At 39.8% G+C, this 121,896-nt stretch overlaps 5 protein-coding genes across 14 annotated transcripts; 3 read left to right on the top strand and 2 right to left on the bottom strand.

Annotated features, from left to right (window-relative positions):
- Window positions 1-19,757: 19,757 nt before the first annotated feature.
- Window positions 19,758-34,831, top strand: GYG1 (glycogenin 1). Of its 3 annotated transcripts, none has more exons than XM_042793587.1 (8): window positions 19,758-19,827; window positions 23,165-23,300; window positions 25,186-25,360; window positions 25,776-25,938; window positions 29,601-29,727; window positions 32,909-33,128; window positions 33,760-33,810; window positions 34,029-34,831. In XM_042793587.1, the coding sequence occupies exons 1-8, from the start codon at window positions 19,821-19,823 to the stop codon at window positions 34,197-34,199; spliced, it is 1,050 nt and encodes a 349-aa protein (XP_042649521.1). In that variant the 5' UTR covers window positions 19,758-19,820; the 3' UTR covers window positions 34,200-34,831. The 3 variants fall into 3 exon arrangements, with proteins under 3 accessions (XP_042649521.1, XP_042649530.1, XP_042649534.1); XM_042793600.1 differs by lacking the exon at window positions 19,758-19,827 and adding an exon at window positions 19,916-20,294; XM_042793596.1 differs by lacking the exon at window positions 33,760-33,810.
- A 1,808-nt stretch (window positions 34,832-36,639) lies between these two features.
- On the bottom strand, window positions 36,640-79,028 carry HLTF (helicase like transcription factor). 4 transcript variants are annotated; one of them, XM_033004624.2, is made up of 24 exons: window positions 78,774-79,028; window positions 62,745-62,955; window positions 61,998-62,134; window positions 61,417-61,550; window positions 60,324-60,421; window positions 59,497-59,571; window positions 59,112-59,303; window positions 58,893-58,988; window positions 57,925-57,967; window positions 56,057-56,144; window positions 55,294-55,373; window positions 54,294-54,383; window positions 53,981-54,078; window positions 52,521-52,664; window positions 51,610-51,748; window positions 50,756-50,891; window positions 50,268-50,447; window positions 49,691-49,809; window positions 48,250-48,428; window positions 44,891-45,019; window positions 43,362-43,474; window positions 42,881-43,061; window positions 39,866-39,946; window positions 36,640-39,163 (listed from the first exon to the last, which is right to left on the bottom strand). In XM_033004624.2, the coding sequence occupies exons 1-24, from the start codon at window positions 78,899-78,901 to the stop codon at window positions 39,011-39,013; spliced, it is 3,024 nt and encodes a 1,007-aa protein (XP_032860515.1). In that variant the 5' UTR covers window positions 78,902-79,028; the 3' UTR covers window positions 36,640-39,010. The 4 variants fall into 4 exon arrangements, with proteins under 4 accessions (XP_032860515.1, XP_032860514.1, XP_042649464.1 ...); XM_033004623.2 differs by having other exon boundaries at window positions 61,998-62,164; XM_042793530.1 differs by lacking the exon at window positions 78,774-79,028 and adding an exon at window positions 65,083-65,187 and having other exon boundaries at window positions 61,998-62,164.
- On the top strand, window positions 72,824-77,674 carry LOC104356476 (tubulin alpha-3 chain). 3 transcript variants are annotated; one of them, XM_033004629.2, is made up of 5 exons: window positions 72,824-72,892; window positions 74,411-74,633; window positions 75,175-75,323; window positions 76,294-76,974; window positions 77,198-77,674. In XM_033004629.2, the coding sequence occupies exons 2-5, from the start codon at window positions 74,513-74,515 to the stop codon at window positions 77,501-77,503; spliced, it is 1,257 nt and encodes a 418-aa protein (XP_032860520.1). In that variant the 5' UTR covers window positions 72,824-72,892; window positions 74,411-74,512; the 3' UTR covers window positions 77,504-77,674. The 3 variants fall into 3 exon arrangements, with proteins under 3 accessions (XP_032860520.1, XP_032860519.1, XP_032860518.1); XM_033004628.2 differs by lacking the exon at window positions 72,824-72,892 and adding an exon at window positions 72,935-73,029; XM_033004627.2 differs by lacking the exon at window positions 72,824-72,892 and adding an exon at window positions 73,521-73,549.
- A 91-nt stretch (window positions 79,029-79,119) lies between the features above and the next one.
- On the top strand, window positions 79,120-100,524 carry HPS3 (HPS3 biogenesis of lysosomal organelles complex 2 subunit 1). Of its 3 annotated transcripts, XM_042793544.1 has the most exons (17): window positions 79,120-79,469; window positions 80,343-80,837; window positions 82,144-82,330; window positions 84,736-84,821; window positions 85,971-86,163; window positions 86,440-86,521; window positions 88,029-88,183; window positions 89,578-89,686; window positions 89,897-90,078; window positions 91,014-91,191; window positions 91,818-92,048; window positions 93,810-93,995; window positions 95,169-95,357; window positions 95,862-95,969; window positions 96,329-96,535; window positions 97,658-97,748; window positions 99,463-100,524. In XM_042793544.1, exons 1-17 carry the CDS (start codon window positions 79,247-79,249, stop codon window positions 99,588-99,590), a joined length of 3,030 nt encoding a protein of 1,009 aa, XP_042649478.1. In that variant the 5' UTR covers window positions 79,120-79,246; the 3' UTR covers window positions 99,591-100,524. The 3 variants fall into 3 exon arrangements, with proteins under 3 accessions (XP_042649478.1, XP_042649484.1, XP_042649491.1); XM_042793550.1 differs by lacking the exons at window positions 97,658-97,748; window positions 99,463-100,524 and having other exon boundaries at window positions 95,923-95,969; window positions 96,329-96,464; XM_042793557.1 differs by lacking the exons at window positions 97,658-97,748; window positions 99,463-100,524 and having other exon boundaries at window positions 95,920-95,969; window positions 96,329-96,382.
- A 4-nt stretch (window positions 100,525-100,528) lies between these two features.
- On the bottom strand, window positions 100,529-121,303 carry LOC104360396 (ceruloplasmin). Its single transcript, XM_033004622.2, has 19 exons — window positions 121,054-121,303; window positions 117,945-118,189; window positions 116,497-116,709; window positions 115,788-115,961; window positions 114,946-115,200; window positions 113,529-113,694; window positions 112,427-112,566; window positions 111,695-111,835; window positions 111,358-111,569; window positions 110,642-110,792; window positions 108,585-108,797; window positions 107,998-108,205; window positions 106,650-106,789; window positions 106,042-106,170; window positions 105,362-105,468; window positions 104,378-104,594; window positions 103,621-103,760; window positions 102,997-103,159; window positions 100,529-101,945 (listed from the first exon to the last, which is right to left on the bottom strand). Exons 1-19 carry the CDS (start codon window positions 121,206-121,208, stop codon window positions 101,875-101,877), a joined length of 3,240 nt encoding a protein of 1,079 aa, XP_032860513.2. The 5' UTR covers window positions 121,209-121,303; the 3' UTR covers window positions 100,529-101,874.
- Window positions 121,304-121,896: the final 593 nt, after the last annotated feature.

A 121,896-nucleotide genomic window follows, 5' to 3' on the forward strand; every position in this document is an offset into this window, starting at 1 on the left:
GCACTGGAAACAATGCTGTAATAGTAGACTGCACAGACACAGAGTACAGATGATGATGGCAGCTCCAGACCGCCCTACCACAGGCACCTGTCCTAACAGCTAATGAGGTTGCACATCAGAGTGGGGGTTCTGTCCCAGAAGGGTGCTGATTGTTTACAGGTGCTACACGTGGCTGGCTGGTTGCTTCTGGGTGTCTGCGGAAACAGCTGAAGCAATGTATGATCCAGTGGCACACACAGGACTGGGGAGTCCCGTAGCTTTGGGGCAACTGTATGAGGCAAGCAGGGCTCAGGGAGGCACAGCGTAAATTTTCATTAGTTGCATAGGCACCCACAGTCTGTGCCTATGAGTGGGGAGGCCTCAAGGTGCCCGGGGGTGTCTTTCTTTCAGCCTGTCTTCCTGCTTCCCCCAAATCTCAGATTAGTAACTTGAGGATGCACTCATGCATCTAATGGGTAGGACATCCACAGCAGCACCATCCTGCCCCTCCGCGGGGAGCCACTGCTTCACCATCCAGTGCCAGGGTCTGCCTGCCCACCCCACAGTTCCCTACCGACAGCATCCACAGGATGGCGAACACACACCACCTGCTGTGTGGGAGGAACAGGGCCCATGAAGGGAAGGGAAAAATCTTCCTCGTGCTTCCAGCAGGCTCTGCCTCACGCGCCCCAGGGCTGAGCGTGGCCAGGTCGAGACCCTCAATGCATTGCCTCCTGGAAGAGATGGCTCCAGCAGGCAGGAGGCATCCCCAAGCCCACAGCCGCGGAAGGGTCCCGCTTGCCTCAGGTGTCCCCAGGCACCCACCACCGAGCGGTCCAACCTTTGAGGCCTGCATGCCACCATCATGCTGGTTGCAGGTACCCTGCAGGCACCAGCTGCCAACGCTGTGGGTGGGGGCAGACAAGGCAGAGGCGGCAAGAAGTGCTCACGGCGCGGTATTGCACCGGTCCTGTTCTCTGTCCCCTGCCCCTAGCACGCACAGTGCGGTACCCGCCCGTCCCCGCTCTCTGCCGCACGACCCCTCAGCGCTCTCAGCGCGTCTGGCTCACACACGTGCACTGGAGCCCGCCGTGCGTGCCACTGCTCCGTGGTGCGCCAGCAAGCAGTGGGTGCTGCTGTACAGGTGTCTGAGCACAGCGCAGCAGCTCCGAGATTGACTGCTCATTAACAGGGAGCACCAAGAAGCCGAAACAGCCTGCTGCCTAGTTGAGCGGCAGAAAGGAGCGGCGAATATACCTGGCACTCCTGCTAGTTACTCGCGGACCATTGCAGGTATTGCGCATGCGGAATTGAAGGCAGACGTGAGCAGGACGGTGAGACTGCGTATGCGTGAGCCCCCGCAACTGCAGTAACGGGGCTGGTATCAGCCGAGGGCAGCAGTGAGCCGGGTGGCGGCGCTGCACGTGCCTGTCCCCCCTCGCTGCATTACTGGACTGTGATCGAGAGGGCGCAGCAGTGAGTACGACGGGAGCTGCAACACTAGGTTGTGGTCAGCCGTAGGCCGCTGTGAAAACGGCGGCACTGCGGCATGGCTGAGAAAGAAGGCGGAAGCACTGTGCTGAGAGGGACCGGTCGAGGGCGGCAGTGGGCAACGTAGGGGTACTCCGCATGCTTACACCAACCCCACCCCCCATACAGTAGTGAATTGTGATCAACGGTAAGCAACCGTGAGGCGGAGGCAGAACTGCGCATGCATGAGAAAGCAGGCTGCAGTAGCTCGCCGGCATGAACCCAGGGCAAGCGCGACCACGCCGCCGGCGCTGCGCATGCGTGTCCCCCCCACCTCTGCAGTACTCGATATTGATCAACTGGTGGCAACAGCGAGCACGATGTCGGCAATGCGCATGCGTGCCTCCAGCTGCCGGACGGGGGGGTGTAACTAGCGGGGGGCGCTGCGTATACGGGAGGTGGAGCGCTCCAGGGCGTTGCAAAAATCATCGGCGGGGACTGTAGACGTTGATACAGAGAAGAGACAGCAGGACAGAGCGACTGGGACAGGAAGAGTACGGCAGCGACCAAGCTGGACAGACGGCTCGAGTTGGTGGGAAGGCTGTTCAGGCAGAGGGATAGAAGCAGAGCGACAGGAAGCTGGGCAGAGGGATGGAGAAAGAACTTCTGCAGCTGCAGAAAACCTCTCCGACTCCAGCCAAGTGAGTCGTATGCACCAATGCCTTGTGCTCAAGGCTAGCACGCACCCCCCAGCATATATCAACTCCCCTGCTTTGGTGACAGGAATTTGTGATTTTCTGCTTGCTGAAAGACACAGTAAAAGGCATCATCCTATAGAAGCATAAAGCAATGCAAAATCTGAATGCCCTGCAGAAAAGCACAAGAAGCCAACTTTAGTATATGAACATAAACATTAATGAATACACACAAACAAAGTAAAGGAGAACACACAAGCTACACGAGCTGCCCCTCCACCCCCATTTTAAAGACTACCACTACTTGGGTTTGCTGCGAGAAAGAAATCGGAAGTGCTCACTGCATGTTACCTGTGTCCCCATTTTGGCATAACTGTGCCATGCCTCTCAATTCAGGCATGCACAAGCAGATGCACTTATGCAAACACTTGCCTAGTTACCTCCTGCTTGTTGCCTCAGATCAAATCACAGAGCTGAATGCTGGCTGGCTCCAGGGGAAAGATACGAACCCCACCAAACGGTTCATAGCCTACCATTTAGGGTTCAGGTGTTACAAATTATTATCTAGGGATTTGGACCTTTTCATTTAACAGTAGGCTGTAAACCCTGAACTTTAAGCATTAAACTACGTATCTTGGAACCCAAATGATTGTTACAGCTTATGAATGAGGTTAGATTATAAATCCTGTGCCCTGATCAGTAAATAAGTAAACTGTGAGCCCTGACTGATAGATACAGTCCCTCAGAATAAAATCGTAAGCTGTAAACTCTGAGTGAGAAACTGTAAACAATGAAATCTTAAACAATTGACGGAACACGAGTGACTGAACCCTCAGTTTTGAGCAATACATGCCACAGCACATAAAAGCAGGAAAACGGTAAAAAGAAGCTGAGGAATTTTTGCCTACAGCTGTTGTAAAGTTTCCGCTTCCTTTGGAAGTATAGCAGAACAGGAGGATGCACACCAGGAATGTGTTACAGATGCTTTTTATAGGTCTGATTTTAGCCATCATAGGTACCACATGTAAGAATCGATCCACAGGATTGCAGTGAGCTGCACTTCCACTGAACCCACCTGCATCACCACGAGGAGCAACTCATCTCCATTAGAGACAATTAACACAATTTTTTTGGCCCCCCTCAGCTCCAAGGTCCAACATTAAGAGGCAGTGCCACTGAAAACCACACCATTTTGAACTGTCTTGTCACTTACCAGCACTCTCAGGCAGGCCTGCCAACAGCAAGACTGTCCATCCCCCAGAGAAGCACATCACGATCCTGCTCCAGGGCCCGTCTTCCTCCCCACAGCTCCCAACTGTCCATGTCCACAGGGCTGACTGCACGTCCTGGCTGGTGCTGGGGAGAAACGGGGGCCTTAAATTCAGGACAAGAGATGGGAAAGTCAGATCTGCGCTCTCAGCAGACCCTGCCCTGCATGCCCCTGCACTGAGAGGCCTGGGCTGAGAACCCCAGCCCGCACCTCTGCTTCCAGACAGCCACAGCCACAGCAGGCAGGAGCCCAAGCCTGCGAATGCTGAAGGTCTCGTTCACCTGACTGGTGTCTTTGGCCCTCACCTGGCCCTGCCACGGGGAGAGGGTCCCTGCCCTCTGCCATGCTGCAGCCAGGTACCGCACATGCACTGGCCACAAATCAAGGAGGAGACCACGTTTGTGGGCACTGTGAGATAAATTGAGACCTCAGTCACCTCATATGAGATTCCTCAAGGATTAAGGCATCCTCCTTTGTCTTCTACTTGCTAGTCCAAATACAGCACATGGAACTTAAATAACTGCATTAACTGTGAAGAGAAGGCTGAGGAATACGTTACTTTAAGAGTTATGTCTTTTCCCCAAATCTATATAGTAGGCAGAGAAAGACAAAACTGAAAATACACAACAGCATGTGGTTTTAGCACAGTTCCTCTTCTGTGGAGCATTTTGCAAATCTAAGATCCTTAAGTTATATCAAATACTTTAACCTAATCCTGCACAGTAAACAATTTACAGTGGTCAGTATTTAAAAGAAAAGCAAGAACAACTGAATGCTCTTCAAGGCAAACTGAAGATCTTTTTTTGACAAAAACCTCACACAGCAACATAGAAAGAAGGTCTCCAAAGAGAATTAATCTTGATCAACAGTGCTTTCCCCATCCGTTCTTAAATATAGTTGCAGTAGAATTTCTGACGGAGAATGGCCACGATATTTTGTTGCAAGGTTTGGACAATCCAGGCCTGAGATCAGACTGCTAACAACACCTGTGTTATGAGAATGACCTTGAAGGGCTGTGTTGTGAGGAACCGTATCTGTTGAGTAAAGATAAATGAGGAATTTTCCCAGCTATGTATCTGGCTAAGCTAAGCACAAATATGCAGCAAACAGCAAGATGCTTGCCTATCACAGTTTCCCTTTGGGTGTGTGATAAGTTGCTTATGACCAATAATCAAGGGGTATGGGGCGCGTGAACAGCGGCTGCTTGCTTTGCAAAGGTTATAACCAAGCGATTCGGGCAATAAAGGGGGGACGACATGTAGCCGCATTGGTGTGATTGTCGTTACTCGGGCCACTCTCCATATTGGGACCCTCTTCATTTGGCGCCTGAACAGGGACCCTCAGATTGACTAGGACGCTGTATAGCCTCTGAAGTCGGACGTTTAAATACGGATTGAAGACTCTGCAGCATCGAATGAACTTTCGATTTGGGAGCCAGAGAGTGGTGAGCAAGTGAGTTGCCGCGAAAAAGGAGACATGGGCAACCGAGTCAGCTGGCCGACTGACCCTTGCCAGGAGGTAAGACCGCGATGGAACTTGATAGAGCAATAAGACTGCTCCTTAGCATGCCCTCTAAGAGAGTCGAGAGGCTAAAGGAAGGAGATGTTCACGATCTGGTTAAGTGGGCTAGAAAACAGGACAGAATGAGTGACCCCTCCCTAATATTTAGCCTAAATATTTAGGTGATTTATTGTGGGACGAGACTATCACTGGAGGCAATAAAGGCAGTGAAGCACGACAGCAAGGGGTGGTCTGGCGAACGATCGTAAAAGCCCTGAGGGAGATGCCAGCAGGAAAGAAAGTAGCTGCTGCTGCCATGGCGGCTGTCGGCGCTGTACCATCCCCGCCAGTCCCTGCCGAAACCAACCGTCCGTCACGATTAGCCACCTTCTTCGGGGTTAATCAGCAGCTCCGCTCTATTAAGGGCATGGCACCAAGTGTTCCTGTTTGCTCCACCGCGCAAGAAGCGGCAGAGAAATCAGGCGGCGCGGGAGAACAAGGGGCAGTGCCCGCGGAATGCAGTCCAGCGTCTGGCAAGAACCCGGAAGTAGCGCCTCTCCCAGCCGAGGAGGCGGGCCCACCTGACCCCTCCCGCCAGGGGGGAGCGGCGTGCCGCCCCAAACTCCGCCCGCCTCCTCCCCCTTCGGATGGTTCCGCCCCTGACGGCGCGTCAGCGTCTGAGTCGGAGGGTAAGGCGGGGGATATGTCCGAATTAAAGCAAGAGGGTCACACATCGGTAAAGGACAGTGACAAAGTCCGAGAACTTGAAAGAAAATTACAGAAGTTAAGCTACAGAACAGAACTCTGCATTTACAATTACAAGAAAAGGAAGCGCTGCCGGCAGCCCCGCCACACCCACTCCCGTCACCCTCACCAGAACCATCTCCGATTTTAGCTCAGTCCCGATGGAGTGGGGTGATTCGTGATTCGTGATGCCTTGTTAGAAGGGAACTGGCATGCTGCTGGAGCGTTGGCCTGCCCGGTAATGACAACGAATGGGGGACCTAATTGGGAACCTCATGATTGGAAGATCTTGAACCAGGCCAAACAAACTGTGACCACTTATGGGCTACAAACTGAGGCAGCGAGAAACGTTATACAGTTCATTTTTACAGCTGATGTTTTATGTCCAAATGACAGTAAGCAGATAGCATCACTGCTTCTATCACCATCACAATTCTTGTTGTGGGAAAGACTGGAAGAGACTAGAGGTAGCAGAAACCAGTGTTCCCCGACAACAGGGAGATGCACTATATGGAGTGACAGCTCAGATGCTAATTGGGGACGGACAATATTTGACAACTGCAGCCCAGTTAGCTCTTCTGACTCCGGTCCACCAGCAGTCACAATCATTGGCTCATCGTGCATTGTTAGTGGTACCAGATAAGAAGAAATCACCATCGTATGTAATGGTGCGACAGGGGGCCACTGAACCCTTTAGCCAATTCGTTGACCGACTCCATGCGGTGTTGAAAGATGCTCCGGAACTCACTGGGGGCATGCAAACACAGTTGTTCCGCGCAGTAGCTTTTGACAATAGTAATGCAACCACCAAGCACCTAATAGCCACGCTTCCGCAAGGATCGGGGGTAGATGACATGTTACTGTTAACATCTTGGGCTGAGCAATCGAACCAAGCTGCAGCTTTCTCGGCAGCCATGAAGGAAACTTCATCAACCATTAATGGCAATGGCTGCTGCGTTGAGAAGTAGTGGAGGACAGCCAAAGAGGCAGCCGGCTAAAAGTAGTCAGACCACAGGCGCATGCTATCGTTGTGGTGAGACAGGTCGTTGGAAACATAGATGCACCAAGCCTGTTTGGTGCCATACCTGCAATACAGATACTCATGCAACTATGGCCTGCAGAAAGTCGGGAAACGGCAGGTGCAGCATGAAGGGACCTCGCACGACGACACAAGTCCAGGTCTCAACCCCCCAGGTTTCCTACTCGACCACACACCAGCGACCCCAGGAAGCCTCGGAGTGAATGTAGCAACAGCAGTAGAGACCACATTAACCAGTACTTCTGTGACACTTATACCAACCACAGCATATGGAGCTTTGTTTTCTAGAGATTCCCCAGTGGGTGGGTTATTAATTTGGGTGTGTGATAAGTTGCTTATGACCAACAATCAAGGGGTATGGGGCGCGTGAACAGCGGCTGCTTGCTTTGCAAAGGTTATAACCAAGCGATTCGGGCAATAAAGGGGGGACGACATGTAGCCGCATTGGTGTGATTGTCGTTACTCGGGCCACTCTCAGTATTATTTTTGGGACCCTCTTCATACAGTTGCACTCAAATCTTTGCTTATGAAATGAGAACTTTTTCTAGGAGACTGATTGTACAGGCCCAGCATCAAAATCACACATGGACTTCAATACAAATGGATCTTTGACTCTGAACCCAGCTAATGAAATCTGTCAACATTATACACCAAATCCAAGATATGTGGATTAGAGTGGAAGAGAAGAATCAAATTCTAAATCTCTCAACGCAGATGTTTCAGTTCGTACAAGGAGCAATGGCTGAGGAAGTTCTGGAGTGGTTAAATGTGTTGTCCAGATTTGCATCTCCTCCTCCACACTGATGGACAGGAATTCTCCTTCCCTATGGGGTACATTTTATACTGCATGGGTAAATACAGAGTCGTTTGAAAGCACTTATTTCCAGATGTCTTACTGTTCTGCAGGCAGCACTGTTTCTGATATAGAATGGGGTCTCTACCAAAATGAAAAAGGAAAGATCCAGTCCTCAGTAAAAGTGCAGTTTCAAAAGTGACTACATCTGCCAGTTTTCAGACACATAGGTTAGTTGGGAAAATGAACACTTACAAAAATCTAGGCTGAATTTTCAGATTTTAAAAATGTATTTACAGTCAGATAAGATGCATACTTTTTCTTGCTACTTCAGCCATTAGTAACAAAAAGGGTAATGTGATCTAAATACTGAGGTTTTTATCATCATATTAAAGGCAAGTACAATGTAAGACAGTGAAACATACACTGTATACAGACCCACCAAGAATCATTCCATCTAATTCCATTCCTTTATTGAAAATTGAACAGCTCAGAAAAGATCTAATTGAAGCAAAGTGGAATGTATCCTGCAGCATTGGTAGTTGTATGCCAGCCCCAGTGAAACTGCTGACTGTATCTCACTCTTACACATCACAATCCACTGGTTTCCTAGGGAGGTCTTGTTATAAAGAAACTTGGCTAGTGCCACTTTCATTTCCCATAAGTCTTTCTGGGCAATGGTTTCAACAGATTCTGCCAAATGTCCCTACCTAATAAAGCACTCCAGCCTGTCTTCAGACTTCTCTTCCATACAATTCTTTAGCTTCCCTATTCTCTTAGTCTCAGCACTGAAGCCTCTTTTAAATTCATCTCATTTAGTGTCCCAGCAGAAGTCCCTGATTGCGTCTCTCCCCTCTTCACTACATTATAGTCATCTCATCGCCAAGAACCCCAGAAGAAACTTTTTTTTTTTCTTCTTCTTATAGCTCTCTTCCAATTCTGAAAACTCCTTACAGCTGAAATTCTTTGCAGCCTTTATTCTCTTTCAGTTTCACTTATTCTCATTTATGCTGTGCCCTCTCCAGCTTCTCCTCAGTTTCCATAAATCCTCTCCTTTTGCTAGGTCTACCTCATGTTTTTCTTTCAACCATTTCCCTATCCTTTACAGCTATTACTGCATTCCCACTTGCTATATACATGCAGAAAAATGTTTGGTTTTTTTTTTCACTCCGCTGCAAGCCCAGCAACCAAGTGAGTCTCAGACCCATTCAGTTCAGCTGAGCTCCATCATTGTTTGCTGCTCTCTTCCATTCCATAATAAAAGAAGTCGGGGAGCTAGGCCACAGCCTACAGAAACTATTAACTGCTGTACATTCTCTGTCTTTGCTGAAAAGGAACTCTGAGTAATCTAAATAGACAGTTTCAGCTGGCACTGTGAGGAGAAAAGGTAGAGCGGCATTTGTTTCTCTAATTACAACTGGGACAATCTTGAAACCAAGAATTAAAGATTTCTGTTGCAGTGTCCTGACATCCGGGTCATTCAAAAACTGCAACGAAGCAACGTAACAGATGTTGTCAAGGCACAAAATATTCAAAACACTTGAGTTTTGCTGTTATAAAGGACGCATTTATCACTAAGTGTTTGTCACTGAATGTATTCATAGCAAACTCGGCCACGTGAAACATATTTTCAAAGAACTAGAAGTCCTGCATTGGAGTCCCAAGCGATAGTTGGGAAAAGCAGATAGAGGAAAAAACGACATTGAAAATGTGCGTGACTTATGCCCTTTAAAGATTCACCCCAAGGGGATGGGGTGGGGTATCATTTTACTGGTTTGATCTGATACTAAACATCTGTCAACAAAGAAGGGCTGAGAACAACCTCGGTGATGGCCCTCACATGAGCATGTATGTTTGCTTGTCCAGGTTTATTCATAGTCTACTTGAGAACTGAACTACAGTCACCTAGTAGTGCCAGGATGTGGTACTAGATGATCTACAAAAATACTGATAGCCTGCCTGGTTGGATGGGATAATAGTTTGTTGTTTTACAAGTTCACTCCTATAAATGGTGTGCCTGAATAAACAGTACTTAGCCTTAGAAAAGCTCGGATGGTCAATAACCTTGTTGTTGCACAGGAGAGAAAGCAAAACGTAGAAGTTGCACTAATTACTCCTGCTATATCCCATCACATTTCAGAAGACTGCATGCTGAAAGGTAACAAATACAAGTTTCTGTCCCTCTAAGCTCACCAGAGTACAACCAAAGGTCTAAGTGTCAATAAATATGCCTAAGGAGACAAGAAAAGGGTGAGAAATTCACTTAAACCAGAAACTGATATCAGGATCTGTCACAAGTCCTACATGACCCTGGAAACGTTTTTCCCTTCACAGTGTTCAGAGTAAGATATACCTATGTAGTAGGATTTTTTGGGGATCAGGGTCACGCACTGATCCTACAGGGTTTGGACAATCCAGGCTGGGTCTCTGAGCAGAAAACTGCCACGTGGTAATCCTGCCCTTGAGGTCACCTGGAAGGGCAAGAATGAGGAAGTCAAGCTAGTGCTTCCTCCCTGTTTGAATGCCCGGATACACTAACCACAGAGTAGATTTAGTTTATACACGTGTACTAACGATGCAGACCTATCACAGCACTTCCGGGTGCGTGATAAGTGCCTTTAGCCAATAGATTGTAAAGCATAGAGTGTGTGACCGTCTGGCTCTGTATATCTTGGGGCTATTCGGGTAAATAAATTGAGTACGACTTTCATCGCATCGGTGTGAGGTCTTCACTCTGGTCTCACCCTCCGTACGAGGTCCCTCCTACATACCTATATTAGGGGTTATGAAGATCAGCATTTCTGGACTGCTTCATTATGTGGTAACCAGTACCATTGCAAGGCTTGAAGACAAGTAAAATGTACTAGTTATTAAATGACTAAAACTCCTGTTACTGCTGTTTTCAGTCTGGTGGGTCCAATATGCATTCAAGTTTTTCTTCATTTATTTTCTCTTCCCTTAAAAATTAATCATTAGAATTGCATATACAGGTACTATGCTGCATTAAACCAGTTGCTATAGCTGTAAAAAAACAGACTAGTTTTTGAGCACTCAGAGGCCCTCAACAGATCCAAAATAATGTGGCAGACCTAAATAAAATTAGTTGAGCTAAATACAACTAGGAAGCAATTGCTCAGAGTTTAGCAAAGTGCCTATCAGATTGTCTCTGAAAGACAAGATAGGTGACAGCTTTGAATTAAAAGAGAAGTTATTAAGGGGATAAGAGAGGAGACAACATTAGGGAAGAGGAACAGGCAGTTTGTTGCCTATGGAACAGAGAGGCTAATGAGGAGGTATATTATGATATGCCATAAAACCAGTAAGGCTACTGAGTCCATGATTTTATTTGAGACTAAAGAAGGGCTCACGTGTCCAAAAGCTTGTCTACTTTCTTCTACTAAATCAGCTGATCTAGTAAAAGACCTCTACCTACAAATTGTGTTTCTGATGTCCTGCTCTATTATCCATGGTTATGTTTCACTGTCACAGTGTCATATTTAAGTAAGTGGAATTCCACAGCTTACTTCCCGTTAGACTGCAACCAGCACTAAAACTCTCTTCATACCAACCACGATTAGCTCTGAAGGTTTATTTGGACACTGAGGTCTTTGAAAGATGCGATGATCAGTTACAAGACAAGTATTATACAGATTTCCCTATCAGAGTTGTATCGTATGAGCAGCTTTTAAAAAACTAGAATAAAAATTTAAAGCCTACTGTAATCTACAGCTTCTGGTCCTGTCCATCTCCGTTTATCATCTTTATAGTTTAATGACCATTCTCCAGCATGACTCTGCAGTGTATAAGAGCTCTCCTACCAATTATCTGACGTGTCCCAAGCCTTCTTCCTCTCACAGATGCTCCAAATTGCTACTCCTGCTGCCATGTCACTTTTTGATCTTTTTTAATTTCTTGCCTGGACCAATGAACAGCTTTGATCTGTCTTAACTCTCCAAGTTCAGTTAAGAAGCAATACAAAGCTGAATGGAAAAAGAGTGTATAAACAATAACCATCAGGAAAATGTAGAGCGCTCTCCTTCGTTTCTATTACTCCAGACCAAAACTCTGTCCATCTCATTAAAGATTTCCACATAATATTTTAAGTCTACTAATGACTCTAAATATACCTGAAATTCTAGAAAGAAAAAGCACATTAATTTATGTGAAGCTATGGACATTAAATGTGCCAGGGCTGAAGGAGATGCTGGAATCAATATATTTTCTACTATGCTTTTCATAATTGTTACTGGCTTCATAAAGAGAGGTTTACTCGTTGCTGTACCTTTTCCTAAATGAAACACATTTCCTCAACACATATTCACATAAGTGATACTGTGCTTTATCCAAATGGGCCTCCTGAACATAAGCCGTATCAATGTTAAGTGCTTAATAACTGTAGGCTCAATCCTATGATCTCTCAGCTGGAACATTATACCCATTAAACATTTAAAGAAAACAATTTTCAACTTATGTACAAGTGGGGTGGTTTTATTCTTTTCAAAGCAAGAATCATGTCACAAATAATTCTGTACTATAGCTTTTATAAAAGCTATAAAATATACATTTAGATGAAAAATAATGGCTGGGAATTCCTATCTACAAAAATTTTATGCCTCTTGTAGCAGAGAACACAGCAATAAAATCCAGAAACTTCATAGCAGTCATCCCCATGTGATCTAAAATACTCAGAACATCCCTTGTAAATAATGACTATTAGAAGAACATATAGGACCCCTTAAATAACAAAAAACATGCATTAAACCTTTCCTGAAACAGTAAAACTGTTGTTTTAAGCAGGGCTTCTCCAGAAGATACTGGGGAACACAGAACGGGAAGGATCTGTAGACTACACTTAGCACTGACAAAGTGTTAACCAATGGAGTTCACTTCATAAGATGTTACAGTCAGAAGCATTGCAGGCCTTCTAACTGTTTTACGTGTTTACGGAAAATAAAAATATGGCCACAAAAATAGTACTGGAAAACTCTGAGGTTCAAAACCGACTGAAACCCACTTGCTTCAGATCTTAAGTGCCAGCCACAACAGCTATATGACTGTAAACTGCTATAACAAACTGATATTCACAGGCAATAGTCTGCATCAAAATATAAACTGTCATTAGCAAAAGCATCGAAAAGAAGCAAATGGAGCTTAGGCTTTCTTATTATGTCAGTTGTGGCTTTTAAAACAAACAACCAAGTGTCCGTCCGTCCCCAATTAGTACCAGCTATAAATAAATTTGTCTTCCTGTGAACAACTAACGTAAAGAATGCAGGGCATGGGTAATGTGATTGCTGTTGCCCAGCCCAGTGAACAGAACTGCTGCATCTGCATTGTGAATAATCTGGAAGCTGGGGGGAAACATTGATGAAAATCCTGATAAAAGACAATGAAAAAATAAACAGACTGTACAGTGAGAAAAGCATGTTTCAATGTTTGCACAGGATAAATAATGCTATGGTCTGTGTGAACTATGCAGCTAGAAAATCATCACTGAGCCACGCCTGACATACAGGGACCAATTCATAAGAGAAAGCATTGTCAAACTAACTATGCCCAGCTTCTTAATATAGTCCCAAAACATCTTTAAGAAACCTACTTCATACAGCACATGCTGCAAGGTAGCTACATCGGACAGATATTGTAACTATGATGGAGAGTAAAGGATCAGCCTTTTAACATGGGAATATTTATTTGGAATGTTACATCTGAGATAGCAAACCTACCCAGCACAGCCAACATGGATGCTGTAAATATGACACTGCAAGAACTTTTTCGCAGACTTTCAGTGGAAAAACAACCATCCTATAGCACTACAGTACACAATCAGTGTGAATGAGGAATTTGTAAGGGTGACTCAGTTAGCACTCCTTTTAACTGTTCACCAAATACATTTCTGTTTATTTCCAGCCCACGTATATTTGGCACTGTGACAAGACCTCTGTCCTCCAGCATGTATGACACTGATTTTAACAGAGGGATGGGGTTTAACACCTGCAGACCATTTTGTGCTGTGATGGTTCCAACAGCCAAGGGCTTCTGATCAACATCCTACAACTTTGACTAATGATCTTTTTCTTTTGCAAACCTCAACATCCTAAGATAAAACTCCACTTAAAGACCTTACGAATGAGCCCTTGAGCACACTGGCACACTTAAGTCAAGAACCCAGGAATGTGTTCCTCTAGGCTCACATCATTCTGCTCTGGTAAGACCTTGTCAGTGAGGTCAGGCGTGGAAGCCAGTTACACCACAAATCTGTGTTGCTGATGTTCTGTGCAGCCCTGAGGAAATTCTATAAGAAAGACCAGTGTTGCCTGAACTGATGGGAGTCACACTGAAACAATTCCTCTGAGGTGAATTCAAGCGACCTCCCAAGCAACACTGCTGTTTCTTTATGCTAGCATAAACTGCAAACTATCTTCCCATTTAATCTAAATAAAACCTATAATCTTCTTCAGTAAAAATGGATGTGGTAAAACTTAATTGCTCAGAGATGTAGGATTAATGCTTATATAGGTTTTTGATAACTATAATCTCTGAGCATTACTGTTAATGTATCACTTCTCTAGTAATGTTCTAGTCCTAGACAAGGACTCTGGATTTGTCTAGTTTGGAGACAAGGAGGCCGAGGGGCGACCTCATTGCTCTCCACAGCTCGCTGAGGAGGGGACGTGGAGAGGGAGGTGCTGATCAATTCTCCCTGGGAGCCAGGGACAGGACGTGTGGGAATGGTTCAGAGCTGAACCAGGGGAGGGTTAGACTAGATATAATTAGGAAGCATTTCTTTACCAAGAGAGTGGTCAAACACTGGGACAGGTTTCCTAGACAGGTGGTCGCTATGAAAGGTGTTGAAGCATCTGAACTTAATGATACTATGTTTTTTTCAAAAGGGAGTAATTGAATTGACTTAATCAGAAATGTCATTCCCAGTATATCATTCTGCATTTTTTTTATCTTCACACGAGACTAAAGTTAATTACATGGCCTAAACTGGAGGAAGTGTTGAAATTCAGCACAAATCTAGCATGGAACTAGATCATTGTTGTAAGTCTGTGTAACTTGGTGGAAGTATTATCTCTGCTTCTTCCCAAATCCCTGCTAGAATCTCTACATCTTGAGAACTTTTCATCTCCAGGAACTGTATAATCTGCTAGTTTGTTTGTTTCAAGTATTAAGAGTTTTAGTGCATCCTGTAGTAAGGAATGAAATTCATGTTAAGATGAGGTACTAGTAGTCTTCTATTTTGGGAGAGTATAAGATTCTGGTCAGCACATCTGTGCAAGTAAGAAACTGTAAGACTGTTAGCTACTGAGGCAGTAGCACCTACATCTTGGATACATGACTGGGACTCCTCTGTACAAATATAGAGCAAAAGGTGGATTTACCGTTTTTAATCAAGCGGTAAAAATAAGAAAAAAAAGGGAAACGAATACATAGCTGCCTTTCCTGTCCTTAGCATCATGGCAAATGAGGAGTGGAACTGATGACAAACCCCTGCTTTCTGCTCCCAGCCACATGTCCTAATCAGTAGGTCTTGTGGCCTCCCATCCCAGAAGACTCACTAGTAAAGGGGAGCAGAGATGGAGCAGAGGGCAGGTTAGTAGAAAAACACACATACACGTGCCTTGTTTAGCCTATTTGCCAAAGGAGAAGAGGCTTATGAAATCATTTGTACATGGTTCTGTATTCTCCAATAACATTTTAACCTTTCCATTAAGCTTAAGAAAACAGAGAGAGGTCTCAGCGTTACTACTTTTTAACAGTTTTGTAAGGACCAATGAGAGAGGTAACTGTTTCTCCAATGAGGAAAAAGGCTCAGCACCAGTTTACTTCTTAATAGATGCCAGGTTCATGCAACCAGGAGAAAAGCTTCTATTGTATCCTGCATTATAAGCCACTGAGAATCAAACCAAAAGATGATATAAATCAAAAGAAACCAAGACCTACTTGCTTCACTGCTTATAAGAGTGCTTATTTTATCATGTTAGCTAGAAGAAATCATGAGAATTCCTTAATCCGCTAAATGTGCTCACTGCCATATCTTAAGTAACACACACCAAGCAAATGCAAGATTTACAAGACAGAGCCTATCTTTTCAGAAGACTATCACATATATGTAACAACAGGTGGAATTTTTTGAAGGAAATTAAGCCAAAACTATAACTGGCTCTGGGACAGGCAAAGAGAATGCCCATTAGGAAAGAAGAATGTGAAAGGTTGAAATAACCTGGAGTGACAGCATAATATTTTGATTATTCAAATAGAAACACCAAAGCCTTTTCAGTCCGATTAGAGTAAGGTACATTATATTGAAATGCTACCACTAGGAAATAATTGTGCCAAATTTTAAAATTCCATGCAGACTGTTCTAAGTTCTCAAATAATAAATGTCCAGGCTAGCATCACAGTAAGGTCAAGGTGAGAAGGTCTTCAAAAAGCTGAGCGGATGACCTAAAACAGCTTTTGTCATCAGGGAAGTTTATGACAGGGCAAGACAGAGATGGCAGGACAAAAACGGAGTCAAACCTCTCAATACAGTCTTGAATCAGGCTATATTGTTTTTATATATCCAGCTATGCACTTCACATCATGGAAGTCTCTTTCCTAACCAGAGAGATGACCACTTCAGTTGCAGTGTTGTAAAAAGCTGAATTCCAGTACTTTAAACATGGACTAAATGCGTGGAGTTGACCATTTTTCTTTTTTTTCTCCAGATTTTGCAGAGGCAGAAACAATGTTTTATTCTGAAGCATTCCCTACAATGTTTTATTAATTTAATGGTTGGACTCACTGTGCACATATATTATATAGCTTCAGTGTAAATGGCTAAATAAGTGCTTTAGAAGTTTACACTTATCACAGTCCACTTATGGGACAGCAGCTTCTGTTACTGCTATGTAACTCCTAACTGCATTTCAAAGCTACTTCTTTGTATTTGGTGTTTCGAAATGTCTTTTTACTTAAGTTATAGACAAACTTCTACTAAAATAACACTGTGACTCAGTCATGAAAAGTAGGAAGTTGTGTAATGTGCGATGGTAATTAGACTTCTGTGACATACATTGTGACATAATGTTTTAGTTGCATGATCACAGGCTCATTTTTCATAGAACTTGCACCTTTTTCAGTGCACTGGCATTCACCTAATGAGCTGCTATGAAGCACTTTGTCCATTCTTTCTGAATGCTGTCTCACTCTTTATCCAGCAAAATCTATTCCTTCTTCCTCCTCACCAGACTTTTATCAAGTTCTATGGTGTGCTGATAAGTAACAGTTTCCCTGGCTAGTTCCTATCCTCATATACTTATCCTTCACCTAGTTTTAAATTTATCCTATTCCATCAAAACTGAGGCAAAGATTTTTTTTTTTTTTTTTTTTTTGCTCGGCTTGTTTTAGGCTTAGATGCTTTCCCATCTTAGCCCTCACCTCATGAGAGCTTGTCCCAAGCATTCCTTTTTTTCCAGCTTTTTTCCTTCTATCCTCATGTCACAGTATCTTTTCTTCCATTTGATCTGGGGTCTCTCATGTTCTTCCTGAGACTTTTCCCCGGTGAGGAAAGGAGTATAACCAGTCGGTACAGGGGCATGGATGTATGTGCAATCCAGTCACACAAGGGAATCATAGAATTTACAGCCTGTTCAACCACAAACATCTGAAAAATCTCAAACAAGCATGTGTAAACAGGTGTATGCATAGGGGGGAGCATGTCTCTGTCACACTTTCAATCTTAACACTAACTAACGTAGTTTTTTTAACACTGAAACAAGAAGGAATGATGCCCTTTTGCTCCACTCTAACATAATACAAAGGAGCCGGGGGTGGGGGTGGGGGGGTGGGTGTGTGGAAGAGCGGGGAAGGGCAATCACCAACAGTGGCTATTCTATTGTTTTCTCTCAAAAACTTGGCAAAGCAACAAGCTAGACGCAGCTGAAATGTGCTGGCTAAAAATTGCTCAAAACTTTCATGAGACAGACACAAACCATGCCCAACACCATCACAGAGAAAGTTTGTCAAAGCCATGGATACCTGAAAAAGGGCCACATAGCGGAAAATATTAGTAATCCCTACTCACATACAACATTACCAGCCCATAATTATGATTCAAGCATTTTTAATGCACGTGGTATTTTATAAATTACTGGTTTGCTCTAAGAGGGTTTTTTTGTTTGTTTTTGGTCAAGGAGCACTTCCCTGATTTTGGTATTTTTAAAAGTAAGCAATTTTATTTTAAAACAGGTCTACAAAAATTGTCTCAGCTCAAACATATTTTCCCATATTGGAGAAACATGGTGGTGGAATGTCCTTTGATCACCAGTTTGCATTTGAGGGTTTCTTTTGTTTTTAAAACCTTTCATGGCAAAACCCTTTTGACATTTCAAATTAGAAAGGAATCCCCTTCCTAACAGACTTTCCTCGGTTTATTCTGGTGAAAAAACAGGTTTAAGTTATTGTCTTGAGGAAGACAATGGATTGCAGAAAAGGACCTGGGGGTCCTGGCACACTCCGAGTTGAACATGAGCCAGCAATGTGCCTTTGCTGAAAAGCAGGTGAACGGTATCCTGAGCTGTAGACAAAAGTATTGCCAGCAGGTCGAGGGACGTGATCCTTCCCCTCTGCTCAGCACTGGTGAGGCCATACCTGCAGGACTGTGTCCAGTGCTGGACTACCCAGTACAAGAGAGACATGGACATACTGGAAAGAGCCCAACAAAGGGCCACGAGGATGATGAAGGGACAAGAAAGCATCTCTTCTACGAGGAAAGGCTGAGAGAGCTGGGACTGTTCAGGCTGCAGGTGAGAAGGCTCGGGGGGATCTCACCAATGTACATGAACACCCGCAGGGACGGGTCCAGGCTCTTTCCGGTGGTGCCCAGGGACAGGACCAGAGGCCATGGGCACAAACGGACACACAGGAGGGTCCCTCTGAACACCAGGAAACACTCTGTCACTGGGAGAGCGACTGAGCACCAGCAGGGGTTGCCCAGGGAGGTGCTGGAGTCTCCAACCTTGGAGGTATTCAGAAGCTATCTGGACATGGTGCTGGGCAGCCAGCTCTGGGTGGCCCTGCTTGAAAGAGGGGGAGGGACCAGATGACCTTCACAGGTCCCTTCCAACCTCAACCACTCCGCGATTCTGTGATTCTTTGGACTAACTCATCTCTTCAGTTAGGGTATCATGTATATATACCCTTCATGATTTGTCATCATCTTTAATTGCTTAGTTTGGACTAGTAGGTAGGGAATCACATAAGAAAGAACCTGTACTAGAGTCTTAACACTCATAATGCTTGCAAGGGTGATAAAGAATACAAGAAATTAATTAGCACCCTTCCTGTATTCCTGAGAAGGGACTGCTCACATTTCTTCAAGGACTGAAGTTGAGCCATAAGGACAATATCTAAGTATGGGCATATCTCCTTATCTCACCTGCTGACACACACTCCCCAGAGATGCATTTTCAAAAGTACCAGTTATGTTATATTAACAGAGGCATGATGGTGTAAGCCTTCAAATGAAAGCACTTGCCTCAACCCTCCTATCAGCTCACAGTCCCCTGCAGTGATCACCACCAAACTGCCGGCAATGCTGCATGCGCCAATGGCTGCATTTCAAAGCCCAACGGCGATGCCACCTGTGCGTGCAGCCGCCTGCATCCAGCCCAAGGTGCTCCTCGTAGGAACACCCTCCTCAGCTGCCATTTTGCGGCAGCGTCATGGATGGCTCACCAGCGACCACACTACCCTAACACGGCTGTGGGACTGGGGGCATCTAGCATGTGCATATATTCTAAATGTGCTCCCCGCAGCTGCAGGTGGCTTTGGGCCAGGCGTGGCTTTACTCCTTCTTCCTGCAGGGCTTGTCGACCACAGAAGCAACGGTCTCCTATGCCACCAGCGCTGCCAGCCATGGCATCCCGACAAGGATCCTGAGCCACAGCATCCTGACAAGGGCTCCTACCCTCCATCCGCACCGTGGAGTACTTTGAAGCTCCGCTTGGCCTAGGTGACACCGGGGGGGGGGGTCAGAGGCCCTCACAGCGCAGTCCCAGATCCCGTCTCCGCGCTCTAGCCGAGCAGCCATCACCACCGAGTCCGCCGCCCCCCGCGCTGGCCCACCCATGGCGGAAGGAAGGATGACGTGCCACCGCCGCAGGAGACCATGGCGGAGACCCCGCCCCGCGGCGACGCGGGGATTCCTTAGGGCGGGGCCTCCGCCTCCGGCCAAAGACGTGTCGCGCGTGGCCCCGCCCCTATATAAGGGGCGGCCTCAGCACAGCCTTCGGAGCGCGGCTGCCGCCTCTGCTTCGGCTGCTGCGCGGCGTTGGCACCATGGCAGGTCAGTGAGCGCGGCCACACCTCCCCGCGGACGCCCAACACACGCGCCGCGATTCGCGAGGGCTGCTGGCGGCGCGGGCCGCGCTCGCGGAGCCGGCACGCGCTGCCCGGTCGCGCCCTGGCCGCGGCGCGGGAGCGGGGCGGGCCGCGGCCGCGCCTATTTTTAGGTGGTGGCCCCGCCAGCGGCGAGCTGCCGGGGGCGAGCCGGTGCCGCAGCCGGCGGGGGCTGGGGCTGCCCGCGGGGGGGGTTGCAGGCCTGCCGGGCGCCTCCGTGCAGTTCAACAGTTCGTTCAGGATTCAGCCTTGCTTTACGCCGCCTGCCTCGCTACCTGGCGCAGGTCTCTGTCCCCTAACGGGAGGGATGTGGCCAGCGTGGCGGAGAGCTGGAGGGTCTGGAGAGGCCACTATAGGGCCGCAGCGGCTCACAGGAGAAGACCTAGCGCTCTCCTGAAACGCTAAAGGCCGTAGGTAACTTCGGTGCATTTGATACTTTACAGTGAGCAGCTCCTTACTACCTCTCCAAGTACGCCTGGATTTTTTTCTTCTGGATTTTTTTTCCCGATTCTTATCTTACCTGAAGCTATCAGCGCAGTCGGTTTTGCTTTCAGACCTGGAAGGCTGTGGGAAGTCTGGTGCTCTGCCTTCCGATGCACATCTTGATTAGATGCTTCTGTCTCTTTAAAAATCCTATACTCAAAAAAAAAAAAAAAATCAGATGTACTGGTACCTAACTCGAATAGGGGAATGGGCAAAGTCCTGTGAACTCAAGCTATGCCTATGAAAATGCTTCCGGGGGAAGTTTTAAAACGTCTGGGGCAAGCACCATTCTAGATGACTCCTGCACGCTGTCAATTGAAGATTGTTCCTAGCTCAGACTTCCAGGATGCTCTTAGGTGTCTAAGGGCTAGTGCGAACTCTTGTCTACACATACAGTAGCCTATGAACTGGGCGGCCAAAGATGTCTCTGAAATAGTTTGGCTTTCCTTGGATAAATCAGTTGTGTAGCTGTGCGATTGTCTCTCGTTCTCTGTGGTTCTGCATCTGCTCTTACTAATAGTTCACTATGCTTCAGGCATAACAGTAACTGCTGCGTGAACATAATCTGTGGAGGAAACGTTTACGGAGACGGGGGAGAGGATGGGAAGGCAGCCTCATGCAACTGAAATACTTACGGTTTAGGTAGAACGGGCCAGTCTCATGCAGATGTAACTTCCATATTAAGCAGCAACTAGCCTTGCCCAAATTGTAGTATGGACCGACACATAACATATCTGAATGTACTTTAGAGAAGGTATGAAATAGTACACAGTTTAGTCAAAGCGATGGAAAACTGTACTGACTTGGATGCTCTACAAGTTGCCAGTATCCTCTTTCTGTCAAGCAGTCATAAAGTTTCCTGTTGCAGTTGAGATGTGATAGGGGGTTTCTTAGCCTTTATGCCATCATTAATTTGACTTTATTTCTCTAAGACCTTTGTGTGTGAATACTCTGTTTCAGTAAGGTGAGGAGACATGGTAGAAATATACCTGCTAACAGTAAATTGAAAAAGACTAGTCTTTCAGTGGCAAGGCCATTTTCAGTATTAGTCTTATACTTCTGGGGAAAAAAAAACAAAAAAAAAAAACAAAAAAAAAAAACACCAACATGAACACAAGCCCACTTCGTCTACCTGGATTTTTAGTGAGCTGTCTGTCAGCATAGAGTGGCAGACTTCTGTGTGTTGAGTAGTTGAGAAGTAACATGGAAATTAAGTAACGAAAAATGCTGCCCAAATAGGAGGATGTTGGCACCACTTAAAATGCTACACACTTGCCCTTTGTAAAGCTTCAAAGAAATGCAGAATCGTTCTGTAGATTTGCTGAATTACATGAACTATTACAAATTGGTAGCTAAAGTGAATTGGGGGAGAAAAAAAAAAATCTTTATTCCTGGCATTGTAGAAGCTTTTTTGAACTTTGGAATTGACCACTATAATCTAAATCCCTTGGGACTAGTTGGTTTCGCTGCTAAGCAAAATAGAAGGTTTTGTAGCTGGTCTGTAGAGCTTGCAAACTAGGTTTGCAGAGTTTACAGACAATTATAGTGCATGACTTTCTGTTGTCAACTGTTAAGATGGTATTAAGTTAAAATGATACTGATGATGACTGTCTCATGGGTTGAGAAGTTGTACCAAACAACAATCTCTCTGAAAGTAGTGCAGTCAGTATTTTAATCTTACTACTAGACTTGATAGTAAGCCTTTAAGTAGTGTCCAGAACCCTCACTCGCAATCCTTACCTAACTTAGTTAACAACTCTTGTCAAGAAAAGAAATCACAGTTGCTAAAATAAATCTGAATGTGAAATCTACTCTTGAAATTCTTAGCAAGAAACTGTTTTGTTGATGGTGTCAGAAATGGTTTGGTAGAAAAGGGCATTTTTTTTTTTTTTTTTATAAAGCACTGTAGCTTGGAAAGGAGTATGACATGACCATAGTTAACAGTGAAGTTCAGAAGTTACTTGTTTGTTTTTGTCAGTCCCACCCTGGCAGTTTAACACAACATGATGACTGAAAGAATGCAAAGCTTGTATTATATGGCCTCAATTAGCAGTATATGGCAAAACGATCCATCTTAATCTATTTTTGAGATCTAGCTGGAGCAGAAGATTACAGTAACAATCCAACTGTATCTCTTTTTGCTTGAAGAACAGAAACTGTTGCTGCAAGTCTTAACTTGCTATTACTAGTTACTTCCCATTTAAATCTTGCATTCTTGTGATAGAGCTGCAACTATGGGTTGCAGAACTACTCATCTGCAAAATCCTGAGCTAGCAAAACTTAATACTGTTGTCCAATACTTAATTCAATGCTTACTTTCATTTGAAAATAAAATGTAAATTTTATACTGCCCTAGCTCCAGGGTTGAGAGCTGAACCTAGAATAACTCTACAAAACTCCGTTACTAACTTTGGACCAAATGCAAGCTCACTGACTCCCAATACTTTTAGCTTAAAAATAGTATATTAATGGCCAAAATAAGGCTATTTAGACCTTTTGGATTGTCTCTAACATTTGGCATGACTTACTTAACCTAGGAGCAAACTGGAACAGGTTTTTTTCTTGTAACATTCCTGATTTTGTGCGTTTTACTGCATTTTGCCATGTGTCAAGTTACTAATAGCAAATATATGCAGTTATCTGCTTCATTCAGCCATGTAGGTAGGCCAAATATGCAGAGCTAAAGGGCACATCTTGGAGGTCTCATAGCACGATTATCTAACAATACCAGGTTTCTAGTATATCTGTCTCAGAGTAAAAGTAGTGGATCATGTTAACTTGACCAAGTTCATTTCTTCCAGACCAGTCTTTCGTGACTCTAGCCACAAATGACTCCTATGTGAAAGGAGCACTGGTACTTGGTTCATCCTTGCAACAGTACAGAACAACAAGGAAGCTGACTGCACTCATAACTCCTCAGGTCTCAGATCTTATGAGGTAAGGTCACTTATATACTTCAAATTGCCACAGTTCCTGCTGATGTTGAGGTTGAAAAATGGAAGTTAAATTCCTTAATTGTAACCTTCCAAAACTGCAATCTTAACAGCTAAGCTTAGCCGAATTCAACTTATACTATCTTGAATTCTGCAAGTTCCTCAAACTTGAAACTGGTTGTTTTTTGTTTTTCTTCCATATGATGAGTTAAAAAATACTCTGTAGCTAGAGCACTAAACTGTGACTCGATACTGATATTTCAACTGGATCTTTGCTCTTTTATAGTCCTACTTAGAACCATCCGACAATACAATATTGCCTGTGCGTTCATTAGCTCTGTGTGTATGCGTGTGGAGGTGGGAGTAGGGGATTGGTATCTGTTTGTCTTGCAGAAGCATTCCCGATTAAGATAATGCAACGTAAGCTCTCTTGAAGTCTAGCAGACACTTCAAATCAAACTTCATTATGAGAGAAGAAAATTAACAGAACTAAAGTAGCACCAAGTATATCAAATCAGCAATCAACAGAGGCATCTCCTGAGGTCACCGCAGCACAGCTAATGAAAGTAACAGGCAACTGCTTCCTACAGCCTCTCTAGAACAGTCTTAGTATGGAGTGGTCTGGGTGCTCTTTTCACATGTAAGAGGAGAGTAAAAAACCAATTAATACCTGCATGACCTACAAATGATAGGTCAAGATTCTGTACATGGGGAAGTTCTTCTGGAAAGATATTTCAATTTATACACAGTAGAAAAGTGGCTCGGTAATAAATGGAGTGACTCCCTAGAGTCTCTTGGCAGCTAAACGGACTTACTGATACAAAGATGTTATGTACAGGAACATCCATTTAGCCTATTAGGTGAGTGTGCTCTTTTAAGATGAGTCATAGATGTTCTTATGTGCTAGCACAGGCCAGCTAGTACTATGCCCTTAGACCAGCAATACCTACCTACCTAATGGTGTAACTGAAACTTTCTCACTCTGTATCCACTAATGAGGTATACCTTAAGTTCAGAAGCAACTGTCCATACCAAACTGTCAGTATAAAGAGAGTCCTTGCAAGGTTCAGTTCTAAAACTCATCTACAAGCTCTGTGGCTCAAATTGTACTGATAATTGCTGAGCGTTCCAAGACACACTATAGAATAGCGAAACTTTATGGATGCTTCATATTTTAAGCAGCATTAATTCCTTAACTTCTCTTGAACTAATGGTAATGCTTTACTGATGGTAAAGCGAAAGTTGGATATCTGCTACACAATTTCACTACACTGTCTGAAAGTTTGTCACCCTTAGGTGAACACGATACTGGGACAAAGCACTGCTGTACCCATAACCATGATTAACTAAGTCTTTAAAACTTTATGGGATAAAGAAAGCTTTAGCAACTGGGTCTAGTCGGATGTCCCTAACAGCCACAAATCCAGAACACTGTTGTTGTAACTACTGCATACACTTCTGTTTCAGCTGTTTATGATTTAGCTACTGTCCTGCTCAAGTGACTCTAACAGCTTCCCATTTTTTAATTGCCTGCTCAAAGTAGACTGTTAATTGGCTAGAAATCAGTCTGGCTGAAAAAGCTGTGTAGAAAGCCTGTACTACATAGTTGTGACCTACTGGACTCGGTAGCAATGCCAACTAAAGCCCTGTTTGTGGAAGAAGAAAACCCCAAACTTCTTTGCTCCCCAAAACGTGCCCATTGCAAACTAGAAACCTTGAGGCAGGCGGGTGTACTTGTGCGTTCCACCACATGCAGTCAAGACTCTCTAGCTGGCACAAGAAATACTGCCAGGTTCCCTGTTATTCCACTTCTCTCTATGGAATCTGTCACATGGTGTGGTACTGGAATAACAATAGAACTACATCTTGGCAATTGACTCTTTCCCCAGGAGAGTGCTGGAAAAAGTCTTTGATGAAGTCATATTGGTAAACGTCTTGGATAGTGGGGATTCAGCACACTTGGCATTAATGAAGAGACCTGAACTAGGTGTCACACTAACAAAGCTTCACTGCTGGGAGCTGACACAGTTTTCAAAATGCGTTTTCATGGATGCAGACACAATGGTTAGTGGTCATGTCTCGTGGTGTCTCTTAATGACCTGCTATGGGGGCGGTTGGATTTTTCTGTGGGTTGTTTTTGGTTTTGTTGTTTTGGACTTTTTTAGGGGGAAGGGTGTGTTGTTGTTGTGTGTGTTGTTTTGTTTTTGCCTTTTTTTTTTAAAGGAAGGGTGATAGAGGCATTCTTGGTGTTTGGACTAGTAACTCTAAAACTGTATGTGCCTTTTTTACCTAAATTAACTATAATGTACTCTGTGGGGACTATCTCCATAAAGTGTTGTCTTCTGTAAGACAGTATCATCGATAGGAGAACTTTCTTTCACGTCTTAAGGTGGATGTCAAAATCCATTCAAACATGATACCCCTATTCCTAACCTAAAAAACAGAAAACAATATTTTTTTTTACCCCACTTACAACTAGGTTTTGTCAAATATTGATGAGCTTTTTGAGAGAGAAGAGCTGTCTGCAGCACCAGATCCGGGCTGGCCTGACTGTTTTAATTCTGGAGTTTTTGTTTACCGACCTTCAATTGAAACATACAATCAGCTGTTACAGTTTGCAACAGAGAAAGGCAGCTTTGATGGTATGTATTAATTTGTATTTCAATATGCTAGGCCAAAATGCTAATAGTGGTTGGGATGGCTTATACAACATAAACTACTACACAAAAACTATATCCTTGTCACCATAGAGCCTATCACTACAATATTTAGTAAATGTACTTTTTTCAGACTTCATGAAAAAAAAACACAACAGCCGAAGAGTTTGGCCTCCGAACTGGCAGCTGTAAGCATTAGTAATGTAGAATCGTGTAACAAGAAATCTTAAGATTGAGCAAGCACAGTGCATGCATTAGCAAATGAAACTGCAGTACTATGCTTCATGCATTCCTAACACTCAAGGCTCGAATGTTCTATGCCAACTCGGGTTGCTGTAGTAGAAAAAATAGTACTGATCGATTTGAGTGCAGCTTCAAGAGAAACAAACATTTGAAGATGCAACTATCTCTTTGTATGCTATGTGATAGCTTCCTGTCATTATAGGGTGGTGACTGTCTTTTTCCCAATATCAAGTGCGTGTAGCCTTGGCTGCTTCCCAGTATAGGTCACTTGGGATCAACCACTGTGCCAGATTTAAGCTTGAGAAGCCAAGTTCTGCTGTCCTGTAGGTCTCTTAAATCTATTACCATTGCAGCAAATGCACACGTTGCCTGAAGACTGGTATAGGTAAAGGCTTCTGAATATCACTGTCTCCCATCACTAAACTTCATTATGTAACTACTGTGGTACAAAACAAAGTCTAACTAAAAAAGCTACAGAAAATTACATAATTAAGACCTTAAAATGGAACTCTTAATAGAAGGTAATTAGCCAGCCTATTGATTTACCTTTCAGTACTTTGTAAAAAGTAAAAATTCTAGATGTCACTCCTAGTCTGTAGAATAATCCCTGTTACTGTGTGGCCTCCTAAAGAAGGTTAGTGCTTAATGCTACCACATGAATAAACTCTAGTGAAAATGAGTACTGCAGTGTAATGAAGGGTCTGTCTGTACCTTGCTACTGACAACGTAGCAGTTGGTAGCTTTGGAAGTGCTCTACCACTTCCCCACCCCCCCAGCCAAAACCAACCAACCAAAGAAAACCCCAAACCCACATCTTTGTGCAAACTGACTGTCGAGTAGCTCCAGGAGCATCTGAGACTTGGTGTCTCCTCTGAGCTTTGTGCTTGACTGCTAGCAGACTCATCTTCTAGGTCTAAGGCCCCTGTCCTCTAAAAGGATTCTACAATATACTTTCTGACAGAAAAGCTAAAGCCACACAGTGGTGAAACTTCCTCAATGTCCTAATCATGAAGCAACTATTGCAGGCAGCTCTTAACAGCAAAAACGGGTTAATGGTTGAGGTACCAAGTTTCCAGAACTGTAATTTGTACTTCATCTTTAAAATTTAAAAAATTACTCCGTTTTTATTAAACGGTACCACTTCTCTGAGTAATGAGACCATGCAGACTTACACTACCTGCATAAGCTGCTGCTGAGTTCATGAACTCAGTGGGGTGAAAGGGGATCTAAACTTAAATTGATCTAGACAGTAATAAAAGTTCCTAGAAAACTTTTTACGGGAGAAACAACTGTGAAGGGTCACCGCCTTCAGTAAGACACGGGGATGCGAACTCAACAAGCTACCAAGGTATGCATAATCAAAGTCAAGCATTAAGCACCCCGTCTGCAGAAGTAGTAACTAGGGAATGCAAGACTTTCCAGAGTATTTAGTAATGGTGGACAGATGCCTCCTCTGTAATGCGGTTGTTCAGAAACGGTGGAATGCTGGCTACTTATGTAGACAACTGCTTTGTCTATTTGAAATTCACCTGTCTAGATAATGATGAACATGTCATGCAATAATTCTAGATACCATCTAAAAGTAGTGGATGGGGAAAAAAGTTTTGTTTTACAAGAAATCTGGTAGTACTGGTACCTTAAGAACATTGCTGTTGTCAGTCCTTTGGCTCTTTAGCCTGGGATCTAAAGTGGTTACTTTTATATATAAATATGTAATGCAGCAAGACTGTATCTGTAGGTATGCAGCTAATGTAACTATTGTTTGATTCTTTCACCTTATGTCTAAGGTCCTGTTTATACAAGACTACTGTTGAAGTCTGAACTAGGGCAGCTAAATATTGCTTTCAGTGGCTGCTTTGGCACAAATGCATGCAACCTGAAAAAAAAAAAGCAGAGTATGTAAAACAATCTGAGTGAAAGTCCTGTAGAGTAAGTTAAATACTTTGTTGCTGCACTTCACTGACAAGCTATCTATTCTGAGAGGGCATCCTAGACTTTATTCTGTTCTAGATGATCCCACTGTTAACATGCATTCTTAACACAGCATTGAGTTAGCTACGTTTCATCTTAGCTTCTGAGTAAAGAGCAGGGGACTTGTGTGGTTTCTTTGACTCTGTTCTCTAGTGATGGGCACAACTCTTGAAGTGCTTTCCTGCCTTTATGGATTGAGAGGCAAGTCAGAGGTTTGAAATTATTGGACTGAGTCTCTAGGCAATTCCTCACTCTGCAATCTGCGTGTATGCTGACAGCTGTAACAGGATACTTAGAATTTATATTTGTCAGTGTACTGTCTGTACATTTAAGTTTATGCCCAGTATCTAGATACTTCAATTGCAAAAAGAAAATTCTGCTCAAACCGTAGTGAGGGTGTAAACCTTAGTACTGCCCTATATCTAATCACAGGCTAATAAAAAAACCCCCAAACCTTTCCTGAGTCAGCAGAGACTGAGTGCTTTAGAAAATTAAAATAAAACATTCTCTTTTCTAAGCTATATGTTTACCTGCTCTTTAGCAATGCTACATGTGAATGCAGTTACAGGTGAAGGGAAGACAGCAAATGAAAGTTGAGGGACTCCCTTCAATCTTTCGCAAGAGAAACTATTAGCGCTTAAAGACTAAGTATATTCACTGCAATTAAGAATGGATATAAATAAGTAGTTTTTGTTTCTCGATAGCTGCTTACAAACTACTCTGCTTTGGGGCAGAGACTTTTCTTTTAGCTACTCTACTACTGACATACCAAACAACTTCAGACTCATTTGACCCTGTTACAACCTTTACTTGCAAACTAAGAGATGACCCCTCACAATGCAATAGGTCTGGCTGTAACTTGGATTCTTACCCTCACTTGATGGTTAGTCAGCAGTGCCTACTGCCTGTTAAGGGATTTGATGAAGTTTTACTAGAGTCGCCACCCAAACTGAATGTGCTTTCCTTATCAGATCACAGCATAGGCAGATGCATCCAGGACTGCAAGTCTAACCAGACCACTGATACCCTAACTCTGGCTTTGAGATGTTGGTTATACATCTGTAAGCATAAGTAAAACTAATTGTTGACACTTGATCTTATGAGCTACGGCTTTTCTGAAGCTGAGCAGTACTCAATTGTCAAGTCCTTTTTTTTTTTTTTTTTCCTGCCTTACACAGCTTGAAATTAAGTTGTAAAAGAAACTGAATGGGAGGGTTTGTGAGTAGCTTGCTGTCTCTTTGCGAAAGTAACCCCATGCATATTATTTTTTTTCACTCTGTATTTTTTTGATTTTCAAAGGCCACAGGTTTACAGGGTCGTTCACAAGTAGAACTCTAGTGCTCTGTGCCAAACTCCTACTGGACATAACTGCATTACCAAATCTTTATTAGTGCTATCTGATGCTTGTAGCTTATTAATGCTTTCTCTTTCAGGTGCAGATCAGGGGTTATTAAACACCTTCTTCAGCAGCTGGGCAACAACGGACATGAGCAAACATCTACCATTTATTTATAATTTGAGCAGCACTTCTGTATATTCCTACCTTCCAGCATTTAAAGAGTAAGTTCAGAATTCTAGGACGACTTTCAGAGCTTACATAAACAAACTTCTTATAACAGAATAAACACATACAATATGAATTTACACAGTTTTCTAAAGGGAGACCAATATTGTCACTAAAAGAAGGTGTAGTAGTTTTCTCTCAAAAAAAAATTGAATTATTACTAGCTAAATGAACCATCTCATGATAAATGCAGAAAGCTGTATCTGTAGCTTAAACCGCTCATTCCTGGTGCTAACACTGTAGCTGATTTAGACTAAGCACATTTGACAGGTCACTTGCAAAAGGAAGAACCATTCCTCCACTATGGGATACTATTACAGCTCTAACCAAAGGCAGTAGCTCTTGAATCAACTCGAGCTAAACTTCAGCATGACACTTGTGGTATTGTTCCCACCTAGATAACTTGCCCTTTCCTCACTCAAATTCTTTAGGGTATTTCACAGCCAGTAGTTACAGTTCACCTAATCAACCACTACCTTCAAAATAAACACGGTGAACAAAGACTTGTGTAAAGCTAGAATTCTCTCTCAATGGTCTTTCTAGATCAGATAGGTCATTAAGTAATAGCAAGTTGGAACAAAAACCTAGAGCCAATCACCGTACCATTGCATGGTTCTTGTGTCATGATATCAACCCTATCATCCCTAGCTAGCAGTACTAGATTTGGCATGTGAGTAAACCATGTGGCAGGGTCACTCAAAAGTGTTACAATAAACATGGGAGGAAGCATGGGAAGCTGAAATGTTACGCAAACTTTTCTTTATTAAGAGCTGAAAAAGTTGGAGGGAGGGCAGGGGAAGTACCAATTGCATAAAACCAATTTGATCTCTGAAAGACATCAGGTTACTAGCATCTAAAGCAGCAGCTAGCGTAAGCAGGGCTGTTGTTGGCTCAAGATCAAACTATGTCTTGTGATCAGAATACCATTTGAAATCCTGTCATGCTAAAAGTGGAACACTTATTTAAAGAAATACATGCAAGCCGAAGAATGACTAAGTAGTTGGATAGCATTTGATAAGCTAATATCTATTGTAAAGTATGTCTTCTTTCCATGGCTGGCTGGCTGTTAGTCACAGGACCTTAAATTTACAAATGACCTTGTTGCCACAGAAGACTAATTGGATTTGGGGGCTCCTAACAAAAATCCCATTTAACTGATTGACTCAATTGCTTAACTGAATTCAACTAGACATTCAGAAGTAGAATGCTGGGAAGTGCAGACCTTTTAAGTAGAATACCCTCTTCAGCAGGTAGAACAATTTCCCTTGGTTAGATCAGGAGCTACACTCCTGATAATCAGCAGTTGGTATAAAGTGAAATTTAAACCTACTGACATCAATAGCTAAGTTTTTCGCAGCTTTGTACAGCGAGACTAGATTTCACAGCAGTCTCAGTAATCCTTTTTCCAAAGGAAAATGCCAATTCATGACAAATGCTCTCTAACTTCAAAACATCGATGAAGGACTTTTCTGGGAGACGGGGAAAGACAGATTAGTTGCTGAGGCCAGTGTGGACACAAAGCTTCCTAACAGTTGCGCTTAAATGTCCAAAGAAGGTTTTGCAGATCTAGAAAGTAGTTACTGAAAACACTGTAGAAGCCTGGCATCTGTCAATTGCTGTACAGGTCTTAAGTGGACAGAATACTAAGAATACACTTCTCCATTTGCAGCAAGTGAAACACAACTCTTCTCAGGTATTCTGTAGCTTAAATAGCCCTGATTTTTAAACAATGATAAGTTTTATCAGAGCAGCAGTCTAAGATGAAGAAAACTCAGGCTCTTAAGTAGTGCTGTGGCAGCTAATAAAACTAAGGTAGTCCTCTTATGCCAAATCTTGACATAGGGAGTTTAAAGTTAAAGCCCAGGAACTGACCTCTTGAAGACAGATTTTTTTTTTTTTTTTTTTTTCCCCTTGCAGTTAGTGCAAATATTTGACCTTCTTTCACACATGCATACGTTTTCATTCTGCAGCAGGATCAGTTGTGTTCGCAACACTGAACATGGATGTTGAAATACAGTCAGGGATCTTACAATAGTACAAAAACCCCCACCCGAAATGCACAGTCTCATTTTGAATGTTTTCTTTTTTGAAACACACCTGCATTGTCTCCATTAGTGAAACATCTGATTGTTGGTCAAAATGACCAGGGTGTGCTTAACAAAACCTTAGACAAACTAGTTTGGCATTATCCATTTTAATCATATATTGAGAAGAAGTCTTAATAAGACACAATCTGAACTAGGTGAGACAGTCACTGTTACTAGAGAGACTGGTATTGTTTATTCACAGAACTGACTCAAGCTGAACTCTCGTTCTATTTTTCTATGGTTTGAGAATTAATGCTGTCTCTTAGCATTAAGTTCTTCAAAAGGGGTGTATCTCATCTATGCTCTTAATGGAAAAGAACATACTGGTAACATTTGGGACAAAGCTATAAGTCCATATTGAAAATGGAGTTAAAATAGTTTTAGAAAAAAAAAAAACAAACACAAACAAACACAAAAACCCCTTACCATTACAAAACCCACTCATGGCTAAACTAAGATTATTTAGAAAATTGTGGTTGGTCATCCAGCAAGACCCTGCTGCACCAACATCAGAAGACCTCTGAAATGCCTGGGTTAGACAAAGCTGTTATTCTGCAAGGATGCGGTCTTCCTGTGGCAGGGCCTTTCAATGATCCTTTTCTATAGGACTGTAAACTGAAAGGGTAACTCTTAACTCTGACCCTTCTCTACATAATGCTTGTAATGCCTAACTATCTGGATCACTGACTTTGGAGTAGAATCTTTTTCACTTTTAAAACCAGTTCCGATTGCAACGGCTGCTTGAGACGGCTCTCTCCTGAGCTATGGACATCACTCTACCTAAAGACTTGAGTTGGCTGTAAGTACTTAAATAGCCCAGACCTTTAGGTTTTGGCTGTATTCTGACTAGTATAATGTAGAATTCTGTTTGCATTTTTTTTTTCTGTTGTATAGTGATGCTTTTGGTCTCATTAGGCATTGGCAGTTTGATCATTTAGTGTTTAGCCTCCTAAATATATTAATATTTCTGTTTTCTGGACACCTACAGAAACTGCAGGTTAAAAAAAAAAAAAATTGTGTCTGCCAGTCAAAACTCTTGTTTTCTAGACACCTGCACAAACTGTGGGTTCTAACTTTTTCTGTCCAACAGGTTTGGTGCAAATACCAAAGTGGTGCATTTCCTGGGAAGCATAAAGCCATGGAACTATACATATGACTCCAGGACAAAAAGCATAAAAGGCAACATGGATGACCCCAAAATAGTTCACCCAGAATTCCTCAACGTGTGGTGGGATACCTATATAGCTAATGTTTTACCATTACTAGAACAGCATGGAATTGTTGAAGAAATTACTACAGGTGTAAACGTGGTACGTGCTTTAATATTCTTGTACAAACTACCTAAGTTTGGATGACAGGTTCTTTACCATTCCACTGGTTTCCCTTCCCTCTGTCCAACTCAAAGCACGGGTGTGGTTTAGTTTGTGGGATGCAGGTTTTTGGTTTTGTTCTTTGACGCTTGGAATAAATAATACTACAGAAGAGACGCATGCTATAGTGGTCTTGAACATAGCTGTCTGCTTGCCCAAAACAATCTAAATAGCTAATGATGCACCAGCACTTATACTGTAGTCACTTCTTTAATATATAGAGAAGGGCCATAACTCAATGTGTTGCAGCTAGTAGGGTTCTCAAGAAGAACCCCAGTTCAGTATGCAATATGTACATACAGATCTTGCATGGTGAAACAGATCTAGGATAACTACAGACTGAATACTTATATAGACTGGCAGTGACAAATCCCAATACTTATCAAGGCCTAAGTAGTGCTTCTAACCCTAGTTTTCCTTCACAGTTTAGTAGCTTGCATCTGACTGCAGACTTTATAGCTTAGTACATGGGCCAGTTTAAGTTCTCAACCTTTCGAAGACCAAAGTTACTGATCCCTTAAGATGTGCTTTCTCTTGTTTATCTTACGTCTTTCTAACAAACTATTTGCAGCTATCGGGCTTGGTCTATACTCTGGCTTTCTCTTGTGGCTTCTGTAGAGAGGTATGAAGAACTTAAACTTTATTTTTTTTTTTTCTTCTCCCTGCTAACTCCTGTAACTCTGCTTTGTTACTTTGCTAGGAAAGCTGCACAATCCCTGCCCATTGGCAATGCTTGCTGCTGCGCATGAGAACATCTACTTTGTTGTCCCATCCCATGGCCTGTTGCTCACTTCAGCTATGCAAAGTATTTCTATATGTTTACTCTGCTTTTCCTTTTAGGCAGAGGTTACAGAGGCAGTGTCCCACATATCGATATCAGCACCATCACCAGTATTACCAACTGTATCTTCAGAAGAACGCAAGGAACGGTGGGAACAGGGCCAAGCTGACTATATGGGAGTGGATTCCTTTGACAACATCAAGAAGAAACTAGATACCTACCTTCAGTAGAAATGCCCGCCTCAAACAGTGGTGATGCAAGGACTTGTTCCAGAACTAACAGCTAGAAAGGTGTAGATGGTGGTCAGTTACACTTGCTAGTAGCTTGATGAAAAACTTCTTGGCTGAAGGCCTCTGCAGTGCTACAGATGAAGACTGAGCAAAAGCTAGGAAGCAGAATTCCTTGGGCCACCTCTAACTGCCCAATTTCCAATTCTCCCTGCTAGATAAAACCAGGTATTTTCAGCTTAAATTTTCTTCTGTTGTGATCAATTGGCTCAACATATTCCTTGAAACTGGGTTTGTTACCTCACCTCCTTAAGGTGATTAGCATTGATTCCTTTGCTTGCTGTTTTAGATGTAAAGTCTAATTCCTGGGATTGCTCATACACTAGCGTGGTAGCCATTCTGCTTTACCATAAATGTATTAATGACACTGGGATACACACAGATTTAACAGTAATAGCACTGCTTTGCTCTTTCAGTCAGAATTGCACTGAAGTTTTGACCAGGTTCTTACGCACAGTGCCTACAGCATGGCAGAATGCATTTTTTCAGTTCTGTATACTATGGGACTAGTAAACTGAGTTTTATCTGTAACTTGGAATGTTACACTTGATACAAAAATAAAAAGTTGTCATGCATTTCCGGCTTCCCTAAACTCTTAAGCAATTAATAATTAAAAAAAAAAAAAAAAAAAAAGGGAGCTCTGAAAACAGTCTAACTAAAATATTCAACCCTTAAGCTTTCCTAACACTACTCTAGCTGTCAGTACCAAATGTCCAGCTCCTAGTTCTGTAATTATTTACAGAATCTACAGTCATTTGCCAGGGAGCTGTTTATGACAAATCACCTTATTAACTTGCCCTAAGACAGGGCAGTGCAGGATGTACCTGCTGACGCTACGCACGTATGTAACATGGAACTTAGGAAGAGGGAATCTTTCTTTTGGTGACTACAGAAACATCCCTAACGTAAGCCCTGTACACTGAACTTGTTTTTAACTATAATGATGATGCTACTTTGGAAAAGACAGACTAAAATCTGCTTAAGTAAATGTACCTACCCCGATTAGGAAAAATACTCTTTCTGTGCATGCAGAGTAAAAGAAAATTACTTTTTGCTAACACTCAAGCTGCACACTGTGTTCTAAGATACACGAAAAAGCAGTCAGAATACCACACTAACAGAAGTATGCTGAAGACAGAGATTGGCTGTTACCTGTACTGAGTTTCAGATTCATCCAACAGTCTAAACAGAACCAATTTAATTAGTGGTCCGTCTTTGACGGCTACACTCCGTACTAGTCCAGAAGCAATAAGAAAATATTATTCATTTCCTAATAAAACAGGATTTTGGCAGGAAGATAGTGAGGGTGCTAAACTTTTAGCGCAGAGATAAAATAAATGATCAACAAGCTCTCACCATTTGCTGGTAAAGCCGAAGACATAATCTGGGTATGAGAGTTAGTTTGTTTTTCACTGCTTAATTGCTCTAAGATTCCTTGGTCGCCATTTAGCAAAAATGCTAAAGATGATGTCTATGTAATTGTACTGTAGCTATTTTAAACTACGTAGCATCTGAACTCCCAGTTGGAGCTAGCCCTTTCCTGTGTGGGTTTTTCTTTTGCTGTGTTGGGTTTTTTTAACAGATAAATTTGAAGTTTTGTGAAAGCAGGAGGCATTACTAGTTACAATCTATAGTGACAGCAGTATACTTTATCCAACAAGTACACACACTAGAGTTCTGCATGCTCACAAAATACTCTTTCAAAGACAGCTAAACAGTCTTAGTTTTGCTCACCTTGTCTGTGTTCATACTAGAGAATAGGCATGTTACTTTTTCTTAAGCTTAGTTGGAGAAAACTGGAAGTGTAAGAGCATGAGACTATACCAACCTGAAAATTTAATGGCATGTAAGTTGTGTTACATTAACACAAGAAGATAAGGAGAGATGCTGCATAAGATGAAAACCTGCATGTTTTGGGTTAACAAATATAGTTAGTAAAGAAAGAAAATCTGTACAAACATTCTGTTCCAGCCTCTGTGATTCATACTATGGTCAAGTATTTACCCACAGCCTCAGGAAAGCAAAAGGTATGACATCTATACTAAACTGTGCAGCTTATTTTCTATAAAATGACCTTTATGTCATTATCTGCCACTATTCCCTTCATAATTACTGCAGACAGCATTTGCAGGAAATAGAGAGATCCCTTTTTATCCCTTGTAATAGTATCACTTGATACATCTATTTTCTGCTCCAAACTGTAGGTACTCAAAGCAGTAACTGAGTTAAAACACTATACTCAAAATACATTATTCAGAAGGATCACAATCCCTCTTAGACTGTGACTCAACTATTGGAACTTCATTTGCCTTCAAAAAAAGTATATAATATAACGTGTTCCTTAAATGGTGACAACTCAGAGCAACTCTCAAAGCCTTAGAAGTTTGTTTTTGTTTTTGTTTTTGTTTTTTTTTAAATTTACATCTTTACTTTACGTAGGGGGTAAGAGAGACCCCAGAGTGATAGACTATTACCTCCATCTTTGGAATTTTAAATGCCAAGTTCAAAATTCCAAAAAGCTCATTTCTAGAACATGCCACAGAACATACCATTAGAACTCCAAGAAAGAGAATACCAACAGCCAAAGACTACCTCCACATCATGAAAAGCAAAAATAAACCCCAACCACCCAGAACACTGTGGTTTTTAAACCACTCGAGTAACTAAACAGCTCCATCAAATCAGACAGGACTTTTCTGCTCTCAGCTTTGACCTTTAACTGTTCTCAGATACAGTAATGGCTTTCTTGGGAGAGACCTTAACTAGCCATACAACTTAGTAAGTTTTTATTTGGCTTTGGAACATGGAAACCATCATCTAGTAGAGAAAAAAAATTGTACTAGTAATTGTTCTCGTAACTCAGCCACTCTGTAAAATGGCAGCATATTTTAACACAAGTAATGACATAGCTTGACTAGCCTTGAAACTGGTCTCTTTCTCATGGAATTTTAACTTGGAAAATGGGAAGAATGACACAGAGCCAAATTTCTCATTCAAAATCAGGAATTATCTCTCCAGCTTATCTCTAAACATCACAATCTGAACCACAAAAACCCAAAGAAAGTTTAACTTCCATAAGCTCTGCGCCAAAAAAAAAAATTGTTATCAGGTGTAGCTCTAGAGTTCTCATATTCTGTCAACTTTCCAGTGACAACCAGTTGCTGGGGTTCACACTGTCTTCCATCATTCATGTCTTTTTAATTCTTTCTCTAACAGACTTAAACCACACTTTTCTCCATAGCTAAGATGCTGGCTTCCCAAAAACTGCATCAGTTTGTTAGGTTACATATTTTGAATTCCTTTCTCACTCCTTCCATTGGCTCACTGTTTCTCCAACTATCAGACGTCATGCCTTTGTTTCTCAGTCCTTTTCCATTTGCCATGTTTGCAAGTCATCTTATAACTACCTGGCTGGTATTCCAAGATGTAAGAAAAGGTGAAAGGCACGAGAAGCAAATCAGAGCCCATTTCTCTGCTGCCAAATACACCTCCTGAATTTAACACAAAAAAAATAAACAGGACCTAAACATAGCAAAATATAAACAGGACCTAAACATAGCAATCCCTGCCCTCAAATCTGAAGTCTGAGCATTACAGGAAGACAGCATAGTGTTAAGAAAACACGTAACAGAAGACCAAAATCAAATGGAAAGAGATAGAAGGAACAGACAAGAATATTCAAATAATATTCAACTGAGATTCTTCAGTGCTATTTATTACTCTGCAGTATATGAACATGAGTACTTTACCGAAGTCTTCCTCTATTAATCAAGACACATGCAGATCAGCACTCCATTAAGACATATGTATGAGACTGGAAAAGCACTTAGCAGTGCAAGAAAACTGTTAGAAAGCTGGCAGCTATTAAAATAATTTGTTTTGGTTTGTTCATTTTGCAAGGACTAACTGATTCACTGACAAGTGAGTGGGTCATATTCTGCTTTGCATATAGCATATAGCACAGCCATATTGTTCAAAGCATGTACAGAAATTATTAGAAAGCATATTATCAATACAAGCCTATGAGTCTAGCATTTTATCCAAATCACAAAACCTGTACTTTTACAAAAATCAGTGGAATTCTGTTTAAGGGAAGTAAAATATTAAAAGAAAGTGTGTTACAAATTTAAGTACTTCATTTTTACTAGCTCCTGGGAAGTAAGCAGCAGAACTCCCTGCTGCACCTGTGTATTATTCAGAAATAGTAAAATAAAATCTTAAAATTTTGAATTAAATACCAACTTTGAACATAGTCTGCAAAAGTAAGGATTCCTGATCACTGACCACCTCTTCTGAAACAAACAATCCAGATGATCTGTTTGGTTATCAGGAAGCACCGAGATTGAAACTTGAAGCTATATCATTTCTTAAGGGTTTTGTCTGAAGGACAAAACACGGATTATTTACCTTTTGTTATCTTTTCACCTCTAAAAAAAAAGATTAAATTCTTGCGTGTTAGAATGCATGAGTACACATTCATGTATTGAGGGATTTTTATGTATTCTTAAGCGTTGTACATAATAAGCAACATTTTGAACAAATGAACACTGGAAAAATTTCAGGAGTGCAAAACAAGTTTGTGCATTTCTAAATTAACATTTAGGAGGAAATTAGTTTTTGCAATTTATTTGAGGCATTTATGTTTTGACCACAAAGACAGCAAAACTAAAAGACAGCATGAGACATATAACTTGAAGAGCATTATATACTAAAATATTAAATGTATTATTTACTCAGAATACCACAGTTTCAAGCTATAAATCAATTAAAGCCTTAATTTCATTCATTTTGGTTTGTTTTATTTCACTTGCTGAAGGCTTTTTGGTAGCAAAGGCTCCTGCTGCAAGTTCCCTCTTCTTGTTCTGAATTTTCAGCATATTTTCTTCCACTGAATCCTTCACAATGAACTGAAATACATAAAAAGCCCTACTAAAACAAAGCTCTTGTGTTTTTATTTTAAATTAAAAGTTTACGATGAGAAACGGGTACTTTGGAAAAAAAAGTTTAAAAACTGAGTAGTGTAAAGCAGTTAGGTTATTTTGTTGTTACTTTGTAAAGAAAACACAAGAGGGAAGGGTTATAAAGCAGCTGGAGGAAAAGGTCTGGCATTTTTTTTTTTTTGCCTTTGTTCTTTTTTAAAAACTTACTGGAAGAGTATCTGTCTCTTCTTTGCTACTTATATTCAAGAGAACCATCCTTCAATTTCCCAAGTAATATTTTTGTGACTGAGTGTTAATGAGACAGACCAGCTGCTCTTCTGCAGCTAAACAAGCTGCTATGCCAAAAGCAAAAGCCTGCTACATACCTTCAAAAGAATAAACTGTAATAGCCAGGCTACACAATGGCAATACTACTCCAACCTTAGCTACTCCAAACAGCTCAACAGGAACATCTAATTTCTGTAATTATCTCTTCACAGGAATTAGGTCACATTTAATAAAAATCTAACAATTCAAAGCCCACACTTCAAAAAATCATACCACAATTTAAGTTTACTGGTGAGACATACGATGTCACAATTCTTTTAAAAATACAGTGAAGGTTTTTGGAAAATAATTTTTTTTATTCACAACCAGAAAACTGTTCAAACAGATCATCTCTCAACTCACCTTAGTAATAACAACATTATGCTTCTGACCCAGTCTGTGACACCTGTCAAAACACTGGTCTTCTGCAGCAGGATTCCAAGCCTATCAGTAGCAGCAATGAAAAAGTGAAATAACCTCCCTTCTAAATACATAGTAAGATGAACATGGAATCACAAAGAAGTTATTGTACCATCATCTCTTGAACAAATGTTGTTTGCAGATTAATTACTCCCAACTGAACGTCTCACTCCTAAAGTATCCTGCTATAAAGAAAGCTTTGAGAACTTCTGGTTATATATTCATAACAAGCAGGAACTTCACGTAAATGCTTTAAAAACTAAGTTAGTCAGGAGTCCAGGAGACATCAAAACAATCTCATCATTTTAATTCTGAAATAAACACTGCATATAGTAACTGTCTCAGTACCCTTTTCCTGATAGCAAAATCTAAACCAGCCAAATGCAGGCAGTTACTTACCAGTAGACTAAGTCCCTTGACTGCTAAGAAAAGCCCATGTCTAGTTCCACTAGTATATGCAATAATCACCAAGTTAGGTAAACAAGACGTTTGCTGAACACAACATGGTAGTGTACCTGTTCATATTTATGCTTAGGATTTAACACTAAATATAAGGATTTGCGAAATGCCAGGTCTGTGCTCTGCATTTTTCCAGCGTGTTTTCTCTATCTAAAGGTACAATACTACTAGTCGTCACAGAATAGCTATTTAAATCTACCTAAAATGTAGTAATGTTCTCTTTGTGACAAGCAAGTCTCGTGCAATGGGCTCACCTTGCCAATGTCACCCACATACTGAAAGTTATCTAGGAACTCTTCTTAATGACTCCTTTCTATAGAAGGGGGGAGAAAACAGCACTAGGCTAGTGCCAGTTTTAGATTCTAAGAACCTCTGATGCCTAAACGCACCTAACGCATCAAGCTGCAAGACAAAAGCCAATAAAGGTCTTGTTTCTCCAGTCTAAGGTAGTGAGAAGTGCCACAAATGATACATCACAAGATGAACATTTCCGTCAAGCTATGTACAGCAAACTGTTCTTATACTAATCTAACTGTATAAACAAGATGATGTCTTGAGGAAAGACCTAGCCCAAATATGCACAAGTGTGTTCCATTCTACTTTTGCTGTAGTCAAGAAGGACCAAAGTATACTACTCTCACTCTTCTTTTCTCATCAGTCCAGCAAAGGAAAACTGAATTCCAGTACCTCTATGACTTTCAGCAACATCTTGTACAAAGGATACTACTTTTTACATGGGAAAATATACAGAAACATCTGTATACTTGTGATACTCTCACACTGAAGGTTCCTATTTCTTCCTAAAGGTGGGATTTCAGCAGATGCGACTGTAGTTAAACAAATAAATAAATATGTAAGAAAGTAGTCTATGGTTGGATAAATGTTCCTCCCTTGTGCTGAGTTATAACACCTCTCAGAAAAAGAATGCAGACCTCTAAGCTACAGTTCTACAACAAATCCACAGAATCCGAGTAGAAAAACTAGTTACTCCACTGGCTCCAGAGGTATTTCTGCTTCTTAAATCCTATTACTGCTGCTAATTCACTTCAAAGAGTGCTAATGCATGACCAAATCTCATTCAACACCGAACATTCAAAAGTGAGATCATAAAGGATCATGTGGTCCCACTGCCTCTTCATCAAATACAAGTTGTCAACCACTGACACTTGGGACGGTTATCATCACGGGATGGTTACCAGCAGGATGAGGATAAGTTGTTGATGGTGTATAAAGGCTGCAATTACATGTGGCTCTGGTTTGTGAGGTATAACTGCATACTGTAGATGACCCACTGTTAACAATGCTTAGCTTATTTTCTTACAACTGCTTGTCGCAGGACAGTGTATGCATTGTACCTCATTAGTTATCTTGATAGAAAATGAAAATTCTCTGGGACTTTCCACTAGTTTTCTTATTCAGAGAATTGTTTAAAAAAAGAGAAAAAGCAGTTAGACTAGATGGTGTTGTAGGTCCCTTCCAACTAAACTATTCAACACAACACATACAGAAACAACGCTTGTAAAGATGTATCAAAATTAATGAAAAACCTTTTCCAAGGCAACTCTCCATACTCTCATATTTAATTCTTTTAGTTTATTAAGTAAATAGCTTTTGTCTTCATGCTGTTATTATCACTAACCTGACGTCCAAGCTAGTACCTCCTCTTTACTATTGGTGTTACCAGGCACCCAAGTCCAAAGTTACACTATTATTTTAATTTACTTTGGTTTTGGTTTTGTTTTCAAGCGCACAAACTGCAGAATTTGTCTGTTTCCAATTGCCAAAAAACTAGAACATCAGAGCAGAGGAGTAAATAGTGGGGAAGGGAGGAAGTGAAGAGAAAAACTTCCATTTTATACAATGACACAAGACACGAACCAATCCTGTTAATACCATTTTGCTATCAATAAACGTAATTTACGTTTTTTATTCCTTATAAGTAATTTCGCATTCCTGAGTGCCTTAACAAAAGAAAAAAACTTCCTAAATTTAGATATCACCATCTTTTTCAGTCTCCTACAACCACAAAAAGTAACTTCAGACTAGTGTATTTATAAATAAATTCACAAAATAATAGAAGAGACCAGAGCAGAGAAGCACCTCATTATAACACAGAAAAAAAAAATACACCGTTCCTGAAATTCAGCTATGGCTTTTGAAGTTATTAAATAGAACATGCAGAAAACCACGTAAGGAAGGGAAAGGAAAGACAAGAAAGACAGAAAGGAAAGACAGACAGAAAGTTATCAGATGCTACACTGTAAGATGTCAAACCTCTTTGTTAACAGTACTACTAGCATTCTTTCCATTCACAGTAAATAAGTGGACAGCATAAAAACATGCCAGGGAAACAAATGAAGAAAAGCCCTATTTGCCCTTTAACAGATACTCATCAATGCTGTTCATTCTCAGAGAGGCTTTCCTTCTACCTCTTAGGAAAACATCCAAAGGAGCTTCACCTAGATTAAGCCAGACCATTATGAACAACCCATTACTCACAGGATCCATTAAAAACACTCGGGAAGCTGCTGTCAGATTTAATCCAACTCCACCTGCTTTCAGAGACAAAAGCATTACAGTTGGGGATCCTGCTTGCCTGCTTTGGAAACACTGAATTGCTTCTACTCTTTTCTTCTGTGTCATTGACCCATCCAAACGAGTAAAGGCAAGCCCTGATTCTCTGAAGAGAAAGTAAAAATGTTCAATTTAACAATCCATTTTCTGTGACAACAGGAAATAAATACATTTAAATCCTGACCTCTACTTTGAAATGCATATTTAAAATTCTGCTTTTAACAGATGATACATTAAAAATAACAAGAATTAAGATTTGCGGGTTTATTCCACTAAAGTAAATATTGAAGTAATTTGTTCCTCTTCTGAAGTTCTAAAAATAAAAAGGATAATATATTCTTCAAGCAATCTTTCTAAAACACTGCAAAAGCACATATTTATTAAGAGTGACAGTAGTTCTACTTACTTCAAGGGATTTTCTATAAGTGACAGGAAAGTTGTGAATTGAGAAACAACCAGACATTTAGCAGTTGGATTATCTCTCCGTAGTTCTATCAAAGCATGCATGAGAGCATTTATCTGAAATCAAATGAAGACTTATGTAGCTTATCCAGAGTTGGTTAGATTCTACTCCTACAGGTGCTTTGATAAAGTTCACATCAATTGAGAAATCACTGTTCAGTAATACCTTTTAAACGGAACTAATCTGTGGGTAGTTTCTTTTAGTTTCCACAGGAAACTAAGGATTGAGCATTTTTAATGGTCACAAGCTACAGGGCGATTGACAGTGCTTTGGGGAGGAAGATTCACAAACCCCTTTTTCGAGACATACTTCCCGCTGTCAGGAGTCAACAAGTCCCCTACCTCCAGGGCACAAAAAAGAACTCCGAAAAGTAAGGCTTGTGCAAGAGACAGCCACAAGGCAAGTGCTCTACTGTAGCTATACTCAAGCAGTTAGAAAGGCTTCCTCCAGGAATATTCAGGCAAATAAGCTATGCAAGACCCTTGGCTAGGTATGACAGAGGATAAGGAGGCACCAGAAACATTCTTAGGACTAACATGAGAATAAAAGGAGCAAGGAATTGAATCTGAGGCAGAGCAACATTGCCAGTTTTCTCATGTAAGGTTTAGCTATGATAAGGTAAAGAACCACTGACTAGAGAATGCAAGTGACTGCACCAGGTGAAAAATAAATAATAATAATAATTTTTAAAATATTAATTTATTCCAGAGCACAATGTCCTAAATTAGTTCTTAGGTCTCCACAGAAAGATTGTTAGGGAATAAATTTATAATCAACTTCTGAAATAACAATAACTTCATTACAAATTAGAATTAAAAATTTAGTATTTCAGAAAAACAATCTTAAAACAAAATGGTCCAAGTACATGCAGGAAGATTTAATTTCTGGCAGCGAGTGCATAGTGGAGGTGAGGCAAAAAATTATGTGGCATACCTTGAGAAACAGGTCTGCAAAATAAAATAAAAGATTCTCACTAGTTTATCTGACAAGTGTTATATTGAACATATATGATACCCATTTAGTTTTCCCCTCTAGAGCAGAATATATATTCTTTAGACAAGTTTTAAGAAGGAAGAATTTATTTATATTTTTAGTTTACAAAAGTAAATTAAGATCTGATTAGTTTCAGTGGTTATGGAACTACTCTATCTTAAGAAACAGAAACAAAAGCCAAAGCAACAGCTCTTTTACCAAAAGTTTTATTTAATTAATACACATCTATGTAATGCACAATGACCAGCATCAAATTACAACTGGTGCTCCTTTTGTCTTGTTTCCCTTCTGTAAAATTTGTCATGAGATTTTATTACATATTTTCTCCTGTGCTGGCCTGACACGCTGTGCAGACTTTTAAATAATAATTTATAGCATGTTATGCATATGTAAAGTATGTTCAGCATACTTACATAAAAATTCTAGAGAGTGCTCTACAAAACCATAATGAAAGCCAAGTAAAACACATTGGAAAGTACCTTTGAACTGGATATCCACCCCTGATCAGACTTCTTTCCATTGCTGGAGTCTATTTCTCCTTCTAGGGGACATTCCACCAAGTGCTCTACCCGAAGCTCATTCCTACAGAGAGGGCATTTGGCATCTGGCTATAAAAAAGCCCAAACAACATTAAAAGAAACATATTAGATCAAATTATTTATAGCGAGTACTAAAGATCACTTTACAAAGCACCTTGTATGAAATTATTACGTTGGTGTTCATACAAAAAAATCCTCAGGGAATACATTAATTCTTCTAACACACTGCTTTGTATTTTCTGACATATTTTATTTGTGAGAACATTAAGGTGACATAAATGCTACATGTTTTAAAAAAGTGGTCTTCTATCTGATCATATTTATATTTGAAATAAGCAGCTCAAGATTTAAAAGCAAGAAAATACTTGGGCTATGGGGAGAAGACTATTTAAAATATCAGAAAAATAAACCATCTTTCAAAGACAAGATCTTAGTTACAAACAAAGAATGACCTTTCACCCTTTTTCTTCAAAGCCTGCACAGAAATAATAGCAGTCTGATGAAATATGCTTTGTCAGGGCCAGACACAGTGTATCTTCTCTTTTTCCCCAACAGACATGAGAAATGAGACATAATTTAACAATAAAACTTTTTTTCTCTGAAGCAAAGTTTAGAATTTATACAATAGCACTTCCATAGGACTACTCACAAAATTTAACAAAAGACCGTGTGCACTATACAAATACACAACTTTGCGAAGCAAAAATGACAGACAAGAAAAACTTCTGCCTAACAGAGCAACCCTTTAAAATTTGCTAACTCAGTTTATATAGCAATCTGGCCATAGAACCAAGGCATCTTTAGACAGGCTGCAAAGCAGACCTCACAAAGCAGATGAATACCGGGGGCTGCTAATGTGCAATGAACCTCTAGCCAATTAAAGAGGCTGGCAGTCATAGTCTGCATACATGAATTTATTGTAGCATTAAAGATACCCTTTAAAGAGACAGAATCTTAACACAAACAAATCCGAAATAACAGTCTCCAAAACACAGTTACAAGTGAACTTTCCTGATTTGGCAACAAACCAAAATTCCTCCAACAATGAGACAAAATAAATGAATTCTAATAAATCTCACAAAGTTTTCTGGGGAAAAAAAAAAAAAAAAGCTTAATGGTGCTTATAAAGACTGGGTTTTTTTAATAAGAGGCTCACATCTTTCTGCATCCCATTGCCAATTTAGTACTGTAATTAAAACAGAAAAACCAAACCACAACCGAACAATGCCAACACAAATAAAGACTTGAAGTAAAAGCATATGAAAATGACAAAAAGTGTATCACAATGAACAACTAAAATAAAAAAGTTTTAATGCGTATCTGACAAGATTTTACAAGAATGCAGTTAAAACACAGAAACACTAGATTACTGTAGAGATTTTATAGCTTTATCGTGACTTCAGCATAGGATCTTCATTTACTTGTACAACTCTTAAGCTAGCCTCAATGAAAGACTGAAGTGAAGAAAGAAGGTGTTAACTCTCAAGCTGTTAACTACCAAAAAATTTTTCCAATTTCAGTAAATACATTCAGGTTCACATTAGGAAGATAAAATGGTCTCTGAGTTTGTAATGCAATTAAAGGCCAAACTTTTTCACTTAGCAGTTTTGCGTTGGCAGCTTCGCATCCCATTCCTCACTGATGGCTTAACGTCCTCATTCGTATTAATAATGGAAACCACAGGCATCTTGCCGGGAAGAATCCTGTTTGAACCCAAGCTGTTTTGGGGGATGGCCATGTGTTTGTTGGTTTCCTTTGTTTTTAAACGGGGTAAGCAAACTATTTTCCCAAGCTATTTACTAGGAGAGTTGCATTGTAAACATCGAGGCACAGGAAATACCCAACTGAGATGCAGCAGTAGGACAAACACCTATCATGTGGAAACAGTGAATTCCCCAACGCTAGAATTTTGGTGTCTGTCAGTGATTTGTCCAGAATCTGCACAAACTTACTTGGGAATTGATTTAAATCAGGAATAATTCTGAACATAAGGAAGGCTTGCTCACTTGCTGCTTTATAAACTCATGATAGTTCAACTTCAAAAGAGCAGAATCTACACCCACCTCTATTCAGACTTCACTAATATGAAAGCAATCTATGAAACAAAGGCCCTAGGTCTATAGATCCCAAGATCTTTTCTAGGCAAAGCATAGTAAATAACTTGACTGTACAATCAAGTAATACAGGTTCCATCACGTCATAACCCGATATATTTCTCTGTACGCCTAAATACACCTCAAGGTTGAGTAGGTACACCAACTCTGCTACAGACACATCAAGAACCTCTGCACTGGAAAAAGGCCTCTACAAGTGCTCTTTCCTTTGAGAGTATCACATCACCAGAGAATTTTGCTTTGAAATTCTTACTTGGAGAATTCACATCACCAGTTTCCCTCAAAATCCTCAGAAACTCTCGACTGGGATATCTGCATCACAAGCTTGCCTGTCTGGCAATGAAACAAGGTCAATCTATGTGCCAGACAGATGCTACTTCCTACCTTTGCCTTCTTAGGTTGACTGATTATGCACAAGCACGGACTAACTTGTCCCAATGCCTACTGTAGAAAGCTGCTGCTCTCTACCAAGAACACCAGCTAGGTTTAGCCTGGCACTTGCATCTCTACCGTGGCTGAGTAGGAAGCAGAAAAATTCCAGAGAGGAAGTCCACTATCAGATTGCCCTAGAAAGGAAAGGGCAAAGAAGAAGGAAAAGTATAGCTTAGAAGCGCACAAGAAAAATAAACACCATGTTGTTTAAAAAAGTGATCAAAAGACGCTCATCCACAAGCTTATTCTGGAGAGAGTCCAGAGAAGGGCCATAAAGACGGCCCTCTAAGCAGGGCAGCTATTTCACTCTAGAAGGTTATCCGCTTGGAGTAAGGAAAACAGACATGATTTTAGTTCAACAGTCAACTTCCAATACACAGCTTTGGTCTCTTTCAAGCACAACAATATATACGTGCATCACATCACATACAAGAAGTGAAGAGGCATCCAGCCTTATGGAGGTATACAGTGCTGCTCTGGATGTCATCACTTTTACCCTAGGGACAAAGTAAGGTGAGAACGAGGGAAAAGGTCTTTGAAAATACTGATGGACCCTAACACTGTTCAGTTTAACAGCTACTCTCTCCATAGCTTGACTTCAGGCCAATACTTTTTAGAGCCTGTCTGATAAGTAGGTTTACACCGTTTACCAATTATGACTTAAAAAAACAATAGCTAGATGGCTGTCTGGTGACACCAGTTCATTGCTTTTGAATAGCTATTACAATTAACTGTAACCGTAGAACAACCAACCTGTTCACTTCTGATGACTTCAAAAATACATGGCTTACAAAATACATGTGCACAGTGTGTTATCACAGGAAGAGTCAGTGATTCCAAGCAAACTGCACATTCTTCATCTGAACCAGAGCTCAGAACCAACTTCATTTTACTCACTAATGTCTCATGCAGTTTTTCAGGAGTTTCGTTATCTGCAAATACAGAAAGATACTTGAAAACAGAGATTTCCATACAGGAAACACTCTGAGCTGGCACACATCAACATAGTTCCACTGATCAAAACACAATTAGGACAGCTTATACACAATGAGGATATAGCCTACAATGTATAAGAACACAAGCTGCCAAATACTGCAGAAAATTTTCACCTACTATTTCAAAATACATTAAGAGTAATCTTACTGGAAAAATGATAATTGGAATTCAAAGAACCTTGACTGCATGCTCAGAGGTAAGTACCTGCACAACACAATGCCTAATGGGAACAAGAAATTTTCATATGGCAGCTGTCCAACTAATAACAATACTACGGAGATGACTGCTTGTATTTAAGATTGCTTTATTTTTTAGGTAAAGAAATTCCAATCATACTTACTAGGTAATTTCTAAATAATTATTGAACAATTATCCAATAATTACTCCATCCTGTATTTTTCAGGAAGATAAATGACAACCTTCTGAAAAAGGTTCTGACCACATCTCACTGATCTTTCGGTTTCCTGAAAAAAATCACACCTATACCAACGGCATCTCAAAATAGGATTTTTCAAAATACTAAATTTGAGAATTCTCAAATGTAGAGTATTTCAAACAGATTATACTTTCTTCTGAAAGAAATGCATATGATTTTTAACACTACGCAGCTGTACAGTTCTGGCTTCTCAAAAATAAAATTTCACTCTCCTTTCAGTCCTCTGTGTTAACCCTTCCTTACAGCTGTAACAAAGTCAACAGTCTCCTAACTCTGCTGAAGAGGCAATGGTTCTGCTGACATGGCTACCAATCTACAAGCCATTCCCCAAAGCTCCTCTACATCTTCTCTCCCGAGGCAAAGAAAAAAATCTGCTGTGAAAGCACTTCTGTAAATTATTACAATAACAGATACACTGCTTTTCAACAAGCCTTCTCTATTTGGCTGTGCAGAGGTCCTCTTTGGTCATTTCTGCATGGGCTGTCAAAGCTTATTAACTCCTGCTTCTAGTCTTCGTAAGTACTCATACTTCATTGCTTTCGTTCATATTTGACTATGTGCTCGAGTACCCACTTTCAAACATATTATGGTGTGAAAAAAATAAACGTAACAAAGCTAAAAGTAAGTAAAGTCTAAAAACCAAGCTGAAAAGAGGAAGGCTGAAGCTAGAAAGCTTGGAAAACACACAAATGTGTATCTGTTCTTGAATACAAAGTGCAAGTCCTGTTTTTAGAAACACAGGAACCAAAAGCATTCACTCACCAGCTGAAAAAGTAGACGAATTTATACAAAGATGAGGATGACAACAAAGCTGCCTCAATCTGAGCAGGACACCAAGGATATCAGCATAGTGAGCTAGTACAGTCCCTTCACTGAAAAACCTGAATAAGAGTTTTATCGTTAGTGTGAGATGCTATTGCCTGAAGTAACAGATGACAAAGTGATCAAGTTTAGCTGTTAGAATTACGTTCTTATTTTTCACTTTCCTGTTTAAATATATTTTTTTGAATCTTCTCCTGAAACAAGGTACAAAATGCTAACAATACCATGTTCTACTAGAAGAAATGCTAACACGTGTTGACAAAAATTCTAAAGCCATTCTTTACATATCTGGTATCCCCTTCTATTTCTTGCAAGACAGAACTGCTAATATACAGTTCTCCAGTAGTCTCTATTTCACTCTTCAGAACTGAACAGATGCTATGCTTGTTTGCATTTATTAGCTTACAGCATACAAACTGACACATTGGCTACTTGAGCTAACATAATGAAAACTTCTGAAACACAGGCTTGTGGTATCAAACTTCAGCCTCCGGGACTAAAAAAGCCTTCTACTTACCTGCTTATAGCAGCTTTGCCCTCCTCCTTCACAGACTGATAGATATGCCTCTCTTCCTCTGTAAGCGTAACATGCTGAATAAGTACTTTACGTTCTGGTAACTCCAAAATGGGCTTTCCTTTAACTTTACTTGTTTTAGTTCTTCTAAGGGTAATACTCCTAATCAGAGACTGTAAACGCCTAAAAATACATATATAGACAATATATTACCCAGCTGGGGTTGGTTTGTTGCTTGGGTTTTTTTTTTCCAGTTTATTGCATAAATACATGTTCTATATAAAATCCAAACCCAGTACGACAATGTAATTCATTAATTTGAAATATTAAATAATTTGAATTATTTACTATTTATTAAGTTCAACTGAAAAAATTGAAGTAAGAACTGATGACACACGCACTTCAGTTTTAAACATAAAACACTAATTTGTCACATTGCCCAAGCGCTGCCAGTCCTACTTGTTCACAAAGCCTTTGGGAACACTTCATACCCAAGTCCTCCTGGAGCTCCCATTGTGACTGGACGTTGAATTGTTCTGTGCCACCACTCTTGATCAGTAAAAGGTTTCAGTTTTAAGAAGGAAATAAGAGACCACAAATCCTTTACAGAATTCTGAATAGGAGTCCCTAAACAGAAAATAAACAAAATAAGTAATCGTAAAACCTCAAACTAAAAAATACTAATTTTCAGTCAAAGTGAAAGTTCTGTGCTTTTTCCAAACCATACACTATGGACAAGGTCTCTCATAACTAGACTGACATGCTGTTAAGTATAATACCTTTTTTTTTTAATTCAAATTTTACAAAACACTTAAAATACCTAAGAGTGAGAAAACTGCAGCACTCAGTGCTAGAAGACTTGAATGTTGACCTTTCCATTTAAGCTTCACCAGCAGTGGTTACATCATGATCTTCTTTAAATTACATTTAAGAATCATATGCTTCCATGGTCTCTGGCAGTTTTTATGATGACTATTACATTTCAAAAAGCTACTGAGGTTCGGATAAGTATGCAGGAGTGTGAGCTTCTAACCAGACGTAACATGCCAGTTCATAAATAGATCCCTTTCTACTTGCAACTCCACCAAACCTGTGTATCAAAAGTTAATCAACCCACACCAAAAAACACCACAAAACCAAGGAACCAAAATAAAAAACAACTAAAACACGACACATCTAAGTCACAGCTCAAAGACATTTTTAAAAACATTCCAAATTAAGCTGATGCAGACAGACATTAACCACCCCCAGAAAAAGCCAAAGTGGAAACACCGAACAGGATAACCAAGATGGTATTATACTAAGATGACTTGCACTGCATTTCCCCTGGTGTCAAATATTTTACCTGTAAGTACCCATCTCCTGTGTCCCTCGAGATTTAAGGCAGCTTTAGTTTGCTGAGCATTTGGATTTCGTATAGTGTGCCCCTCATCCAATACAATTCTCAGCCACTTGACTTTGTGTAAAGGGCTGTCATCTCTGATCTGAAACACAGTAGTTTTTTAATCTTTGACTAAAATTGAAAAATTGTTATGCAATTTGGATTAGACAAGCTATTAATATACCAATTCCACAACTGATAATGGATAGAGCAAAACTAAGAATGAAGCATTCCTTCTTTCAGATTTAATGATTCCTGGAAAATGTGACCAGTCTTCTCATGTATAAGTATCAGGAATGAGCTACAGAAAAAGTAAGCTGAGCCTGAAAAGAAGAAAGGCCTCAAAGACACAGAGATATGGAAAATGAATCAGAGAGCAAATTAAAAGTTTATATTCTATTTAAAGATGTAATTTAAGGCTTTTAAAAGGGCTGGAATTTCTATGAAAACATCACAAATTCATCTCATAAAACAAGCTACTCGGTTGCAGCCCACATGCAACAAGAACTATGGAATTATGGTTTTATATGCTCCATATTCTTTGAATTTGATAGGGGAAGGCAGAAATGGGAGCCTCATGCCACTAAGATTTGGGGAGATTTACACATTTGCCATCCTTTTCTATACTTAAAAAGTCTCTTCCTTAAGCTGTCATAATTGCAGTCAAATAATTTTCTCTACAGGAGCAATCAATAAAAAAACCTTCCTTTGTTACCACAGTGAACCCGTAAGAAACTATGTAAAGCAAAAATACAGCTCTAACCTTTTGATTGCCTACCAGAACAGCACTCAAATATACTACCACCATTAGCCCAAACACCAGGAGTCTTGAACGGTAAGGAATCTTCACAGAACAGGTCTTCTCATTTACTTACTCCATAATCGGTAGCTAAGACGCTGTACGTCGTCAGTACAATGTCTTGCTCTGAAAGAACTGATGGGTCTTTGCTACGGTGAGAACCGTAATAAACATAAATATTTACATGAAAATCTTGGTGGATATGTTGTTCAAACTGGTCCTGAAAGAAAAGCCATCAAAGTCATCCAAAAGACACTGTGTTACTACATGATTGTTAGAATAATATTCTTGTAAGATGCTTACCTAAAAACCACTTCCTCTATCTCTGTGACATTTACATCCACTTATATAACGACAGCAATTTTAATTTGGGTTTCTCTTTACCTCTCCACTCAGGTGAGAGGAGGGACCAGAAGCAGCCACCTCAGTCATCAGTAATAGACAGAATATCACATTCTGACATCTCTAGCTTGACTTATTAATCCACATCCTGATGGTATATGCACCTCAAAATCCACTCTTCCTCCCAAACTGTTACGGAAGAGCTTTAATACTGTCACTTTCTACCTTCATCTTCCCTTTGTTTATTCTTTCACTGTTCATTTACAGCTTCTTACCCTTACCGAGCTAACCACCTAAGTTTTAACACAAATGATGGCACGATGGCACAATTGTCCAAGTATTAATTTTAAAACCAGTGTTTATATTTGTTCTGTGAAGCACCCAGCATACAGTAATCTTGAGAGCCAATAAACATCAACAATTTGATTTTTGAGGCACCAGATGCAAGCTTTCTTTTCAAATATTTAATTCAGTTTTGAATTGGCAGAGTATTTTTTTTACACTATTTGATGTTTCCAAATTATATTATTTTAATGTTTTACCTACAGTCTAAGATTGTTTCCTTTTCTTATTAATGTTCTAACCACAGACAGCAAAAACTTCCAAATAAAACGTAACTTGAAAGTTAAAGATACCCCTGTAATACACTTGTATTCAAAATGCCATGAAAACAAAAAAAAAAAAAGTAACTAATGCAGAGACAGAGCTAGATAGGCCCTTCAGCCTGTTCATTCTAGCAGACCTACTCCCACAAATCACCAACAGGATTGCCAAATTACTAAACAGCTCTAGTAAATGAAATGTCATATGCATTACCAATAAAGTATAACAATGTCTTATTCTGAGCATGCAAGAAGGACCTATCTCCTCCACCTTCCTCATTTGGTTTAAGGAGTCAAATCACATGAGTACCAGAGATGCCAAAGTGACTGCCTAGTCAAAAGCAGGGAATGGAACGTTGAGTTCACTCTTTTTAACAGTGGTGATCTTGCTACTCATGGAACACCACTCTCATTACAATACCACTCCAGTTTTTAAATTTCTATCAAATAAACCTCCCTTGTGAAAGCTGCTCCGTTTCATAAAAGAAAACCATCACCTTTGACTACTGTAAGAGACTACAGGGAGCATTATTTCTACAGCATCATAATCAACATGTATCACATTTACACATTAAAACAGCTTAGCACTTACAATCCAATTGCTTAGGACAGAGAGTGGACATACAATCAGCGTTGCTCTGGGGCTATCATCAGAATATTTCTTTTCAACTGACTGAATGCTAGCAGTACCTGAGAAAACAGAATTCATATTTAACGGTTCACTTTAAAGCAAAGTAGAATTTCAAGAAACTTACGGTTCCCTGAAGTCCTTTCTAAATTTCTTCACCTTAACAGCATCAAAGCAATTTACAAAGACATAAGCTTCATTTATTAAGTCAAATATGTATAATACTTCAGCTTCAAAAAATTCAGAAATTAGTATTAACTGTTTATCCCTTCGTTACCTTTTCTCTTTGTCTGTCTTTTTAAACAAGTAGATGAAGGTAGGATAACAGATGCAAAGCCCGTATCTTCTTGGATAACACAGGAAGTTGCTGCAAAAAGCCAGACAAAGATTTTTCAAACCATGCAGAGAATATGCATGCATTTATTTTTATGACATGTTTTGTAAAAGTCAAACCTGTTAACCAAATGACTTGTCCTCTCCAATACGATAATGTAGAATACCTCAAGCTGGAAGGGACCCATAAGGATCACCAAGTCCAACTCCCTGCTCCTCGAAGGACTACCTAAAACTAAACCATATGGCTAAGAGCATTGTCCAGATGCTCCTTGAACTGACAGGAATGTGTACAGAAATACAGTATCTTATGCATCTATTTCAGGTTATCAATATTCAGAAGAATGTAGTTTACCAGTCATTAAAAAAATAGTTTAGCAAAGGTTTCATGACAAGTACTTTAAAGCTAAATTTAACCGCTTACTCCAGAGTACCTGCAGCCCTTAAATTTCAGCCCTTATTCCCATGCAAGATTCTTAGTTCAACAAATGACACACTCTCGCATCTTCATGATCACACTTCAGATATTCACCGCAAAAGATGGATTTAATTTTCTGAATATGTTTTGCCAACCCTAGTGCCCTGACAAGTTTATGTCAAATTCTAAAAATCTTAGCAATTCTGGTTTTCACCATCTGTCTGACCCTGCTCATAGTTTTGCTACACCACCACTTGTTCAGCTAAGGAAATTAAACTACAGCACTTATGACTAAAATACTGCTTTCCCACTCTGCAATTTCTAAATTTTCTGCTTAAAGTTTTGGTTGAATTAAAAAAAAAAAACACCCAAACAAAACAAACCAACCAACCAACCAACCCACCCACCCACAAATAGTTTAATTCCTTTTCCAGTTGATTAGAAATCCTTTTCAGTTTGGCTTCAGAAGGGAAGACACCAGGTGTCATAGTAACCAATTAAAAAAAAAAAATTCCTTGCAACTTACTTTCTGCTTGTTGCAGTAGACATTTTTCATACTCTCCCAAGTCACTGCTTCCTGAATACCTGGGTTTCTTGGCTTTATCTCTAAGATATCATCATTAAGAAAGAAAAACAAAACTACAACTGTACTACTGCTTGAATTTACATATTAAACCTCAAGAGCATACAGCAAATGAACTTGATACTGCAAGTAAGATACCACAATGGAAATTTTCTCTTTAGAAGGGTTAGAAAAAGGGAAAGCACAGAACACAGAGCTGAAGGGTGAATCATGCTCATAAAACTTGGTACAGACTATCACTGAAGTTCACACCAATTATAAGAAGAGGCTAGTGTGGTGAAAAGGTTCAAACACATTAGTAAGTTTCACAACTTCATCAGCTCAAAGCTGTCTGTCAGAAGCATGTCCTCAAAGTATTTCTTAACCACTTAAATTCTGATACTAGGAGAAAGATTACTTCACAGCCATTTTTTTAGATGCCACACACTGATGTTATGAGACACCTTTACTACTGAAGGAAACATCTACGGATGTAGTCATGCAAGCCACACTGAATGAGTTAATGCTTTTTTAATGTATTCCAAAATGCAACAGAGATACAGAACGCTTATGATAAATGTAAGCCGAAGTATAGCATACTGAAAGATGAGTCGAGAGCAGGAACATATTTTAGGCTAAGGTTAATCATAATCAAGTACCACTTTATTTTTACTCAAAATCTATGTAGCAAACCAACAAAAAGAAAAATATTATTCCAGCTATTTACCTTTTCGGAAGACAATTTGAGTATTTCATCGGAGTAGTTTCAAACTTTTTTACATTAGAAACACCAGGTTCCATCATATTGCCAGAGTCTTCATAAAGAAGAAATTGGTATTTATGAAAAATACACATAGTCTTCAGCTTGCTTATCAAACCAACTTTAGCATAACTTAATTATGAACAAGTCCAAACTTCATTTAAAGCAACCCTAGCTCTGCATGGAACAAGTACTCCCAATACTGTGATCGCAAATGAAAAATAAAAGTACTCTTAAAACAATCCGAAATATTTACAAAGCCATAAAATGTGTATTGAGTTTGCAGGTCAAAAACAAACCATCAAGAGGAAAAAACAAGCATAAGCATCGTACAGTTAACAGTAAGGATAAAGTTCTATAAAGATGTTTTAATTAATGCTAAATGGTAAAGGCTTTTTATGGGTCAAACCTTACTACTTAATTTCTACATTGCCTAAAACTAAAACGAACAACAGCAACATTAAAGGCAAAAACGTGGTAACAGCACAGATTCACATGTAGGGGTTTTAAGGGGGCCGTGGAGGGAGTAGTTTTGTTTTGTTGGGGTTTTTTTAAGGTCTTCTATCAGGTAGTGAACAACACATCACCTCTGTGCTCTGCCAATAATAGCGTATCAGAAGAAAATGCAGACAACAAAATGCATTAGCACAGAGTTCATATCAAAACTGAACGCAACAGTGCTTGCAGAAGTTTTGCTATAACTCAGGTAAGTAAATCTGTGCTTGAATTCCACACCTAAACCTCAGTAAAGGTATTTATTTTTTTAAATATTAAAAAGAAAGTTTAATACAATCTTGAATACAGCAAAGCTTGCAAAGACTCAAGAAATAGCTATCAATCTCATGTACAATAGAATGAGAAATGGTGTTAGGGGTGTAACTGTTTAAAAGACATTATAATCACTTTTTCAGATTAAATAATAGTAGAAACAGGCTCTTCCCTCACTGCTGTAAATAGTATCTTTTTAAAATGCTTGATGCTCTTGGGGGGAAAAAACAAAAAAAACAAACAAAAAAAAAAGGTCTTGGATGCTGCTAGGCATTCCAGCTTTGGTAAAGGTTCGGATTTTCTGCTGACACTCACATTGACCCTCCTGAAAGTCTGCATTTGCTCCCTTCCAGAGTACTGATAAAAACAGCTTTGACCAGAGGCACTTCATACTAACGTGTTCTCTCCTTATCAGTCACTTTCATTTCTCTTGTGCTATCAGTTAAGCCATCCATATTAAAATTTCTTGTATTAGATGACAGCGAGGGAAAGTTACTGAAAGAAAATTTCAAGCCCTGTACATTTCTTGGGTCACTGTCAAGAGCTTGATAAGTTACAAAACATACTAACAGCCAGTATAATTTTTCATATACATCTATAAATTACCCCGACGCATCCTGAAAACTACAGGTGTGATAAAATCCTTCTAAATACTTGTCACTTGCTCCTTACTTAAAAATATTTAAGAAAAAAAAAAAAGTGACTTGACATAGAAACTAATTACAAATTAACTACTAACATTTACTGTTTAAACAAACAAGATTCTAACAGATGCATAAGTGTTCCTGTTTTATTTTTGAAGAAGGAAAAATTAAAGCAAAAGGAACCCAGAATCCATTTCCTGGATGTAACTTTCCTGGCAGGGTACAACTTTCTCACAAGGCACTTAATCATCTCATGTGTCAACTGAAACATCTTTAAATATATGTTTAAAATACTTCTCCGAGATACTTAGCTTGTCAAGAGTTTGTGAAGACTAGCACTGACCACATACTAAAGAGTACCACATGTAAAAACATTGATTATCATGCATCACTGGACTTTTCATAGTTTGATGTCACCCTTACATGCTCTGCGTCCAACGTTGTTCATGCTGGTAGCGCCAGATTCCTATTGAGGTATGGAAACTTTAGTCTTTAATGTAGCAACTGGAAAAAATGCCAGTAACATTACTACACTAATCTGACCAGTGATTAATTACAGCTCTGAAACATAAAAGATTTGCTCAGTGGCAGATCAGATAGTCACTTAAAGGTGATGAAAAAGATACTATTTTTTGGTTTTTTTAGTAGTCACATACAGAATTCAAATGAAACTGTAGATTCTGATTCAAATAACACAAAGCATTATTTGGTTAAATTTAGATAAGTATGGAAAAACAAAGCCAAACTCCCAGCCCTAATACTGTCAGGGAATATTACATAATAAATAGCCAAATCCTAGCATTTAGTTTACCTCATCGTCTTGAAAACTGTGACAATCATGTCATAATGAAAGAAAAAAGCACTTGAACTACACCGTCTAAGAAGAGTTTGTACACTGGCATTAGTTCACTAACTGTAGTTTCCCCTCCTCTCTTTCTTTCAAGTATTTGGCAAAAATATAAGCTTGCTATTGTGGTTGCTTCAGGCACTTCCTCCAAACTACACAGGAACTATGCATGCACACCCCCAGAAAAAAAACACTTCTATTTGTGCAGTCACAACCTGCCCACAGAAGAAATTTATACAAACCTTAGTTTTTAAAACTTAACATTAAAAATGTCTATGCCTCATAATTTCTTCCTTTGAGTATAATTAAGCCTACACTCCTAAGATAACACAGTCATACAGCTCCATTATACACTCTGAAGTAACACAGTCCACCTACCTTCAACCAACCTACCCTATTCTTCCTCTTATTTGATGTACTTGAATAACTTTTTTTTGCAAAACGTATAAAAAAGTTCACCATACAGAAAGTTACTGGGCAGAGGGTCTTTTTTTATTAACCGCTAAATTAACTCTGATAAAACAATATTTTTCTTTCATCTCACCTTGCAAAACTGATCACCTGTGATCTTTTCAACAGGAAGAGGCTTGCCATCTTGAAAATTTGTAAGAATCAATGCAATAGTAGTAAGTGTTTTACCCTGCATAACAGAAAAGAACATCATATTTTCTTCAGATTAAAATGAACCAAATGATGAATCAATCAAGAAACAAGCAAGCACGTTATGTATAAAAAAGGTTCAAGCTTGGTTAAGTATTATTACCAGTCCCATATCATCAGCCAATATTCCTCCAAGAACTTTTTTAGGTCGCTTCTTTTCAGCAAAATTTGTAAGTATATTGTAATAGAAGTTACTTCTCTCTTCCCAAAATGGAGGCAAATCGTCACTGTTCTCACGTGAAACCATCCAAGCTAAAGCCTGCTTCTGATGAGGAAGCAAGGGTGTGCCAATAGCCTGAAAATCAGAGATACGTTAAGCACTATTCACATATTAAATACGACATTCCATTTGTGACATTTTTTTTAAAGTCCTTTGTATCTACTGAATTTTTTCTGATTCAAGCATCTCTTGGGTCCAAGCTAAATATGCATCTAGATTCTTAAGTATTTATATTTTTATAGAAAACAGTTTCTAGCTTAAAAAATACCTCTGCTCCTTCCATTTCACAAGTTTTATCATCTTCCTTCAGATCCTCAAACAATTTGTCAAATTCACTTTTAAGCTGCATAAATGAACACAAAAACTGCAATTAAAATTATTGCAATTAAAAATAAGCTGACTAAATAATCAATCACTCTATTAAATTACAATTACCTGTCATATGGTAATCAGTACAAATAGGACTACCACTTTAGACCTGATTTGCTCAAATATGTTTGTTGGCTACTGCTATCTAAAAAACTAAGTTCACTTTTTCCAAGACAAACACATGCCAATACAAGCATGAGCTTGAGAAGGGATGGCTAAATACATTCACATCCTTGTACAACACTCACTAAAGTAACTACTTCACTCTAATTTGAAGGGGCAAACAAAAATCGAAACCAAAAACAAACTAGCAAAAAAACATCACCCAACCCTTTGCATATCACCCTGGGCCAAATCTGAAGACAGAAGTCTGAAGTCTGATTTGACTTTCATTTGAGAACTCAACGCACTTGTTATCTGGTAAAGCACTGGGACAGAGAAAAGAAAGCACACCACCACCACGATGTAAAAAAATTACTGAACAATCAAACCCTCCCAGAATTACATGGGACTCAAAGCTGTCACAGCTAAAATATCTGCTTACAGTATAAAAATGAAAAAGTTTATAAGTTCAAGATGACTTCAAAGCAGATCTTTCAGAAAAGGAAAAAAAAAAAAAAAAAAAAAAAAGTGACAGACTTCCACTTCCCAAGCACTGCTTTATTAATTAAAAAGTTAAAGGCCTCCACTGTTAAAATTCCAAGTGTTTGAATATGAAATACAAACCTGTTCAGGTGTCAACTGCACAGCAGTATGAACCGGGGCATTGTAACTTGGACCAGCTCTCCCAGAAATCCATTTTGATCCAAACCCACATTCTGAACCTACTTGCCATTAAAAACACAGATTTTGAAAAACAACGGTATGGTGACTTCCCAGTCTCAACCTTCATTGGCTTGTGAGTAACAACGCTGACCGGATTGTGGGTTAAAGACAGTATCTTTCACCGTTTGTCTTTTGGCCTCAATTATCCTTTACTTTCAACGGGCCACAAAGGCTTTCCACAAAGCTGCGTAAAACTCACAGGCAATGAGCTATGGGTTGGGATCCTTTGAGATAGCAACTGTGTTTCTTAAAAATTGTTGTGTTACACAAAATTTGAGCTGGTAATAGTAGGATGACTGATAACACAAAATCCTTTTTTACTCCAAACTCTTTAACTATGTGCAATAGAACCTATAAGATAAAAACTGGGATCTTGCTATATGTAAAACATCTATCCCTTACCAAATGTTTATTTCCGCACGCATCCTTACTCCTGACTATCAATGCTTCAATAAAGCCTAGTTCCAGCAACACAGGTGCTTTTTGTGAGAGGCTGGCTCTGCAAAGCATCAGGTCTGCTAAGCTTATTTGCTCAGACATCTCATCTCTATTTCCCCACACCTCACTAGCAGGATACACGTCCTAGCACCCTACTAAAAAGCAGAACTATCCCTGAAACCCTCACCCCAGGGAAGCATCTAACCTGTTTCTTAAAAAAAAATTTTTCAAGTCTGGAAAAATAGAGTGAATCATTGTGGATTTTTAAGGAACTTATGGAATTGAACAATGAAACCTCAGAAATAGAGGCTGCTCAAACGCCTCTCCTCCAGTTGCTGGCAGGTAACATAAAAGATCGGACACAAAATTATACTTCCTATGAAGTTTAAAATTAATAGTTGTGGGCTCTGCCTTATTCCCCAAGTAAATTAAAAAAATCATTTTGTGAATGACAAGCCTAAGATGAGGATTAAGCCCTTAAACATTTCTTCTGACCAGTGGCAAGTTATTTCTGAGTATTTTAAAAAGGAAAAAAACACAAAACTTCAAGACTTAACTTTCAGAGGAGGAGCCAATTTAAATCCGTGCCTTTTTAGCTGATCTAGTACTGCCTCCTTATTTTCTTCTCTTCCCCAAAAGCTCATTTGTACAGGCATGGTAAAGACATTTTTTGCTCCATAAGGGACAACCCTGACAAAAAGCAGGAAAAAAAACCCTCAGCAGTAATCTTTTAATTTTTTAACTTTTTGTAATAAATCTTGTTATTTCTTCAGCAAGAGGTACTCCAAAGTGCTTATTTTAATCAAAACACAGATAGGTGTTCCAGATAGGTGTCAGTACTCATACAATGTAAACCTTTTATACAAACCACCACATGAAGTTAATTTAAGATTTCCACAACAATCTTTAAGGAATTTACTCTCACTAGTGTCTCCGTATTTTAACACATATGGGAAAGAATAAACTGTATACAAGTAGTTCCGCAGAAAAGAGTCTGAAAACATTAACCTTCATTCATATTACCAGGAGCTGTCATTTCTGTCAAAAGAGAACACTTACAAATAGTTTTCAGAATTTGCTAGTGTAGCAACAAAAAGTATTTCCATTATTTATATTCACAGAACCAAAATCACTTACCCTTCAACTAATGCTAGTTTGTCATCCATAATGCCTGCCAAAGCTGCTGCTAGTTCTTTTTTTATATGGCCCACCTGGTCTCCATTCACATTATTTACTTTCACTGCATTTTTATCATAAGGATTATTAGGCTCCCTCTGAAATGCAACCATTTCATTGTTATTAACCTAACAAAGCAAAACAGACAAATGCCAAAATACATTTAGTTGCAAATTACTTGCAGAAATATCTTATAATTACCTAAATATTGTGAGGTTTAAAAATTAATTTAGTATAGCATTCTGTTCAGTTAGTCTAATATCCTACTACTTATTCAAAATACCAAAAGCATTACAGAAGAGCTACCTGATAGATGTCAGCAATTTCAAAAGTATTGCCGAGAGTAAAAACTATCTGCAACTGCTAACACATTTTGTGAGCAAATAAACATCCCTTTCTGTCTGTGTAAACAGTCCAAAGACCTATTTAATTTCTTTTCAGTCACTTTCATTTGCCTTATGTGGGTGAGTAGAGTTACCAAATAACTAAACCAGATTTGAGAGCTTGCTATCTTAATTAAATTTTGAACTAAAATTTTAAATTAAGTACTTCATATGAAGAATGTGGAATACAGCAAGTTAGGGGGAAAATAATCTATTAAAATTATACTTGGTTAAAAGTTCTAGGGATTTTTGAAATATAATTAACATATTTTTTCTGACACTGACAAAAACTTTTTTTCCTGCTTATAATATACCATGCACTTACAATCCCTGTGTAGTATCGTAATCCAACAACTCTTCCTTGCAAAGTTCCATATAATATAGCCGAGTCTGTATCTTCCTCTGTTCCAGAAGTGTCACCTACAGATAGGAAGTCTTCCAACCCAATACCAGAGTAAAAGTCAGAAGAGGAAAAACGGGTACAGTTTCTCTCTCCTCTGCAGATGTTATATTGAGAGCATCCTCTTGCAGAATCTCTGCAGAAAGACAGTGTGAAATATTTCACAATGACAATAATAATCAAATTATTATTTACTTGTAATCTATTCTAGCTCATTATATAAGGCTACCTATGAACCCATTTTACAATTTAATTCAGATACTATTTACCAGGAAACATTCAAAAAAAGTTTTGTATTAGGAGAAAACTCGGTCATTTTTATATCTCAAATTAGTTTAAGACAATTACAAGGAAGAGCTGACAACTCACTGAACTGCAGTATTTGTGCATACCATCCTACTTTCTCTCACAGGATTAACTTTGTCAAGAACTTTAAGAATTCTACAGATTTAGTTACATCTCTAATTATACCTGATACTGATACCTGCACACTAAGATTATTAGAAAATAGGTATTTGTGGAATAGAATCATTAAGATCAATTTAAGATGTTTTAACCATTTAACAATTGTGCTGCAGACATTAACATATGCTAAATGAGTTCCCGGAAAAGCTATGAATATGATAAAAATGCAATGAATATGTACAATTAAGGTAGTATAAATGCTTGTTGATTTCATTTTCATACACACATGAGGAAAAGCTCTCCCCTGTGTGTCTGGTGCTGTAATAAAGAATGACTGCTTTCTACAACTCCAAAATTGAGTCTTAGAGAGTGAATTAATTACAATTTTCCGGTAACATATTCTGTTAATTCATTTGGAGTTTAGCATTTAGCATATGTTAATGTCTCTTGCGCATGTCTGTTGGAGCCTTCGGGTGGTCGTCAGGGGTCTTCAGATGAAGGCTCATAGTCTTCTTCATTGTGTCCAACAGTTGACCCTCACTTCTACGCAAACTCAGCCCTGTGGTCACATATATCTTGTCCTTCAAGGCTGGCCTGGTCTAGTTTTGTTGCTAATTTGCAGCTTCTTTATGTTTCTTTGCATCTGCCACTACAAGGCCAAACCATCCCCAGTAAGATTATTTGAGTTCCTTATCCTACAGTTATTCTAACTATTCCTCAAAAGATCAGTATTTGTTCTGTAGCACAATCGTTAAATAGTTAAAACATCTTAAATTGATCTTAATAATTCTATTCCACAAATATCTATTTTCTAATAATATTAGTTTGCAGGTATCAATACAGAAAAATTTCCATGTATATTCTTAACATCAGTTTTTTTTCATCTAAGGTTTTAAAAAACCTGTGATTAACTGTGTTACTTCATGCCTACATCCACAAAAGTTGAAATGATAAAACAACTGTTCTCTACATATTTTTTAAGCTTACCCTCACATCTGTTATTAATAATTTATTATAAACTTCAGAGATAATCAGATACTCCAACCTAACCCGGGTAACTACACTATGTATCTCTAATACAATCCTGTCAGCCAGGCTCCCCTTTTGGTGAAGACGTACACCTAGTAACTCACGTTATTGCACACTTAGGAGATGGAAACATCTCTGGCCATGCATTTAATGCATGTCTGAGTAAAGATCGACATACTAACAATTGTTTTTATCGAGAAATATGTAACACTAAAATCTCACTATCAATCTCAACTGATACATTAATAACCATGACCTTCAGCATATCCCAAAACTACCCTACTGTGTTGCTGGATTAAGTACTGCAAATTAAAATACCGAGTTTGCATATGCTAGCTATTCAGAACTTGGCATAGTAAACTTTGCGTTCTTTTGCAATTGATATCTAAAGTTATTGTGTAACAGGCATTCCATTTTCTCTGACAGGGGAGGAAAAAAAAAAAAAAAAAAAAAAAAAAAAGCCGTTTAAGAGGCTTTCCTTTAAGCTAACTGCAGTAGAGCCAGCGAGGGGTTAACCAGAAGCCATTTTGCCACTGCCCTGCGCAAGGCCTTTCCAGGAGCCCTGCCAGAACGCAGTAGCCACGTGATCTGCCTTAGCACCCGCAAGGACAAGAACGGGGCGACAGAGGCTCCGAGCTCCCACACCAGCCACCTCGGCTCGGCTCGCCGCCCGCCACCGCCCCGCCGCCCGCGGCGCCCCCTGCCCCGGCCGCCGCTCGCAGGACACGCCGCGAAGCGGCCGAGCGCAGGCGGGCCCCGCCGCGACGCGGATCAGCACTGGCGCGTGCCGCGCACGGCACGGCGCCCTCCGCCGCCACCCCCGTCTCACTTGGGCGACCTCCACGACATGACGGCAGCAAACCTCCCGCGGCCCCAAAAGCCCAGTGAGCACTACCGCCACGCCGCTCCCCGGCCGTGAACCCGCGCCCCTGACCCGACAACGGCAGCCACCAATCCCCGCCAGGGACTTCACAGACGCTAGCCAATGAAAACACTACGGGCAGGAAGAGCACGCTTCTTTCCCGCCCCTCCCGCCCCCTGCGCCACCGGCCTTCCGGCGCGGGGCCCCGGAGCGGCCCGGCCGGCGTGCCGCGTTCCCGTCTCTCCGGGGTGCCCGGCCCTACCAACGCACCACGTAAACTTAATCAGACAAGCGGTAGTGTTAAAAATCTACTTACGGTGGTAGAAAACATGTGCAATTAACCGTAAGTTATGTATGCAAGAAACATGTTTGCGAGATTACAGAGATGCCGGGAAGATGAAAGAGGATGCAAAGGGCAAAGCATGAGGTTGTCACAATGCGGTTTTCTGAAAGTTTATCTTGTAATAATCTCATTTAGAAAGTAGCATCTCTAATACACAAAACATGATAAAAACACATAGTACACTACCTTATTCAGAAATAGTATGTTGTTGAGAATAATTGCGGTACCTTAGGTGTGAACTCATCAATCACTGCCGTGGTCAGTGATAATTAAAACCATTAATTTCCTTGCAGGATAGAGCCTTTTGAAAAATACATTCATGTCACTTAAGCGAAACCACTCTGAAGTTTCCTTCAGCTTCTCCCAAAAATTGTAACCAGCTGTAATTTGTCAGATACTTGCTGTAACCAGTAATGGATGAGAAAAACTGAATTGTTCTTCATTGGCCTACTGTTAAAAAAAGAGGATGAGTTTTAAAAGCTTCCTTTCCTAAAAACGGAATACTTGCACCCACCATTCCAGGGTGCTGTTCCATTATACTAAATGAAATACTTCCACGAAGTCACTGAGGCAGCCACTCCTAACCATTAAAATAAAGGGGTTGTCAAAAAGGGATTTATGTAGCAGTCTTAGATAAGCCTGGATGCTAGATGAACGAAAATGATACAGTTTTATCTAAAGATACATGTAAAAAAAAAAACAAACAAACAAAAAAAAAAAACAAACGAACAAACAAAACCCAAACAAAAACCCCCATGAACAACAACAAAAAATCCCAGCTTTTCAATTATTTACCATTCAAACTTTGCCAACAAATTTTGTATAAAATTATCAGAGCAAACTGTCCCAGTACTAAAATCTAATGTGTCTGATGTATAAATTCAGTGGCTTGCAATAGATTTGCCAGACTGTCAGAGGCAAACATTGTAAAAGAAAACACAGATTGTTAGATTCATTTGGGACAGAATTTTCTTCTGTGTGAATACATCATTTCTCTTCATTAGGTTTATAGAGATACTGCCATGGTCCTATATAGTTTTAAGACTTGACTTATTCCATCTTTTAGAATCCAGTTTTAACTTCAGTATACAGATACCTTTCAAATAGAATTGTAGTTTTCTAGGCAAGACCCTGCTTTTCTTTAAATTACTGACACAGATTCAGTTGTTCAAGATGAGTTCAAAATCTGCCTGTGTGCCTGTTTTGGTCAGTGCAAATTTGCAGGTCACAAATACAGAAATAAAGCCTCTATTACAGCTTTTACAATTAAAGTTATATGGTTACAAGGAAAACCATAATAAAACAGGATTCTAGAAAAGTATTACACATTTTTTTTGAGAAAAAAAATGATAGAACATTCGCCCATATTCATCAAAACCAAAACTGACATTTACCATAGTTTTCCAACAGTACATCTCCTGCAAACTGGACTAGTTCCCACTTGCTTCCTAACTCTTAGGCAGTGCATGTGGCAGACTGAAGGGAATCCTACTCTTGGGCAAGCCAGGAGACCTGGGAAGCGGAGTCTTAACACTGAGCTTCCAGCATTCACAGTTTCATGAAAATCTGCAACAGGTAATGTCTTGCAGTCAGAAATGCTAAGAGTTGCACAGGTCACTGCTCTCTCCCTTTCACATATAACTTTGATATTTAAGATTGCTACACATTTGAACAGGAACAATTTTAAATATCAAAAGCCTTTCAGAAACAAATACTAATCTTCATTCACTTATACTGTTTATTACCTCTATACTGTTTCCTTATGCTTCCTTTCCCCCCCCTCCAATTTTTCTTCTTTGATACAAAGCTGGCAAGATTTTTGTTATCTGCTCTTGAACATACCAGAAACACTGACATAGTATTCTATAAAATAATAGCATATTCCGGTCTGGTTATTTTCCAATCTGATATGATCAATATGGGTGAGATCACAAAGATCAGCACACACTATATCCTATGAAAGGTTAGGCTTATGTCCTGCCTGTGTTTTCAAAAGGGCTGTATTTTCTGCATCAGGAATTCAGTATCTACAGACAAAATATCCGGCAGTGATGGACTATCAAGTCCTTTCAGATTTTTTTAAGGGACTTTTTTTCTTACTGTAATTTCTCTTGAAGATCACTTGAAAAAGGCTGAAAGCACAGGCTGAAAACTCAGCCCCTCTTAGAGGCTCTATATTACAGCTGATATTTTTGAGCACTTTCTCAGACTCATTTCCTAAAGTCAAAGGAGTCATCTACAATGACACCTCCTCTCATTTTTCCCTTTGTTGACACAAAACATTTTTTCCATCATTACCATAAGATGGCAATGCATAGGCCTATTTTTAACTCTTCTGTGCCACAGTCTAATAAAGATTTACGTCCACAAAGAACCAAGGTGAAAAATCTTCCTGAGCTCATGTGACCTATCAGGCTAGAACGGTTAAGATGTACAAGAAATTCTGTAACTAAGAATATACAAAGGAGTTTGACATGTATAAAAGGACAGTAGGAAGAGTTGAACACAGTCATGTCAGTCAGTGGTAAATGGCTAACTTTATAGTTTAAATACTATCTTGTCATGTTTCTGCACAACTCTCTCCATCAGAGAGTAGAATTAATGGCCCCACAAACGTTTTGCCAGTAAAACATGGAATATAGTTTTGTGCAGAATTCTAAACACCAAAGTTCATGAAAATTAAATTTGATTAGTTTTAGTTAGGCAGTGATAAGGAGTAAAAAATGTGCAGTGTGAGAGGCCTAAAAAGCTTGGCTTCCTTAGTGTACTAAGACCAACAAGACTGAGAAATAGGATATGATTAATTTTTATACACATATCAGCAAAGGAAACTACTGAGAGGAAGATTATATAACCTAACCAAGATTGTTCAAACAAGCACAAATGGTTGTAGCTACTGATACGTACATTGAGATCAGAAATAAATAGAAAAGATACTAAGATGAATAGTGGGGTTGAAGATAGCCCTTCCAGAATGAATGAAAATAAATGGTTATCTTTGAGATCAATTTATAATAGGAATTCTATGACAGCAGGGAACGATGCTCAGTAAGTTAGCATCAATGACATACCAGTAAATGAAGAAAATTAGTAAATCCCCATAATTCGGTACTCAGCAAGACAGTGATCTGGAGGAAGGAACCCAAAACACTGTAATTAGAAACATATCCATTTAGGTTAGGCTCATGCTTAACGAATTAAGCATCACTCCACTGGTTTCAATGGATTAATAGCAATTTCTTAACCTTAATTTTTACCAGTTCTTATTGTTAACAGCAAATCTGTCATTTGCTATTCTTTGTGGTTTTGGTGGGGGTTTTTTGTTGGTTGGTTGATTTAGGGGTTTTAGTTTCTTTTCTTGAGAAAAAGGTAAACTGCTATACTGCTTTTGCTGAAAAGAACAAGATGCAACTAACAGATGTTAGATGCTTCACTTCAGGAAGGTGTGGAACATTCTAGGTGGAACCTCATTTGAAGAATCTCTACAAAGTCTGTTTTCTTCTAAATGATGCTATAATTTTATAAATTGTTAAACAAGAACAATACATTTCAAGGATCAGCTTTAGTCTAATTTCACTGTTTTAGCTACTATATCTGGTAAAAATGAAAAAGAGGTAATTGCCTTATTCTCCTTAACAGTAAAAAAAATAAGAAATATGGAGAAATTCATTGATGATCTTCATTGTAAATACCCTAAGTCATTACAGGGTGGGGGTTTTGTTTGCATTTTTTTATTTGTTTGGAGGTTTGGGGGTTTTCTACAGTTTTATACTTAACACTAGAAGTATCATTGATTACTGAAGAATACATTGGTTTGCCTGCCAATTACAAAAGTGTAATATAAGGAAAGGTCTAGAAATCAATAAATTAATGTAAACAATGTTAGTGATGTTAACGGTATTCTAATCACTGTAATTTCCACTATAAGAGGGAATGTTTTTTTAAAAAAGTAAGTTAATATTGTACTCTATCATCTTGATGCAGCTGAGACTAAATGGGAGTAGCAATTTGCTTCTAAAAAAATTCTACACTACAAAGGAATAGATAGCGAGTATTAGATCTTAAGGCTCATTAATTATTTATTAGTGTAGCCTATATGGTAAGAAGCTTTGATGAATCAAGAAGAGGTACTGATTAATGGAACTCCATGATGCTATCAGATCTACTTGCATTTTATACCCTAACAAGAACAATGTATAACCTCCCCATTGCAAACCAGTGTAACCTTCAAAAATGCTTGCTTCAGTAGTTGCATTTGTGGCTTCTTCTTTACTAGATGTGCTACTTTATAGTATTTTTATACCATCTTCCTGTTTGTAAATTATCTAGATTTCTAAATTTAATAGTGAATTATAGTAATTCATGAAATCTCTCTGCCAATTAAGGCATACTCTATTTGTGAGTAACTCTATGTTTCTCCAAACAAGATGCTCAGCATTCAAATGATACTAAATAATTCTGATAAGGAGGAAGGGCCAAAGCAGCATCTTGCCTACAGTTATGTTAAAATGTGTTAGACATATTGATGAAAAGTTAAGAATGATGTAAGTGTTGTCACTAGCTAGGAAGTCACTGGAAGTAATGATACCCCAGGAATGATAGCATGCTAAAAATGTCATTTTTGCCCTCTCCAGTTTTAACTGCTATCCCATCTTAGCCTGTACCCAAAGTCGCATTTTACTGCAGAAGAGTAAATAATAGGTCTTTATTATTGGCTCCATATGATTGTCTGATGATTTATACCAATACAGGAATAATTTACGGATAAAATAATAAGAAAACAAAAATATATAAATAGAAGTTTTTTAAAAAGTGTCAAAGGACTCGTAAGAGAAAATGGTCAGGGACGGGGCAGGGAAAAAAAAAAATAAAAAAAATCTTATCCAAAACATCCGAAACCCTCAATGGGTTTAGAGACCCAATATAGTAAGAACATAAAACTTTATCCTCATATAAAGTCTGTCAACCTTTACTACTCCAGTGTATTTCAGGATTCAAACAGACAAACACACATACAATTCAGATGCAAATGCATATTGAGCAACTTGCATCTATCAGATGCAAGTTGCACAAGAAAAACAGGCAAAACACTTAAGTTAGGGGCACTGTCACTTTCAGAAAATTACACATATTGCCTTGGTATATTTTGATTACATTTAGACAATGTTGTCTATAGAAAACTAAAGCTATTGTCCCTTCAAAGATTGTTTTCTGTCCTGCATGCACTGAGGGACAGGTCCATAAAGGGCCACCTTTGAAGTATGACCATCTGTCATTTATACTGAAACCACCATCATTTAAAGTCACCTCCACAGCTTCTTCAGAAAAGCTATTCATAGAAAAATCTGTAAGATGATACTTTATTACCTTCAAATATTCCAATGCAATTTTATAAAGATAATATTTTAATATTAATATATTAAAAGTAGAACATAAACATTAATTTTATTGTCATAAAAAGAAAAACCTAAAGATAAAAAAGATAAAACTGTTCACAAACAAATATGTCCCCCCCCATCTTTTTTTGATTTCTAAACTAAATACATGATTGCATTCAGCTTAAGGGTTGTTTCAAGACTTCCCAACACTATAGTCAACAGATTTTCTCTGTATTCGTTCCAGAAAAAGGGTTGAAGCAGTAACAATAAAGCAGCAGTGACAAGCCTAGGAGACTCAGTCTAGCTGCCCCAAGGAAAAGATGATTAAAAGGAAAGATGCAAATGCTGTTGCTGCTGACTGGTGCCACCTTTGTCTCAGAAGGGGCTTCTGCCCAACATCTGATTCTTCCCCCTCTGGTTTTTCAGGGTTCATATGACTGAAACTAGGACTTTGCCCAAGAAAGTGACTACAATTAGAGCTGGCCCTTCTAGGGTGGTGTTTATGGAAAATAATTCAAACACAGATCTTTTCACTCTTGAGAGAAATTTTACCAGCTTTTCTACTTCGAAATGGAGTTACAGCTCACACAATAAAAATCAGTAACTGTATGGATGTAAATCAGCATAAAGAACTGGACACAATACAGTGTCTGGCACCTTTAAAAATGAGGATAATAAATTAAAAAAAAAAAAAAAAAAAAAGCCCAAGTGGGCCTATTTTCAGATTCCTTTGGAATTTCTAAAACTGCATCTTAAACAGACTCCTTACTCATACTGCTAAAGATAACCTTCAGGATGGATAAAGCATCACCACGGATGGAATTACATTCTCTTTTACCATGGCAAGATTCATTATACACCTATGACTTTCAGAATCAAGCTGTACACCTATCTCTTAAAACTCTCCTCTCCTGAACTTCAATTCTAAAGCCAAAGTCAAATTTCAACCATGAAATAGGTCATCCTTAGTAAGTACATCATTATGTTGTCTTTACAAGCCTCTTCTACGCAGCAGGCTTAAAAAAACGCCGTAATAAAGGAAGTACTTCAGCCTTTGGTATCTCCAACTTTAATTGTAACCTCATCACTAACACCAGTCTCAATTTAGAGTATGATTACACGTGTGCGAGGGTCATCTTATTTGCTCACTCCTTCTACTCTACGTATTAGAATTCGGCAATAAACCAACCTAATCCACAATGTAACCAGAGATATAGACATGCATATATTTAAATTATGTACAAAATATGTGTAAATGAAAGCAAGTCATGCCATAAATCTCCTTCCGCTCAGTATTTCATAGCGGTATCGACCCTATAAAACTAATAGAAATTTTAAATGGTAAAAATCCTACTGTTAGATTCTTGAATACCACTAGGGAAAATCTGTTTAGTAAGAATATGGCCATATTTACACCAGTTCCCGGGTATAAACTGCTTTTCTAAATAGGTTTAAAAAAAAAAAAAATAAAGGGAGATGGAGGTGAGAAATGAAATAAAGGGGGAAAAAACAAAGTAAAGGGAGAGAGAGGGAAGAAGGGGAGGGGAAAAAAAAGACACCTGTGCTTTCTGCTACTCCAGAAACCAACAGTGTGTGCTCACTTCCACTCTGCACATCCAGCTACTGATCTTTTTCCGAAGCGCCGCGCAGGCACTTGTGCCGTTCCCCTGACGGGCAGCAGCCTTCCCGCGGCCTTGAAGACCGCCGTCGCAGAGGCGCAGCCCAACCCCGCCAGTGCTTCGCAGCCGTCCTCACCTCCAGCCGCTGGCCCCGCCGGCCCCGAGCAGTGCCGGTACGAGCGCGGCTGCGCTTGCGGCGAGCCCGCACCGCGCTTGCGGGAGATCCGCGGCTAAAACCAAGCCCACCCTGAGGTGCCTGCCGACCTCCCCGTTGACCGCCTCGAGCTAACACCCACACTCGCTGCAGCTCAAGCCCCGCCCGCCGGAGACACCCGTGCTCGCGCGCTTTCAGGAGAGCATGTGGCAATCATCGCCCCACGTGCGGAGAAGAGCGCCCTCGGCTAATCAGCGGCCTCCGCTCCCCTCTGGGCGCTCGAGTAACAGCCAATGGGGAGCCAGCACACGAGGGCGAGGGGCTCGAGGCGGTTAGCCGGCGACAGTCGGTGCGGCTCGGCGGGTGGTGGTGGACGTGCTGTGGCGCAGCTGGAGTTGCTCAGCTTAGCAAGGCATCATGGTGGGGAGCGGGAACCTCGCGGCTGGGGAGAGGAGGGGTGTTTGGGAGTGCTTCTGCTGCGGTGGGCTGGGGAGTTCATGGCCACGTGTGCTGCGCAGGAGTAACAGGGAGTCTCTACGTGAAGTGCCCGCGGTAGCAGTAAGGCAGAAGGATTGGGGGAAGGAGAGAAATTAGGGTAAGAGTTAATAGTTCGGGGGAGGCGAGGCATGGAAGCTGGTGGGCGGCTGGTAAAATGGAACAGATAGAAAAGCAGCGAAAGTCTGCTTGTGGTGGGGGCCTCCCCACGGAGAGACTCAGACTGAGATCTGACCCAGGCGGCAGGAAAGAGCGCGGTGACAACCGCCGGGATTGTTGTGGCTGTTCTCGGTTGTCTCGGCGTGCACCGGGGAGGTTTGTGCGTAGCCAATCAGAGCAGAGCAGTGCGACTGGCAGCCAACGGTCAAAGGGCGGGATGGGGGCTTGTTGCTGGGGTCCTCCCACCGGCTGTGGGAGCAGCATGGCTGTACCCACCAGTGAGCGGGTAACAGGCGGCGGGAAAGCGTTGGGAACGTGCCAGCGGAATGGAAGTGGGAATGTGCACAGTTAGCCTCACTGGGAGACGGCTTATGACAGAAGCACGGTGCTAAGAATTAAAAACATGGAATCAAGGATACAAGTTTTCATGGAGCTATCAAAATAGGAAAGAGACACCCTACTTTTTCCTTTCTACCTCAGCTTTTTCCTAGATATACTGTAACAGTAAGCTAAAAGACAGCTTATCTCTATCTCGGGTGTAAGACAACATACAGGTATTTAGAGATTAAACATAGATAGCACAGTTACTTAGAATCAGAGGAGCTGGCTAAAAGTAGGCAGATGGTATTTGATTGGGATTCTTGGGTGATTTCACAGAGGAGCTCAAGTATGTATGATTTGCCAGGGGCTAAATACCTTATTATAAAGGAAAACATACTAAATGGTCCTGTGCATGGAAGATTCTTGAAACAGTTAGCCAGTGCATGATTTGGCAACAAATCAGTGAAATTTGGGGATATTATATAAAGAAGTCTTCCAAAACTAAAGAAGGTGAAAAAGCGACTGGGCAGAATATTAATGATACAGTATATGTGTGGCATGGTATGGGATTCTGTATTCACCCTATGTGTTCAGAGAGACTGTGTTGTCTTTAAGATCTTACAGTATTCTCAAAGCTCAGGTCAGCTAAGAAGAGTAGAGTCTTGCCAGTGGCAGACAGTTAAATTGTCACTCGAGCAACCAGAGAATACAGCAGAGAAAAATCGTGGAGAGATAGAACCCACAGATGGCTAGCTATTATGGGAATAAAATCTAGAAGACGAGTCATTCCGTAGCTCATTATCATTATTCTGTTTTTATTTTGCAGCGTGAATGCATATCTATCCATGTTGGTCAGGCTGGTGTTCAGATTGGCAATGCGTGTTGGGAATTGTATTGTCTTGAACATGGGATTCAGCCTGATGGCCAAATGCCTAGCGATAAAACTATCGGAGGTGGAGATGATTCATTTAACACTTTCTTCAGTGAAACAGGAGCTGGTAAACATGTTCCCAGAGCAGTGTTTGTGGACCTAGAACCAACTGTAGTTGGTATGTACCCAACATAAAAGATCTTCAGTGTAAAAGTGAAGATTCCCTACAGTCTTTTTTTTATTTGTTCAGAACACTATAGATTTTAAAAGATGTGTGTCTGGATGGAATTTTGACATACGGGGTTATTGTTATTTGAAAGAAATAAAATAATGGTCTTGGGTAAAAACACTTGGAAAACAATAGAGCTTTTTTATGGTGTGGATAATCTCTCTAGGCGGCTGCACTGGATCCAGAGTTTTGTTTAATTGTTGTACAGATTCTTATCTGTATCTGTAACGTAGTTTTCTGAGTGACCTCTGTGTTCTTGGGTACAAATACTGCTTTGTGAGTGCCTGATAATTTCCTCTAAACAAAGGGGCTGAAGTTGTGCCAACGTTTTAGGCTAGTCAGACAAGCTGCGTATAGTCAGGGATGCTGTCTATACTCTTCTGACATGTGCACATAGCGTGTAGTCCCTAGCCAGCACACACAGAACTGAACAGATCAAATTTACATTGTGGGTCAGTTTGTTCTGTTTTTTTTTTTTTTTTTTTTGTAGATGAAGTACGTACAGGCACATACAGGCAGTTATTCCATCCTGAGCAGCTCATTACAGGGAAAGAAGATGCAGCCAATAATTATGCCAGAGGCCATTATACCATTGGAAAAGAGATTGTTGATTTAGTGCTAGACCGTATTCGCAAACTGGTAAGAATTCATGCTACAAATCAGTATTTAAAATAATTGATACAGCTCTGTAACTATCTATAATGATAATTTGCTATGTTTTTTTCCAAAGAGAACTTTGTGCATAGTTGAATGTTTAAAACAAAACTTTTACTTCCTTTCTCCACATGCACCATCCCCACACACCACTTAAGTAAAAATTCAATCAGTAAAACTTAAAAATTTTTGAGGCTCTGAAGTACCATTCTGTGGAAGTATTTTAAGGGTATCTCAGAAACATATTACAAAAGCCTTAAACAAGTGTAACAAACATTGTTATACATGTTTGTTTGGCTGTTATTTTCAGTTTGAATCATGCAGTTATGTGTCATGCAAAATACTTCTGGTACCCTGAACTTCAGGTTTAAGTTGAATTCTTAGCAATTTTAATTAATTCTCCAGTTGTTTTGTTTTGGTTTTGGTTTGGTTTTATCTTGACACTATATTGTGAGAAACACATGTAGAATGATACGATTCAAAGTAAAATAGTGGTTGTCTATGTAAAATTACAAAAAAAAAAAAACAAAAAAAAAAAAAACAACAAAAACACAACTTGTTTTCAACATCTAATTGATACTTGCTGAAAGCTAGAATGGGAACATAAACAGATGTAACTTGCAGTAATGTAATTACCAGCTGTAATTTGCAGTAATTTGTTACAGTGGTACATAGCTGCTCTTGCTTACAGTAGTATTAAAATGGCAGCGAAGACAATAAAGCAACTTTCTCTGAATAGGAGTATTTTATTATTTAAAAGTTATTTAGAGGTACTGGTACTTTTGTGTAAAAGACACACAGAAAATAGTAAGACCACCTTTAAAGAATGCTGGTTTATTAACAATTTAAAACTTAAAAACTTAAGAAATAAATGTTTTTGAATTATTATTTTAATATTGCTTTATCTGAAATCAGTAACTTTTTTTTCTCTCACTTTTTTTCCACCCCATTATAGGCTGATCTGTGCACAGGGCTGCAAGGTTTCCTTATCTTTCATAGTTTTGGAGGAGGCACTGGTTCAGGGTTTGCCTCTCTGCTCATGGAAAGGCTCTCTGTTGACTATGGCAAAAAATCTAAACTAGAATTTGCAATTTATCCAGCGCCACAAGTTTCCACTGCTGTAGTGGAACCCTACAACTCAATTCTAACTACCCACACAACATTAGAGCATTCAGATTGTGCATTCATGGTAGATAATGAAGCCATTTATGATATATGTCGTCGTAACCTCGACATTGAACGTCCTACTTACACTAATTTAAACCGATTAATTGGGCAAATTGTTTCATCCATCACAGCTTCACTGCGTTTTGATGGAGCCCTCAATGTAGATCTGACAGAATTTCAAACTAACCTTGTTCCATACCCACGAATCCATTTCCCCCTGGTAACATATGCCCCCGTCATCTCCGCTGAAAAAGCGTATCATGAGCAGTTATCAGTGGCTGAAATTACCAATGCTTGTTTTGAACCAGCCAATCAGATGGTAAAATGCGACCCTCGCCATGGCAAATACATGGCCTGCTGTATGTTATATAGAGGCGATGTTGTTCCCAAAGATGTCAATGCAGCTATTGCTACTATCAAGACTAAGCGTACCATTCAATTTGTGGATTGGTGCCCAACAGGATTCAAGGTACTTACATAGCTTTTTAGTGCTTGATGTTTGAATTAGTAGGAATTGTATAGTATTTAGAGGTAACAGTCATTCTACTATGTTGTCATGTCCCCGTTAAATACTTTGATGAAGTGCAAAATAACTGTAAGCTATTCTGTTTGTAGCCGTCATGATTTTTGTTTGTTAACAGAAGTAACTCTTTTAGCACTCATAAGAAAAGTTTTCATTTGTTTTCTTGAAGGTGGGCATTAACTACCAGCCTCCAACTGTGGTGCCAGGTGGTGACCTTGCAAAGGTGCAGCGGGCTGTGTGTATGCTGAGTAATACAACTGCTATTGCTGAAGCGTGGGCTCGCCTTGACCACAAATTTGATCTCATGTATGCTAAGCGTGCCTTTGTACATTGGTATGTTGGGGAAGGAATGGAGGAAGGAGAATTTTCTGAGGCCCGGGAAGATCTGGCTGCCCTTGAGAAAGATTATGAAGAAGTTGGCGTAGACTCGGTAGAAGCAGAGGCTGAAGAAGGAGATGAATATTTAGAAAACTGAAGTCTAGAAAAATGTATTAAAAAAAAAAAAGTGCAGAATGCTGTTCACTTGTTTGTTTTCAAATAAAAAGTTTTAAAGGTTCTACTTTCTATTTTTTCCTTCTTTATTATTTGTATATACTCACTAAGGACCATTTGAGATTACAGGTTTTGGTAGCATCTAGTCATGTGCAAATTACAGAAGAAATCTGGCAATTGTGTGTACTTTCTTGTGATCCCAACATGTTCTGAGATATACTCTCTGATTTTTCATTTCTCACAAGCAGGAAACTGCTTCTACTTCTGGTTGCTGAAGTTATGCTGTTACTATTCTGAGTCTCAACACAGTACAAAGGAACCTAATCTTTCCTGAAGACATTTTCCTGGTATGGCTGCCTTCACCGAAGACTCCTGTTAAAACCTCCATAGTTAAGTGAGTAATACTGTACTCCAATAATTTACTGGACTAGTTGTGGCAGGTACCATTACACTTTTGAACAGAAGTAGAACTTATTACCGGACTACTTGCAAACAATATAAAACTTGCTCCTTTAAAAAGAAAAAAATGGGGGGATGGGGGTGTGACATGCAGAGGAAAAAGTAAAATTTTCCAACCAGCACACCTGCCCTGCATTTGATTCAGAAAAAAAGGATCTACTTTATAAGAGCATTGTAATTTTTGACATTTGTACATTGGCCTAGTAAAAAAATCCCAAAACATTCTCATGTCCTTTAACAGTATGTCAAAGGAATATAGTTTTATAGACACTTGGAAACAAATTGTAGGATACTGCTCAGGTAAAAACTGCTGGCCCCCCTATGTTAAATTTTTCTAGTCCTGAATCCTGAAAAGGAGAAGAAGCTTTAGGGTTTTGGTTTGGGTATTTTTGTAGTTTATTTTTCCTTCCCTACATGTTCTATAAAATCATGAGGGAGAAAAAGGGCTACATATGCTAAAGATACTCCTAAGTGAATTATTTTCATAAGTACTTTTAACTAGTATCTGTAGAGCACAGTGTGTATGCACAATTTAGGGAGTTCCAAAGAAATAACTGCTGTATTTAAAACGAAAAATGCTTTTGTTTTTGCATCCAGGAGACTGAATGATCTCGGATCAGAACAGCCTGATGCGTTAGACATGCTGATGCTTGCGGCAGCTGTTCCAACACCAAGCCTCGCTCCGAGTAGGCTGTTTCACCCAGCCCCAGGGAATCGACTCCAAATACACACCTCCGACCCACAACACTCGGCAGCAAGTTCTTTTATTTCTAAGCCACCATTCCCAGTCTCACCTCACATACTTCAAAGAGCGCTTCCAGCTTAGATTCCCACTCGGGAACTCCCCCACTGCACGGAGCTGCCAGCCGCATAGGGCGCCAGACGCTTCGCGGTCGTGGAAGGTGTCTGGAAGTGCTGGCATAGCAATGAAGTCACGCGAACACTACACGGAAATCGGGATGAAGCAACCCGCACGAGAACGGAGCGTATCCCGCCGGAGAAGACAACCCCGGCAGCGCACACGCCGGCCTCCGCGCCCCGCCGCCGGGGGGGCCGCCCGGCCTGGCCCGGCGCTCAGCCGCGGGCCCGCGCTCGCAGGCGGGAGGCGGCTCCGGTCGCTGCGGTCCCGCCTGCCGCCGGCCGGGGCGCGCCGGCGGGCGCCCGCTGCGGAAGTGCAGGCCGTCAGCGCGGCCTGTGTCATCGGGCGCAGTCCCGGGAGGCCGGCGGGTGCTCCCTGCGCTGCTGCAGCGGAGGTTGTCGGGGGACCATGGTGCAGCTTTACAACTTGCACCCGTTCGGGTCACAGCGAGTTGTGCCCTGCAAGCAAGAGCCGGCGCACTTCTGCTGCGGCCGCGATGTGCTGTTCGTGGCCAGCGCGGCGACCAGCTGCAGGGTGGAGGTGTTCGCGGTGCGCGACCAGGGCCGCTGCGACCCCCTGGGCTCCTTCGCTACGCTGGGCCCCGTGCTGCGCATGGCGCACAGCCAGGCAGGTCAGCGTCGTTCGCCGCTGGGTCGGGGAACGCTCGGCTCGTGTGCGGAGAGAGGCCTGCGGGCTCTGCCGGGGGGGTGGGGGGGCGAATGGAGGCGCTCGCTCTGCGCCGGGCCGGGCCGGGCGGAGATGGGCCGCTGCGGCCCGACGGAGGCGCTCGGTCTGCGCCGGGCCGGGGGCGAGCGGAGGCGCTGGGGCTCGGTCGCGGGGCGGCGCGGGTTGGCGGCGCCGCGGGAGGGGGTCTCGTTGCTTGGCGCGGCGGCCGGGGCCAGGCGCGGGGCGGCGGAGCGGGCTGGCTGCGCCGGGCCGGGTCGGGTCGGAAGCACAGGGCCGGCGCTTGCTGAGGCACGGCCTGGTCTGAGAACGGCGCCAGCGGCTAGAAGTGCTCGGGAAAGTAGGGGCTGCGTGCCTGTCACATCGCCTTTTTTGCTGTCTTCCTCCGCCCCGGCCGGCGTCTGTGCTCCTGGCCTTGCATCTTTTTCAGTTCAGAGCACGGGGTGGGTGGGCACTTCAGCCGGTCCCACAGCTCTTCACGAGTCCATGACTTTCCCTGGTCTTTAGAGAACAGTATTCCGGGGGGTGAAGGGAAACACCTTATCTGCAATCACAACTCAAAGTGGATTCACTTAGGAGTTAGTCTGAAGCTAGATCTAGAAGTCCTTTTTTTTTTTTTTAATGGTATGTGAAGTGTGTTCCAGCAAAGAAACTTGCACATTGGATTTCATTAGAGAAAAATTGGTGAAAACTCTTTTTGGAATTTTATGTAAGAGTTGAGAATTTAAGATGTTCTTTGTAATGTACTACAGCAGGTAAAGAGCTCAGAAGCTGTCATCTATCCTTTAATGATATATCAGTACTACTGCTTTCTTTTAAGGAGACTATCTGGTCACAATTGAAGAAAAAAGCAAAGCAACTTTCCTAAGAGCGTATGTGAACTGGAGATGCATGTCTGCAGGAAGTTCTCGTGTTTGTGTTCGGATGGTTGGTCACAAGATGGAAGAGTCATACAGTGAAACCTTAAAAGAACAGATGTCAATTGTGGAAATGCCACTTTCAGATCCTCCCCTGTGCATTTCATGTTGTCCTGTAAATGGAGATCTTCTTGTGGGCTGCAAAAATAAACTAGTCATGTTCTCTTTGAAATATCTGGTCATAAACCAGAATTTGACTGTGTTAGACTTTGAACGCTCCTTAATTTTGCACATTGATAATCTCGTTCCTGCTGAAGTTGCATTTTGCGCCAGACATATAGCCATAACAACAGAGCTGGATGTTCTGATCCTGAAACTGGAATTAGTCCAGCAAAGTGCAGACAGGACAGAGCAATGTGCACAGAGAGTTAGTACACTAGAAAAACCTGTGGTTGAAGGTAAGTGAAGAAATTAATTTTTTTTATTTCTAAGAATCTGCTAATTGATTCCTGTTATTCTCAAAGTAGGGTCAAACAAGGTAATTGTCCTTCAGAAAGTATTTCAAGATCATTTTAAGTGTGTCAGGTGAACACTCTAGTGCATGAAAAGTAGTACCACCTGCATTTGGAGGTAACAAAATAAATATGTCATCACTCTGCAGATGTTTCAGAGTAGTGCAGCCTCTACAGACATAGAATTAGGTCCCTGTTTTGGGGTGCCACCATGGGCCAAAACAAAGTGATAGGAGTTCAGTACGCTATGTTCAGAAAAATTATTCTGTCAGTGTCACTGCCCAAATAACTCTTCTGAGAGGCAAGTGGGAGGCCAAATGGAATAAGCGTCTCATGAACCGTGAAATGGGATCATGCATACTGGCTTACACATTTAAGAATGCTTCTGTGGTAGTGCATCCACACTGTTGCAAATGTTAGTAGGCTCAGAACTTGCATAAACAGGGTGTCAGCAAATCTTCCTGTTTCAGTCCTTTATCTTTTTGGGGGGCTTGCCTTAGAATCATAGAAATCCCAGAAATAGATTTACTCAGTAGGTTTCATTCCTGTGTATTGCAGGAAATCAATCCCTATTTAATGAGTTCCCACATTTCCAAAAGTATCAGAGAAACACCAACAAACCTTAGGAAACCCCTTAATTTATAATTGAAGAAACTTAAAACAGAAAAGGATGGTCTTTTAGAAATGGAAACCGTGCCTAGAAAAAATATAAAGGTAAATCAGACTTGTCAGCTAGGTAAAATATAAACTGGATTGTTCATTGAGTGAAGATAGATCTTAACTCAGATAATGGCATCCCTGGCCCTGGTTGTTTTTATTACTAAAAACTAAATAGAAAAGTTCAGATTATTTCTGAGTGCTATTAGGATTTGGTGTCCAGAACTGAAGTGAGTTTACGAGAACAAAACTTTCTAGCATAGCTGCCTTCTCCTTCTTAAAACCTCTCCAGCCAAATGACAGCATTTTTTGACAGACAAACAATTGCAGCACTGATTGCCTTGGACTTGCCTTACAATGAACAGTTTACCTGTTCTTTCAGAAGTCTTGACTCTTAGGTATTCAGACTGCTGAGGCTTAAATGAAGGATTATTCTCATCTTCTAGGATAGCTGGTTTTGAAATCTCATGGTTTGAGGAAGCCAATGCTAGCTAGGTACCTGTAATTGGAGTATTTAATTGATGTTTTGTTATATCATTTTCTTACTGCTAAATGGAATGGTTTGAACAGTTAATATGGCATTTTCATCATTAAGGTGTAAAAGATGAAGGCCCTTCAACACATACTTTGCAGTTTGAATTAGATGAGTTCATCATATGTCAGAAACCAGTGGAACTGCTTGGGGAAGAAAGTAAGCTATGTGAGATACACATCACACTGGAATCCACAGAGTTGCCTTCAGAAGACACGAAGTGCTTTCAAGTGCGATATCTGCTTTTCAGGTATTACAAATATATTTTCCCCTTTATAGGTTAGTTTACTACCAGAAACCATAATGAGCTGTGGCTCATGTTGAAAGAAAAATCTTGGTATTTTGACTTTGTTTTTTTTATAAGGGTTTGTTTTGGGCTGTTTTTTTGCATTGAGGAAATAATGTGATACCAAAGAGAGCCCAATTTTGAATGGAATAGAATAGAATATTTCAGTTGGAAGGGACCCGCAGCCATCATCTCGTTCAACTGCCTGACCATCTCAGGGCTGACCCAATGTTAAAGCATATTATTAAGGGCATTGTCCAAATACCTCTTAAACACTGACAGGCGTGGGGCAGCGACCACCTCTCCAGGAAGCCTGTTCCAGTGTTTGACCACCCTCTTGGTAAAGAAAAGTTTCCTAATGGCAAGTCTGAACCTCCCCAGATGCAGCTTTGGACCATTCTCCACACTCCCTGCTCATGGAGCTGTAGAGAGCAATGAGGTCGCCCCTCAGCCTCCTTGTCTCCAAACTAGACAAACCCAGAATCCTCAGCCACTCCCCATAGGACATGCCTTCCAGCCCAATCACCAGCTTGGTTGTCCTGCCCTGGGTGCACCTGAATACTTTCACACCCTTCTTAAATAGTGGTTCCCAGAACTGCACACAATACTCCAAGTGAGGCTGCACCAATGATGAACACAGCAGGACAATCCCCTCTCTTGACCAGCTGGTTATGCCGTGTTTGATGCACCCCAGGGTGCAGTTCGTCCTCTTGGATGCCGGGGCACACTGCTGACTCCTATTGACCCTGCTGCCCACCAGCAGCCCCAGACCCTTTTCCGCAGGGCTGCTCCCCAGCCACTCCTCTCCCAGTTTATACTTGTGCTCAGCATTACTCTGTAGGTGCAGAATCCGTCACTTGCACTTGTTAGATTTCATGCCGTTGATGACTGCTCAGTGCTCCAATCTATCTAGATCCCTCTGCAAGGCCTCTTATCCCTCAAGAGAGGCAACAGCATCTCCCAGATTGTTATCATCAGCAAACTCGGTAATGGTTCAGTCAATTCCTGGAGACAGATCATTAATAGAAATACTGAACAGCACTGGCCCCAGGATTTAGCCCTTAGGAACGCTGCTGGTGACCAGTTGCCAGCCAGATGTAACCCCATTCAGTACAACCCTTTGAGCTCAGTCTTTGAGCCAATTCTTCACCCAGTGCACCATGAACCTGCTCATCTCACAGTTGGACAACTTTTGGCCTTGCAAATCCTAAGTGTAATTTTATTTGGGGATTGTGAGTAGTTGTTACGATTAATATAGAAAAGAACCTTGGTCATTTTGCAGATCTAGTGATGTTTAATGTCTGCTTTCATCAAACGTCCTTGTATGCTGTGAAGAGCATGTGTGGCAGGTTCTCTTGTGATGTGTCAGAAGGGATGGGGTTTTTTCAGCATACGGAATGACAGTCATTTAGGTTGGAAGGGACCTCCTGAGACCATCTAGTCCAATGCCTCACCCCTTCCCTTCTCAAGGAGGGTCTCCCTTCTCAAGAAGAGTTTTTCCTGGACCCTGTCTAGTCAGATTTTGAATATCTCCACAGATGGAGACTCCACATCCTCTCCAGGCAACCTGTTCCAGTGTCTTAACGACCTATGTTTTTTATACTTTGACGCTAAATTGGCAAAACTGTTTTGCACACCTTATTCTGAAGCAGCTTATGTCAAATTCTTTTATTGTTTAGAGAAGCCTACTTTAAAAGGTTACACACAAGACTCATCAGCAGTCCTGTGTGTGTGACCTTAACCAGGGTACTGCCCTCTGTTTATTTATTCTGCAGCTTTCATCAATTCCAGCTGAAACAATATATATTTGAGTATCGAAGTGATACTTGAGTACCTCTACAAAAAAAATGTTCTTCCTTTCTCCAGCTAGCGAAGGGAGTTTACCAAACTTAAGCACTAAGAAACTATACTTTTTATTTTGTTAGTTATCAAAGCCATTAAACTTTTATCCAAAACTGAGGAAGAATTGGTATTGCAGTTCAACAGTCAATTCCAAAGCAAAGCAGGAAAAAGGATGACACCATGTTGCATATAGCTCAGCTGAATAAAAAGGGAAAAAAAACCTGTTGAATTGAGGTTCAGATCAATTGCAACATGTCTTCCAGTGATCCCAAACTTTGACACACATCTTGTAGACAAGCAAAGAAAGATGATTTTGGTTGCAAGATTTCAAGATAGTTGTCTCTCGCTGTGCTACATGCTTCTTGGCATTGCCACACTGATTACATTAGTAGTAGGAGTGTACATTATTGTTGAGTATTAAAACATCAGCTATGCCTATTATAGCTAGTGCTGTTTACTTGTCCAAAGTAGCTCATAATAGTTTCTCACTGAGGTCCCATGTTCTTGTTTTGGATTTTTATCTCTAGACGTTTTACACCTGACCAGTCACCTTTTGGATTTTGTGAAGAGACAAAGTTGCACTCTGTTCAACTGCTTCCAGTATACCAGACAGGTATATGGATATGCATGGATGCATTATGGCCTGTGTAACAGGAGACCTGGGAAAGGAAGGAGCTTCTTTGTTTATTCTATTTTGTACACTGTTTCTGTATGATTTGTTTTTAAATTGAGGTCTTTCCTCCTTTTTCAATGACTTACACTGAGCTTTTGTTAACAAAAGTCTTTCACATTTCTGCAAATTCTGCATAAACCTTGAACTAAAATACCACTTCACCACACCTAAAGAGGAAGACTAAATCAGCTTTTACCAATTATTTACGGATTAATTTTACATCACAAGACAGTGATCCTCAGGGTTTTAAGATACTACTTTTGTTAGTCAGCAGTAGAAATCAGAGCAGTAGACCTTAGTAATCATTAAGATACAGGTTACCTTTCTGCCAGGCTTTAATTAAAACTGCAAGGGTTGAATGCATATTTTAGGGGTTCACTAATACACACTAGCTCAAGCCCCAACAGATCCACGGAAAAATTTAATACTGTATGTTATCAGTCACCTTTACTGACTGCTCACCCAGTTTGTGGTTTGTCTCCTAAGTAGCAAAGCCTCATTTAAGTTGCAGCTGATTCAAGAATAAGGTACTTGAATTTTAAGTCCAGCTATCTTATGTTCTCTTGTGATTTACAGTCTTTGACAAGAGGACCTGTAGAATCTGAAAACAGCCTTTACCTGCCAAAGTGGTTTTATGAATAAATTCTGTCATTCCAAGCCTTTCTTTCCCTTAAGTGAGGACCTGCATTTTGGTGTGCTCCAGCTCTGCATGAGCATTCATCCCTGCTCACAAGTAGTTGTCTAAGATCAGGCTGATCATTCAGTCCATGAATGCTTAGTTATGATGAATCTGCCAGGTCTCTCAGGTGCTGTTATATCTATAGAATTTCTTCACTTGGTGGTATATCCACATTTTTGTTAAAAATGCCTCCAAGTGAGATGACGTGACATAGTAATTTTTGACCTGTGCACTGATCCAACCAGTACACTGATCTTCATATAGTTGGTTTTCTCTTTACTAGCTACTAACAAAACCAGTCTACAACGTGTGCAGGTTTGATAGTATCTTTTAGGCATCAGGCTTGCAAAGGAATTGCCAGGTTTTGACTTACGAGGTATATAAAATGCCTTTCTTATTGTTACATCTAGGAAGTTCTGTGACAGCCCATGAGGAAACTGAGAACAAGAGAGAACTACTGAGTCTCTTTTGCTTTTTCTCTTTACCTCATGTTGGATATCTCTACTCTGTTGGGAAGTTAGTAGAACTGATTTCTACTTACCAATATTCAGAGAAGTCAGAGCAGGCAGTTCTGACTCCACAGTTCCTGCATGTCATTACAAGGTACTACATTTATGATTTTGCTGACGGTATCACTACGTTTCTCTGTGCTGCTGCCATTTTTAATTTTTTTTTTTTCCCTCCCTCTGATATGTCCTTCATAGCCTCCTGGAACTCTCTGGGTAGGCTTATGTGATAGTGTAGCATGCCCTCCTGCTTAGGCTTCAAGGCCCATGCCATGAAGGAAAAAGATCTGATTCTCTGTAGTCTCGGCTGCTTGATTTTTGCAAGTCTTCATTTTTTTTTCTTTTATAATCATGGTTTCTTCTTTCCCTCTAGTGAGAACCTGCAGTGTTTCACAGTGCGATGCAGTGCAGCAGCAGCTCGTGATGAAGATCCATATATTGATACGACTATGAAGGTGCACTTCTCGTTATCTTGCTAAAAGAATAGGGGTAGTAGTACGGCACTTGGTTTCCTTATGTTTCCTTCTGAAATCCTGTTAGTTTCTATTGGCTGAACCAATAAGATCCAAAATTAATATTTTACTTAAATCTATGGCATACTGTATTTTAACGGTCTGCAAATGTCTCAATGAAACAATCTATTAATGCTGTTTAAGATTCTAAACCACTACTAGAATGTTTTTAAAAACATGAAAAGCTGTTAAGTCACTTACATTTTAAACTAAATTCCATGCTTTCCTGTATTAATCTGAATGAGTGGTACAGTTTTCCCTTATTGCAGCTGATGATGTTTTTCTCTCTCAGGTGTCCTTGAAAAACCAGATTTTGTAAAAGGAGCATAGACACTTGAACAAGTCTGCTGCCAGATACTTACTGCATGGGTTTTAGGATGAGGGCTTTTAATCCTTGGAGGTCTAGACTTTTCCCCTTCCTTAAATTGCTTATCAGTAAAAATCTATTGAATTGTAAAGATTGGGATATACATTAATAAAAATACCAGGAAAGATAGACTGAAGTGGGCCCATGAAAACATGAAATTCATCAAGGCCAAGTGCAGGGTCCTGCACATGAGTTGGGGCAGTCCCATGCACAAATCCAGGCTGGGCAAGGAGTGAGTTGGGAGCAGCCCTGTGGAGAAGGACTTTGCAGTGTTGGTGGATGGAAAACTGCCTGTGAGCCAGCAGTGTGTGCTGGCAGCCCAGAAAACCACCCGTGTCCTGGGCTGCATCCAGAGCAGGGTGGGCAGCAGGGCAAAGGAAGGGGAGATTCTTCCCCTCTGCTCTGCTCTGGGGAGACCCTGCTTCTTGTGCCTTTGCACACGGGCAGGACATGGGGAGTTGGAGAGTCCTTGAAATCTCAGCAGCAGCTGAAAACATCGGTGTGCTATCAGCATTCTTCTCATACCAAACCCAATGCTGAATCGAAAACACAGGATTATTCTAGTTACCAAAAAGAAACATTAACTCTATTCCAGCCCAAACCAGGACAAGGTGCATATTGAACAAATCAGGGATGTAGTACTGGGTATGTAATGCAACAATGGGCAAGCAAATATAATCCCTCTATCTATAATTGCTTTTTATAAGCAACTGAAATCAATACTTTTATAACCACGTCAGGGAATCTTTTAAAACTTGGCCAAATTCAAACTATTTGGGATTAAGTTTTCCATGTTAGGTATCTCCCTCAGGCGCAGTTATTTTGAGACACACAGCTAAAACTGTGTTGTTGCTTTGAAGAGTGAAATGATTTTTCTTTTTTACCCATTGTTAAATGATTTATATCATAGTTTATGAGTATTTTTATTCTTGCTTAAGTGAAGAATTCAAAAGTTAGGAAAGACAGTGAATGTTTTAGTGTCAGATAATTGGACAAAGTTTGTTTTTTTTTTTTCATTTTTTTTAATTTAAGATTCCAAGTACATACTAACTGAAATTGCAAAACAATTACTGTCCTTTATAGGCTTGTCCACCTGTTGCACTTGACATCTGCACATTAAGAATGCAGCTTTTTATAGGACCAAGAGCTATCTGTCATTTCAAAAACCATATAATTCTTTTGACTAAGGCGGACACAGAAGATATTACTGAAAGAAGAAAGCCTACAAGAAGGATGCTGTAAGGGTTTGTGTCTTCTGGGGAGATGGTATCTATAGCTCTGTGCACAGTGCTGAATTTGTGGGTGTTGGAGTTGAAGAGAAGTTCCTCTGTGGAAAAACTGTTTGGAAAGGATTCTCTAGTTAGTGCACAGGAACAGAAATCAAACATTTATTTTTTAAAATTCTACTGTATTAACTGACATAGAAGAGATTAGGGTATTGTCACAGATGCTTGAAATCAACAAAATAAGTTACTCAAGATTGTAAAAAACTTAACTTTCATAAGTAATGTTAAAATAACATCACTAAGAACGTATGTGCTACTGAGAAGAAAAAATAATTATCTTGAGATACAAAAATATGTAGGAGTACTGAAGCTACAGGCTAACAAAATGTGTTGTAATCTAAAATGAAAATATCTTACATTTGGATAAGGGTTCTTCCCAAGAAAAGTTACGAACATCCCTGTAGTAATCCATGATAAAAGAAGGATTGGATTTTGGCTCAAGATACTCTTGTAGCATGTATGTAGCCAGAGGCATTTGTGTCCTTTCATCTATTTCTGTGGGAGCTGCTATTCCCATTCTTTTTTGAGGGCTTTTCATGAAATGGCTAAACAGCTATTCTAAAACAGCTGTTCAGAAATCACATTTATTAAAGTCCATTAATGAAAGTGGGACGGCTGCAGTTGATTGGAGAGTTATTTGAATCAGTATTTCTTAAAGCCTAGAACAGACATTAGTCAGGAGAAGATGAACATAAGCTATCGAGGACAATGATAATTCAAAATACTGTAATTTTCTGTGTATAAAGCACAGTTTCTAATGCCAATTGTGGTGTTTCAAAGATTGTAGTTGGCATCTGAGGATGATAACGCTTTTTGCCTTCTGTAAAGAACATAAGTTGAACCAATAGGAGTCTACTTAACACCACCACATGAAAATAAAGATGTAATATCCCCGAATAGTTAAGAAAAAAAAATGGAAAGAAGTGAACAAAAAGCATCCGGTCTGTGTTTTCCTACAGTGTTTTAGCCTTAGGGTGTTACAGACCTAGCCAATGTGTTAGAGCAAAAGCATTCATATGTTTTTTCACCATGTCTTGGCAAACACTTTAGTAGAGCTGCAGGGGCAAATATAAGTAAGTAAACATCATAGCTAATTTGAATTACTTAACTTCATGTAAGTATCTGATACTAGGTAGTTTTGATGATACTCCTGGAGTATGAACATGCCTATCCCTGTTTTGTTATTAGCCATTATGACTTAAATTCACAGTTTAACTCTCAAAAATCTACTAGCCTGCAAACATACCTATTTATGCATTGAAATTATAAAGTGAGTTGTTTTTTTTTTTTTGTCTGCATGGTGTTTATTTGGATACTGACAACTCAACTCTTTTCCTTCTCTCTAGTTCCAGAAAGGCTGACAGCATCAAATCCAGAACAAATTCTGAGTCAGAGCCTGGTTGGAATTTATATATTATAAACACTGTTTCAACCATTCAGCTTTACAGAGAAATGGTATTGGCCAACTCCTGCTTTTGTTATTTGGTGACTAAAAATATGTACTGTTAATTAATTTCTGATGCATGTCATTGTTGAATATAGCATAATGTATTTCTCATGAATAGCCTATAATCATATTTCAGATGGCTGCTGTCCTCATTAAAATTGATCCTGTATATTCTTAATTTTTGCCAGCAGCCTAAATGTATCCTGTGTCTGTTCTAGGTAGATTATAGTAGAATTTACGAAAATGTAAAAACTGAGAGTTGCATCCATCTTCTAAGTGAGGCTCACTTACTGGTCAGAGCAGCTGTAATGGACCCTCATTTCCTTAAATCAGATGAGAAAGAAGAACTTCTAAGAGCATTCAGAGAAAGCTGTGCCTTCTTAGGAGACTGCTACAGCAGGTATGTTTTAGATGTCAGAGTGATATAGTTGAGCTTTTGTTTCCAATAACATAACCTTAAAATGAAAATTCATCATGCATTGCTGTTTTACATGAGAATTGCACATTGTCGTGGTTTAGGCCTGGTTGGTAGCCAACAACAATGCAGCAGCTAATCACCCTCCCTTCCCCCTCCCCACCTGGGAAGGGAGACTCGCAGGCTGAGATAAGAACAGTTTAATAATGGCAATAAAACGAAAACAATAACGATGATGGGGGAAAACAAAAAGAAATATATAACCAGGCAATGTGCAGCGTAATTGCTCCCCACCCGCTGACCAATCCCCAGCCCGTTCCCGGCCAGCGACCCTGAGATACCAAGATCCCACAGTCGCAATCCCGGAAACGAGAGAGAGAGAGAGAGAGAGCCCCTTCCCCACCCCCCTCCTCTATACAGTGAGCATGACGTGCCATGATGTGGAATATTTCCCTGGCCAGTTCGGGTCAGGTGCTGTGGCCGTGCTCCCTCCCTGTGCCTTGGCGCACGGGCAGGACATGGGGAGCCGGAGAGTCCTTGAAGTCTTGGTAGCAGCTGGAAACATCAGTGTGCTGTCAGCATTCTTCCCATACCAAACCCAAAGCTAAATCCAAAACACAGCACTCATCTAGTCCCTGAAAAGGAGTATTAACTCTATTTCAGCCCAAGCCAAGACACACATATAATAGAAATCTTTATGTTCTACAAAAGCAGCTTAATCTAGTCATCAGTATATGGTTGTCTTTATTGTCACTGAACACAGAATACAACATTACATTGAATATGAGCTATGTATTTGCAGATACTGGTGTGTCTGCAACTTTGTTTGATGTATTATTTTAGTCCTTACAAACAGTGATGGCAAAAATGTTGCCATTAATTGTTTTGTTCTTTTTTTCCTTCCTCTCTGTTGCCTTCAGGTTTGACACAAAGGATTACCACCTTGCTTTGCCATACTACAGAATGTCAGGTTTATCCATGACTGAAGTTTTAAAGAGACTTGTTTCAGAAGGTTACGAAGTACAGACACATGAGAGAGGATTTATATTTTACTTAACTCATTCTCTTAATGAAGACTTGAATGAAGAATTAAGTAAGGTAGAAACAAATTGTTTTTTTCTTAATCACTTGATTTAGTTCTGATCTTAAGAATTGTGTATCAAATTTTAATTAAATTCCCTTTGAAAATGCTGAGTGCTTATTTAGTTTTACAGTTGTTCTTTTTCACATGGTTTTTATTTTCTCATTTTTTTTGACAAAATACCAAGCAGCACCTGTGATGCTTTGGGCTGCTTTCAAATGACATTATGGGTTTGGCTGTTATGAAGCATGTTGCTAATTATCTGGTTCCCACTTGCAGACAGAGATTCTTCCGTTTTAGGAAAGCTCTGCCTCAAATTCCTTTTCATCTCCCATTTCTGTAATAAACTGTTCCTTTGAACGTTGCTAGATTGTACAAGTTGATAAAACCAATTCACTGTGGTGGTAGATGTTTTCCTAGTACCCCAGAATATGGGTAGCATCACTGCCAGTTAGAGATTCTTTACTTTTACCAGTAGGGAGGAAAGAGGCAGGAAAGGCACTGGGATTTGTTATCTGAGATGTACTTGTCTAGGTTTTTTTTTTTTTAAAACAAAACAAACCAAAAATAAAACTGCAATACTTTAATATTCACATACCTATCAAGAAAGGTCTAAACTGTCAAATGGCTTTTATTTCAATAGGAATTGGCAAACAAAGTTCTCCAGATATTCTGTCTTGCTGACCCTGTGCAGCTGCCCCATATCCTCTGCAGCCCCTGCATGAGAAATGTATGTCCTCTGACAGCTGTGAAGTATCTTCAGAAAGTAGAGAAGATTATTCCATCAGTGGTCCTGACACTTACTAAAGCTTTCATGGCTCTGAAAATGGGAGACATGACAATGTATGAACATGAGATGGACTCCTATAAGGAGGTAAAGTATGCTGAAAGCATAAGCTATTCATGCTTTGCAAAGCCCAAGTCAGTAGGTTTGGCTTGTAGTTGTATTTTACAGTGACAGAAACTTTCAGTCACTCGTCTTCCTCCTGATACACTGTATAGGCTCCACTGAATGCAATAACAGTAGAATTGAGGGCTGGCATACACACTGGGACTGTACTGTTTACTCTACAGGTAGGGTAGTCTTATTTGGCAGAAACTTGCCAAATAAGCAAAACTTCTGAAGCCATAGAATTCTTATTAAAGTTTACTGGGGTGTAACAAGGTCTACAGAGCCAGTGCTCTTCAGCAGTATGGCAGGGTTGTATAGTAGCATTTTTACATCCCTCCACCTCTAATTAGTGTGTGATATGCCCATGAAAACACCATCTGTATGCAAACAGCTCTTACAAATTTGCTCTTGAAGCAGAATGTCCATGGTGCATACAAACTAAAGTTTCTGTATACAGTTTCGTGTCTGTCTTCAAAGCAGTTAGCCCTTACTAAGATCAGACTGGAACATACTTCAGTGCTATCAAAGGAAGGATTCTACATCAGAGGGGGAAAAATGTTAGTGGAACAGTCTCTGCCATAGATGTTCACATGTGGTTTTAGATTGAGATCAGTCTGTAAATAACTTGTTAAGGTGGTTCTGGACTGTTGAATACTCAAAGGTGACAGAGTTTGAAATACAGACTCTCAGAAATTTCTGAGTGAGATAATGGAGGTCTAAAAATTTTTAAACTGATAACTTTCAAAGTTAGATACCATGCTTTGCTAGGGGAAGTCCTGGAGAGCTTTCAAAGTTAGCAGGTTTTGAATTGCCAGGTGAGAACTGTGGAGAGCTGTTTCAACAATGATACTCAGCACCACCCCTTTCTAACCATTTACAACACAATCAAGTGAAATTGCCATGTTGTGAGCAACCAAACCATACACACTGCACTGCATGGATGTTATTTAGAGAATAAGATGACTGGGGTCTGGGTGTTGAGTTTTTGTTGTTTGTTGTTTTGTTTTTCTTTCTTTTTAATCTGATGCATTAAAAAAATGTTATATTGCAGCTCACTTTTAAAAAGCATTTTGTTTCAAAGTAGAAAAAACAACTTTTTCAGAAAGATAAAGAAAGAAAAGATTGTATGCATAGTGGCATGAAATCTGAATTTTCCTCCTAGGTCTGCCTTATATTTCCTGTGTAATTCATTGAATCTGTTTAGGCATAATTTCCCCACTGTCTTTAAAATGGAAATAGTATCTTGTCATGCTTACCTTCAAAAGCACTCAGATATCCAGAAACATCTTGCTGTTGCACGTAGTGCAGCACATTTTGATCATTGTTTCAGGGGTATTTTCGACATAAAAATCATACTTAAGCAAAGTAGTCTACTGCAACTTTGCAAAGTAGTCTACTTAAATTTCAGCCAGTGATTTTTCAAAACACTGTGTGTATCGAATGTCTGGATTTCATAGTGAAATCTGCCTTTCTTATGTGCACAGTAACTCCAGATTTCAACAGCATGTTACTTTCAGTTTTCAGGCAAATGGCCTGTTGCTTGGAAGTCACTGCTCCAACACACAGTTTGGATCTTGGTCTCTGGAGAGCTGTTCTATAAATTGTAGAAAGGATTTATTTCCTTCTCCTGACTTTCCTTTATTTCATCTGTCTGAACTTTACTGCCTGAGAAAATACTGAGTTTGCTGTGTTGAATCATAATGTGGATTGAATTCTTTACCTGATTTATATCTGACTCTGTAGACAATACTGGCTTGTGGATTCACTGAGCAACCAAAACTCTTGAGACAACATAAGGAAGGAATTGTCATGCCAACTGAGTTTGCTGTTCACCTGAAGGAGATGCAGCCTGGTTTGCTGGTGGCTGCCACTGTGGCTTTACATGAGAACAGTAAAATGGAACTGGAAGAAGCAGATACCTTTTTCAAGGTTGGTGTGATCATATTTTTGCTTCCGTTTTTTTATAGTGATGTTGTGATAGGTAAGCAAAGCAGCCTCAGTTGCTCCTTCAGTCACATAGCAGTATTTCTTCAGAAAGACGGAGATGAGTGTTGGATATATTCCAGTTATGAGAGATGACTACAGAGTCAAAAACTGGACCTTCTGGAAAGAAACACTGGTTAAATCAAACAAACAAACAAAAAAATCCATTAAGTTCTTTGTTTTGACCCTGTCATTTGAATGGAGAATACCCTGATCTCGGAGATCTTTCAGTGGCTTCCTAGTAATTGGGCTTCCTAAGGCTACTGAAATTTACCAGATTTTAGATAAATCACTTCCATATGCTCCTTTTGAAGAAATCATTAGGATTGAAAGATACTTCTAAAGAATCAGAGTTGAATAGGAAGGTATATAATAATCTGATGTTCTCCATAAGTGTCTGAAAGAAGAGTTTATGAGGAGAAAAATAGAATAGTTTTTCTACTGTCACTGAATTTTTCTTTTTAGATTGGGAATTGACAAACCTTTTTTCTCTTTATAACAAATAACATTGTTTGGATTAATACCATGTATTCTTCAACATAGGTCTGTTGCAGTCTTATATCTGTTACTGTGAAAGACCTGTATCAGAAATACGAAGTCATGAAACTCAAATTAGAACAAGTGTTGTTGTTTAAAGCCAGTTAGAAACCAAGTAAAAGTTCTTTTCACTGACAGACCAGACCTTAAAGCATCTCTCTTGTGGGGCCTACCGTTACATTCAACTGAGCTATACAGCATCTCTTATCATGGCGTTCAGATTCTTCTTTCGAAGATAACTGCTTGGCTATTGGCATATAAAAAATACTCCATATTAGCAGTCTGAAAATACTTGCTGACAGTGTGCTGACATTTCTGGCAGTGGAGTAAATTTTGAAGAAGAAATCAAATCTGTTGTTTAGAATTGATTACCTTAAAGCCATTCCATGAACTTTTTGCTTTGCCTAGCAAAGTACTTTGTAATGAGTCACATCCATTACAAAAACATCAAGACAAGAAAGGAACCAAAATTCTGCTTCTAGTAAAAGTGAAAAACTGTTCCTCCCATCTCTTCTAACATCTGCTACTAATGTTTACCATGGTGTGTGCTAACTTGATGTCTTCTAATGTTTTTGTTCTTAGATGTTGTGTAGTAACAGTGAAAACACTATTCCTCAGCTCTTGGTGGATTTCTGGGAAGCTCTTCTTGTAGTGTGCTCTCAGGAAGAAATACTTCAGGAGCTTTTATTGAGGGTTACTTCTCAGTATGTTTGGAGAATATCAAAGAAGCAACTTCCTGAGACTAAACCATTGAGAACAACAGAGGATCTGGTAAGTATACCACGCAGAGGAAGTTTTATGGCTGCATTGTCCCTCCAAAATCTATCCACATACTATCCTTAGTATTCCCATTCTGGACAGTCTATCTCTTAATAAATAAGCAAGACTGAAACCAAATAAGATAGTGTGCAGTTACCAAATAGGTATTGCTGGCTCTGGGGAGTCCTACTCTTTGGGGACATTTGCAAATATAATTCCAGCAGGAATCTCAGCTCTGGGTAGAAATAAGGGCTAAAATGAAACAATGACAGTTTGTCAGGTGGAGTGTGAATGATGAATTTTAAAGGATACTGAATGAGAAATACGAGATATAGAATTAACTATAAGTTTCTAGTTTATTTGTTACTAAACTATATGAACCATAAGAAAGAGTAGCTGCTATTCTAAGTTATGCTATTTGGGAGTAAAATTTTCTTCACCTGTGGTGGGTTTTCACATGGAACTGTCACTAACAGAAATATTTGTTTTATTGCAACATGATTCTTTCTTGTATAGATAAACTCCTGTAATCATTTTGGGTTGATTTTCTCTTGGGTAACTTCCATAATGTCAGTAGGATCTCCATCTGATGAAGATTACTGTGAAGATATCTCAAAACTACAGGTATGAAACCCTTAGATCTTATTGTTTACAGCTTAGATCCATTCTGCAAATGTTCATGCATGTATGAACAACTTTTCTAGCGGACTCCACTCCTTCCCCCCCAGGTTATCCAAGTTGAACTAGAAGGCCCATTGAACTGAGGGAAGAAAAAAATACTGAAGAGTTATGTTGATAACAATGATATTTACATTTGCAGTCCACTCAAAACTTTCTTACTTGGTTTTCAATAAAATTTATTAAAGGAAGTATTATTTCAAAATTATTCTGATAAGTAAGGGCTTCTGTTCTAAGGTTATGGTTAGAATTTTTTTACAAAGTGTGTCTTAAATCCAAACAATACTTTTTCTTCTTGTCTTCAGTCTCTTTTGTGTAGTCAGTCAATCGATATAGCCTTACTTCTGCCTATCTTGGAACCTCTGACAGAGGCTGACAATGTCGGCCTCACCATCCGTGTTCTCTGCAATACCCGTCAAGGCAAGTATGAGGAAGCCATTGACCTGCTTCTCAAAAGGTGTCCTGATGCAGCTGTATTGTATGCTCAGCATGAACTGAAAGATGACAGTCGGGTGAGCTACTCTTCATTAAAGTTGTTCAGTATTTTTTGTTTTGTTTTTCTAACTAAAATGCTATTGTGTACAGATGGACTCTGGATGAATCAAATAACCCAGCTTTCAGACAAAGTAAATTGTTCAGCTTGTTTTGAACCTCTTGCTTAGCATTTAAATTATGTAATTCAGTCCCCACTAATTCTAATTGAATATTTTTCCCCCACTTTCTTCTGTGACTTGTATTCTAGTAAATTGAAAACATAGTCTTTTCAGATGCCAGAGTTCCCCAGAAAAGGGAGAGTAATACATTCTTTTTCCACTGTAAATTAAAAACTAGCTAGTTTCTCACTAATCGGTGTTCTAAATTGTTTGACAGTGTTGTGTAACGTGAAATTTTAGTGATAAGCTGATAAGAGCACATGGTCCTTCAAATAAAATCACACTTAAATATGTTCTTCTGTGTTTGAGTGAAATCTTCTGACTTTCTAACATCAGAATGGTACTGGTGCACTAGTGGAAAGATTATGTTCTTTATGTCCCATTTTCCCCTTAGGCCTCGGTACAGTTTTAATATTGGAACCAATTTTATTCCAGTGTTCTGAGAGTACAGAGGTTTATTTCCATTGCTCATCACATCTTCTCAATTAACAACTGTACACAGTTTTGCTGGCCAGAATCAGCCAGCACAGACATACTAGAATTCCGTTCAAAATGAGATTTGTGCTTTTTATTATGATCTGAAAATAGGTTTTTTGATTGTTTCCATGTTAGTTGTAGAGTCAAATGTGAGATTGCAGTACTGAACGTGAACGCAGGTGGAAGAAAAGAGTTGCCATGTTTAAAAAAGAAGGAAAGAAATCCCTTCTCTCTCCATTTTTATCAACAAAATTATACACAAAACATAATTCACTACTACTGCTGTTGGAAGTAGACAGATTAGGTCAGGAGACAGAGCAGTATTCTTATAGTAATGCTATTCACCATTTCAGAGCATTATATAAATTAATTATTGAGGTCATCATAACCTACCTATATTTTTACATGCCTTTGCTTAATTCAGTGTATTTTTATCAAGTCTTTCATACTCTTAATTGTAGTCCTTCTTAATTTACACTTTCGCTGTTGGTTTTTGTGGATTAGGCTGTGTGGTGGAACAAGCTGCTTCCTGAACTTTGCAAGAGAACCAGACTTACTGGCAGTGACTGCCCTGTTCTTATTTCATCACTGAAAGGTAAATGAATTGATTGCAACTCAACTCCAGAAGCCTTTGTATGTCATCTGACATTCTAAATACTGTTCAGGCTAAGGTCTACTGATGTGATAATTTGGAAGAAAAATGGGACCTTTGTCAGTGGTTAAAGCTAATACAGCTTAGCAGGCTTTCTAGTCATTAGCACAGGATTCTGCAGTGTACAATGGGTTGCCTCATACAAAAATTATGGCATTCATTTTGTACTGAAAACAAGTTAAAATGTTGGAGTATCTACTCTGGTTTTACGATACACCCCCTGCAGTACCATGTCCAGCTCTGGAGTCCTCAGTGTAAGAAGGACATCGACCTGCTCGAGCAGATCCAGAGGAGGCCACGGAGATGCTGGGGGGGCTGGAGCAGCTCCCCTGGGAGGCCGGGCTGAGAGAGTTGGGGGGGTTCAGCCTGGAGAAGAGAAGGCTCCGGGGGGACCCTGAGAGCGGCCTCCCAGGGCTTAAAGGGGGGGCAGGAGAGGGGGGGAGGGACTCTGGGTCAGGGGGGTGGGGATGGGACCAGGGGGGACGGTTTTGCACTGAAAAAGGGCAGATTTAGGTGAGATCTAAGGCAGAAATTGTTCCCTGTGTGGGGGGTGAGGCTCTGGCCCAGGGTGCCCAGAGCAGCTCTGGCTGCCCCCTCCCTGGAAGGGTTCAAGGCCAGGTTGGACGGGGCTGGGAGCACCCTGGGCTGGGGGAAGGGGGCCCTGCCCGGGGCAGGGAGGGGGTGGAACTAGGTGATCTTGAAGGTGCCTTCCAACCAAAACCATTCTATGATTCTGTGATATTGTTTCTATATAGGTCAAGAATAGACACCATTAAAAAAACTTACTAAATAAAAGTAATAGATAGTAATTGTTTTTTTCCCTAGGCCAAGTGACTATATGGTTCTGTGCAATGACAGCTAATCGACTACTTTTGATAAGCCAGTGGGTGTTTAAGTGTGTATTGATGATTAGGTCATAGACTGAAAAAACCACAATGTGTTACTATTAGAAGTAGAGAAACCAACCCTGGTAGTTGATGCACTCTTATTGTTACATGTTTGTGGGAAGTCAGTAATACTGTGTATAGCTGAGAGGCCAGTGTGTTTGTTTTGGCAGAATAAGATTGACTAAAGCACATGTATTTTTTTTTTAAAAATGCCAATTTAATGCCTGAGGGCAACAAAACAGCATCACAGGGTTGCATTGTGCAGCACACGTTGCCATGCTCTAGCATAAAAGTTCTAATTTCTACTGTTAATGTTTTTTTCTTTTGAAACACTGTTTTCATGCAGTAACTGTGCTGTAATTGCCTAAGAACATAGACAGCTTGGTCTGAGAAGCTGCTTGCAGACCATCCCATTTTACAGATAGTGTTGAGTTAGGATACTAGTATAGACTTCTAGGGCTGCCTTTGCATTTGATATAAAATATGTGAAGTACTAGATCAGATTTCCATAAGCATTAGTGCCACATGTAGACCTGTTGAGTTAAGATAGAGGTATGGTTTTAATCTAAGATGTAATTTCAGTTTACTTCTGAGATTTCCTATAATTGTATTTCTTCCCAAGTGTGTGTGTGTGTCTCATATTTCATTCCAGTTGCAATATTTAGAAATTTTGATGACTTCAGTTAGTAATTACATTGGTTAATGTTTTTTCATTTCTTTGTTCTAAAACTAAAATACTTAAACAAGATTTTCTTTCCTGGTCTAAGCAGAAACTTTATCAGTTGTTGCAATGGAACTGGAACTAAGGGATTTCCTCAGTCTTCTACCAGAGGATGGAACTGCAGCATTTTTCCTGCCACATCTTCTTTACTGCAGCCAGAGGAAGCTGCTGACCTAAAACAATAAAAGTCTACAATGCACTGAAACTCAGAGAATTTGCTGGAATAAAAAAGTAAATGAAGCAAACAGTAGAGCTACATCATACAAGGTACTGTGGGACTCCCCTCACATAAATCACATTACTTCGTAGTTGAAACCTTATGAAAACTATTGAGTAACAGTTATTGTCTGAGGTAGAGCATCTGTTTTGAAGCTAATAATATTACTCTAACAAAGGTCAGCAAACCAGAATTCGTGCCAGGTAAAAATGAATGGCAGTTGGCCTGGTAAAAACACAGCTATTCAACTGTTAGGTGGTATCACTCATCTTCTCAATGAGGGTAAACTTATGGCCAAAGCAACTAGAAAACACAGACTGTACAGTACAGTTGAGCATACAGTGTTCACTGAAAGTAAAGCAGAGAGCCTTAATTCTATGTTAGCTGAATCACTGACCTAGGGAGGAGTTTAAGCTCAGGCATGTGTCTTAACTGTATGAGTAAAAGTAAGTGCCTTACTGGTCCAAGTGGAATAGGGCCCCACTTACTTCATTTTGCAACACAGACATTCACTTGAATTCCAGGTGGCAAAACTAGTCAGCTGCTCTGTCATCTTAGTTGCATACCCATGCAAGTATTACACTGAAAATGTTTTAATTTAGCAGTTCAAAAAGGGCCATAAATCAAAAAGCAATGGAAGTGTTCCCAAGAGAAGTGAAAGATACGGACTACTGCTTGTTTGCTTTTTTTTTGTTTTCTTTCTTCTCCTGTTGTACTCAGTCAGTAAACAAGTATTTGAAATATCATTGAAAAGTCTTATTTCTTATAGGTTTTTTGGTAAGCGTCTCAGGTACTTGTGCATGTATGTACTGATGTTTGTCTTTCTTTTGGGCAGAAAACATCCTTCTGTTCCTTCAGGTGGAATTCAGTCATAATAAACTGTCACAATGTTAATGGCTTTGTTATGAACACAGTTTGGTTTTTTTTGAGAATCTACCACAAATAAAACAATGACTGCATGATCACATAAACATCTAATGGCCTAATTATCTGACATTGACTGTCAAATCCATTTTCACTGAAGCTGTAATGTTACTTAAACTTGTAGGAGTCAGTCAGAAGAGATCATCTACATTGCAAATAAAATATATTAAAAAAAAAAAAAAGAAAAAAAGTAGTTTAACTTACCTATGTAGCATTCTTGCTACAGCCAACAACAACGATCTAATTTACTAGTAGGGGTTATGCTGGTTTCAGTAGAATCTTTCTACCTTAAAAAAGGCCAAAGTGATTTAGGCTTGTTACAGAGAAGCAACTTCCCTTGTTCTAGTAGCTGTAAAGCCCAAATGTTTTGCTTTGCCTGCCTGTCCCATACATCCTCTGTCATTTGACACAGGTCCAACATACGTGGAGTTGGACTATTAAAACACAAGTGACTAGCATGACGATACTTGCTCTTACTGCTTTCATTTTCAACCAGCATCAGTCATGCACTAATACTGCTGCTTCTGTCTGTTAAGAAATGCTTAATTTGCCTAGGTCTGCACTACACAACTAACAGCAAAATGATTCCACTGCAGGAGTTTAAGATTGATCAGAGCAAAGCTCTTAGGTATAGTAGTCACCAAATTTTGCCCTTTACTGTCTGAATTTCATCAGACTTATTTCAGCATAACTTTGTCTGTCTTGTAATTATTTTCATAACAGAAAAACAAAAACATCTTATGCAACCATGATCCCTCAGCCATTACATCTTTTAAATTCACTATCTTGCAAGATGTAACTGGATAAAATTATAGAATAATTGCAACAGAAGTAATAGAACTACTTTGTTAGATGTTCAATTATATGATTTTATATATATTTTAAGTGTAAACCTATGTATAGAGTGATAACCAAATTCCTGTTTTCCAAGCAGTAACTACTAACATATCTGACTAGTAAAATGTGATAACAGATACCTAAAACAGATTTTGCTGTTACACAGGGTTATTTACAGACATGGAAAAAAAACAGGTACATTTCACTTGATTTCATTTGGCTCTTCCATGTTCCTCAGCAGTTAAATAACATGCATCACCTAGAATATGTTTAGCTTGCAAGATAGTATTTTCATTTAAAGAAAAAGGTATTAATAAGCTGCTATATCCATTCAGCTGTCTTAGTCTATGGCCTGCTTGTTAGCCATGGGCCACCAAATCTTCGAAAACACTTGTGGAGAGGACTTGTTCAGGAGATAGTACTTCTCAAGAAATGCTTCACTGAAGGTAGACCTTGGAGAATCACTGTGGTAAAATGTTTTCATTATTCTAGTGTGTCTGCCGTACCTTTGCACTCGAACTGTTGAATAATCTTGGGAACAGAGACCATTTTGTCTGTAAGGGGGAAAGTAGCCTTTGTTACGTGCATTTCATCAAAAGAATAGTCTATGCATATGGACAACAGAGTCCAAAATAAGAGCAATGTATCCCAGTACCTTCTAGACACTGTGAGTTAGATTTAAAAACGGCTTTAAAATGCACTGAAGGGTACATTTTAATGCACTTTAGATGCCTGGTTATGAAAAATCTAACATACTGCTTCTACAAGTTAAAGTCTCTTTCTACATCTCTTTCTGTGTACTCTTAAGCCAACCTTTTTTATTAGCTGTGCAAGTTTGGCACAATGTATTTTGTAAATCAGAATGGTTTATAAAATAGAACTAGACTGTGTTTAACATTCCAGTCTTTTTGGTATAGATACACATGTACATTATTCAGTTGTACATCATATACAGACATTTTGAAATGTTCCTACTGTTCTATTTCTGTCAGCTAACTATACTGCATAGCTATTGTGCTCTGTGTTTTAAGTATAGGAAAGCGTTGCTTTTAAAATTGTATTAATTTGTAGAAACAAGAACTTCAAAATTCTTCAAGATTCAAGTTTTTTCACAGGCAATATTGCTAAAGCAAGGTAATAGTGTCTGTAAAGCTAAGACATGTCCTTTAGAAAGAAAACACTATTTTAGTTTTTAGTACTTTAACTGTTAGGGATGATGACTTCAGCTTTATTTACCAACTGTTCTTTTTGTTTTAAATGAAGATTGAGAGGGAGTCTGACACTACTGGCACTTCTTGGGTACAGAAATACTATGTCTCATGAAGAATTATTTTTAAATAAAAAATCTGTCATTTTAACTTAATTGATGGGAAGCTGAAGCAACAGTCAGTAAACATCCAGACCTTTAGCCACTTCCGTTTTCTGAGAAGCAGTGCTGAGGCCAGTATGATTGGATGGCTTGCAACATTCTGGCCTCCAGACATCGGTATTAAGCCATGAAATGTTGCTGGATGCCTGACCTAGTTCTGAGTACGCTGGCCTGTCTGTAAGCCCATTCTGCATCTTCAAACATAATGACAATTATTAAGATAGATAAGCTTCTACCTTCCTTTGGGAGCACTGTGTATGTTGCTTCCATGCCCGCGTGGATGTGGTCAGTAACATGACAGTGTAACAGCCAGGTTCCAGGGTTCTGCGGGGTCATTTCCACAGTTTGAAATGTCCCAGGGAACAGATCAAAGACATCTGCCCGGTAAACCCCTGTTTGCTTCAAGACAAAAACAATGGTAAAACGGTGTGGCAGTAATTTAAGATACCTTTTATGCATATTCCCACCAAACTTTAATAACAGTTGAGTGAAAAGACATCTACTGTATGTAAATTCTACAGAACCATCGCTTTGTACATCCAATTCATCCTTAAGAGATTAATAATCTAGCAACTAAGTGGAAAAAAGGAAGACTGCAGCTGCTGTCTTACCACAGACATGAAAATTTACATCCACCTCGTTGAAGCAACTTGTGAGGATACTGGCCAGCAAATGCTACTGGCAAATACTGTCTGTCTCCTGTATGTTGATCAAATACAGGTTTGGGGCATAAAAACTTTACAGTCAAATTACAAGTCGTGCTTAATATTGTAACATCTGACTTCTCACCAGAAATTACAGTCCTCGGTATTTGATCTACCTCTCAACACAGCAAGAAATGAGTGGAAAGGACCTGTTACCTTATACTCAAAGCTGTGGCCATGGAAGTGCGCTGTGTGAATGTCTATTTCATTGCCCATTCCCATCAAATACCAGCTTACTTTATCTCCAACATGCATAGTCAGACCATGTAAATTTCCAAACACCTTTCCATTAATGGCTAAAAAGAGGGAAAGAACAAGAAATAAAACAAATACGATTTTGTGCATTGTTATTCTTTAAACTTCAGTAGAATACAAGATTTGAAAGGTAATTCCAGGCAAAAGCAACATATTTGAGTGGTATGACAGCATATGATGAATGGTTTGATAATATTCCATATTTAACTAGAACGTAAGATGTAGCTATGAGAAAAAGTTCTTTGCTGTACACCACTGCTAATATTTCAGTTCTTAAAGCTCTGCGTTTCCTGCAGCTCTCTGTAAAGGGTAGATTTTACCAGGACATACTTTCAGGATGCATATTGCCTTTGCAACATCCAGAATGATTGTTTGTTGACATTAAATCAAAAATTTCAAATTTCATTTTTACTCTTAAACCCTCAAAATTTCAACATGGGACCTTTTTTTTATAGGTTTTTTTGGTTTTGTTTTTTAAAGTCATTCAGTGACATTACAGTGTTTTTACATAGTTTGAGTGAAATTTTATAGGCTTTCTGCCGTGGAACTGGAAATTTGGGGGGGAGCGGGATGAGATACTGAAATTTATATGCAGTACTTTCAAATACATAATTTTATAGAGTTTCCAGAGCTACATTAACTAAATTGGGAAACTTACCATGCATTTTATTACTTTCAAGGAATTCTTCATCCTCTCTGTCAATAAGATGTGGGTTGGTAGAATAGGTTTTAATGTTTTCATCCAAGTACCATGACTCATTTTCATCAAAAACCATAAAAAGAAGAGCAAACTGAACTTTCTTTTCAGTATGAAATGATGGCAAATAATGTCCATGACACACAACAAGTGTGCCTATTAATCCACTGTAAGTGTCCTGAAATTACAAATGAAAAATCAAATAATTACAGGATGTGACTAAGCGGAAGCACTTTTAATGCCAGACATGAATCCTCTTACTATATTTACAGCTGTCAGTATCTGGGAATAAAGGTAGCCAGTGTCAGACAAATAACGTTATTTCTTCACTGTTATATGCTATCCATGGATCAAGTTTAATGGACTATGAAAAGTAACTGCCTCTTTTTTCATCTCTTGCTAGAAATAAACATTTATTCCATTTTAATTTCTTACTCCTCTTTTTTTTTTTTTTTTCCAAATTCTTTTTAGGTTTCTGGATTTTGAGCTTGGTTTCCATTACAAATCTACTTCTTGACATTTTTTTTATTTGTGTTTGCTGAGACATGAAGGAAAGAATATATTTAATTTCCCTTAAAAATTATTAGGCATGTTAATTTAATGAGTGCTTGTACAAAATTGTTGGATTTTTATTTCACAATTGCATTATAGTTTTCCCACACATGACTGAGTAGATCTTGAGCAAGCTATAAAGTGGTAGCTTTAAGAATGAAATCTGAGTGAGGTGATCTATACCAAAGCAGAAGAAACAGGGAGCAAGAACATGAACTCTCAAATTCTGCCCTGATTTGCATTAATCAAGAGACATTTAAATTCAAAGGTATGATAATGGGAGGAATTACTTGACAGAGAAAGCAGAAAGAGTTTCAAACTCATATCCCTTTTATTGTAAGTATATGTGTGTTGAAATCACAAACAAAACCATTTAGATCGATAATAATGTACCTTGATGATGTCCACCGTTGAATGGTACGCCCATGCAATACAATGTGGATCTCCTTTCTCAGAACTAGACCTCTCTGGGATTTTCCAGATGTATATTTTTGTTTCACCTGAATTAAATAAATATCAATGAATTTTAGAAGTTTTCTGTGTGCTGACCTGTAAGAGGTCATCCTGAAAGAGATGTTATCTCCATTTACCTCTTATAGTTGTCTTGAACTTCCTCTTCCCAATTACTGCACTGGCTAGCTTATTGTTATTTCCCTTCTGCAGATCCCTGACTCTTGCCAATGTTTTTTCTTTTGTGTGGCTGCACTGTCCAGTTTACCATACTTAATAAAAACAATTTTATCTTTTGTAAAGATCACAAAGGAACTTCTGAAATAATAGCTAGCATAAGCTATGCTCTCCCTGTGTAGCCAAATCTGTTTGCTTTCATGAAAGGTGCAACCACACTGCATCAAAAAATTAATGTTCTGTCAAAGGCTAGGATACACAGAAATAGTTAGCAGGGGCATTTTAATTGTAGAAATATTTGTCATAATCAGCATCAATAATTTAAGAACCTGAGGTAAAAACAAGCAAAACCAAAGTCTTTCCTGCTATCCTAAAATGAAAGATTGCTAAACCTTACCAGAAGGCTTGATGTTACCTGCTAGAAATAAACGGGGATGCTTTGATACCTGGGTTAGTTACAGCAACAACAGGACTGTCTGTTTTCACTCCATGGGCATGTATAGAATAAGGTCTTGATGCCAAGTTCTTAAAAACTATTATAATTTTATCTCCAGTATTTGACATAAGTAGTGGCCCTGTTGGATTGAAAAGAAAGATTAACTTGGTTTTACAAAAGAGCAGAGCAGAGAGAGTGTTTTGTTTTGTTCAAATACACAACATTGGCTTATGATTCAACTAAAAAAACTATACATGGATAATGTCATTCACTGTGATATGCCAACTTGAGCAGCTGAAGTTAGGCATCTAAGTAGAGTCCTAAGTCCCAAAAGCTCCAAGCACCTACTGTGTATTTAAGTCAGTGTGGATGTTGCTTCTCAGTTTTATGCTGACTTTGCAAATTCTTACCTGTAATCAGGCAGCAAGCAAGAAAGGTTTTTTTCTTGTAAAGCAAGCAATCTTGAAAGGAAAGCACCGTAATAAAAGTATCAATTCTGTGTAGGTTTAGGTACTTTGTGTGGGTAGAACTATACTTAGTATTGTTCACATAGTATCATCTTGTTTTGTTTCACTGCATTTTTGCCAGTTTCAGAACCAAGCTCCATGATGACTATACCTTGAATTTCCAGGTGCTGCTGCTCCTTTGCTCTGTTTTGGGGAGTACTGAATGTCTGATCAGTGTACTCGCGATACACTACCTTTCTGTATTTTGAGCCAATGAATTTGTCTTCTTTATTTAAAAATGGATTTCCAGGGCTGGGAATAATAATAATAAAAAAAAAAAAAAGTTGTACATTTCTGCTTGTATTTTCAAACATCATTTGCAGGTATGTCAATTAACCAGCAAACAAAAATCTCATAGACCACTGGTTTCTTCATCATGAAAACATCCTTGTTAAGCTGGGAGGTTTCTCTTAACCTGGAAGGTTAAAAAACCCGCTACAAATAGACCGAGTCTATATAGTATTTTAGAGAATGCTGAGTGCTTAGCCTGGCAGATATTTCAAATTGCAAGAAGTCATCTAGTAACTTGCATAATGAAAAATAGAGCCCTCAGTGACTTCTGTAGATCTGAAATGAAGCCTGAAACTTGTAAAGCTTAAGAGCCTTGCTGAAATGAAATGTGAGCGATTCATTCTCTGCTGAGATCATGGGGGCTGGAGAGAGTGGGGAAAAAAAAAAGTCTAACAGCATAGTCCATATTACTTGTGCTTAGAACTATGACAGTTCACTGTGGTCTGCAGGGCAAAGAAGCGTGCTATCAAGCTGAGGTAAAAGAAGAAAATACAATTAAGTCAATTAAAAATACAGGCAGTTACAATCTATTACATTAACCTCAAATGAAGTTATACAGGTGGAACACATAGAAATGCATCAGTTCATTGTATAGACTCTTCTGCTAATTAGCATGAATTATTTGATCCAATCAGTTCCCTCTCGTTGAGATTCAAATACTGGGAATGAAACACCAAGGTGACAAGCTTCATAGTGCGTGGGTTTGGTCATGGATTTATCTTGCCTAAACTCATGAAATTGAGAGGAGTGAAAAAGAACCTTACTCAGAGTACAGATAAATATGAGACAAAGACATGTTATGTATTTTAAGTAATCAACTATCAAGACAAATTAGTCATCATATCTACAACTTAATGAACATTTTCAGCATTCCACTTCAAGGACTGTACTAACATCAAAAAATAATGCACATGCACTATCCAGGATTCATGAAAGTCTGTAGCTGCCCTCACAGGAGATTTATGCTGGACCATTTCATGAGCATCATGCTGTCTGGCTCACAGTTACATAGCAACATTACTGGAGAAGGACCACAAATTCAAGTGAGCCCTAGAAATACATATGAAAAGAAAGTGTGTCTAGAAATGCCTGGAGGAGGAAAATGTTCAGAGAAGTGAGTTGCTCCTTTGCTTTTTTGTATTTTTTCACTTGTGTTTATTCCAAAGTACCTTTCCTCATGGTATTGATGCCGCTCAAATTCCCATGTCCTGTTAGGAGAATAGTCCCATTCAACTTCCACTGCAGCAATATAGTAAGTCTTTTCATGCAAATACATAGATAGATCCACATTCCACCAATGGCATTGTTTCACTCTGTAGTTCTGTTTCATGCCCCCTGTGTAGTGATCTGTTGTCAGGCATGACACTTCAAAAACTCCTAGAGGTCATACAAGAAACAAAGACTTGAGGACAAAAATCTGTTACTAGTAGAGCTTGAGATTGTATTACTTATGCTGTTTTAGTGTTTAGAGGCTGAGACACAGGCTATTGATCATACAAGATCCAAATTCTTTGTATAGTATGACTACTTGTAGTAATAAAATTCAACATACATAAAAGCTAGAAAAGTCAAAGCTTTAGCATTAAGAGCTTACATCCTATGAACACAAGTTTTCTGCCCTTCAAACACAGCTGTACACAGTTTTAGAACCCAAAGGATCAAAGTATCAGCTATTTAAAGCTTGTCTCTATGCATAAAGTGTTCACAGGTGAACAGTTTCTACACTAGTAACAGAATTTTTAAACGAGACATTTACCTTCAGAATCAGGCTTCATAACAGCTGTAAGAAACGTATGTGGAAACAGATTTGCTGTATCTCTTCTTGTTCCTTTAGTTACGAATGTGTTTTCAGAAAAGTATATCCCATGGACATCAACTTCTGACCCCAAGCCCATCAAGTGCCAGGAAACCACACTTCCTTTACACATCTCAAGACCAGGTTGATTTCCATACATATAACCATTAATGGCTGTGAAAGATGTGAGGAAGAAAGACCCACCTTGATTAACACATTACTCAATTCTGCAATGCAGATTAAATAATACACACTTCAGATGTAATGTGGTACCTTAGACTGACAGAAGTATCAATAATAAAATACCTTATCACATCAGCAAAACTAGAGAATCAATTCAAGCAAAAAAACTTTTAAAACCTAGTGCTTAAAAAACAATTTCTAACTGTTCTCCTTTTCAGTGTCTAAAGCACCAGTATCTAACTTGACCAACTGGAACATCATACACATCAAGTATGCCGGATGCATAAAGTATCCTATTTCATACCCTACAAGACCCTCCAGCCACACAGTGGAGACAATCTGAAGTGGTTTTTAGTGTTTGCTACTAATCTTTTCTAGCTACTCCTGTTCAAAACTTTCACAGGTACCACTGCATGCTCAGTATCATGGCTCTGTAAATAGTAGGAATGACCCTGAGGGCAAAATTTAAGAAAGAGCACAAATAAATAAGTCTAAAGATTAGTACTTATTGGCAGCACTAGGTACCAAAGTTAAAAACGTTCTTTCACATGAAACTTGCGCGACGTTTGTATGATCAGTGTGAAATTCAGATCTGCTCTACTAAAGAAGCAAAGATTTTCATTCTAAGCGGGCCACAGTGCTGGCAAAGGAATCCAGCCTTAGTCACAGACACATAACGAGCCAGTAGTGTGCCCTTGCCACAAAGAAAGCTAATGGTATCTTGGGCTGCATTAGGAGTGTTGTCAGCAGGTCAGATCATGAAGGTCAGATTGCAGCTGCTATTGTAAAAATGCTTCAGACAAATCAAGCTGGAAAGCAGCTTGGCCAAAAAGGGTCTGAGGTTCCTGGTGGACTCAGAGCCAACAATGTGCCTTTGCTGAAAAGCAGGTGAATGGTATCCTGGGCTGCATTAGACAAAGTCTTTCCAGCAGGTCGAGGGACGTGATCCTTCCCCTCTGCTCAGCACTGGTGAGGCCATACCTGCAGGACTGTGTCCAGTGCTGGACTACCCAGTACAAGAGAGACATGGACATACTGGAAAGAGCCCAACAAAGGGCCACAAGGATGATGAAGGGACAAGAAAGCATCTCTTCTACGAGGAAAGGCTGAGAGAGCTGGGACTGTTCAGGCTGCAGGTGAGAAGGCTCGGGGGGATCTCACCAATGTACATGAACACCCGCAGGGACGGGTCCAGGCTCTTTCCGGTGGTGCCCAGGGACAGGACCAGAGGCCATGGGCACAAACGGACACACAGGAGGGTCCCTCTGAACACCAGGAAACACTCTGTCACTGGGAGAGCGACTGAGCACCAGCAGGGGTTGCCCAGGGAGGTGCTGGAGTCTCCAACCTTGGAGGTATTCAGAAGCTATCTGGACATGGTGCTGGGCAGCCAGCTCTGGGTGGCCCTGCTTGAAAGAGGGGGAGGGACCAGATGACCTTCACAGGTCCCTTCCATCCTCAACCACTCCGCGATTCTGTGAAAATTCTTTCAGCTACATCATCTGTAGGGCAGAGGTCAGTTTTCTCTTGCTGCCTGGTTTCATTCATGGGGGTTGCACATAGGCTACAGCCCTAATTCCCCCTTCTGTCTGCTGAAAGTAGTACGTGACAGTGCTAAATGCTCAACTGCCATGCAAAACACTGAACAGCTGGCATTATATTTTGAACCACTAGATTTAGCTGAAATTGAATTGCATTCAAACATGATTTTGTTTCCAATGGAAAGGAATGAAATGTCTCTGTCACTATACAGTTTCCCAGTCTCCAACATGAGATCACAAAAGTAAAAACCTTATCATAGAAATTAATAGTTGGCTAACTAGTAATTTTCTTACAGTGCATTTTGTTAGATTCTTGGAAGTCCTCATCGTCTTTGTCAATTTTATTAGGATTTAGTGTAAACATCAAAATATTGTCATCCAAGTACCAACTCAGATTCTCATCAAATACCGTGGCAAGTAAAAAAAACTCAATGTTCACATTTTTCTGTTGAGAAGAAATAGCAGACAGGAAAACAGAAATGAGTGAACAGAAAATGTCAGGAAAAAAATTCTATGCACATAACAATTTATGAGTATCATTCACTAAGTAGGATAGATGCATACATTGATATTTCATTCTGATAATCTCAAAGCTCTCTAATTCCTTTATCTGGTGACTTGATATCTGCTGCTAACGCTCTTTCTACCAGCAAGAACCACCTCCAGAAATGAATGTGCCTTTTGGTCTTTAAAGCTTCTACATTTTTCTAGTTATTCTTATCCTAGCTAAGACTCGAATGCCAGTGGTTGCTCACTGTGATGGTGGTTTCACAATTCAGTGTCTGTCTATCTGGAGCCAGGCTGATTTTACTTTTTTAAAACAAACAAGGAAACAAACTTTCTTCATTTCATGTATTCCCCTCAACACATGGATGAGACTGTGATGTGGAGAGAGAGGATGTGGTGCTGAGTGGTCATTAATGTGGCAGGCTCCGAGTGCACAATTCACAAGGTGAAAGCAGATTCTCCTACAATAATGCAAATGCTTCCATTTTATTTCTTTGACTGACCTGTTTCCCAGAGGGAAGCAGAGCTCCTTTCCTGCACACCAGGAGAGGACCCACAAGACCTGAACTGGTGTCTCTGACCGCATCTACAGCTGAGTAATAAAGCCACGTTAAGCAGTCTGGATCTTGGTCTGTGGGGCCCACATCTTCTGGCACATTCCACTCATATGTAAACGTAGCACCAGGATTCACATGAGAGGCTGGAGATTCGGTACCTATTGTAGAAATCAGAATTAGGAATTATGCCTAATTAACATTGTTTATTTTATCACCTTTAATACATCAACATGTACAACAGCTTGTTCTCGGATGCTTGCAGGATCCTCGTCTATAGGCACACCTCTGGAGGCAGGTCCGTACAACGCCCCCTCGTCGCTCTTGCGGTAACTCACACCGTGGGGCTGAATGCTAAATGGGCGGCTGGCGTTGTTTCGGAAGGTCACCCTGATGATCTCACCCACTTCAGCCTTGATAACAGGTCCTAGAAAAGAGCACATGGTCTAATTACAAGATGTTTCTCTCAAGTGATGTACATCTCACCACAAGCTTAGAGCAATCAAAGGCTGTCTGCTTTTCCCATTGCAGGGGAACTGCCCCTGGGCCTATGTTGCCACAGATCAGGTCCCTGGTACATGGCAGCCCAGCAGCAACAGGACTGGTCCATTCCCAATTCTTCATGGAGGCCCAGTGACAGGCAGGACAGTTCCTCCCTCTGGAAAGGGACCTACAGGCATCAGCACCAATCCCAAACTCAGTCCAGAGCCATGCCAGAGGCAACCAGGTTATAAACAGGGCTAGACCTGCCTAGCCTGGGCTTGTAATTCAGCGCCTGATCTTTGGAGACCATGGAATATTCCCACAGGCAAATTTGGGACCACAACAGCATTACCTTCAAGAGCTTTCTTACACCCCGGGGTGTCTCTTGGAGAGAGCCACAGGCACCAGCATCTGCAGGAGGCAGAGAGAGACGAGGGCCCCTCCCTTAGAGGAGAAGGGGCACTGTTGGCTAGCCAGTGGAACTGATAGTTTTCTCTCATAAATCTTGGACAGGAAATAATTTCAGATATCTTACCTAAGAGTCCAAGATGTGCTTCCTCTGCAAGTCTTTTTTTATGTTCAGTGAATGAACCATCTGTGTATTCTTTGTAAATGGCTTTTTTATAAGAACCACCAATTCTTTTCTCACTTTGTTCAAAAAATACATGAGATTCACTGTGTAAAAGAAATTGCAATAGAAGAAAACAGTTCAAGTCATAATGCTCAGCTTTACAATAGCAGTCAAGACCTTAACCCCATTTTCTGAGGTATGATGTGTTGAGTTTATCTTTTGGGTCTCCTCTCAGTGATCTGGCCACACATTTATATGCAGTCTCATATAAGAATGTGCAGGATTTCATCATCCTTCACTAATTTCTCTTTAAGAAAAAGACACTGTGCTGTGTTGCCCTTATAAAGCCAGTTTAGAGACTCATCAATAATGATTTCTAGTCAACATTTTGTAACCTGAAGTTTACTCTTCTTTTTATTAAAATTTACAAATAATTCAACAGTAGATACAAACACCAAGAATATGTAACATCTAAACAGAAAGTGAGAAGATTTAGTCTACACTTTTGCTCTTCAAAAAAGGACCTCCCAATGTCTTACAAGCACCATTCATACAATGAACTGTGCCTTGTCCCTTGTGGAGCATGTAAGTATTCTTTAAATCACAGATGAAAAATCTGAAGAATCAATGTATTCAGTGAATTGATCGAGGTCTTAAATATGCAAACACAGAGAAAAGGGCAAAGCTACCTTGAGCAAGTTGTTTGCTAACTGAGATGCCATTGGTGTGATTTTCATCAGCTAAGGAGATGATCACAAATTCCTAGTTTTGTTCTCTAACTCAGAATAATCAACCATCTTGAATCATCATAGGTCACTGCCTACATAGAACATTACAACTCATCTTCATCCCAGTGAAATTACTAACATTACAACAAAATTTATAGTAAGATTACAAAGAAGACACTAGACCTAATTTGGTCTGGTATTTATCCTAGCATGAATATTCAAGCAGAGGTGAGGACAATGAGAAATTATGCTTAAAAGTCCATTCTACCATATGGCTTACCTTATTTAACACGTTTATATCAATTCTGCTTGGAAAGTAAAACTTTAGAAGAATTTACCTGTCAGCGATTAATTCTTGTCCTGTAAAATGGTTCACTGCAGATGGGCCATAATTCCAGATGATCTCCTCAGCAGAAATGAAGTACTGTCTTTTCTTTGTACTCTCACTGTGATCTGCTGTGGATTTCTGACAATCTTTTACTTTAAAAAGGGCCTGCATACCACCTGAGAAAAAAATAAGGAGGTAGAGAAAACTAGGGAGAAGGAAATGCATTTTATTTTCTCTTTCCCTGCTTCCAATAGCTCTCCTCTCCCCTAGAGAATTCCCATACCATTGATGGAGATGCAAATCACAAATGAAAAGGAAGATGAACAATATAAAAGCACACATGCCAGCTGAGCTAGGATGTAGAAACACGGCCATGGTATTCACAGAAGGCAGACAGGTGTGGTAAAGTGCATTCCACTTGTAAAGTTGTACCTGACATAGTAGTTACAGAGAAGATTAGGGTGGAGTGGAAACAGTCCTATCAGTTAGCACTTCAGGCAAGGCCAGGTGCTACCAGACCGACCATCTTCCCTCTAAATCTAATCAACAGCTTGCTTGGGAAACTCCTGTCTCTGCATCCTGGGAGAAAGGTCTGCTAGCAAATCTGCTTGCTGGAGATACAAATAATATAATAAAGAGAGCCCTTTTATAGCTATGGATTAGGCCAATTTGTAGGATTTAACCTTGCCCAGGACGCTTCAACCACACCAGGATGCTGGTTGATGTGATAGCTCTTTCAAAACTTATAACCTCTGTGTAGTTGAATCTGTAGGTTAAACATACTCATTTTTATATCAGAATTCTCAAATTTTGGAGAATGTTTTTGAGTTCTGTGTTCCTTCCCAATTTTGTGACAAATTACTTCTCTAGATCACTGATAGAGATACAGATCATGGAAAAGTGTGGAATTAGCTTCTAAGTATTTCATATGGTTATCAAACACTGGAAATACAGGAAGATAAAGGGAAAAGAAATGCAGGCCACCTCTGCTTATTAGCCAATGCACTTTTTAGAACATGTCTTTGTCAGCAGGCAAGTTATCCTGCCTGTTCTGTGCCCCTTGCCCAAACATGGAATGAGCCCCAATTTTTTTGTTGGCAAACAGAAAAATCTGATTAATTACCTTCAGTAAGAGGCAAACATCATGCTATTGTTTGTCTAAAGTTGAGACTTGCAAAAGTGCAGCTGTGTCAATTGCCGCCAACTGATAACAATTTCCATTACAGACAAGAATTTTTTTGATTTCCATGGCTACATGCTCATGCCCATCTAACACACTTCTAGGCATTTCAATTACCTTGAGAATTCCGTTAACTAGAGGAGAATATCATCTGGTACATAACCAGGTCAGGAGTACTGCCAAAGTGACTCAGTAAACTGTTAGCTCAAGCTAAAAATAATTCTGATCACTGGAACTTACTCTGTACCTTCGACATGGTCATTCACTTGGCAGCTAAGCAGCCATTCCCCAGGACTCCTTGGTACCATGACAGCATCAATAAATGTGGCTGGGAAGAGGTTGATGGTGTCAACTCGATGATGCCTTTCTATTAAGGTCTGTCCATGAAAGTAGGCTGAATGGATATCAGCTTCATTACCCATGCCAAAAAGATGCCACTTTACCTTATCTTCCACACACATTGTGAGGTTTGGGAGGTATCCATACATGTACCCATTGATTGCTAAAAGAAATGTTATTTATTAGTTACCTTCACAGACTTTAGGATCTTATCTTCAAAAGCAGATGTCATACAAGCATTGATCTATTCTTCAAAATAGAAAGAGGCTCAAAACAAAACTCTGCACCTTTGAAAGTGAGACAATATCAGACACACACTTCATCTGCACAACTACCTGCATGAACAGCAGTTCCTGCTATGATTCTGGAATCCATGTCAGAGCCAAAGGTATCTCCTTTGTTACCACTAACAGTAAAAAACATTTTTCTAAACTGTGATATTATAGTACAGAGTTCAGGACTAAGAACAAAGTAACACAACTCTGTTTAGAGCACCTGGGAAATTATGCTGGCAGAGAGGTGTGTGGCCCCTAAGAATTTTTTATCACAACTCCAAAGGTTTGATTGTACAATACTTGTCATCACTTTTTAATATTCTTTTTTGTTTAAAAAGATCTTTCTTAATCCTCCAAGAAAAAGCCCTGCTTAAACAAAAAAATTATCCTACAGTTCATCTTTAAAAGAGACAACATATAAAAATATTACTTCACCATACCAGTGACAAGCAACATTAATACAACGTTCTCTCACAGTGCATTTTATTGCTTTCCTGGAAGTCCTCGTCATCTTTGTCAACTTTGGAAGGCTCAGAACAGTACGTCCTGATATTATCCTCTAGATACCAACTGAGATTTTCATCCATCACAGAAAACATAAGGATAAATTCAGCATCAAAGTGTTTATCACTGCCCTTATTCATTGTATCTGAAAAAGAAAGTAGTATATTCAAGGTCTTTGGCAACTGACATATTATCAGTTTTAAGTGTAGCATCAGTAGTATAGTATCAGTAGGGCTGGTCACTGTTTACTTCATATTTTGCCACTTTTCTTGAGTATAAGTGTACACATAAACTTACAGACATGCTCAGAAAATAAAAATCAGTTTTGATAGATACTATAAAATAACATCACTAAGAATAAATGTTGCATATGATAAGATTACAGTAAATCTGTTTCTCATATCAGTATTTACTCATCCTTTTGCATTACTAGCATAAGCACATCTCACCCATATGGATTTGTGGGCAAAGTATTCTGCAAATTTTATTCGCTGTCACACACAAAATCAAACTACTTCCTATACTATTGAAAGGCTGCTAATTGAGAAGACAAAAACCTGCTATTTCAAAATTAACTGTAAAATTCTCCTCTTTCAGTAAATTATTTCACTGCTATTTATCAGTAACCATTATCAATCACTGTGCATATGTATTTATTTACTTATTTATTTATGGTTTACCTTTCCTGCAAATTATTAAAGGCCCAACAAGCCCCGAGGCAACATCTTTTGGAGCATCTATGTGGGAGTGGTAAACCCTGGTAATGCAGTCTGCGTCTCCTTTAGCTGGACCTTGATCTTCTGTCACATCCCATGTATAAGTGTACTGGCCTCCAGGTTCCACAGCATCATCTCTCTTTTGCAAATCTTTGGTTTTGTCAGGATACAAAGCACCTGAAGAATGCAATGCAGCTACCATTAACACAACACGTTCACAATATGGTGTCAGGATAGCACCTGCCATGCTTTAAAGTTGACTACATGTTGTAGTAACATGGACTGAACATCTGAATCCAGGTTAAAGAAAACTTTAAAATCAGGTGAGCAGATCTTTTCCTTCTCTTTAGGAGTATTTTCATTTACCTTTGAATTCCATGGGAGTGTTTCAATTAATGGCACATTAAATTTAGTCCTTAATTTATTAGGACAGAACCGTGTACTTCAGTTAAAAAGATAACAGTTCAAATATTTGTAAAACGTTTGTTAAATATTAATCCTGGAAACTGTTCTAAAATATTGAGTATGTCCTCAAGGAATATAGGTGTCACTGGAGTGAGAGCAACAGAAAAAAAATTTTAAACATTATTCCAAAAAGTGCATGTACTGCTACATAACACACTGTTCTGCTCCCACAGAATGTGTCTATATCAAGCCACATATTGGTTGTAATGAAAATCTTAATGAAATATTAGAATTTAGGTTGATACTTTATAAATTCTTCTAATGAAAAATTTTTAAAGACTGCTTTTGAGACATCATATTCTCAACAATTCACATACAGTTTTTAAGGCCCACTAATAAAACTTTCAACATCCATATTCTGGTGCCATCTTGGTGCAGGAAATCCCTCATCACCTGTGTGTGGTAAAACCAGATATTGCAAGGACAAATTATCATTAATCTCAATAGTATCCCTACAATACATCTTAAAGTGTGTCAGATTTTTATCCCATTAATTTATTACTAAGCAGTATCTGTTTCTCCATTTTAAGAAATTCTTGTGTATCTTACGTACAACATATACAAATTTAGCGTTAAGAATTTGGAACCGTAAGTTATCACTGTTAACAATATCTTCTTCACAACAGCATTAATTTTTCCTTTAGATATTCTCAATACCTGCATCTCTTATATACCTTTATACCTTATTTCAGGTGAAACATAAATACTCTTTTTTTCAGGTGAAATGTTGATCTAAAATCACCTTCTTTATGAATTCCGCTTTTGGCTTTGCATTTCACTCTTGAAAAAAAATATCAAACTTCTTAGCCCCTATTTTAAATTGATTGTGTCCTGTCTTAAATCTTTATGTACTTGACCAGTCTTCTCTTTGATGAGAGAATATCACTTACACTCAGAGGAATTATATACTTTTGATAAATTCTGGCACAGAATGGACTCAAGCTTACCTTCATTTTCCTTTGTGTATCTTACACCATGTGGATGCAGCGTGTAGCTTCTGGAAGCAAAGTTTTTCAAGTGAATAACAATAGAATCTCCAACTTCTCCCTTAATGATAGGGCCTAAGAAACCCAGCCAGGAAGGTTTGTCAACTATCACATCATATAAATGACTGGTGTACTGAGTGTAGACAGCCTTCTTATAAGTGCTTCCTATCCTATGTGGCCCGCTTTTGAGAAAGACTCCAGCCTGCCTGTAAAGAAAACACAGAAAGACATCTATAGTGTCAGATACTCATTTTATATTTGAATGGTGTTAATTAGCAGGGTCTCAAATAAAGACCAGGCCTCCGTAGCACTGTGAACCACTATACCTGTGTTTAGGAGCAAAAATGTGTCTTATCGTAGAGTTAGGCATCCATATAGAGATTAAATATTATATAACAATCTGATTTTTTTCTACCTATTTTGTAGACTGAAGATAAGGGTATTTGATACAAATTTGAGACCATGTGGATAAGGTAAATAATAGTTCTTATTGCTCAAAACTTTTGTACTTGCATGCTTAAATTGCTGTATAATTCTCCATGGCCTGTTAATAATTTCCATTATCACGCTATTATGTTGACTGCACAGTCCTTGCTCCATTGCAATAAGAAGCAGACTTTTCAGCTGTAAAATACATTTAAGATGTCTAGACATGAGCAAAACTACAAGGTGCTGCTAACATCCAGAATGTACAGGGTGGGGGCATGCAGAGGGCTGAAATGAGCGAGACCAAGCCCTCAGCTTGCTCACCAGTCATAGATGAAGAAGAATTACCACCTCAGAGCTTGATATGGCTTTACCCTAGTAAAATCTCATTTTTACAGATTCGGCCCAAGAATATACAAATAGATTACATGAGAGCAAGGAATTAGCAATGACTTCTACAATCCCTAAGTGCCGTAACTACTGGACCATTGCTCCTCTCAATTAATGAAACACTTATATTAAAAATGAGAGCTTGGTTAGCAAGGAAACAGCCTAGCCCATGAGCTATGAGACAGACTGAGATGGTCTTTCCTACATGTAGTATCGATATGTTTGAGCTGTGCAGCTTTTGTGGATATGCTACCCAAGTACCGCCAGCAGCGGGCGCGGGGTCCCCAGCTGTCTCTGACAACTATCAGCTGGAAACAGCTTTGTGGCCAACCTTTGCCTGTGCTGAGGGTCAGGTACCTTCCATTAAATATTTTAGTCTCTGAGAAGAGTTATCTTCATGGAAAAAGTGTTTGTATTTGCTAACTGCAATGGCAAGAGAAACTGCCAGCACTGGCTGTTCAAACCCATAGTGCTACTGTTGGCTGGTGCTGTTAGCCCAAACTCTAGTCTCTCTAACAACAAACCCTCCTGCAAATTTCCATGCTCATTTCAGGAGGACTAGCTGTGAAAGTAAACCTATTCCAGGAGGAAGCAATCCTGGGAGATAAGGCAATACTGCCTGAAGTCCAGCAGCCCCCTGATTTCTCATTTTACATTATGAGAAACCAAGCCAACTTGGCGTCATATTCCCAGCAGGCCATATGTGAAGCTAGCTAATGATGCCCCAAAATACAAAGTATTTCCCACAAGGCTGAACACTGAGAATGCGGGGAAGGAATCGTTTGTACCTTGGCAAGTAAAGATTCAAAGTGTAAGTAAAATGCCAATTCAGAGCTCCATGAAATTTGGAGAGCATAAATTTAGTTGCAAAGGCTCAGTTGTTGGAAGTCTGAGTGCAGGAAGCTTTTTAGCCACAAATTAAATCAAATATGTTATGGCTCTTCTTGAACTGTTTGAACAGCTATCATTTAATTGTAGAGTATTCCTTCTAGCAAGTACAACATTCTTCCCGTCTCCTGCTCTTCCCTGCCTCTATAAATATCAACCTCTGTACAAGCACAGCCTCATAGTTGAAGGGCTCAAGAGGAGAAGAAGAATTGGGGAAGCTGAAAATGAAAAGTACGGTAAAGGCTACTAGCTCCATTGCAGGCATACAGCCACTGAAAAACTGGAATTAATTTAGCATGCTGCAGGTTGTCACATAGCAGAGAAAAGCAGTGAAAGTACAGTGAATGGTGGTCGCTTGTTGTATTAATACACTGCTCTGCAATTTTCAGACAAGATGCACTTCTTCCACCATTTATCAGAATTACTAGTCTGCTGAATCACTGGCAGTGCCTTACATGTCACGCAGTTTATGAGTTAAAAAAAAAAAAAGTTGACTGCTTCATCTCATGTCTGATGAAGTGGCAGATTATGGCTGAGATATTGTTTGTGCTCACTAGGGAAAACAAACCACAGGAAACCTTCTAATCCCTCATCTACAGTCTAAATGAGAACTGTATTTTTGAGATTTTTCCAATTTTTTATTTCTCTCTTCACTGCTTTTATCTTAGTATAGTCTTATTTCATTTTAAAGGCACTGAAAAAATAGAGGAAGGAACATTTTTTTCCTCTCTCAAATATTTCTCTTATGCCTTTTGTATCTCTGTTTTCTTTACTGATTATTCATATCTTCAGGATGCTCCCCTCCTCCTCACCATACTTACCCTCATCCTACTTATCACTCTTATTCTGCACAGGACCCTCCTTGCATTGTAAAAAACAACCCAGCTCCTCCACTGTGACTGGAAGGACCCAACTGTACTGTTGCACAAGTGAAAATGCCCACTGACAACAACAAATATCTGAAAAGGAAAGCTGTGCCCAATAGGAGGGTTTAAAATTTGTCAAACTTCTGTGTTTAAAAACATAACAGCAAAAGCCTTCTTTTCAGCACTGGCATCTTAGCCATTCAAAATTAAACATCATTAGACATTCAGGGACTTTTGCTAGTCTCCACTTAGTAAACATTTTATTGCAACAAATTCACAAAACCCCTACATATTCCAATCCTTTTAATTAGAGCATCGGAATGCAATTCTCAAGAAGGGCAGGAAAAAAATCAAAATTCCCTTTCATATCTGACAGAAAATCCACTGACACCAACATGATTCATTTCACTGCCTTCACAAGGTTTTTCAGTCTGGCCCTACAGTCTAAAGCAGACAATGTTGTAAAATCAAACTCAAACAGTGTAAACTGTTTTACTTACTCTTCTTCTTCAAAAAGCTGTCCAGATACAATATTGGTATTGCCAGGTGCATAGTTCCATGCTGTCTCTATAATACCGATGTAGTACTCCCTGTTCACTGCCCCAACTTGGCAACAGCAAGAAACCAGCAAGTAACTTAGGAAGAATAGCTTCATTTTGCATTCCTCAACCTTGTAGAAAATGTGAAATAAAAACACAGGACAGGCACATGCAGTTCCCTTTATATGTTTTTGCCTCTCCCACCCCCCACCCTCCTTACCTCCCGCCTACCGACTCCTGTTTGCTTTGGTGAACACAATAAAATGTTGCACAATGTCTCTGTGTGTCAAGAGTAAACGAAAGATTCTGGTAACCTGGTCAGTTCAGATAATCTTCAAAGAAATGTTTTCAATTCCTGCCAACCTGCTATCACACAAATTACCATTTAGACTGTCATTCTCCTAGCTGCATTGGAAGTACTGTAGAGTTAAGTGGCTTTACAGATTTAAGCTTAATTACATTCTTCACTATCTTTATCACTCTCCCTATAGCTTGTATACTACCGAGAAGATAATTTCTGTGTTGTGTGGCACAAGAACACAGTTTTTTAAGTGCCCAGTGAAAAGCTCTAAATGCCACCCGTTTTCCTTGGTGTATCTGCTTCTGCGATAACATAACTGAATGCAAGGCAGGCCCTGTGGGTGCAGACATTCTGCCGTCTATTTCCCCTGCTTGTTCTGCATCTACAGATCACTGCTTCTTCCCCTCTGCACAGCAATCACTGACCTGGTGTGAGACTGACAAGTAAGGGAGGACTGAGGTCACTGGTATCAGAGCAGAGTTTACACACTGATGTATATGTGG

The sequence above is a fragment of the Tyto alba genome, unplaced genomic scaffold, assembly GCF_018691265.1.
Source record: "Tyto alba isolate M040663 unplaced genomic scaffold, T.alba_DEE_v4.0 Super-Scaffold_10, whole genome shotgun sequence".
Lineage (NCBI taxonomy): Eukaryota > Metazoa > Chordata > Aves > Strigiformes > Tytonidae > Tyto > Tyto alba.

Excerpts from the sequence above, each read along its gene's own strand:
- HPS3 (XM_042793544.1), top strand. The coding sequence starts at position 79,247 with ATGGTGCAGCTTTACAACTTGCACCCGTTCGGGTCACAGCGAGTTGTG. Across the intron at positions 82,331-84,735 it reads GTGCGATATCTGCTTTTCAG|ACGTTTTACACCTGACCAGT; the intron begins GTATTACAAATA and ends TTTTATCTCTAG. Across the intron at positions 90,079-91,013 it reads TTAGGAGACTGCTACAGCAG|GTTTGACACAAAGGATTACC; the intron begins GTATGTTTTAGA and ends TGTTGCCTTCAG.
- LOC104356476 (XM_033004627.2), top strand. The coding sequence starts at position 73,526 with ATGGCTGTACCCACCAGTGAGCGG. Across the intron at positions 73,550-74,410 it reads CTGTACCCACCAGTGAGCGG|CGTGAATGCATATCTATCCA; the intron begins GTAACAGGCGGC and ends TTTATTTTGCAG. Across the intron at positions 75,324-76,293 it reads TAGACCGTATTCGCAAACTG|GCTGATCTGTGCACAGGGCT; the intron begins GTAAGAATTCAT and ends ACCCCATTATAG.
- HLTF (XM_033004623.2), bottom strand. The coding sequence starts at position 78,901 with ATGCCAGCACTTCCAGACACCTTCCACGACCGCGAAGCGTCTGGCGCC. Across the intron at positions 60,422-61,416 it reads ATTGGCTCCTCCTCTGAAAG|GTTCAGAATGTGGGTTTGGA; the intron begins TTAAGTCTTGAA and ends AATGGCAAGTAG. Across the intron at positions 45,020-48,249 it reads AAGTCATCAGAAGTGAACAG|CCAGATGCCAAATGCCCTCT; the intron begins GTTGGTTGTTCT and ends GCTTTTTTATAG.
- LOC104360396 (XM_033004622.2), bottom strand. The coding sequence starts at position 121,208 with ATGAAGCTATTCTTCCTAAGTTACTTGCTGGTTTCTTGCTGTTGCCAA. Across the intron at positions 115,962-116,496 it reads TTTAATAATTTGCAGGAAAG|ATACAATGAATAAGGGCAGT; the intron begins GTAAACCATAAA and ends TTTCTTTTTCAG. Across the intron at positions 115,201-115,787 it reads GGAAAGCAATAAAATGCACT|CAATCAATGGGTACATGTAT; the intron begins GTGAGAGAACGT and ends CATTTCTTTTAG.
- GYG1 (XM_042793587.1), top strand. Across the intron at positions 23,301-25,185 it reads CAGGTCTCAGATCTTATGAG|GAGAGTGCTGGAAAAAGTCT; the intron begins GTAAGGTCACTT and ends CTCTTTCCCCAG. Across the intron at positions 25,361-25,775 it reads TCATGGATGCAGACACAATG|GTTTTGTCAAATATTGATGA; the intron begins GTTAGTGGTCAT and ends ACTTACAACTAG.